At 43.3% G+C, this 116,355-nt stretch overlaps 4 protein-coding genes across 5 annotated transcripts; all 4 read left to right on the plus strand.

The window, feature by feature from the left end:
• Positions 1-6,816: 6,816 nt before the first annotated feature.
• prpf3 (PRP3 pre-mRNA processing factor 3 homolog (yeast)) lies at positions 6,817-20,048 on the plus strand. Its single transcript, XM_020041516.3, has 17 exons — positions 6,817-6,991; positions 7,428-7,578; positions 7,754-7,884; positions 8,921-9,088; positions 9,231-9,314; positions 9,459-9,742; positions 9,843-9,964; positions 10,165-10,352; positions 10,478-10,644; positions 11,187-11,269; positions 11,550-11,696; positions 11,819-11,918; positions 12,705-12,818; positions 13,194-13,312; positions 18,647-18,724; positions 18,828-18,883; positions 19,023-20,048. The coding sequence occupies exons 2-17, from the start codon at positions 7,434-7,436 to the stop codon at positions 19,170-19,172; spliced, it is 2,136 nt and encodes a 711-aa protein (XP_019897075.2). The 5' UTR covers positions 6,817-6,991; positions 7,428-7,433; the 3' UTR covers positions 19,173-20,048.
• A 236-nt stretch (positions 20,049-20,284) lies between these two features.
• On the plus strand, positions 20,285-42,600 carry rprd2b (regulation of nuclear pre-mRNA domain containing 2b). The gene is made up of 10 exons (XM_020041295.3): positions 20,285-20,509; positions 31,403-31,532; positions 34,646-34,815; positions 34,927-34,979; positions 35,077-35,203; positions 35,329-35,504; positions 35,622-35,919; positions 37,392-37,670; positions 37,772-37,948; positions 42,208-42,600. The coding sequence occupies exons 1-10, from the start codon at positions 20,323-20,325 to the stop codon at positions 42,456-42,458; spliced, it is 1,848 nt and encodes a 615-aa protein (XP_019896854.3). The 5' UTR covers positions 20,285-20,322; the 3' UTR covers positions 42,459-42,600.
• A 1,097-nt stretch (positions 42,601-43,697) lies between these two features.
• Positions 43,698-65,023, plus strand: tars2 (threonyl-tRNA synthetase 2, mitochondrial). Of its 2 annotated transcripts, XM_034288844.1 has the most exons (19): positions 43,698-44,338; positions 44,540-44,629; positions 49,524-49,705; positions 50,610-50,724; positions 50,836-50,957; positions 51,574-51,682; positions 53,232-53,296; positions 54,072-54,150; positions 54,795-54,941; positions 56,364-56,462; positions 57,675-57,841; positions 57,961-58,123; positions 58,534-58,671; positions 59,157-59,234; positions 59,340-59,440; positions 59,667-59,768; positions 59,855-59,927; positions 63,952-64,066; positions 64,796-65,023. In XM_034288844.1, exons 1-19 carry the CDS (start codon positions 43,808-43,810, stop codon positions 64,936-64,938), a joined length of 2,619 nt encoding a protein of 872 aa, XP_034144735.1. In that variant the 5' UTR covers positions 43,698-43,807; the 3' UTR covers positions 64,939-65,023. The 2 variants fall into 2 exon arrangements, with proteins under 2 accessions (XP_034144735.1, XP_010883111.1); XM_010884809.4 differs by lacking the exons at positions 43,698-44,338; positions 44,540-44,629 and adding an exon at positions 48,861-49,042.
• An 8,826-nt stretch (positions 65,024-73,849) lies between these two features.
• On the plus strand, positions 73,850-115,372 carry adamtsl4 (ADAMTS-like 4). The gene is made up of 17 exons (XM_010884810.5): positions 73,850-74,229; positions 75,597-75,660; positions 76,654-77,300; positions 77,867-78,614; positions 91,134-91,233; positions 98,665-98,804; positions 99,563-99,767; positions 100,302-100,486; positions 102,047-102,221; positions 103,267-103,485; positions 105,506-105,635; positions 106,177-106,381; positions 106,614-106,787; positions 110,215-110,382; positions 110,587-110,766; positions 111,142-111,289; positions 113,126-115,372. Exons 1-17 carry the CDS (start codon positions 74,207-74,209, stop codon positions 113,254-113,256), a joined length of 3,642 nt encoding a protein of 1,213 aa, XP_010883112.1. The 5' UTR covers positions 73,850-74,206; the 3' UTR covers positions 113,257-115,372.
• The last annotated feature ends 983 nt before the right edge of the window (positions 115,373-116,355 follow it).

A 116,355-nucleotide genomic window follows, 5' to 3' on the forward strand; every position in this document is an offset into this window, starting at 1 on the left:
TTCCACAATAATTTTGGAAGTAACTGTTCTTTCCTCATCTGTTAGTATCTAGATTTTCATTCAAACACAGATAACAAATGTTGAAAAATAGCAAGCCTGAATACTGCTATGCATACGACTGATTTTCAGTTCTGTGAATGTGCTGGATTCTTCTGCCCCTGCCCCTCCCCAACAGACAGCTTATGGAGTAGAACATTCAGTTGGTGAGCAGATATTTGGGAGGGTGTGGCACTCCAAACTCAGACAGACAGGCAGAGCACAGTCATGCAATCCTCCACCAACCCACATTTGCAAACACGCAAACAGAAAAACACACATCACAAAACACACTTGCCCCCCGCGGTGAGCGGCTTGTCTGGTGGCGGGCCCGTCTCTTCTGACACACTGACTGGCTCCACGCTACAAAAACAAAGACCGCCTCTCCCGCCCTCCTGCTCCTACCATCCCCCCGCAGCCCCCCCTTGTATCCATGCAGTTTTTAGCTAGAGAGCCCCTGCCTCCTCCATCCATCCCTCCCTCTCCTCTGGAGGATAGAGAGCAGGGGCAGGAGGACGGGAGGAAGAGGAGGGGAGAGTAAGGAGAGGATCTGTGTAGAGGGCACACAGAGGAAACAGGATGACTTCACTGCTGATTGGGGTTTAGGGAACCGAGAAGTAGAACTCCTTTTCTTTAATGAAAACAACAGTTTTCTGCCATCCTCCAGGCAGCAGAAAATGTACATGAATGAATTGCAATATTATGACAAACAATGTTTAAAAAAATTGTGTGTGTGTGTGTGTGTGGCTATTTGTTGGGTCCTTTTGATGCCACTTGATTATGTGCCATTAACTATTATGTTGAGCAAGAACTACAGTACAGTGTGTCTGGATATTATATTTTAATCATATAGAAAACAATCAGTTGTTGTTCCAAGGATGAGGGGAGAGAGAATGATGTGCTTACTCACTTATTCTACCCCCACCATTTCACTCTGCCTGCTGTGAACATTCACTGGGCTCAGTTTGAAGTCACGCAAGAGCTATACTCTACTACTGACCTCACTGACTCTCTCTCTCACACACACACACACATACATGCATACATGCTTACACTCTTACTCACCCAAGTAATTTTTAGCTGAATGCTGACTTGTCTCAAAACATCCTTGATCTGTACACGCACACCAGACCTGGCTGTGTACCGCAATGACAAGACAGGCTTTACCATCCCTACAATGATAAGACAGGGTTAACCATCCCTACAATGATAAGACAGGCTTTACCATCCCTACAATGATAAGACAGGGTTAACCATCCCTACAATGATAAGACAGGGTTAACCATCCCTACAATGATAAGACAGGGTTAACCATCCCTACAATGACAAGACAGGCTTTACCATCCCTACAATGATAAGACAGGGTTAACCATCCCTACAATGATAAGACAGGCTTTACCATCCCTACAATGATAAAACAGGGTTAACCATCCCTACAATGATAAGACAGGGTTAACCATCCCTACAATGATAAGACAGGGTTAACCATCCCTACAATGATAAGACAGGGTTAACCATCCCTACAATGATAAGACAGGGTTAACCATCCCTACAATGATAAGACAGGCTGTACCATCCCTACAATGATAAGACAGGCTGTACCATCCCTACAATGATAAGACAGGGTTAACCATCCCTACAATGATAAGACAGGGTTAACCATCCCTACAATAATGGGACAGGGTTAACCATCTCTACAATAATGGGACAGGGTTTACCATCTCTACAATAATGGGACAGGGTTTACCATCCCTACAATAATGGGACAGGGTTTACCATCCCTACGATAATGGGACAGGGTTTACCATCTCTACAATAATGGGACAGGGTTAACCATCTCTACAATAATGGGACAGGGTTTACCATCTCTACAATAATGGGACAGGGTTTACCATCTCTACAATAATGGGACAGGGTTAACCATCTCTACAATAATGGGACAGGGTTAACCATCTCTACAATAATGGGACAGGGTTAACCATCTCTACAATAATGGGACAGGGTTTACCATCTCTACAATAATGGGACAGGGTTTACCATCTCTACAATGATGGGACAGGGTTAAGCTCATCTGAATGCAAATAATGAAATACCAAACATTTCAGTGGAAACACAGCTATTTGTTGATATTATATGTGTGTGTGTGTGTTGGGTGGGTGGGTAGAGAGGCTGCCATCTTGTCCTGGCTTGGTGGTTATTATGACACCATCAGCAGAGGACAGAGGAAAAGGACGGGATGTGGACCATATTTTCAAGGACAGCCAAGTCTCATGACACTGCAGAATTTGGGGCAGAACCACGTTACGGATCGACTCTGACCTCTTCAGTTACCCTGGTCTGAATATGATCTTCTGTGTCTGCTCTTAGTGACATCGTCTTACATGGCTATTCAATTATTGACGGATACTGACTGAATAAGAGAGACAGAAAGAAAGAGAGAAAGAAAGAAAGAAAGCAAGAGATAGACTTTATAATTCTTTGTCTTACTTGGCTGAAACATCCAGATTACATGTTATGACCATCTACAGAGTTTCACCTGGACAAAAGCCTTCTCAGCCTTGGGCTATTTTCACAAACAGACCTGACCGAACCCCACGACAGGAATGAAATGTTACCATGGACTAAACAGAGAGGACACAGAGACAGATTACCTGACCACTGGGCATTACCCAAAATAAAGAGATACAGGCAAATGTTACTGTAGAATCCTGGTTGCTGTACACCAACAATATCTAAAGGACAATCAGAGAGACCCACAAACTGTCTCAATGCTACCTGGGCTGGAATGGTGGGAATCTGGCAGGACTGCTTCATCTCTGTTGACCCTTGGTAGGTCAGACAGAAGGCAGGATGTCCCCTTGCCCGCAAGATTAGCTGGAAATGGAGCTTCGCTTATTATCCTCCTGCAAAATGTATGACCACATCAGATTCATATTTCCCATAGATTGCACAGACCCACAAATAATTTTAAAACAAATAAAGCATTGATAAACTCTGGGGAAAAGGGTAGAGAAACAGAGATGGAAACAAAGAAATAGCGAGATGAGGATGGTGAAAGAGGTAGAAACAGGCACGGCAAGGCTCAGTATGTATAAGGGGTCTTTTGTATGTGCTCTGGCAACACACAAACACACAGATGCAGACACCTCCCCCCGAGGACTGGTACGCTCTGCACATCTATGTACTTATCAGGAGCTGTGGCTCAGTGCTGTGGCATATAGCCCAGGTTGGTGTGTGAACACAAACACACACACACACAGTTTAGTGTGAAGTGGATTCACAAACGTGGCCCCAAGTCCCCCGGTACTGAAGAACTGTAATGATTTAGAGCCCCTGTCAGACACAAAGGACCACAACTGGGTCAGAATGATGAAACGCCACCTGATGTGCTGTGGACGGGGCACAACAGAAGAGATGAAGATAGCACGTTCTTTCAGTCTCTCTTACCTAGCCACCTGGAAAAAGCCACTGAGATTCTGAGTGGGGAAGGGGAGCAGGACTGCCGAGTGGCATTCAGTGAAGTACCAGCACACGTGACTGAGAGGAATAACTGTATGTGTGTGACAGAGGGTGTGTGTGGGCATGGGGAATAACTGTATGTGTTTGACAAAGGTTGTGTGAGGTCATGGGGAATAACTGTTCGTGTGGGCCTGAGGTTGTGTGAGGGCATGGGGAATAACTGTTCGTGTGGGCCTGAGGTTGTGTGAGGGCATGGGGAATAACTGTTCGTGTGGGCCTGAGGTTGTGTGAGGGCATGGGGAATAACTGTTCGTGTGTGACTGAGGTTGTGTGAGGTCATGGGGAATAACTGTTTGTGCGTGCCTATGGTTGTGTGACGACATGGAACAATTATACGTGTATGCCTGAGGTCGTGTGAGGACATAGGGAATAACTGTTTGTGTGTGACTGAGGTTGTGTGAGGACATGAAATAATTGTACATATGTTATTGGGAATGTGTGAGGACATGGGGAATAATTCTGTGGACATGCTGTTATATAACAAGGGGTGGGCTAAACACCCAGCGCATGTGAGGTTTGTGTAACCAAGAAACTTAGAATGTCTGTGTGTGTGTGTGTGTTTGTGTGTGAGGTGAGAAACGTGGTAGTAGGCCTATGAAAATAAAAGAGAGAAGGGTGTGTGGATTAGATAATCAAAAAAAGGATTCTGCAAAAACGTTTGTACTGAACAGCGCAGTTATAGTAGGAGCTCATTATAAAACAGTCGTGCATGGGTTATAAAACACTACTGCAGTAGAAGTCAGGTGGGGGAGGGGATACAGCGGGGGGTGGGGACACCACATGTAATCCTGCAGACTGGGGGTAGCCGGGGGCACGCACGCCTGCTCTCGTGCTCAACTACTACTACTACTACTACTGCACTCAGATGACCCAAATCACTGGAGGAAACAGAGACAAAGAGGAACATGGGCTGGCGAAAGGAAATAATGAAATGAACAAAAAGTCGGCTAACACAATTTGTGTTCTCAATCAAATTGTGTGATTATCAACAGGATTTTTATGCATCGCGTGGGGATTGTGAAAAAACACATCAATGCTAGTTTGACTAGATTTAGTGTGTATGCGATGTGGATTGTCTCAGGCTACTGGTGTAGGCTTGGGCCAGGCTGTAACCTATCCTGTCACTCTGCTCCCGACTAGTGGGCGACCCGAAAAACTGCAATAAAGAAAATGTCCAAGGACTTCAAGCACTTTCCTGATGACTCTAATTGAATTAATATACTGCCCTGTTGTTCAAAACACACTTCAGTCTGAGGTTGGTTCCTCAGAATTTATTTAGGTGAAGCCAAAATAAGGGTTGTTAGAAAAAGATTCTCAATTGAAATTATATTTTAGTTTGGGACAAGGCAAAATCTGTGTCTGTAATATCAGCACTAAGGGTTCAACCAACCAAACCAGTTGTTAATCTCATAAATTAAACATACAATGTTTACAGACAATAAAAACTATGCAAATATTTGGTAGCTTTAAAATAAAAGAGTGGCACTAAGCAATTTCAGGAATTTCTCAACATGCCAATTGCAAAATTGACCTTGAAAGTTTTTAACATGCTCCACAGCACTCATGTTTCTAGAACTCAATCCTCAAACAGATGTAGATGTTAATAGCAAGGGCCATCACTGTTCTCTTGTTGATGAAACCTATGAACTCATTCCCTGTCTAGAACAGCAAATAAAATAATAATTCTAGTTGTTGTAAGTTGTGATAAAAGATATAAATTTGGTCTTACCGAAACATGTTCTGATTTGGGGAACAGTACTCATCCATTTCTTGTTCAATTTGGCAGGGTGCTTCAGATCATTGTTATGTTGAAAGGTAAAGCCCTTCTTCAACTTTCTCGCAGGCAGCAGCACAGTTCACACAAATATAAATTGATAGTTGGAGGTATTCATTGTCCCCTCAATCCTGACCAGAGCTGCTGTCTTGATGGAAGAAAAGCAGCCCCTACAGCCTGATGCTACCGCCACCATGCCTGACAGTAGTGTACTTGGGTGATGAGCCATGTTGGCTTTGCACCAAATATACATTTGGAATTAACGGCAAAAAGTTATACCTGTGTTTTCTTGCTAATATCTTTGCAATGTCCTGGGGGTGCAGGGGAAGTCCAATTATCTTCAAAAATAATTTGGAATGTGATTGGTTAAGTTTGAACACAGTTACAACCCCCATTATAAACACTTGTGAAATCAAGGCATTGACAATATTTTTATTTAGATTACATTCCTGAGAAATTATCCATTTGTTATTAAATTATTATTGTAAATGTTGTGATACATTTCTAAAATGATTTGTCCTGAGTTCAGCCTTTTGTCAACAAAAGCTGCATCTTTATAAAGGGTGTGTAGACTTTTGACATCCGTAGTATTTTTTTAAAGCATTTCCTAATTTATGAAGGGTAACCACTTTTTTTCTCATTTAATTTGTGTGATCATACCTTATCCATTTTGATATATGACCAAGCGAGTTACAGTATCCTGATATATTGTGTGTGCTCCGACAATTTTTCTTAATTAATATAGCTAAATTAACCTGCTCTAGCAAGACTCCATATGATTATGAAATAACACCATATATTTCAAATACCCTATCGAGTTACCTACTCCCAAATCTCCTTTTACATAGGCACAGCACATTTCTCTCTCTCACTAGACAACATGTATTTTATTTTATCCCCATGAAATAACACCATATACAGATTCTACAGACCTTTTCCAAGTACCCCCAAACCCTGCTTCACATCTGGACAATATATGTTTTGCTTAACAGTTAAAAAGGTATTCCATATACAGTGAATTGCATTGGTAGTGATCAGGGGTGTAGAATTAGGGGAGGACAGGGGTCATTCTGGGATCCATTGACCCTGACCCCGACCCCGCCAATATAAAATAAAAACCTACGGCGTTGGTGGCGATGGAGACACAGGTCAAATGCAGCACGTAAGTTAACTATATTCTGCTAGGAGTAACTTTAGCTTGGTTTATCTCTTTTTAGTGTGAAGAAAATATATTTTTAATGTGGCTCCCCCAACACTGTTATTGTCCAGCGACAGTAGGGACTTCCAATAAGGAAGACCACAGCTTGTCATTTAAATTCTGACTTGGTTTACATTCGTGGTATTCAGTGACAAATGAACTACTTTAAAACGTTTAATTGTAAATCTCGATACATTTTCAGTGATGGAATCAACTCCATTGTAACGTTAGGTGGAAACAATTAGCCAGTTTAATTCATGATGTTAACAGTAGAAGAAGTTGTCTTGTTTCCGCTTCCGGGTTCAGAATTCAGAACGTCGTGTGAACGCCGCGCTCTAGAAAGTTTGTCACTGACAAACATCGCGGCTCATATTTCTTATGTATTTTTTTAATTTTCATGTTTTATAATATAAGAGGTAGATACCAGGATATATTTAGCCGTTAAGGACAACATAGTCTCTTTGGTAAGTTGATCTCCCCTAATGTTGTGTTAATCTAGCTAGCTGGTTAGCCTATGTGTGCTTAGTTGGGGAAATCATTTGTAGCATGCTGCTTGCTAGAAAGCTATTATAGTTCAATGTGTTAATAATGTTAGTTGAGCGATACCTAGCCACCTCTTGAGATAATGTAGGTGAACCACCAGTAGCATGACTACAGGCAAGCGAAAACGATATATAAATTGTTGACTAACTTTGCTAGCTAGCTATCGATAACAACCTTAACTTTAGTAACGTTGGCTAACTTAAGGTAGCCAAGCAAGCAGGCACACGTGACGTTGGACTGTTGTTTGTCAACTTTGCTAGTCACTTATCACAGACACTTTAGCTAATGTTATGTAGTTAGCAAGTTCGTTTGTTTTTTGGATGATTGTTTAGTTACCGACTACCTTGTGCTGTACAGTAGAGGATGTCTCTTCCTAAACGGGAGGTGGAGGAGCTGCGGCCCTGGGTGGAGCGGACAGTGAAGAAGGTGCTGGGCTTCTCTGAGCCTACTGTCGTCACTGCGGCTCTGCACTGTGTGGGAAAGGGCCTGGATAAGAGGAAGACCACAGGTGTGTGTATTTTTGTGGAACAATGAAGGACGTTGATATTTTATCTTCTGCTCTGTTTTTCCCAAACATCTGCTTTTGTCTGGCCATGACAAAAGTTGCAAAGAAACAGAGTTATTAATCTGTGTTTTTTTAAACCTGTTTGTTGACCCATCACCTCTAACTTTTGACCCCCCAGACCAGCTTCGTCCGTTCCTGGATGACTCAGCTGGAGGGTTTGTGGAGAGACTGTTTGAGGCCCTGGAAGAGAGCCGCAGTTCCCGTGGCAACAAGGGCACAGGGGAGAGGAACCGCAAGAGGGACCTGAAGGTAGACCTAAACCCTTTACCTCTGTTTATTATCCAGGGATGTAATTATACACATTAGTGCTGAAACGTTTGGTATGCGTTTGGGAACATCCATTCAGATCGCATGGTGAACCTGAATTGATACTTGATTGACTAAATAAACACTAGAACAATATTCATATTTCCAAGCCTATGCATCATCCCATGCATGCATGTCAGATTATGCCCATGCATGCATGTCAGATTATGCCCATGCATGCATGTCAGATTATGCCCATGCATGCATGTCAGATTATGCCCATGCATAATCTGACATGTCTGAAAAAGAGGATGGGGTAAAAAAACAGAACCACCTAATTTCACAATTTCAGTGGTCAGATCCAGAACCACTGAGTGGTTGGGCTATACTGAATGGTCATTCTTGTGTGTTTGTTAGAACTTGTCTACTTTGAAATGCATGTCTGCAGTAACTTAAATTGCTCTGCATTCCTTCTGAACAAAATGTAGATATAGTGCAGGGTTTAGCCTAAGAAACATTATTGATGCTCAGTGAGAACAATGGCAGAATGTCTTTCTGGTTCCTTGTTGATCCATAGACTTTCACTGGCCAGCCACTGGCCTCTCCTCATGGGTAATTTGGTTGTTAGTCTGTGATGTTACATCTAGCAATAAGCAATGCATCTATTTCAAATGCTTGCTGGGCTTCCTGGAAAGCACTAACCAGCACTTAGGTTCCTACTCTTTCATAACTGAAAACATCTGCTGCCAATGAACTCTGGACACTTGGTGCCAGAAAATCATCTCAACTACCTCAGGAAGACAGTTAAAATATGACATCTTGATACCATTGGTCTTTGTTTACACTGAATGCGGATAAGAAAATGTAGCTTTAGAAGTTAAACTCAATGTTGCTAATTGTTACTTTGCTTGCTGCTTTTGTTTCTTGCCTATTTGCCCTGGGAGAAGGACATTATGAGTGGTGATTTTCAGGGGTTGTTTTTGAAATGCCCATTCCTCTGGTTAAACCTCTGGCCAATGACAGACTGACGTTTCCTCAGGATGTGTTTGGTGATGAGGCCGAGGTTGGTGCAGGTCGAGAGATCTCGGAGCAAGACGACGGTGCACCTGTCAAGAGGAAACGTGTCCCCCGCTTTGAGGAGGTGGAAGAACCAGAGGTCCTACCTGGACCCCCTGCTGAGAGTCCTGGCATGCTCACTAAGATACAGGTACCGGATCACATGAAGGTCCAGACGCACACACCCTCTCCGATAGACACGCAGCCCAGTGACCAAGGACCTGCTTACATGTGCCACCTGTCAAGATGCTTGATGAATGTTTGTTCATTCTCCACCCTCTCTCCACCCTCAGATTAAGCAGATGATGGAGGCTGCCACCAGACAGATAGAGGAGAGGAAGAAACAGCTGAGCTTCGTCCCGGTGACTTCCCAGCCGGTGAGACTAACCTTCCCGTTCTCCCTTACATGATGGATTGGGTGCCTTTTCTCATTTTTATCCATTACATAATGTAAACGGGCGACTGGCCTTTTGGTCTGTGTTTTTTACCCCGCCATACAATAATTAGTCTCATCTCTCCAGAGGCTGCCCCTACCGTCTCCCCAGCCTGACCCCCCCCTGGCCTCTCGTCTGCTCGCTGTTGCCTCTTCGCCCTCCCTGGGCTCGGCCCAGTCCATCGCTCCTTCTCAGGCTGCCACCTTCATGAACGACGCCATAGAGAAGGCTAGGAAAGCTGCAGAACTGCAGGCCCGTATCCAGTCCCAGTTGGCCATGAAGCCTGGTATACTGGGAGCCATTGGAAATGCTGGAGGACCACATAACTTGGTGGCTTTGGCAAACCTACATGCGATGGGGATAGCTCCACCGTGAGTCGCGTAGTTACACCACACTACCCATGATTACGCACTTCTGTGAATAATGTCATTTATGGAAGGCTTCGTAACGTACGTGTGTGTGTGTGTGTAGGAAGGTGGCAGAGGCCCGTGAGTCAAACAAGCCCGCCCCTTTGATTTTGGATGACATGGGTCGCACCGTGGACGCCAGTGGCAACGAAGTTGAGCTCACACACCGTATGCCCACCTTGAAAGGTACTACACACTCCTCTGCTCACACTGTAGGCCTCCTCTCCAACCCAGACCTGCTGTCACACACCTGTTCACACACCTGTTCACACACCTGTTCACACACCTGTTCACACACCTGTTCACACACCTGTTCACACACCTGTTCACACACCTGTTCACACACCTGTTCACACACCTGTTCACACACCTTCTCCATCCCTCAGCTAATATCCGCGCCGTAAAGAGGGAACAGTTCCGCCAGCAACTGAAGGAGAAGCCTGGTGACGATTTGGAGTCCACTTCCTATTTTGATGGGCGTGTTACCATAGCACCCGCCCAGCGTCCACGGAAGGGCTTTAAGTTTCATGAGCAGGGGCGTTTCGAGAAGATCGCCCAGAGGATCAGAACAAAGGTACCGACTTTCAGCATCACATTCTAACCACCAACATATCCTTTTGTCCTTTTGACCTTGCAAGATTTTCATCAACATGTAGTCAATACATCTGAGCTGAAAAATACATCCGTTTCCTTGTCCAGGCCCAGTTGGAGAAGTTGCAGACTGAGATTGCCCAGGCAGCCAAAAAGACAGGGATCCAGGCATCCACCAAGCTTGCTCTCTTCGCCCCCAAGAAGGAGCTCTTGGAGGGGGAGGTGCCCCACATTGAGTGGTGGGACTCCTACATCCTGCCCTCCAACATTGATCTGTAAGAAATAAAATCCCACTTGATTAGTTCAATACAGTCATCCAAACACCTTTACATCCCACTTGATTAGTTCAATACAGTCATCCAAACACCTTTACATCCCACTTGATTAGTTCAATACAGTCATCCAAACACCTTTACATCCCACTTGATTAGTTCAATACAGTCATCCAAACACCTTTACATCCCACTTGATTAGTTCAATACAGTCATCCAAACACCTTTACATCCCACTTGATTAGTTCAATACAGTCATCCAAACACCTTTACATCCCACTTGATTAGTTCAATACAGTCATCCAAACACCTTTACATCCCACTTGATTAGTTCAATACAGTCATCCAAACACCTTTACATCCCACTTGATTAGTTCAATACAGTCATCCAAACACCTTTACATCCCACTTTGTTAATTCAGTATGGTCACCCTCACACATTGTATTCTGTTGATTTAAAAACATTGTTATGAAAGCCCTTTCTGTTAGTTTTGCTGATCACATCTCTGCTCTGTATTTTTTTTATATTTGTATTTATCTCTCAGATCCACAGAGATTGGTTTTGAGCAGGTGGAGTTTTTTGGAGTTACAAACCTGGTGGAGCATCCAGCCCAGATCAGCCCCCCAGGTGACTACGCGCACACAGGCACTGACAGGCAGGCGCACAGAGAGAGGGGGGGAGAATGGCTGGCACAGAGAGAGGGGGGGAGAATGGCTGGCACAGAGAGAGGGAGACACACACACACACACACACACACAGGATTTCTGCATGTCAGTGGATCTTTGATAGTTTGATAGTTTTTTTGTGTTTCTAGGTAAATTGTTTTGCTTGTAATTGTTTGTTTGTATTCTGTCAATGTTACTGTAAAAGCCAAATGTACTAACTCTGTCTCCCTGCCATTCTCCAGTGGACACAGACAAGCCAGGAGGGACGCTGGGGGTGTACCTGACTAAGAAAGAACAGAAGAAGCTGAGGAGACAGACTCGCCGTGAGGGACAAAAAGAACTTCAGGAGAAAGTCCGACTGGGCCTCATGCCCCCACCAGAACCCAAGGGTAGGACGGAGACTGAGTTTTCTGATCATTAGGCCTGCATGTTTTTCATCTATACAAGTCGTTATCGCTGACCTACGCATGTTTGGTTGCTATTTAAATTGAGAGTGTGTTTGTCTCTTCAGTACGCATCTCTAACCTGATGAGAGTGCTGGGTACTGAGGCAGTTCAGGACCCTACTAAGGTAGAGGCCCACGTCAGAGCGCAAATGGCTAAAAGGCAGAAGTAAGTCATAGCACTTCACACTCCCTTTCTCCTCTCACTCACCAAGCCATGACTAGCCCCCTTTCTCCTCCTACCTCCTCCCAGCCGTCACTACCCCTCTCTCTCACCTCCTACCTCCTCCCGGCCGTCACTACCCCTCTCTCTCACCTCCTACCTCCTCCCGGCCGTCACTACCCCTCTCTCTCACCTCCTACCTCCTCCCGGCCGTCACTACCCCTCTCTCTCACCTCCTACCTCCTCCCGGCCGTCACTACCCCTCTCTCTCACCTCCTACCTCCTCCCGGCCGTCACTACCCCTCTCTCTCACCTCCTACCTCCTCCCGGCCGTCACTACCCCTCTCTCTCACCTCCTACCTCCTCCCGGCCGTCACTACCCCTCTCTCTCACCTCCTACCTCCTCCCGGCCGTCACTACCCCTCTCTCCCCACCTCCTCCCGGCCGTCACTACCCCTCTCTCCCCACCTCCTCCCGGCCGTCACTACCCCTCTCTCCCCACCTCCTCCCGGCCGTCACTACCCCTCTCTCCCCACCTCCTCCCGGCCGTCACTACCCCTCTCTCCCCACCTCCTCCCGGCCGTCACTACCCCTCTCTCCCCACCTCCTCCCGGCCGTCACTACCCCTCTCTCCCCACCTCCTACCTCCTCCCGGCCGTCACTACCCCTCTTTCGCCTTCCACTTACACCAAGTTGTCACTGCTTCTCTCTCACAGCCATGAATAGTTCCTCTTTCTCCCCCCATTCCATATATCGATATATATCACCAGCTCTGTCTGTGTGTTTCCTTAGGGCTCATGAGGAGGCTAATGCAGCTCGGAAACTTACAACAGAGCAAAGGAAAGAGAAGAAGGTCAAGAAACTCAAGGAGGACCTCAGTATTGGAGTTCACATCGCAGTGTATAGGTACATTTGGGTTTAACACTGGAAAGCAAACTTCTGTCTTGTACATTTCTGTGTGTGTTTCCCGGACGGTGCTGATCACATTCCCAGACACATTTTTCTGGAATCTGGTTAGTCAGTGCTATTGCATGAAACTAGAAATATATTATAATCGGTCTTAAAATGTTGAATTACATTTGTATAGGGAATGAATCATTGAAAAAATATTTACATTCAACAATTTACCTTTGTCAAAATCCTTATGAAACAGCTTAGATAAGTGTTTTCTGGTTGCATTGCTAATAAATATTCTCCCAGATGGGGAAGGATTATCCTGATTATAGGTATTCCCGCGATATTTCCAGCCGTGTGTCAGCTTGCTCACTTCCTCTCCCTCAGGATCCGTAACCTACACAACCCAGCTAAGAAGTTCAAAGTGGAGGCCAATGCCAACCAGTTGTATCTCACAGGCACCGTGGTTCTGCACAGAGACATCAACATCGTTGTGGTCGAGGGAGGTGAGTGGGAGGGGATGGGGGTGAGAGGAGAATCTGACTTTCCTTTCAAACTGCACACATCAGCTGGTGGGCTGTAGAAGAGTGAACCGACGGGCAGTCTCCGTAATGAGTGTGTTTGTTTTAGTGTTTCCCTCTTACTGTAAAAACAGCGGCAGCCTGCTTGCTGCTAAAATGTGATGCTGCGTCACAGAAAAACAGCTGAGCGCAGTTTACCTTCGCGCCCTTTAATATGGCACCAGCATCAGAGCAGAGCAACAACATCCTGCACACGACATTCGGAGTATCAAGCCTTGGAGTGAGGTCAAAGAAACAGCTGGCTGTGTCTGTGCATGCTTACGTTTGCGTTCAACTAATCCATGTCTGTGACCTTGATATAAAGAAGGTAGCCATCGTCTGAACGACAACCAAATGTAAGAAGTAAACTAGCTAACCTACTGTCACAACTTGATGGTTACAATAGATTAGCATCATGCTGGAGACAGGAATTTGGCATCAACAATATGACTTCCAATTGTTGTATTTTAATACGTCTGCGGTGTGTCTGTATCAGAACGTTTTATTGCCAAGTAAGTTTCACAACAAACTGTTCTGGTCTGTTTGTGCAGCAATTTTGTGCAAAAGAAATAAAAACAAATAAGAATATCTTCTAACTTCAGGAATACAAATCTCTCCAGTTAGGAAGCATAAGCGATTGTGAATCAGTGTCACCTGTTTTGGTGTAAATGAAAGTGACAACCGGTGCACTGGAGAGGCAACAGCAAGACAACCCCCAAAAAGGGAATGGTTTTGCAGGTGGTGGCCACAGACAGTGGATCTCTCCTTATCTTTCCTGACTGATTCTTCTATAGTTTTAAAATGTAATGGTGTCCTTGTCACAACTGTTAGCATGAGGTGGTACCTGCAGCCCATTCAGGTTGCACAGGTTTTCCAGCTCATCCTGGATGGCACATCCGTCGCAAGGTTTGCTGTGTCTCCCAGTACATTCTCAAGAGCATGGAGGAGATACCAGGAGATGGGCTGTTACACAAGAAGTGCTAGACAGGATCATAGAAGGGCATCAACCCAGCAGCAGGACTGGTATCTGCTCCTTTGGGCAAAGCAGAACAGGAGGAGCACTGCCAGAGCCCTACAAAATGACCTCCAGCAGGCTACTGGTGTGCACATTTCTGACTAAACTCAGAAACCGACTCCATGAGGGTGGCATCAAGGCTGACGTCCTCTAGTGGCACCTGTACTCACAATGCCCGGCCTCGTGGTCAGAGTGTGTAGGCAGTTCCTGGATGACGAAGGCATTGATGCTATTGACTGGCCCTCACGTTCCCCAGACCTGAATCCAATTGAGAACCTCTGGGAAGTTATGTACCTACACCAATTAGCACCACAGACTTTCCAGGAGCTCACTGATGCCCTGATCCAGGTCTGTGAGGGCATCCCTCAGGACACCATCCGCCGTCTCATCAGGAGCATTTCCAAATATTGTCTGGAATGCATACAAGCACCTGGGGGCACATTGAGTTGCCGTGATAAAAATCTCGCAATTTGGAACAGCCTTTGATTTCAGTTGTGTTTACTTGGATTTTCGGTGTGAGTTTGAATCCAGCCCTCAATTGGTTGGTGATTTTGGTTTCCATTGGCTGTTGTTAGGTCATTTTGTTCTCAATAAATTACACAATGTAAAGTAAAGATTTTAATATATCTTTAATATATTTTGTTCATCGAGACCCAATGTGTGATTTAAGTGTTCCCTTATTTTTTGCTAGAATTTTCCAGTTGAGGTTTGTGTGTGTATTTGGGAAAGGGTTATAGATTTCTCCAGTTGAGGGTTGTGTGTATGTATGTGGGGAGCGGCCTATAGTCCGTTTGGTTCCGGGGGCATGTTCCTGAAGCCTACTGCTGTAAGAAAGAAACCGTTCCTGTGGCGAGAGGTTTTGGTCCTGATAGATCTCAGCCTTCTGCCGGAGGGGAGAGTTCACGTCTAAGGTGAGAGGGACCAGCTCCAGTCTTTGCTGATCGCCTCCGCGTCCTGGAGGTGTGTTAGTCTTTTAGGGACTGCAGATTGCAGCCAACCACCCTCCATGCAGAGCGCATGATGCCCTTGTTTTTGGCGTGGCTGCAGCGTGCCAGACGGTGATGGAGGAGGTCAGGATGGACTCTGAGGGCAGTCCATCATAGTCTTTGGCAGGTTGAACTTGCCGCAGGAAGTCCATCCTCCGCTGAGCTTTCTTTGAAAGCGGGGTGAGGCTCAGCTCCCACTTGAGGTCCTGGGCGATGGAGGTGCAGCTGTTGGTGTACAGGGAAAAGAGGTGGGGAAAGGACACGACACAGCCTTGAGGGGAGCCGGTGCTGAATGGTCAGAGGGTCAGACAAGTGCTTCCCCAGCCTCATGTGCTGCCTCCTGTTGGACAGGAAGGCTGTGATCCACCTGCGTGTGGACTTGGGCACATCCAGTTGGGATAGCTTGTCTTGGAGCAATGCAGGAATTATGGTGTTGAATGTGGAACTGAAGTCCAAAAACAGGATTATTGTGTAGGTTCCGGGGATATAGTGTGTGTGTTGTGTACATTTTCAAAGGAAAACTGTGGGTAACAATATAAACAAAACTATTAGTTACAATTAAAATTATTCTTTTACATTAGTTAAAAAATAATATAAGGTGGAGCACATTGAGAAATGGTTATGGTAAGTTATTTAGAGAACATATCTAATATCAAAAATCCTATTTTGATGTTGATATTGTTGTTAATTTGCTTGTCCTCATTAGCTATGGAGAAGCATTGTTATAATTCCAACTACACTTTTCCATCCCCCCACTGTGGTGTAGAAGGGATACCTTTTGTGGAAAAACTATTTTGCGCTAGAGTGAATGTATTGTATGAAATTCTCAGGAGTTTGTAAAGTTACAAATCTAATGTGAAATCATGGGGCACTGTGTGCTACATCCAGCAAAACTATACAGGTGCTGGTCATATAATTAGAATATCATCAAAAAGTTGATTTATTTCAGTAATTCCATTCAAAAAGTGAAACTTGTATAATGTATACATTAATTCCACACAGACTGATATTTCAAGTGTTTATTTCTTTTAATTTTGATGATTATAACTGACAACTAATGAAAACCCCAAATTCAGTATCTCAGAAAATTTGAATATTGTGAAAAGGTTCATTATTGAAGACACCTGGTGCCACACTCTAAATCAGCTAATTAACTCAAAACACCTGCAAAGGCCTTTAAATGGTTTCCCAGTCTAGTTCTGTAGGCTACACAATCATGGGGAAGACTGCTGACTTGACAGCTGTCTTAAGGGTGACCATTGACCCCATGCACAAGGAGGTCAAGACACAAAAGGTCATTGCTAAAGAGGCTGGCTGTTCACAGAGCTCTGTGTCCAAGCACATTAATAGAGAGGCGAAGGGAAGGAAAAGATGTGGTACAAGCAATAGGAGCCTGGAGAGGATTGTGAAGAAAAAAAAAAAACATTCAATAATGTGGGGGAGATTCACAGAGTGGACTGCAGCTGGAGTCAGTGCTTCAAGAACCACCGTGCACAGACATATGCAAGACATGGGTTTCAGCTGTCGCATTCCTTGTGTCAAGCCACTCTTGAACAAGACACAGTGTCAGAAGTGTCTCGCCTGGGCTAAAGACAAAAAGGACTGGACTGCTGCTGAGTGGTCCAAAGTTATGTTCTCTGATGAAAGTATATTTTGCATTTCCTTTGGAAATCAAGGTCCTAGAGTCTGGAGGAAGAGAGGAGAGGCACAGAATCCACTTTGCTTTAAGTCCAGTGTAAAGTTTCCACAGTCAGTGATGGTTTAGGGTGCCATGTCATCTGCTGGTGTTGGTCCACTGTGTTTTCTGAGGTCCATGGTCATCGCAGCCGTCTACCAGGAAGTTTTAGAGCACTTCATGCTTCCTGCTGCTGACCAACTTAATGGAGATGCAGATTTCATTTTCCAACTGGACTTGGCACCTGCACACAGTGCCAAAGCTGCCAGTACCTGGTTTAAGGACCATGGTATCCCTGTTCATAATTGGCCAGCAAACTCGCCTGACCTTAACCCTATAGAAAATCGATGCAGAAGAGCTGAAGGCCACTATCAGAGCAACCTGGGCTCTCATAACACCTGAGCAGTGCCACAGACTGATCGACTCCATGCCACGCTGCAGTAATTCAGGCAAAAGGAGCCCCAACTAAGCATTGAGTGCTGTACATGCTCATACTTTTCATGTTCATACTTTTCAGTTGGTTAACATTTCTATAATCATTTTTCTGTTTTGGTCTTGAGTAATATTCTAGTTTTCGGATATACTAAATCTGGGATTTTCATTATTTGTCAGTTATATTCATCACAATTAAAATAAATAAACATTTGAAATATATCAGTCTGTGTGTAATGAATGAATATAATATACAAGTTTCACTTTTTGAATGGAATTACTGAAAGAAAAAAAACTTTTTGATGATATTCTAATTATATGACCAGCACCTGTATATTCTACCCCCTCTTTAACCCCCAATGCAACACACTATACTGTACATGGAATCCATATTGCCTCATTAGTTAGTGGCTTTTATTTTGAGTCTTGCAGTTTTAGAGAATGGTTAATTGAGGGCGAGTACTTCCGTTGTTATTATTAGATAGTATTGTCAAATAGTGTTAAGAAAATAAAGTTGACAAGAGAGACTGGTGTACAGGGAGGACGTTTTAGCATTTCATGCATCAAGCCATTGTGTCGTTGATGGCGGTGTCGGGCCACAACCCGCCCTCCTGCTGTTGGAACATGAAAGTAGGGGAAATGCTGTATTTTGGTTCTTTTTCCCTTCTTACCTGGCTCCCCAGGGATTCACGTACCATGGTCTACCGGCTGAGCTATACAGGACATTTGAGTGTTAGTATTGAGTTGAATAGTAGCTTACAACAGCATATGTTAGGTATTTCCTGGTGTCTTTATCGATATGTTTTCAGTTTGACACATATTTTGTGTAATGAATACACTCCTAGTGACATTGCAGTTAACGGTCTCCTGTATGTAAATATTTAGTGATACAGAAAGTGGATAACAAACCATTTAGTAGCTCAATTCCTCTTGCCTTTAAAAAATTGGGATGGGTCAGTGACATGATTTTGAGGTAATGTTGATTTAGTGTCCGGTCTGTCATGAGCCCCCTGACTGAGACTTAGCCAGAGAGACTTGTGACTTGACTACAACACTACGATTAAGTTACACGCCTACAATCACCATATGTTCTCATAGAAATATCCTTCTCCTTCTGACCTGTTAGTTTCTTCCCAAAAATTGACTGAATGACCAATGTCCTTTTCTCTCAGGTCCCAAGGCCCAGAAGAAGTTCAAGAGGCTAATGCTAAATAGAATTAAGTGGGAGGAACATAACTCTAAGAGAGATGGTGAGACAGGCCTTCATTATCATTATATGTTTACCCTATATAATGCTTGACTGGTAGAACTTCAATATAGTTGTTAGTGAATAACCTCTGTCTTCCCGGTCAGATCCAGATGCAGATGATGAAACCAAAAGGAACAACAAGTGCAGCCTGGTCTGGGAGGTGAGTCATTAGAAATTTGAATTGAGCAGGAAAGCCACTGTGCAGTTGATCTTTTCATGATCCTGGGTCAACACGTTCATCCTATAGTGGATTAATTGTGAACACATGCCATCCTGATCTTTTCCCCTATCCCTTCCAGGGCACGGCTAAGGATCGTAACTTTGGGGAGATGAAGTTTAAGCAGTGTCCTACAGAGAACATGGCCAGAGAACACTTTAAGAAGCACGGCACAGAACACTACTGGGACCTTGCTCTGAGCCAGAGTGTGCTGGAGAGCACTGATGACTGATGGGTTGGGGGAGGGGCATCTGAGAGCTGAGGAGGTAGAAGGAGCTTGCAACCACTGGTCCTTGGTCAGATAGTTGTTTATACTTTTAATTGTTAGGGAAGGGGTTCGGTAGATAGTTCTGATCATAGATCAGTGGTGAAAGGCATTGTTACCTCAAGCCCCAGAGACATGTAAATGTCAGGGGTTAATGGTCAGATCGCTGATCTGGATTGGTCCCCTTACACATTCACAACCCCAGCCCAGATTTGTTATGCTGGGCGCCTGCCTGTTATTGTGTGAGGCCTTGACAGGGACAAGATAATGGAGGTGTGTGAGAGATGATAGAATAGGAGGGATATGGTGTGTATTGATATTGAGTGGGTGTTACACCATTCTCCGATCATGTTTTGTGGGAGAGTTGATAACTGTGTGAATGTTTGAGACATCCATGTTCCTAGTAGTGAGGTTGTCATTCAGTCAGTCTGTTGCTGTGCGTCAGTGTTTTTGTTTTAATAACATGTCTGACAAATCTCTCCACTGACTGAGTGCTCTAAAGCTTGCTCTTGGCTTCAACCTGAACAGTTATTGAGCTTAAGACCAGACCATTCTATTCTGTATATAAAAATGTTGCTGCACTGTACTATTACGTAAGCAAAAGCCCTGTTTTGAATAAATAAGAACCAACCCATGACTTTTTGTTTCATGTTTTGTTCTCTTTTTAAGAAAATTGCCACCATGTTTTTATTTTAAGAATGAGTGCACAGATTATTAAAGTATTGACTGACCTAATGTTGTTATTGTTTATTTTTAGTTATTTTGGAGGGCTATATCTTTGTCCCATCTGATCTGTATACGTTTATATGAATGTTGCAAATAAACACATACAGGGCAATATAATCAACTATTTCAGCTGCCTCATTGGATTTGTTATGCATGTGATGAGATCCCATTTTTATAATACTTGCAAATTGCATTCAAACATACAGGCACAAAGTTGTCTGTGTGAGGTCCCTTCACAGAATTCTCATTTCACGTTTTTTCATCTAGCATCGTAAGATGTTTTTATACGAGGGGGTGTGTCTTCCAGTGTGTCATGCTCCTCCCTTCACTCATCGCGGTATCTGCAGAATATAGAAGTCTGCAGTAACAGACAGCAGAGAGAACTGGAATAATGGCGGCAGGTTCTGGAGCTGCTAGCGGCCACGGTGGCCGCGGCGCTTTGGAGGCTACTCTGGACCGCCGATTTCAAGGAGTATCCAACACTATGGAGTCTATACAAGGACTGTCGACATGGTGCATTGAAAATAAAAAGTACCACAGCCTTATCGTTCGTTACTGGATGAAGTGGCTCAAGAAATGTGAGTTAAGTTGACCCTCGATTGATAGCTAGCTAGCTAACGTTAACTGCTAGCAAGTTAGCAAAACCGCTACCGTTAGGTAGCTACAATTCCCTGCTCCACTGCATTTTCATAATTAGCTAGCTGCCCATGTAATGCAATATTCCCATACTCACGTTGTGGTTATGGTTACTCCAATAAGTTATTAATGTACAATCAATCTGTCTGAAAAGTAAACTACAGACAGTATGGCAGCCAGTACTGTAATAATACAGCGTGCGCTGTGTAGGTAGAACATAGCTAGGCAGTTAGCTACATGTTATCTAGTTAATGTTAGCTAATGTAGCTAACTATTTAAACTAGCTCCTCGTCGTGCATCTTTCATCTCTAGGCTTGACTAGCCATACGGCTACTGTAGTTTGTGCACAGCACGCGTTGTTGTCGTAGAAACGCAGACAGATTGAAATGCCACCTCGAGCCTGGTAACGTTCAATTGTTAGCTAACTTGTTCAATTCGCTAACTAGAAAACATTTCAGAACTCACTATATTAGGCCCTGGCAAAACAGTTACCAGTTGTTTAAGTGAGCATAGAGCTATGCCTTAGGAAATCTGGTGTAGGCCCATAGACCTGGCTGAGCTGGGTGTTGAATTAGTCATTGTATACATTGTTATGATGTGACGTGCCATGGCAGATCACACGATTGTTTTGTTGTTTATAGAAAAGTATGCTGTTGTCCATATTCTTGAACGTTTAGAGGACTTACGGTTGAGTTTATTCTTGTTATTGTATTATTATTATTATTATTTGTGCATACTTTTTCATACTGCCCCCTGCTGTCAACGAGTCAAAACCAGAACTCTGACGTTGCATTTTCTCTCGAAAGTGTACTTTTGCTGAGCCAAATTTTACTTGATAGGAAAAATAAAGTGGTCCCATCAAGATACATTTCATTAGTCAACATGAATCAAAGATGCTTGTTGTTTGGATTTGGGTAGTCTGTTCTCAGCCTCTGAGACTCCCAGGATAATTGGTAACCGATCTGATTCAAGCAAAATCACAAGTTTGAGAGCCTCACAAATGGATAGTGTTGTCATACAAAGACCATCTGGAAAGGTCCTATGTACACTGAACAAAATTATAAACGCAACACTTTTGTTTTTGCCCCCATTTATCATGAGCTGAACTCAAAGGTCTAAGACATTCTCTATGTACACACAAGGCCTATTTCTCTCAAATATTGTTCACAAATTTGTGTTAGTGAGCACTTCTCCTTTGCCAAGATAATCCATCCACCTCACAGGTGTGGACCTGGAACATGCTGTCGCATACACTGATCCAGAGCATCCCAAACATGCTCAATGGGTGACATGTCCGGTGAGTATCCTGGCCATACAAGAACTGGGATGTTTTCATGCTTCCAGGAATTGGGTTAAGATCCTTGCATGGGGCCGTGCATTATCATGCTGCAACATGAGGTGATGGTCGTGGATGAATGGCACAACAAATGACACAACAGTGCCATCAAAATGCCATCAATAAAATGCACCTGTGTTCACTGTCCATAACACACACCTGCCCATACCATAACCCCACCGCCACCATGGGCCAATTGATCCACAACGCTGACATCTGCAAACCGCTCATCCACATGACGCCATACACGCTGTCTGCAATCTGCCCTGTACAGTGAAAACTGGGATTTATCCATGAAGAGAATACCTCTCCAAAAGTGCCAGACGCCATCGAATGTGAGCATTTGCCCACTCAAGTCGGTTACGACGACGAACTGCAGTCAGGTCGAGACCCCGATGAGGATGACGAGCATGAAGATGAGCTTCCCTGAGACGGTTTCTGACCGTTTGTGCAGAAATTCTTTGGTTATGCAAATGGATTGTTGCAGCAGCTGTCCGGATGGCTGGTCTAGGAGATGAAGATGCTGGATGTGGAGTTCCTGGGCCAGTGTGGTCCCGGGCCACATGGTCTGCGGTTGTGAGGTTGGTTGGATGTACTGCCAAATTCTCTGAAACGCCTTTGGAGACTGCTTATGGTAGGGAAATGAACATTCAATTCACAGGCAACAGCTCTGGTGGACATTCCGGCAGTCAGCATGCCAATTGCACGCTCCCTCAAAACTTGCGACATCTGTGGCATTGTGCTATGTGATGGAACTGCACATTTTAGAGTGGCCTTTTATTATGGCCAGCCTAAGGCACACCTGTGCAATAATCATGCTGTCTAATCAGCATCTTGATATGCCACACCTGTGAGGTGGTTGGATCATCTCGGCAAAGGAGAAAGGCTCAGTAACACAGATTTAGACAGATTTGTGAACAATATTTGAGAGAAATAGGACTTTTGTGTACATAGAGAAAGTTCAGCTCATGCTAAATGGGGGCAAAAACAAGTGTTGCGTCTATAATTTTGTTCAGTGTAATTTACTTTTGGATTAGTGTAAACCGGGTTAAGATCTTGTGTTGAACAGCAATATCTGGAGCTGACTGTACCATTTTCAATGTCTCTCAGCTTTTGCCTTGTTTGTCTTCACCTTGCCCTGATGGTTTTTGTTTAGGGTGGTTGGACAGGTTGAAATGTGTCATGCAAGCAGGATATAAATTGAAATGCAAGAAGATATTTTCTGACTTAATCTCTAATCTGTATATCTGAAAGTTATTTCCCCCAGTAAGTCAAAGGCTCCTATGTATGAATCCCCTAGTTTCTCCATTGCTCAAAGATATTATCAATATTAGGACAGGCGAAGTAGAGTTTTCATACTATGAGGAGCATGAATATCATTGGTCTTACGTTTTGAATTACATTAGAAGTATGCCATGCATATTGGGTTGTGATATGATTTCTCCATCTGACAAGATCATAGAGTATTTGGAAAATCAGTGACAATCTCTACCAGTTCTAAGCCAGCGGGCCATAGCATTGTCAAGCCGAAACTGGTCAGCGTGAATGTTAGCAGCCCAATAATAAGTACAATATGTGCGGAGCTGGGGTCCAGTGTTTACTCTCCTAGCTCCATGCATGTGGCTCTCCGCCCATACACCAGGGTTCAATACCCGTCACTGCTTTTTACTGCTATATCCCCTCTTCACATGTCTCCTTTAATTTCAACTGTCAGTGAAAGCACTGATAAAATAATTAAAAAAAAGTGCCTGACCTGAGTAATTTTTTATTTTCTATGCTTCATTATCAACATTAAACCTGTTTTATAACTAAGGATTTAAACATTTAGTGTTGTGTTCTAATGTGTTTTATATGCATGACAAGGTGGAAAATATAAACAGTTTTGATATGTCTGAAGTTCAGGTTTGGAACTTGCATTGGGTCATTCCATGTACAATGGAATATTCCAGGGAAAGCACCTTAATACTGCCTAAATAATATTTCTATACATTAATAGGCCTCCCTTACCATATTTGAAATGAACTTTCCTATTGCATAGAAGAGAGACAGCATCCTGCTATGTTTTGAGTAACACCTATCACCTGCTTTGAGATGTAAATGTGGAATGCAGCATGTTTTGCAAAGGTGCTTGAATGTTTCATAGGGGCTGTTGATGTTACATAGTATTCTGTGTCCAATGAAAACATTAGATATGGAAAAGTAAATAAGTTCAAAATGCACATTTCCACACGTCATTGTGAAGCAATGTTAACTTAAAATAATTTGGCTCAGTGTGTCATAATAGTCAACCATCCTGTTCTTCTGAACGCATCTCTTGGAGATGTAAAATTGACCTGGCATGACTTGGATACTTTTTGTCATATGGTGTAGCCACTGAAATTGTTAAATTATTACAATATCTTTTTATACTGTACATTATTAAATAATATGGTGCATATACACATTCAGCAAAAAAAAAAAAAGACTTACCTCTTGACCGCTGTATAAACGTATAGCATAAATATCTGTGTTTGATAAATGAATCTAACATTTTGTTAGATATAAATGTTTTGTTCATGCGTTTATAATTGTGGTGTCATGTTTCCCCATTATTTATTGTGATTATTTGGCTTCATACAGAGAGAGAATATAAAAAAAATTACGCATGGAAGGTTTCAGAGATCGTTGAGATCACTGGTGAGTGATACATGCATCATGTAAAATGAAATAAATGTTTTATAATAATTAATATTTGCACAGACTGATGCTTACCCTTTACTGGTTGTTGCTAGCATAAATAAGGAAGATACGCGCCTACGTGACGGCTTGCCAGAGATTTTGCGAGTTGAGCGAGCGGGCTGTGTGCCCGTAGCTTTATTGCTGCTGAAGAATCTCTAATGCTGTCTGCATGACTGTATCGAGCTGTTTCGTTGACCTCACTCCAAGGCTTGAGAACATCGGGTCAGGATGTTGTTGCTCTGATACTAGTGCAATATTAAACTGCGTGCAATGGTAAACTGCCCTCAGCTTGGGGATTTTTTTTAATTTCATGATGGTTTTTCTGTGGTGGGGCATCACATTTTAGCAGCGGCGGGCTGCTTCTGTTATTACAATAAGAGAGGAAACTCTGAATACTAACTTCATTTAGAATATTTTAATAACTGTGCCCGTCCATCTGTGTGTTGAAGCAATGTGCTTTTTAACAAATAAATGCCCACCAATTTTCTGAGAAATGGCATCATAGTCTGGGAGAGACTTTTGCGCTTCTTGTTCTGCCCTGCTTGTCTTGACTTTCTAATTAGGAATATCATTATGAATAGCAGTAGACTATACAGTTCTGTCAAAAGTGTTTTTATCGGATCTAACAAAAACCTAATATCTGGTTACTGGGATCCTAAGTGAACCAGCACTTAAAAAAATATATAATTTAAGAAAGTTATGCAGCACCCAATACTTGCCTACATAGCTTTTTTTCTGTACACACAACCATACATTGGACTTTTGTAATATGTTGCACAATTGTTTCATAACAAAGTGAATATAGAATTTAATGTTTGATGACTTCACTTACACCTTTTCTTCACGTGAGAGAAAGGAGTTTCATAAAATGCAGCTCTGGGAAAAAAAATTGACCACTGCACCTATTTCTTTCCTTAAAGTTGAAAAGGAAGGTTTTGAGTGAGGAACAGAAGCCTTAAATTTGCAGTGGTCTCTTAATTTTAACCATTCTGTTCCTCACTCAAGAGACCACTGCAAATTGAATGCTTCTGTTCCTCTCTCAAAACCTTCCTTTTCAACTATTTTGGAAAGGCAAGAAAAAGGTGCAGTGGTCTCTTAATTTTTCCGGAGCTGTATGTGAAGTCTGGCCCGTTTTTCGTAACCTAGAGTAACCTTTAAACTCCTGGGTGTTCCAAATAAGCCGATTTCAGGATTTAGAGTTAAAGATGTATATTCTTTCATTTACAAGTATTAAAAATTATTTCAGGACATTTTGTTTGTTAATTACTATTCTAAATAACTGAATTATTTCAAACAATTATAAAATGCACTAATGCATTCAGACATGTTGGACACATTCTAATGTTGTGCTAAAAAAGGAGGAGGGCCAAATAGGTATGCTTACTCTACCTTTATTCAATTTACAAAATGAAAACCGTTATCTGAACACATTTGTCCCCCCTACAATTTGTGTCCATCATCACACATCTTTGTGGGAAGCTAAACTCTCTAAATTTGGTACCCAGACAAGTCAAGGACGAGGCTCCATTAGGGAGCGTTGGGTGGTCATATCATAGCTTTTAATATAAACCACAGAATTAATAAAATAATAAAAAATGTATATGTCATCAGGGACCATTGGCCCATGATTGATTTAGTGATGGTTGACGTGGCTTTGCAATCTGGAACGTGGCATCTCGGGTAACCGCCAGACTCTTATCAGAAAGAGCATTCATCCTGATTAAACTGGACACCTTACGTGTACGACTGTGGCCATGTAAGTTACAACCAAAATGCTTTGGTGCAACAACAAGCAAAAATATAACTTTGTTCTATTTGTTTGCCTTGCTCCTTAATTTTCAGGCAGACAGAGGGGAAACCTACAGTCAAAATGTTTGCTACAAAGCGCTAGCACTAGATATGTAGTGGATGCAGTTGCTTTGACCACACTGAACCCCCTTAGGCCACTTGTTTCTTATAAGTTTGAAATATGAAGCTGTGAGAATTTAAACAAAATGGCAACATTTATTATTGCACTACTGTTAAGATATTGGATACTCCTAATGATGACTGTTTTAGATCTATTTGGTATGTGTGTGGTCATTTCAGACTGAGTTGGGGACCTTTTTGGACTTAGTAAAAATGTGGGTTACTTTTAGGGTTTGTGTTAGGGATATGTTATATTTAGGCATGCAAGATTGATTATTGAGGTCAATGTTGGGTTTAGAAAAGGATAGGAAAACATGGATTTTAGATTTTTGTGTGATTTCTTCACATGTTCCATATGGTTGTTTAAGTTCAAACTTATCTTTCCCATATTCATCTCCTGTGGGGATGTTTCCTTCAAGCACTATTGTTTGATTTAATAATGAATTACTTCCTTTCCCTACTGAGATGAAATGTTTAATTAAAGGCTTAAGTACCATTTACTAGAACTTACCCTAATCAGAAGAATATATCAGCTGTTCTGCACAAGTTGCTGAGTAGAGCTTTGAATATATACATTCATGCTACATTGTCAGTTCTTTAGTATACAGTTGGCTACTTGTAAATGACATCAGAATGACTGCTGTTGCAGTTATCAATATGGTGTAAATAACCCTAAATTATATTTTGGTACCAACATTTTCTGGTGTCATTTATATTTTGGTACATATATTCTCTGGTCTTATTAGGATCAGAACCATGTATGGTAGCGCAGGCCCCAATATTGTTTGATATCTGACCTAATCCTCCGGCTGTTGTGCATGGCACATTCAGTATAGTCTAAGCCCAAGATATCAGTATTTCACGTTGGACCTAGAAACCATAGAATTGAATGGTAGTGATCTACTGTGTGAAGTGCTTGTAGTTTAAATTTAGCTTGTCACCTGAATGGATTGCCAAGGTTGGAAGGTTTTTGAGATGATTGGTTGTTAAATTAATCCAGTGTATGTAGTTTTCATTTTCAAAACATTTAATTTCATCAGCAAATTGACTACTGTAATGGTCATTAACCTGCCATTCATTTATATAGGTTTCTAATTATAGAAATACAAATACATCTTGTGACAGAGCTATAGTCAATTATGAGGCTTGCTTTAACAACATGGAACATGCAATGCCACAACCTTACTTTGTTTGATAACAGAGTTGAAATAGTCAACTAATTTTGGCCTATTCAGACATGACAGCTAGCCAAATGGGGTCAGCCTTTTCATGTGCTTATTAGTCATGGTTATGGAGTTATTGAACACTGTGACCCTATACTTGGCCCAGTAAGTGGGTAAGATTGTTTGTGCAACCGGACTATTGTAAGAATCTAGTCTAAATTTAAACTAGATTTTATTAGGAAACACTGACCAATCCCTGTGTACCTAGTTTTTTTTATTTGTCATGCCTCAGACCATAACATTTCAATTCTGTTAAATTACCTTTTTAACATTTTTGTTTGGTTTATTTATTATTTAGAACCATGCATAGAAGGCACACAAAATGTTAATGTAGAATTTTTTTGGAAATAAGTCTATATTTCGAGCTACCCATTTATGGTATTTCTCCCAAGCCTAAAACATACGGTCTTGCATTGTCTTCTGATAGCCAAAGCCTCGATCTGCACCAGATCCCTACACTGGATCTCTGACGCTTACTGCCTGTTAAGATTAGATTAGATTAAACTTTATTGTCATTCCGTACAACGAAATGCAGTTTGCACCTAATCAGAAGTGCAGATGGAGGAGGGCAGAAAAATGTATTAAGAATATATATGTAAAGGTAGAATTTATCGGTGTGCTATTAATGCAAATGCATTACATATGGCAATTCTACATGTGCAGTGGAAAATGTACCATTTAAAGGTATTAAGAATAATGATGTAAGAGGCTTTGAAGCAGCTGATTGGCCAAATTGGCGCTCCCAGTTAGAAGTTCACATAAAACTAATAGTCAAATGTTTGAAGCACAAAATTACGTGTGTTCTTGTAGTGGGGCAATAACATTAGTAATCTCAAAAGGATACTTTTTTTTGTATCCATGTTTTTGCTTTACATTTGTGTGTAATGTAATTTGGAAAAGTTAATTAAGGTGTCTCTGATTAAGATGTATGTGGACAAACATTAAAATATGGCCATGTGCAATTGTATTTGCATTTCTTTGTTAATAATTTTCTATTTGTAGGACTTACACGGCCATTATTGTTTTGTGGTGAATTTGTATTTCTATTTTATAAATCAAAAACATTTTGTGTCAGAAATTACTATTATTATTCATTATTTTGACATGACAAAAGTGGAAAAGAATGAAATAAAATAAGACTTGAAAGACGGATTATCTTTCAATTGATGTTTTTTTCAGTATAGTAAAAAAGTTTAAGGTTTAAGTTTCAGTTTTATTAAATGCACTGAACAACAGTGTCATCCTGCACATAGAAATTCTTGTCACATAGCGCCTGACATCTATGTAATAAGAATTAAGCAAAAAATAAAATGATAATGTACATAACACTGTAAACTATAGCCTAACCAAGACATATTTTTACAAAGTTAAATTAAATAGACTTTGTGCAATAAAAACACAACATAGTAAAACATCTTAAGACTTCAGTGTAGTTTTTACCTTAAACAAAACATAAAACACTTTCCCCAATCGAAGAAAACAGTGCAGCCTAGCCTGAATTCTAGCATAATAATCACAGAAAGAATACATATTGTCATTGGATAATAGTCATAATTTGATTGATTGATTGCCTCATTCTCAACTCCATTTTATTACGTTCAAAATATTCTCATACACAAGACATCCTGTTCGCTTCAATATACATCCAGTTAGAGCAGGATGCTGACGTCCAGGCCACTTTTCTGTCTGTCCGGACCATGCCCTCCATCCTCATCACCCATCCATCATCATCCATCCATCGTCGCTTGTCCGTCCTGCTAAACATCCACTCGAGGGCTCCCGCTAGCGAGGATGTCCATGTGACCATGTCTGAGGGATGTAGCCCCTACAAATATTATTTCTGGAGGTAACATTAATTCAGTAAATATATTCCATCTTCCCTTGAATTAGTTGCCTTTCATCCACATGCTATAACAGTAGGCTAAGAAGTATATATTACGTCATTCTGACTGACTGGTCCCGACCACCCCACTACCGCTTTGATTGAGGAACGTAAAGAACAAATGTGCGAAGGAGCGCATGTTTTAAAAAAAACAATTAAAACATTATGCTGTTTTTAAATGTCATGGTATATCGTCATATGTCAAAATGTTAGATTGGAAAGTATTTAGAAAAATAACATAAGTCTATTTATTTCAACCAAAAAATACATATGTTTAAAAAATTGGGTTAATTGAATACACAGGATTCGATTACTAAACAAATTTCAGGTATTTGACTATCCGTGCCAATTCGTACTTCATTTACAGTAACCCAAAATTTCCAAGTGAATGGAAACCCCACAAAGTTATGAAAGTGAAGCATCAAATTGCATCACTGCCAATTGGCTGCAATCTTGACGTCATTCCACAGATTGTCGATGGGATTTAGGTCTGGGCCCTGACATGGCCTCTCAAGGAAATTCACCTTGTCCTACACCTGGTATATGGTTGCTTTGGCGGTGTGCTTTGTGTCATTGTCATGTTGAAACGTTAACCTACTTCCCATTTTAAACATCCTGGCAGGAGGCTGCATATTCTCCTGAAGAATCTTTTGGTATTTTGCACTGTCTATTTTCCCATCTATTCTGATTTGTGTTCCAGTCCCTGCTTAAGAGAAATAACCCCACAACAGGATGCTCCCACTGCTGTGCTTTACTATAGGCATGGTGGGCGGAAAGATGTATTGGGTTGTAGCCAAGCATTGTTTTGTGTTCAGGACAAAAAGTTAAATTTTGGTCTCTTCTGACCACAGCACTTTTGTCGCTTGGTCTCGGTATCTGAAATGTGTTTTTTGAAAAAGCTCAAACAAGACTTGATGTTGTCTTTTGAGGAGTCTTTTTTATTTTTCTACTTGCTGCCCTCCCAATAGAGGCCAATATGTGCCATAAAGCTCCTTCAAAGTTGCCATTGGCTCCTTGGTAGCCTCTGATCAGTCTCCTTGCCTGTTGCCAAACATCTTCCACTTCTTAATAATGGTCTTACTGTGCTCCAAGGGATGGATAAAGCCTTTGAAATCTTTTTATATCCAGCCCCTGACTTGTGCCTTTCTATCCCCTGACTTGTGCCTTTCTATCCCCTGACTTGTGCCTTTATGTCCTTTCATTTCAGGCTGCATGGCAGTAAAAGGTGAACATTTTAAAAAGGGGTGGTGACTTTCTGTGCCCACTGTATATCCACTGTATAGTACCAAGATGATGTTTGGTATTGATGGTGAATGTTAGAGACATTATTTTGCTCTTTGAGTAGATTGGGTTAGGGTTAGACCTGTCAAGCTACTGTATGATGTTCAACAACCAGGCTTAATATTTAAGGTCATGTTGGACTTAACCTTATCTGCTTTGCCAGCCTATTTCATTTTTTATTTTTTTGTCAAAGCTCAGTTCACACAGTTGGACAAAAACATCTGTGAGGGGAAAGTGTTCTGCATTTATGATGATTGTATCTATGTATTATTTAGGCATTAGACCGGAAAGTGAATTTCAACTAGTCATGACACCGTATCACAGGTAGTCTGCTTCACAATTCTGTTAATTACTGTAAGCATTTCTTTTCTTTTAATTATTTCCTTTAAACATCTAAGGTCACATTTCTATATTGCCAGCTGTTAGGTTGTGGTTAAAAACAAACATCAGATGAGGGCCCACTAAACCTTCTCCTCTTCTCCATCAGCGGACACCAACCACCGTCTGAATCTATTCTACCTGGCTAATGATGTCATCCAAAACTGCAAGAGGAAGAACGCCATTGTCTTCCGCTCAGCCTTTGCTGAGGTTCTCCCCAATGCTGCCCTAATGGTCAAGTGAGTGAACTGAACTTTATATTTCGGTTGTGTCCAGGGGTTGTTGGTCATACTATATCAGTCTGTTTTCACCAATACAACTGAATAATAATGTTAAATGTACACAACAGAGGTAAACTAATTTATCACTAAAAGTTTGCATGCTTCAAGTTCAGTGTGTTCTAGATGGAGACTATGGTTGCAAAATAATCATTTCTTAATTAAATCTGTTGAGCCTACAGGGAAGTATTCAGATGCCTTCCCTTTCTCCAGATTTATTTTTTGTTAGATACCTGATAATCGATTAAATATAATAATTTGCATTGAATCTATACACAATCTATAATTAATACTTATGAACACATTTAGGAATGTGTGCCAATTTATTTGATACTAAAAACGATTGCTCTAATGTACGTGCGTATTTACACCTTTTATTCAGAACTTGGTAGAAGCACCTTTGGCAATGATCACAGATTATGCATGGGACCCTTACATCACCTCACAACTTGGCTGTCACTTAGAGAAAGATGTCGAAGAGGACAGCCAAGTCGTCAAAATACTAAAATTGTTGAACCTTAACCGCTGAATTCAGAGCTGAACAATACCCAGAGGAGTATTATAAGTCAGGCGGTAAGGTTTTTTGCAAATTCCGTCAGCTTATTATTTATTGGACCCGTAAAAATACGTGATGACTAGTTAGTCTAAAGCTCATGTGAAGACCAAGGGAAAGCAATGTGTTAGCCAGAGCACGCCTCTTCAAACGACCGTTACTAGAGCACGCCTCTTCAAACGACCGTTACTAGAGCACGCCTCTTCAAACGACCGTTACTAGAGCAAGCGCATGAGCAGAAACGAGACAAGGATTTACTGAATACCTTGTGGCTGTGTGCGTGGAGTCTGACATCCCTTAGAAAGGCAAAGAAAGCGATGGCTATTTCTAGTAAGGCATTACATACACATACAGGAAGTAGTGTTGCCCGAAAATGAGAGCAGCCTGGGTCAAACTAACCAACCCTGTGTGTTCGACCAACATATGAACAGCCTATTAATAAACAGTTGCAAAAGCCTACATTTGCATTATGCAGTGTGAATTATCAGCATGCAAGTTGTGATATTCCAAACGATGAGCTTTTGTGGTGAAATACAGCAACTCATAATTTCCAGCTGTCTACCTATCCATCTAGCTAACTATCGCTGTAACTATTGTTTACACTTGAAATCTAAAAAACTTGTCTTGATAAAAAAAGAAATGTGTTGTGTTGCATCATTACAAATTTAGTTCTCATAAAGTTGTTGAAGTTTTATACATTCACATTATTAGACACTGTCTGATGATATATTAGCATAAATCGTAAAATGCAGAATTCTGATAAACTAAAACAGAAAAAATGGAATGTAGGAAAAAATGAAGCAGATTTCATAGGGCCACATGATGCATCTAAAGGCAAAGGGCCTGAATACTTGCGTACATGAGATTTCAGTTGTAAGATGATTAATTAGTAGAATTTCTTTTTGACTTAGACAATGTTGTATGTATATTGATCAATAATAACAATTTAAGTTTAAAACACAAAAATGTGGAGAAAGTGGCACTGTATATAATCTACTGGCACCAACCAGGAAAACATTTGATTTTATAAAAGTGAAAAACTAAGAAGACAGGAGTAAATATTTGTTATACTATCACAAAGGACTAGGGTAGTGATTATAGTTGTTAGTTTCTATCAAATTGAACAGGGCACTAAATGCAGCAGACAGCTCAAGCAATGAATAATGGTGATGTGCAGGTTGCAAATTATCTTTGATTGCATTTGCGGCAGTTGAATGAGTGGAGAATGCCTGGTTCTATGGCATGCACAATTTATAGTGTGCACTAAACACTAATTTAGTAATAGATGCAAATACATTTTTTCAGTTTAACTGTACTTTTGTAGCTGGCATTTACTTTGTTAAACCTGCTAGGTCGCATTAAATTGGCCAATTTGTTGCTTTGTTTCTTTCCAACGCCATTCAGATTAGTAGCAAAATAGCCAGCCTCCCTGTTTAATTGTGATTTTAATTCCATCTTCCATTGACTAGGTTGCTATCTCATGTAACTCTGTGACTTGACAAACAGAGACTTTTGCATGAGCTTGGTCTCAGTGTGTTGGCTTGTTATTGGACTAGAACATTTGACACACGCAGTATTATGAAAGGCAAGATCGCTAGCAGCAACACAATGTAGATAAGTTGGTCTTTGTGATTTTCTTAATATTTTTGAAAACATGAATGAAAGTTTTCCATTTATCACATTCCTAATGCCGCCGTGACACTGAACACTACCTATGTTAATCAGACGCCCCCCCCAATTGAGCCAGGTGTCCATTTTAGATTATGTACAGTTGCTCAATTAAATGTTTCCTCCTAAAGTCAATGTTGCGATAATTGCTTTCTCCTTGCATGTTCATTGACCATAAAAGGTGGCGGACTGGAGAAGTGGATTGAGCTGTGTGACTATACTCGCAGCAGACAAGTTTGGCGTCACTGTCTGAATTTACTAACTCCTAACTTCTCACCACGTCCATTATAATACTGCCTGGTGAACAGGTGGCAAGAGCAAACCAAACTTGTCATACAAACCATGCAAGAGAGAAGTTAGTGATTGCTTGAAATATGAACCCAGTGAATGCTTTATATCTCGAGCACTATACTGTTGTTAACTAAATTTAATCTTGCTACTAGACCAACAAAATTGTACACACAGGGTGCGCTTATGTTTTCTCCAATAACTGTTTTGTTGTTTTTGTATATATATTCCTTGGCATGAAATTAATAAAAATTTAGCTTCTGTTAATGCTTTTAATTTCCACTAATCCAAATTTGATCATAGAAAAGTTATCTTTGTGTATTTTCAATAATACAGAGACAGAATAAACAAAAACAATACGACACATGACTCAAGCCAAAAAGACATGCACAATCGGTCTGAGATAATTATCAATATATAATGATACCATGTATTAACTGTTGTTGCCTAGGTCATGTAATTATGTATTAACTGTTGTTGCCTAGGTCATGTAATTATGTATTAACTGTTGTTGCCTAGGTCATGTAATTAGACTGACCTTTAGTTGTCGGACCTGTTTTGCCAGAGACCCGAAGGTGCGCAAGTCAGTGGAGCGTATCTTTACAATCTGGGAAGAGAGGAATGTCTACCCTGAGGAAGTCATCACTCAGCTCAAAGCCAACCTGACCAGGAAGGAGCGAGAGAGGGAGAAAGAAAAGGAGAAGGAGAAAGCAAAAGAAACACCTCCTCCGCCAGGTCAGTCTTTGCTATGCTCTTGTAACCATCTTTTTTTTTTGTTAGCGGTTGTGTCTCTCCCCACTGAAACTGGGTGTTCCATTAATGTGTTATTTTTTTTTTGTTCTGCAGCCCCAGTCAACCCTAAAGCTGCCCTCAAGTCTAAGATTGTGGCTGATTTCATAGTAAGTGTTTTCTTGTCTTGATCTAAATGTATTTTAAGTGATTTTGGCCTGCCTTGTTCATGTAAAGAGGTGCACAATAACCCTCTTCACACCCCAGCCGCAGTCATTCATCGAGCAGCTCGCTGGTTACAAGCGCTCAGGGGAGGAAGAGGAGCTGAGGGAGACCCAACTTACAGCCCTCAGAGTGGATGTCTGTAGCACCGAGGCCCTGAAGAGGCTCAAAGGTCAGAGATCACAAACAGGGTTATGGTTGGGTTTATACAAAATGTTATCACATCTAGTGTGAGCTTGTTTGAATTGAGAATGACTACTTCTATAACTCCTGTCCTAAATCCCACACTTATTTCAGACAAGGCTGGAGGTAACAAATTTGCTAAGGACTTTGAAGAGGGAAGTCTGAAGCTACAGGAGTTTGTAACTTTCCTAGAGAACCAGATGACTGTTGGACCCCCTCTGCTGGAGGCTCTGGGAAATGCAGACGTCTTCTATGAGATGCAGTACAAGGAGGTCAAGATTGTTGCCAACGTGAGTATCAATCAAATAAGACCATAAAAAATGTAATTATTCATTTAGATTTTTCATATCAAAGTAAAGCTGACTGCCTCTTATCATACCCCAGTATGTATCGGTCTCCCTCTCCAGGCATACAAAACCTTTGCCAACCGTGTAATCAACCTCAAGCGTAAGCTGGACACCCTCAAATCCTCACTCCCCGGTCCTGAGGACTCTCCCATTCCCTCCCCATCTGAAGACGCTCCCTCCCCCACCGGCTCTGACTCCCCCTTTCTGGGGACAGGGGGAGGCCGAGGCGAGAGGCTGGGATTTGACCCGGACCTGGATGGAAGCGCCATGGAGGAGGGGGATGTGGGGGTGGTCAGAGCAGGAGACAACAGAGATGTGGAGGACATGGAGCTGTCTGAGGAGGACACTGACAAAACTGGTGAGGACCGCTGATGTTACAGCTTTGTTGTTGACACAGTAAGATAACACCTGGGGGTCCTGCAGGCTTCTGTCACAAGGGAGAGAAACTACAGCATTGTTACGGAATGGAGAACTTTATACACATTACGGATGTGAGAAATGGACAACATCCTAAACCACAAGTGGCAGGCAGACAATTTGGCTAATAATATGAATTGAGTTGAAAATGCACAGAGGTTTAGTATTCTCAGTAGAGATGTGCATTGGACCATATTTTACTATCCAAACAGTATGTGTTGTTATTCGAATAGTATTCGGTTAACCAAAATACATGTTTTTAAAACCTACCGATACCACATGAGCGCTGCTACATAACGCGCGAAGGACAGGGTGGTGTTCTCGTGTAACATCTGCTCAATGACCGTTTGTCTGACACAAAAGCGACTTCGTGTATGGAGGTAGTCGTGTGGTTGACATGTAAAACTACAGAAGTAGAAGACTATTAATCAACACACAACATTGCGATAATTTGATGGAAGAGTCTATAGAAGCTGGTTAGCGAAGCTAGCCAGCGATATGCCATTTGCTTAACTCACTGTTTTCTGCTCTCTCAACAGACTTTCGATTACACAGCTGAACTTTACGTAGCGTTTTGTGGCCAAAATATTTTTCCGGAGGTAGCATTAATTCAGTAAATATATTAAATTTTCCCTCGAATTAGTTGCCTTTCATCCACTTGCTAACAGTAGGCTAAGAAGTATATATTGCATCATTCTGACTGACTGGTCCCGACCACCCTACTACCGCTTTGATTGAAGAACGTATACAACAAACACCTGTGAAGGAGTGCATGTTATAAAAGCGACTTAAAACGGTATTCTTTTTTTAAAATATATATATATATATATCTATATCTATATCGTGATATGTAAACATTTTAGATTGGAATTTTAAGTCTTTAGATAACATTCAAGTCTATTTCAACCAAAAAAAGACATATACATAAAACAAATGGGGGTTAATTGAATACACACACAAGTATTTAAATACTAAATAAAGTTCAGGTATTGGAATATTCTTCTGTCCGTGCCCATCCCTTTTTACTTTGAGGACTGCCTAGACAGTTTTACTTTGAGTACTGCAACCTGTTGTAGTGTTGTAAGAAACTGTAAAAATGATTTAAATTTGTGACGAAACAACCGTGTTTTTGAAGTGACCTCTGTTTACATTCACCTTATTTCGGAGAAGGAAATGAGCACAAGACTGGAGCGGCGTTTGTCGCTTCAGGAAAGAGCCGAAGTTAAATGACTCTTATGGGTTCAGAACAATAGTGTGAAATATTTACCAGATGAGACAAATTAAATTTAATTCCTGTGTCAACCTCTAGTGAGGACTTTGTTGTGGAGGCAGTCCTGGGAGAAATCGGTTAGAATACATCTGGACAAAAACGTCTAATGAATGAATCCTTTTAACCCCTTGTGTTTCCGTCAGATGAGAAACCGTTCTCAGAATCCACTGTTTTGAAGGCCACCACCTCCAAGCCCCCAGCGAAACCTGCCCCCGTCACACCCATTCCAACCTCCAACGACTCCCCTCTGAAAAAGACGACCCCTTCCACCCCCAGCATGGTGACCCCCAGCACCCCTACGAGCACGGGTGTGACTGCTCCCAGTGGCCCCAGCGCTCCTCTGGGGGTCAACCTGGCCAATGTGGACCTGGGCAAAATCAGCTCCATCCTGAGCAGCATCACGTCGGCCATGAAGAACACAGGTGTGTGGTTGTGCTTGGCCAGATCAGATGGATGTATGGATACTGTGACGTGGACGTATTTGAATGTGATTTTGTTTCTCCTTGTCCCTCTCGTCGAGCAGCCAGTCCAGTGTCCCGGCCGTCTCCTGGAACTCCCACCACCCCCTCTGGCCAATCATCTTCCTCCAAAAACCCAGTTGGCCCCACCCCTCCCAGCCCAGCCCTTGCTAGCATCCTGTCCAGAGTGAACGTCACCCCAGAAGGGATATTTAACGTCCTGTCTAAGACTCACACACAGGGTGAGAGACACTTTGTATTCCACATTTCACCAGATGTAATTTTCCGAAGAGCCACACGCCCAGTCAGTTTCCAGTTTCACCTGAAGTAACATACAGAACAGAGACAAACGTTGCAACGTTTTATTGTAGCTCTAGGCAAGCCACCTTATTTAACTGGTTAACTCATTATCAGTAGTGCTGTCGACTAGTTTTGATAGTGGATTAATCTTTCACTTACTACTTTGGTTAACCTGATATAAAAAGACATTGATTCCAGCATTAGAAGCAGGTGTTTTATAAAAAGTTTATTTTTGTCTCATCTTGCATAGTGCTCCACAGTGTGTTCAATTATGAAATAAAATATATAGAGAAATGAGGAATGGTAGAACACCACTGAGAATCTTCTTGTGGGCAGCTTTAATTAAAGTACACAGGCACCATCACAATTAAAATAAATTGGCTGAGGATGCATTTTCCTCACGTTCTATTGTGGATGAGTATAGAATTGGTGACCTGACACTCATCGTGTGATCCATTAGGGAGAACAATGTGTTATATATTGTATGTGGCGCAGCTTGAACATGGACACATTGCACTTGTAGAAGTAGACCACTGGCTCAATGGTGCTTACATGATGTTAATGTACCGCTCAACCAAGCATTCAAGACCATGTCTCACTTCAAAACACAACTCAAGACATGAAGCCTTAAACCAATCTCAGAGAATCCGACAATGGCACACTTGTTTGTGTCGAGCTGTCTTCAAATTACCAATTTTTTTAAAAACTTAAGTATAGCAATAAATGGTTTGCCTGGTAACAAATCCTTTTTGAGACAGTGATCCATTTCAGAATATGTCCGTCACCTAATACTCGAGCATTATTTTATTCCAGTATTTATTTCAGAGCTCAACGTTCCCTTTGGGGCCAGTGGGTTTGAAACTTACTGGCCGGAATTTCAACTTCCAAAAGTTGAAATTTATCAGCGTTACAACATAGAACCAAATACTTTTGTTACTTAACATGATTAATCATTTACTAAATTAATTCTGGATATGAAAACAAAATATTTGTATATTTTCATAACATTTCCAAATATAAAAAATTTATAAAAAAATAAGTCAAAAAAGCATTTGACTTTCAGACAAAACACTAACTCATTCACCCCAGGGAACAAGGCGACTGGTTGGTCCATTTGTATAACTGGTTGTTATACAGTATGTCGTGCAATCACCCATTGGGCATCTGCATTTAAATTCCTGATACATCCAAAGGCCCTGAAGACAGATTATCAGCCACCTGCTTAGCTGTCATGCTGACCAGGTGCTGTTTGCTATTGGCATGGCTGGTCAGGGATTGTTTTTGAAAGTTGTCAGTGCCTTTGAAAAAAGACCCACATTTGTCCGACAGACGACAGGACAGATGCCAGTGCATCGAAGTTCCATTGACGTTGAAACAGTTAAATCATTTTTTGCACTGCGGTAAAAATGTTTGAGCTCGTAGTTATCCTTCTCTGCCTTCAGTTGAGCGACTTGTGCAAGTTTAAATATTTTATTGAAAAACAATACCAGACAACTCTTGACTGGTCAACGGCGTGCGAAAGGAGCTGCAAGGTATTTTTGTGCGTGTGCCAGATTACGAAATAACTGGAGGAAGTCAAGTTTATAATGCGATTACTTTACAATCTCTGTTTTTTTTTTTGATGGCCCGGTCGGGACAGTGACTAGTTTGATTAGTCCCGACTTGACTTTTTACTGGCCCCGGGGTCAAGCTTTTTATTAGTTTTTTTGGCTATATGCCTTTTGTGCAATTCCCTACAACGTCCCAGTTCTATCCCTGTAAAGGCTACTTAATTCGGGCCAATTCAAAGCAAATGGTCATCTCTGCACCAACACCATATACTACAGCCTACTGTGGTTTGGGATGTGTGTCATGAACTCAACATTGTGACTCCTGTGACACGCCACGCTGTAAATGGAACAACAGTCCTGGTATTTAAGACTTTTCCAGCAGTTGTCGTTTTAACACTGGTCGTATGATGGTGTTATTGGGATGAATCTGTCTCCTCTGTGCACACTGAGGAGTGGGACTGAGAGGGGTGCACTCACACAGCTCCTGACAGCCTAAAAAGTACCGGAACTCCTATGTGGGTCATTTTGGGTCAGATGTACATTAGACGATATGACACTTAAATAAATAAAGCTGTTTGTGACTACGTGACAGGGGAAACATACAGTCTGTGGTAACCAGCGACCAAGTAAAAATAGCAATTGCACTGCAGAGTCAAATGTTTAATTGCAGTCATTTTAGCGTGCCTTTGAAAGGTTCCTGTTCAGAAGTTTGTGTGGGTCCTGGGACTGTCTAAGTGTTTGGACCAGTACGTGCTTTGATTAAATCTTGGTGGTGGGGACAGATCTGTATTTTCTAAACTTTAGAAAAGCATCACTTGCTACAGGTCCTGGAGACTCTGCACTGTTTTGCATATGTACTTTTCCTGTTTGCATACAGTTGTTGAGTTGCAGCTCTTCACTTGCATTTGTTAAATGAAATTGTAAGAATACAGTCTAAGTTTGAACCAAATGGTCAACTTGGTGCTGTGAAAGATCTTAAACCCTCTAACTTGCATCTGCTGCAGAATGTCTCCCATCTAGCATATTTTATACAATCTGCTGATTTGGTCGACCAGAGAATGTAGCCCACCTCTTCTTATTTAGTTATATAGCATATTGTTTTGTCTAATCAGTAATGTAGGTAATGTTAGGACATGGTAGGCATTTGCTAAAGTTTCTGTTCTGGGAGGCCACAATGCCCTGAAAGGACATTCACATTTAAAGGGAATTACCTCCCCAAGGCACTGTTCATTTTGAATCTGACTGCACAATAAGTTATTCTGTGTCCTTTATGGGATTTGATGTCTTACTTCAATCCAATGTATTGAAGTTAGTAATAAAACAACTGCCTAGACTGCCAACCTTCATTTGGTTGAGTTAAAGAACAGCATGTTGAACAGTCTGTCTCCTTAGGCCCCAGGCTGTTTTCCCCCCATTTTTCCCCCTATTAGCTGCAGGGTTTTTATTTTTGGCTGTTTAATTCAGCAGCAGATTGGCCTTGAAGTAAGGAGGGGAAGAGCTGCAACTAACCTACTGTGCATAAAGAGTACTGAATAAATGCAGGGACAGAAGATTCTGTAATCCCCCAAAATCCTCAGCACATAAAAACCACTATCTCCTATGGTATTGGTAAATGAATGTACATAAAAACCACTGTCTCCTATGGTATTGGTAAATGAATGTACATAAAAACCACTGTCTCCTATGGTATTGCTAAATTAATGCGCATAAAAACCACTATCTCCTATGGTATTGGTAAATTAATACGCATAAAAACCACTATCTCCTATGGTATTGGTAAATGAATGCACATAGTGGTTTTCATCTACTATGGTATTGGTAAAGGAATGTACATACATGGGAATTGTATGAAGCACTTGGCTGTGCAATGGAATTGTAGTAGCTCTAAAAGCATTTAGCCCCTTTGACTTTTTCACAGTTTGTGGAAATGAAATTCAAATGGGTTCAATCATGGGTTTTTGCCACTGATCAACACAAAAGTTGGCAGCATCATGCTATGTGGATGCTTTTGTGTCAGGGCATTGAAAGCTTGTGAAGATGAAGGGCAAAATGAATGCTGCAATGTACATGGAGATCCTGGAAAACTTGCTGCAAAAGACCGGGGATTCATCTTCCAGCAGGACAATGACCCCAAAAAGATACCGCCAAAGCCACACTGGACTGGCTTAAAATCTAAAAGTTTTACATCAATCCATTAAAAAATCTGTGGGAAGAGTTGGAAATGGATCTTGAGAAACATTGCAAAGGAGAATGGCAGACAATTGTATAAATGTCCTTGTATACAAAGATGGTACAGAAGTATCCAAACCTCTTCAACATTAGGCTATAATTTAACCAATAACAACTTTATATGGATTATTGTCATTTGATTTATTGATTGACTGGCCTGGTCAGTCAAGTTACATGAAATACCAAATTAAGAAACCTTGCATGAAAGGCATTTACATAGGCAACATAACTCTGTAAAATAGGGGGAAAGCAGTTCCGAAGCATTTTCCATATTTCTTTATTTGGCACTTACTGAAGCTTTATAGTTTGCAAGTCATTTAAGGAATGATGAGAATAATAATACTACCTGATCATCAGCAAAGACCAGTCCCCAGTTGGACTGGATCACATTGTCTGACTCCTCTGTGTTCCTGTCTCCTCAGGTTTGTCCTCTCTGCTGCGATCTGGGAGCTCCTCTTCCGCCTCTACCAGCCACTCCCCCCCAGACTCTTCTGCAGCCAAGGGCCCCCCCACACCCACCACCCCCAGCCAGACCAAACCTGCCCAGAGCGTCAGCCTCAAACGAGAGACACCCGAGAGGAGCAGAGGAGCAAGGGACTGGGAGAAAAACCGAGAGACCTCCCCTCCCCCCCCTCCTCCTCCCCAGCCGCTCGGTCTCTCCTCCCAGTCTTGAGTCTAAGATCAACAGGTTCCTCCAGGGGAACCCAGGGTTCAGCCTCAGCCTGGGGGACGGGAGCCCCTTGTTGGGGGGAGACGGGGTGGATGGGACTCCCGTCAGGGATGAGAGCGGCGGCACCCCCACCCAGGACGAAATCATGGACACACCGGGGGGTGTCTCCTCCGATCCCTTGGGCATCAACAATGACCATAAGAGCTTAGGGTCATCCGTAGGTCACAACCTTTCACCCACAGCATACCGCGGCGATCCTTGGGACGCCGTCATCACGCCGTCGGGGAGCAGCGGCGACGGGGACTTCCTCTCTTCGTCGTCGTCGTCGGTTTCTCGCTTCCAAGGTTACGGAGTGGGGAAGAAAGCAGCAAATGTGAAGGAGGAAGAGTTAAAGCGGAAGCCATCCTCTTCCTCAGTAGGAAGCAGTAAGACTAAGAAGGATGTCCAAAACAGTCAGGGGAAGAATCACGGAAGCGACAGATCAGTTGGAGGAGAGAGGAGAGCGTCTGTAGGTTCCCGAAAGGCCAGCAGTGGGTCAGAGGAGGGAGGAGTGAGTGGAGCAAGGGATGATAAGGGAAAGAAAGGAGTAGAGGATGGTGGGGGCTCATCTGACGGGGAGGGCGGGCAGTACCACCGTATTGAGACGCTAGTATCGCCCTGCACCGAGGGAGCACCTATCCAGTCACTTGGGGCCTTTTCCAACCGCCAGCCAACCGGAGAGCGCATCCAGACGGTTGAGAGCATTCGTGTTATTGGCCGAGGGCTGCGTCGCGGCGGAGGGGGAGGCGGAGGGGGGAGGCCGGGCGGAGGGATGTGGTATGAGGAGGAGGGGTACCTGGATGCCCAGACCCCCCCACCCGCCCCTCAGGCCGGTTCTGACGACATGCCTCCCCCGCCCCCACACCACCTTCTCCCTCCTCACCCCAATCCCCCTCCTCACCCCCATCCTCACCCGCACGGACCCCCGCCTCCGTTCCAAATGCCCCCCTACCATGGGGAAAGCCCCCAGGGTGCTCTCCCCTCCCATCTTCATCACCCCCCTCCTCCCTTCTTCAACTCCCCTCCTCCCCCCATCCCACGACCCCCACCCCCTCCTATGCCCCAGCCACCTCCGCCCCCTCGCAACTTCCTCCCTCCATCGGCAGTCATGGTAGGTGGGGTGCTAGTCCCCATCGATCGCCAGCTGCCGATCCCTCCCCAGGCCCATTCAGAGGGGGGAGCGGACCGCGGGGGGCTGGGAGGGGGACCAAGAGGCGGTAAAGGTGGACCCCCTCCCCTCATGTCTTCCCTGTTAGGCGAACCCCCTAAGATGCCTCGTCCCGGCACGGTCAAAGAGCATTTCCCCCCTCGCCATGCACCCCCCCTCCACCGCCCTGGAACCCCTGGTGCCCCCCCTCCCTTACTGGGCCGAGTTAAGGATGGCCTTAACCTTCCCCCGCAGCCCCCCTCTCCGTCCTCTACCCCTCCGTCTCCCTCCGGCGACCCCCTCCCTCCCTGCCCACAAGCACCTCAGCTCCAGCGCCCTCCAGCTAGCCCTCCCGGTCAGCCTCGACACACCAACCACCCTAGTCGCCCCTCCGCCCCCCTCTCCCTCCTGCGTCTGCCCTCCCCCATCCCCCGTCCCCCCATCCTCTCCCTCCCCGTTCCCCAGAGACCTCTTCTCCACCCTCGTGGCCCCCCTTCCCACCCGCATCTCAACCGAGACCAACCCATTTTTCGTGGGGGCAAGCGTCCTGGCCCTCCCTTTGGCGGGGGCAGAGGTGGTCCATTCTACCCCCCAAAAAGACCTTTCTTACCTCCACGCTATTGAAGTATTAGTCCGCAACCAGCTGATTTTCCAGAAACTCCCCCAGCTAGCCGGGGTGGCGTGTAGAAGCATTTTGGTATGACCTTAGTCCATCCTCTGTGTGTTAACTCTAGTGTAGTCATTCACTGTACTACATTCAGCTGAGCACACCTGCATACAAACTAGCTCTTCACCTCACCATACAGTACCAGCTTAGCCATTATACACAGAGCACTATGGATGAAATGAGTAACCAAATCAAAATTTGCCTCCCCAACTCCTCTCCTCCAATCCTCAGGAGCAACAGTGTTCTCTACTCCTCACAAAAGAAAGATGGGGCGGTGAACTAGAAGGAAGACGACAAGCAAATAGGGAGGAAAAAAAACAGGTGGTTATTCTCTTTCACTTCAGCTCTCCTCCACCTCCTAGGTGGTTAACCTGATTTCAACACTTTCAGAGAATGAAGGAGAGTGAATGAGAGTGAGAAAGAGAGAGGGGGATGGGGGGGGGTTGAGGAAGGTGTTGGTGTGTGTCTGAAATAGCCCTTCTCGGTAGTAATGGGTCAGCCAATGAGTGTTCAATAGTGTGTGAATGATCAGTGTGATGTGCAGTTCCTCCACGATAACACGCAGCCAGTCTATTATGTAAATAACCATGTTTTTCACTTTCTGTTCTTCTGGTCTCTCTCTCTGTATATTTCTTAGCTTTTAAATGTATAGACTGAGGTGGCTGTGTTACAACTATTAAATCTGTTTATGTAAAGAGGAGATGGATCTCTTATCTAACTTGTGATTGATACGACTGTAAAGAAGCTTTACTGACACATCAAGGCAAACGTGTGTTCATGCTTCTTGTTGCTCAATCCAACTGCCACTTTGTCTTCATCTCTTCAAACTGAGAGGGAGAGAGCAAAAGGAGGAGAGAGGGGATGAGAGTGAAGAATCATCCAGTGTAAGGGCTGTTGAGGTACAGACTAATAAAGCAAGGTTTGAACCCAACCAGGGGAGGGTACTGCTTTTTTTGACACCGTCACTGTCATGGATACTGGCAAGATCACAATCGCCGCGGTTGTAATTATTGCAGTACTTTTCTTTATGTCCAAATATTCAAGACTTAATTGCACTGTTGAAATGTTATTTCTGACAATACAAATTCTTTTTTTTTTTTTTTTTTTAAACTGGTCATTTGTTCTGAGTTATTTGGGATTTCATGCTGTGGTTTTTGTTATGCGTGGCTGAAACATGATGTCAGATGTAAATATCTATACTTACCTATGCATGTGCAGCCAACGAGGGATAGAGGCATTTTCAATGTTTGTTTTTCTTTCAATGTGTTATTATTTCTGTTTTGTTCAGCCCTTTTTCTGTCCAGTTCCTTTTCCCCAACTGTTTCCTTTCCTAGTTGTTGTTTATCCTTCTTCTGACAACTTCCTTGATCAACGTTTGGAACTGTAGAATACCACATTTCACCAATGAAAAGTAATTTGTTAATTACCAATCAAGACAATGGCAAATGCTCATCTACATTTGCTTCAGTGTTAAGGCTCATCAGTTTATTTTGGGGTTCTGCCATAAACTTAGAATCAAAGCTATGGTGTCTTCAATCAGTGCTACACATCTGCTACTATTCTTTCTGTATGAGAATGTATTCGTATGTACCTGGTCATTATTCCCTGATTGGTTTGTCTAGTTGCCCTGCTGTACAGTTTACTGACTTGGCTTATAACTCAAGCCACTGCTGACCATCAGGACAGATTAACATATGTAACTTTTCTTTGAACAGTTTGTGTAAATAATAATAGAAGTTTAATGTGTTCCTGAGTTTAAAATAGGTGTGTTTAAGTACCTTAGGAGTTGAGAAACCTGACTGTGTGTGTGTGTGTGGTCTGCATTCACCATATTTGGGGAGGGTTGTATTCTGTTTTTCTCTTGATGAGATGCATTGCCATTCTTATTATGATCATCAATGATGCTTTATCATTAATCTTTGTGTCCAATCCTTTCCGTTGCAACTTCTCTACCATTTATTGTTCCTGTAGGTCAATAATTTTGAATATTTATCTTCCACAGTTACAATTTAGACGGGCAGTCAACAAGACGTACCGTTAAAACCTCTCAATGGAGTGTTGAATGGAGCTTTAAAGACAGCCTCTACACAGTGCTATGGTCAATTCCGAAATCCACCTCTTGGCCTCACCGTTTAGGTGCTTTTAGATCTGGAAGGATTGTTAAGGTGTAATCTCCCTCCAGCCTCTCGGTGGCAAGACACGACTATTACCCATTTACACCTATCCAGAACTTTCATTCTGTAAAGTACATAGGAGTAGGGACTATGAGTTGATTGGTTACAGGGACAAGCAGAGTAACAACTTATTGACCGCAGAGCACTGACATAAAGACAGTACTGTACCGTATGGGACTAGACTGCGGTAGTCTGGTGCTATTAATCCCATTGTGCGTTTAGTTCTGTTGAGTGAAGAAAATATCCTAATCCAGGAGTGTGTGACCATGTGTTTTCTGCTTGTGTGCGCACACACCACACTCACACTTAAGTTTGATGTTGCATCCTTAGGTTTTTGTATCTGCATTCAGCAGCCTTGGCTGATGAGGACTTCCTTGCTGTGCAGCACATCCTTGCACAGAGCTCCTTCCACATTGGCTGCATTTTCAAAGGCAGCCTGATATTTTTTCCCAACAATCAGACAATCAGAGTTGGTTAGTGATTGGACTGAACCAATTACTGGAGGGAAAAGTCTGAGTTGCTACCTGTGTAAATGCAGCTGTATATATGTATATTCTATCACACCCATACCTGCTCCCAAATCAGTCAATTACATGTATTATGTTCTGGTGGTAGGAAGTGGTTAAATGCTGGTCGTGTTTGTTTTGACTCCCCTTGTACCCCAGGTGGGTGGAGATTTCCCTGTAGGACCAATGGAATGGTGTAAAAGGTGTTAACTCCACTGATCTGGGCTAAAGGCAGTACAAAACAAAGTTATTGTAGCCTGCTTACCACCAATTCTTAATGTCTAATGAAATTCTCCAAGTATAACATTACAGCAGCATCTGTGTGGTTTTAAGTAGATTTCTTTTATTTCCTTCACATTTCAGAAAAGGGAATGGGTGAAAGCAGTCAAGGACATGCACCAAAACAATTTGCTTTCACAATTTTTCCCCAAACCGTATAGATGTAGATGAAAAGCCCTGGCAGACATGAGATAAAGTATACAAACATACCTGTTTCACTTTAACAATGCACACCTTTCTGTGGTGGGCTTCTGCATATGCAATTCTGATGTTGAACAATTGTGTGTGATAGTGAGTGCTATTTCTATGACTAGCCAAGAAGTTGCCATAGTGTTTAGGGGGAGGTTTAGAAAATATAGGGTTAAGGATGAAATCCATAAACATAATTAATTTAATAGTTATTTCTTCAATTTCTGTTTATGTTCATGCATTTAATATTTTCCCATTGGCCAAATCAAAAAATAATTAGGAATACTGACCCCCTGAGGGTTTTAAGGGTAACCATATTCGGAAAATGTTATTCTATTGCAGGTATTACTCCCATTCTATCACCTAGCTCTCCTTTGCCTTTTTTTGAGGATTATGCCGAAGTCTACTTTTCTGGAACACTATATCGTCTCTATATAGTACCCAGTTAAATATTTCTAGCACCCCCAAGCGTCGGATTAATGTTCTGACCACTAAACGATCCTTTTTGCGGCACTTGCAAAACAAACCCCTTCTTTCGGAAAACATTTTTTTTGCCTATTTTAATACAGAAACACTGCAACCCTTTGAGGGAAGGTTATGTACATTTATGTTTAATAAATTCAGTCACGTGTATACCAGTAAAATAGAATTAACGTTCCCTAGAAATGTAATTTATACAGAGGCTAAGGTTTGAATCGTATCTTGTGTAGAAAGAAATGACTACGTACCATTGATCATATCACCGTGCTTTCTTTAGTGATGTGAATTTGAGAAATGAGTAGAGGAGCCGAGACTTCTCAAAGTTGACTTTAATAAGGATGCTCAGCTGTCAGCTATTATCCTGCCGACTCTAATTCTACTGCTGCTACGTCTTTATCTAAAACATGTTTACGAAATAGGCAAGTCATAGTGTTCATTTCACAAGTTTAATTGTTAAAAGTAGCATATTACCAATTCTTGGTCAGTGCTTTTAGCTCTTAATGTAACGGTGGTCTAACCAATGTATGCTGCTCTTTTCATGTGGCCTGTCAGTGAACGGATAGTGTGTTGCCGGCTCGGTGGACCCAGCAGGTTGCCCACTGTGGGTCAATACTGTTATAATAATCATTCACAGATGCAGTGACCTACCCACATTGGAATGGTTTCATTGAAAGCGTAATTTGATATTTGGCATCATTTTACCTTTATTTAACATGCGCCTTTTCAATAAATTCGGGTACTTTTGCATTTCAAGTACATTTTAGATAAATGTGAAGTTACAACCTCTGTATGCCTGAAATAGATCCATCCGAATATTTTACAGATTAGTGTGCGCGCCTTCGGTCACAGTTTACGCTCATCGACGTGCGAGCACGTTACAAGTTTCCACCCTTTTTTATACTGGCCAATCACAATTGTTGTCAATTTTACTTCATTCTTCCGGTGTTATGGCGGCTCGCAGTGCAGGGGACAACGCGTGAGAAATGTGATTATAGAAACTTGGTCAAACCGGTGGATTGAGGATGCTCGTGACCGGGCTGTCTCGTTTGCCAGTCTGCTGCTCGTCACTGCGGGCAATACTTCGCTCTCAGAGGCCCTATAGCGAGGTGTAATGTTAATAAAACGTAGCTATACAGTGTCATTGTGTAGCTAGCCTGTTCCTAGTTAGTGGTGTATTACTTTCTTACGATAGCTCAGGGACTGGGGAGGGCGTGTCCTCTGTCAATATTGTGCATATTTCTGTATAGCCCTAGGTAAAGGGTGGTAATAATATGTAGTGTGGATCTTGATGTTTTGGGTTCTTTGGTGGGGAGGGGTTGGTCGAGGTGGACGGTTTTGTCCCAAGGAAACACTGGGTTTCTTCTCTGTTTAAATATGCAACTAGAAATGTAGGTATGTTAGATGATATGAACTTTATTTAAATTAATTCCACACTGGTTGGTCTGTGAAATCTTATGACTTGGTAATAGGGCAATGCTGTCCTGATAGTGTAATTCTGTCATTGTTTTTGTGGTTTATTGTTAATGTTATTGACCCATTTCCCCTTTTCTCTTCCCTTTTCCCTATCTGCTCCCCTTCCACTTTCAGAAACGGGCATCTGATGCTATAACTGAGCGTGTGCGGTTGTTTGAGTCTCTTAGAGAGAGGCGGTGCCAGCATAGGACCAGGGATGCTACCGAACAGGCCCTTATTATCCAGTTGGCTAATGGCAGGACCGTAAAGGGCACTGCTGGAGTTACCACGCCCCTACTCATCGCCCAGAATGCACGGTTAGACACTTGTCTGTTTTTTAATCTAGAACCCTAAAAGCAGTGAGATTTTTGTAATTATTTGTTGCAGGAGAGGTACATCAAAATTAAAACCTAATCATTATTGGAAAATATCAGGGTTTCCCCTATATTTAACCTGTGGCCGCACTTTTTTGTAATCGGGTAGTTTTTTTAAATGTATTTTTTAAGCAGTGTTTGTGTAGCCCACAGGTGACGGTGAAGTTTGGATCTCTGGATTTCTTCATCCCAGATATTATAGATGCCAAAAAAGGAAAAACACTTGTTTTTGGTCTAATTAAAGGTTTGGCCTAGGCATAAATTAGATGTTAAAATGGTAGAATACCTTTAAAATAACCACAAGAAACTACATACACATCAGAAGTCCAAATTCAGTTGTGCTTTGAAATATTACTCCCACCATCACTAACTATACTTCAGAATTCCCTGCAGAGTCCTATACACCCCATATTGAGTGTGTGTATATATGTATGTATATACAGCTCTGGAAAAAAATTAAGAGACCACCACACCTTTTTCTTTCCTTTCCAAAAAAGTCAAGAAGGAAGCTTTTGAGTGAGGAAAAGAAGGGTTTAAATTAAGAGACCACTCAAAATGTTATTTTTCAACTTTTTTGGAAAGGAAAGAAAACGGTGCGGTGGTCTCTTAATTTTAGCTGGAGCTGTATATGAATGTATATGTGTATATATAACACACACTAGTTTGAAGAATGGGTTTTTCATTTTGGTTTTACATTCTGGACCATCCATTTGAATATTAATTGTCATACTAAATGAATAGTTTGAAAGTTATTCCCAACTCTTCTGAAAAGGGTGTTCCATGTTCTGTGTAATTTGTCACCGGCAATAGAACGATACTTGAACTAGGCTTCACTCTGTCTGCACAGTGTAAAAGGTGCCTTAGTAAGCAGAGTGAATGGAGAACTCTGGGAGCTGTTGCGCCCTCTGGAGGCTGACTGTGAATTACACCTGCTGGACTACAACACCGCAGAGGGCAAACAGGTATTAACGAAGTCCCATCAGTCCTGTTGTCCCTCATCCGAACCAATTGAAGATGGCAGATGTGGGTCAGTTGGAGATGTAACAGTTGACCTCTGCTCTGCCTTTCCCCAGGCCGCATGGAGAACAGGAGTGTGTGTAGTGGCAGGGGTGTTAGAGAAGGTGATTGGGGCTGAGGTGTGCAGAGAGGGCCTGTCCAAGTCTGGGCTCTACTGTGACTATGTGCTTGAGAAGAGGTAGGACAAATGTTCATTTGGTTTCTCTATCTTTTCCATCTAATATGTGACTCATTTGTGTCTGTTTCTCAAAGGTTCATTGCGTGGCCTCCTTTTAAGACCGGTTTCCTGAACTCTCATTTTTCTAATTTCTCCTCTGACCTGTTCCCTTAGTGGGTTTCCCTGAGCAACTGTAGATATGGAGTCAAAAGGATTCCACATGTATAAGCATGTCTATCTCTTACGCTCCCATGATACCCTTTTTCTATCTGTAAGGAAGACACCAGATCTGGAGTGTAATTCATTTTGCCATACAAAACCTTGTATTTGTTTTAACATTTCATCAGCAAAAAGCACACAAGAATGGGATGTTTCCCCAACATCTTGGATATGTCAAATGTTTGTATGGCCCGTACTGTTTGATTCTGTTGATAAATATTTTGCAAGGGAAAAGTTTTTTTTGTTTTAGCTTTTGGTTGTTTTAAATTAGAATGTATTCCTAATCAACATACATGATGAAATATGGGTCGTAAAACATCTGCAGAGATTCATTAAATACCAATAAATCAGTTGTCCATTTGTAAACATACACGCACTGTGTTGGTCAACAGCAGTAACCCCCCAGTGTCTCCCCCAGTGCCCTGTCCCTACCAGAGCTGGAGGCGAGGTGTGAGGAGGCCGCCAGCCAGAAGCTTCCTCTCTCCAGACTGGAGCTGACGTCGCAGGAAGTCAGGGAGCTCTTCCAGGTCTGACATCAGTCATTGGCTTTGTCGATAATGGTGTCCTGGTACACAACCGGTCAAAAGTTTGGGGTCACTTAGAAATGTCCTTGTTTTCCATGAAAGCATACATGAAATGAGATTGAATAGGAAATAGTCATTAACAAGGTTAGAAATAATTTATAGCCTTACATACCTTTGTCATTATATTTGTCAATTTGTTCAGGTGATTTCACCCCATGCTTCCTAAAGCACCTCCCTCAAGTTGGATTGACACGATTGGCAGTTCTTGCGTACCAAATGGTCAAGCTGCTTCCACAACAACTCCATAGAGTGGAGATCCAGTGACTGCGCTGGACACTCCATTATAGACAGAATGCCAGCTGACTGATCTTCCCTAAATAGTTTTTGCATAGTTTGTAGCTGTGCTTTGGGTCATTTTCCTTGTAGGAGGAAATTGGCTCCAATCAAGTGTCATACAAGTGGCATGGCGTCGCAAACTGGATTCTACTAGATCACTTTTACCCAGTACAAATCTCCCACTTTACCACCATCAAAACACCCCCAGACCATCACAATGCCTCCACCTTGTTTCGCAGATGGCGTCAAGCACTCCTCCAGCATCTTCTCATTTGGTCTGCATCTGAAAAAAAATCTTTATGATCCATACACCTCAAACTTAGATTTTCTGTTCTAAACACTTCCAATCTTCCTCTGGCCAATGTCTGTGTTCTATTGCACCTCTTAATCTTTTTATTGGCCAGTCTGAGATAAGGCTTTTTCTTTGCAGCTCTGTCTAGGAGGCCGGCATCCTGGAGACACCTCTTCACTGTTGAGATTGGTGTTTTGCGGGTACTATTTAATAAAGATGCCAGTTGAGAACCTGTGAGGGGTTTGTTTCTCAAAAATTAAGGACATTTCTAAGTGACCCTAAACTTGAACACTAGTTTATATAGTTATATACTACATAGGGAAGAATATGCTAGTATGTAGTTAAAACTGGTACATAGGGAAGAGGATGCTAGTATGTAGTTCAAACTGGAAGTGGTTGCTATTCATAACAGTCATTCAGAACAGCACTGTTGTGGTAGGAAATGTGCCAGGACTCTGTTCTGCACTAAATGGATTTTCCTTGGAGCCTTCGATTAGTCTGGACACTGATGCAGAAATAATATTAATATTGTTGAGTAAATATGAGACATGCTGGTATTCCAGTTATGGTCTTCAATATTACCTCAACATAGCTAAACAGGATAAGCACATCCAGATACTATCGGCAGGTGCTGAAGTTATAGGTGAGCTTAAAATAAGAAAGCAACTTTATCAGTAACTCGGCTTGGAGCATGAATGGCAGTTTGCTGTGTTTTCATCTGTATTCTTCGCAGTATGGTAGGGCATGTTATTTTTGTAGGTCTGCTGCCCACCTCATACCTGTTACAGCTTGTGTAATGGACTGTTTGCATGTGTTGTCTTTAATCGGTGCCTATAATAGTCATCATCCAGGAATGTGTGTAATTCAAGGGGTGGGTCTGTGATCTGCCTGTGTGAAATAAACCGAGTGTGTTTTCTCATCTAGGACAGTCATCTAAGACTCCAGTTGATTGAAGAACAGATGAGTGGTCCTACTTTGACAGTGTACAGGTCTGTTTCTCCACATCTAACCTTGTCTCCAGGCTGTGTCCCACTGTGGACAACTGCCTGGGAGATCAGTCACTCCAGACTGGCCGTAGACTGGCCAAACAATTAAACTGTTGTGACCATAATGGCTGAAGTGTTTGTCTTAGATTTTTACAAGTTGTGTAACTGTTAGGCATGGCTGACTTGGCTATAAGGTTATTCTGTGTGTGAATAAGGTTTTGACTTCAAATTGGAAGGTTAAACTGCTTTGAGAAATAACTCCTCACCAAATGACCCTTGGCTTTTCCAGTTGCAGTAAATGTTACTGCAACAAGTCAATTTCTTAGAGGCTATTCGTAATATTGTTATGATTTTGAGTTGAATGTGCTTACGATTCTGCTTCAAATCAAATGTATTTTTTAAAGCCCACTTTACAACAGTTGTCACAGTGCTTTTACTCAAGTTGTGCTCAAACAACTAAATTCACAATAGGTAAATTATACCGAAATAGACTCGGTTTATAATCAAGGCGACAAAAATTGTATCATACAAATGATAATCATGTATTCTTTATAATCAATTAATAAATAACTTGATGTAAAAAATAAAATACAAATTATGTCATGAACTAATATAATGGACCCTCTTTTTAATTATTCATAAAGCTTGACATTTTTTTAGCATTTTCTGCAACTGAACACTCCAGTCTGATGGCTCATTTTATCATTCTTCCTGAAGGTGTGTATACCGGCCAGCCCCAGATTTACCCCTGTCTCTTTCTGCTCTGTGTTGGTGTCAGGTGGGGCGACAGCATAGGTGTCTGCAATGGCCCGCTCCTTCCCCACACTGGTCTCCTCAAGGTCTTCAAAATGCTGCAGGTGTGTGTGTGTGTGTGTCTTTGTTTAAAGATGTAACTCTGCACTTTAACATCTTAGTAATTGTTTTTTCAACTAAATGTGGCGTTGAGAACTAAAACAACACACATCCCTATACATATGGACAGCGTTGTATTTTAAGGTGCTTGTGATGAAGTCCAGTTTTATAATACCATCCTTGATCCGAGCCATGTTTCACTTCTACACAAGTGGGTAAACCTCTTGCAGGCAATTAGTCTTTCACCCAGGCAACCCTGTTTCACCTCCTGGTCAAGACGGAACCACATGATGCACATAAGATGAACGTTTTTCCAAGCATATATGCTTTCTTAGTGTCGTGTTGTACAAAGGAAATTGTCATAGTTTGCGCACAGATGGCAGTGGCCGTGTAAACAACCTCGGAAGCAGGATGTTGGGATTTAAGTGGCTGGTTTCCTTTTCCCTTGAATCTATATTGTCCCCTGGGGAAACATAGCCCATGTCCAGTAGTTCCTAAGTGGTGGCACTTAAAGATTGCTGCTACCTATCTTTTTCTGTCTTGTGGTTTTCCTTCCTCTCGGTCTCACATTCCCCCTCAACCTTTAACTGTAGAGACCTAGGACTAGCAGGGATAACTAAGGACCTCCGTCCCTCTTCTCTGTGTTAAGGCGTCTCCTGTAACGTTGTCCAGTACGGTTGGCTCGTCCCATGTGATGCGTGTGATGGGCGTGGCCTTCCCAGGAGAGAGGGAGAAGGAGGAATGGGAGAGAGAACAGGAGGAAGCACGGAAGAGAGACCACCGGCGTATTGGCAAGGTGAAGTGACCTGGAGAGACTGGCACCTTGAAAGTTTGGCCTCCAAACTCCAATGGAATTGAATTAGGGTTCCATTATAGAGATTGATGGTGTCGTTGACAGGCCTGCATATTGCTTTGGACCTTTGTGACCTTCCTAAATGGAGATTGTGTGCCTCACTGATACAGAGGATTGAATAATTATTCACTTCTCTTCAGCTTTTAAACCTTTAGTTGGATGGATTTCATTGTGATTTTAATGTTTTGATATTATTTTTTTTGTCTGATGGAGTTACACAAAATATGTCAGAGTTAACATTATTTTTTACTCTGTTCTTCAATTAAAAAATTTTTAATTATTACATAGTCCCTGCATAATTATTCAACCTCATTTGCCTACATTAATTCAGAAGTATTATTTGGCGTAACAGATAATTAAATTAATAAATTTGATCAAGATACAATTTTTTTTTATATGTAGGCCTACCACTTCCTCTGTCCCATCAGAAGCAGAGATAGATCTTGCAAGGTTTATTGAGATTGCAAAACAATCTTTAAAAACATGTAGTGCCACAGTTTAAAAAAAAAAGCATATCTTCGAGGCTTCTGTTAGGCTGTAGTTTTTACAAATTCTCAAAAAAATTGTTATCCTGCAACGCAGTGTGTGATAGGATCTTTTTCTTGTTCAATAGAGCCAAATCCAATGGAAGAATCCATCCATCTTCCCACCTTTGTTTTGCCACCAAGCAGATGGCCACAATAATTGTTACCAAAAAATATATACATTTTTAGATCGGACAGTTAGTCAATTACAGTCAGTCAGTTAGTCAATTACATCTTTTAAGCTTTCCTTGCACACTTTTAAACACTATTAAAATTAGTGCTGTTTACAATATTGTCTGAAACATCTGTCATAACTATGTAGGGAGTTTTAAAAAAGAGATACCAAGTAGTGTTTTACAGTGGATGTTCCCTTTAACACTGGTACAGACACAACATTACTGATTAACTGCCCCCTTTATTGTCAAGCACGTGGTGTCGGCATCATGGTGTGGTTCTACTTGACAAAGGATTTCCACAAAGACACATTTCTGTTTGAGAATCTACAGTAAGACTTAAATTGCTGTCTTGCCATGATCCCCAAGACATTGACAGAGTCTGACTTTTGGAAAGAATAATGGGTAAATATTGCACAGTCTGGCTTGTATAGACTTACCCAAGAATGCTCATCAATTTAATAGTTGCAGAAGTACTTTCTTGCATGCATAGTAAGAAATGCTTATCTGCAGAAATCAAGGTAAATAAGTGTTTACTTTTCTGTTTAAATGTTTTGAGATTGTTGACAACAGATCAGAATGAAATCTTACAGCAAATAGTGGAGAGTTATGTTAGTAAATACTTCAATCCACAGTAAATGACAAGATTTCCTCATGTGTTCCCCAAGGACCAGGAGCTGTTCTTCTTCAATGATGTCAGTCCTGGAAGCTGCTTCTTCCTGCCTAAAGGAGCTCACATCTACAACACACTCACTGACTTTATCAAGGTAACATGTACAAAAAACACAAACGTCTTAACTCAAAAGACACAACCGTTTTTGTGTTGCATATAAAACATAAATTATATGGAAAATAATGAACCTATGGACCTTTTAATTTTACTACTATTTTTGGTTAATACGTAACACAAATCTAGGGACCTCAGTTCTTTAGTAAACTCCAACACCCCCTGAATGGCTACTAGTTTTTCCATCTCTTCACCTGAAAAGGGTTAACTGCTCTCCTGAGCTCACAAGAAGCTTGTAAAACTTCATCCTCACTCCTGCAAAACTCCCTCCACTTTCCTGTTGAGCTTGTCTTCCCGGTGATTGTAAATCAGATGGATTTTCTCGAGGTCCAACACGGATAAAAGAAGTGGCCATATTTAAGGGGCTGGGACTGCTACTAAGTTCACATTCAGGAGGCACACCAGTGGTCTTTTACATGGGGCTGTGGAAAAATAATCATCTCCTGATGTATATGTAACATCTAAGTGCCAGTATCCTAAGTGACCATGTCTTAGTAAACTCATGTTTGGCGCTGTCACGTGGCGAAAAGAACAACAAACTCAAGGCCAGTTTCTCGAGCGTCAGAAAAACTAGCCTCATGGGGAGTGTCGTTTTTGGTACACTTTGAAACCAGAAACTGGCAGTGAAACTGTTTGTTTACGCAGTTGGATACATTTGGCCACCACATTGACACAACACAGGAAATAGAATGTCTGTGTTGCCCAGTAATAATGTTAATATTTAAAACCACCAGGCTTATGAGGATTGACCGGTATCTTCCAATACACTTGGTGATTGTCCGCTGTGCCATGAAAGCAATGTGATGTCCTTTCTTCATTGTCATTGCTGTAACACTCCCGTATAGCAAATAATTGTCATGTAAACCAAGGCCAGTTGAAGATGACTGAAAAGCTTATTTTTGAAATGTGAACATAAACGACACTTCTGAAAGTATTTATATGATCCATTAATTATGTAATTAATTACATACACACACACACACACACACACACACACACACACACACACACACACACACACACACACACAAACAGTTTCTCATTCAGAACTCTTTACCATGACCGTTGCGTCATCACACAGGAAATTGCCCCTCAGTTTCTACACTAACCTGGATGACACACACAGAACAAATCTGTCTCTACTAATGTAGTTTTTACACACCTCCCCCATGTCCCCTCTTCTCCCTCCCAGAGTGAGTACAGGAGGCGTGGCTTCAATGAGGTCGTGACCCCAACCTTGTACAAAACTGCATTGTGGGAACGGTCCGGTCACTGGGAACACTACAGTGAAAACATGTTCACTGTGTCAGGTGACACAGACACCTATGCTCTCAAACCCATGAACTGCCCCGCCCACTGGTGAGAGAACACACACACACACACACACACACACACACACAGCCTCAAATCCATGAACTTCCCTGTACACGGGTCACCAGTCAGCCCTCATAGACTGACACACCCGTTCTATTTCCCAGCCTAATGTTTGAACAGCGTCTGAGGTCTTGGAGGGAGCTCCCATTGCGCTGGGCAGATTTTGGGGCGCTGCATCGGAACGAACTGTCTGGGGCTCTGGGTGGTCTCACCCGTGTCCGCAGGTTCTGCCAAGACGACGCACACATCTTCTGCACTCCAGAACAGGTATACACACACTCACAGACATACATTTATATATATATATATTCCTTCCTTCCTGTCATGTAGATGTTTTTACTTCACTCTGATCTTCATGCCGGAAAGTCCCAAGACAGCACGCAGAGGAAGAAAGTGGGATTGTATTCATGTTTTTCCCTGATCCACTTATCCTATTAAAGTGTGCGCGTGCACACACACAAACACACACCCACTCACTCACATGATATTTCAGGGGTTTGTTTTCCACTCTGACTAATCCAATCAGTAGAACTCTTTCCTGTATTAGACAGTAAATGAAGTGGATCTGAGTGATACCTGAGCTTACATTCCATGTCACACTGTCTTTTACTGTGGTACGTTCTAGGTTCTCTGAACCCCCGCTCCCCTTGTTTTACCTCTCTGTCTGTCTCTCTCAGTTGGAGGATGAGATATTGGCGTGTTTGGACTTTGTGAGGAGTGTATATCGAGTGTTTGGGTTCTCCTTCCACTGTCTCCTTTCTACCCGGCCGACCCCCAGCCTGGGGGAACCGAAGCTCTGGGACCACGCTGAGAAGGTACCACACTGGGGCCAAATCTCTTCACATGTACTCTAATGGAACCGAATGTAACAGTGTAAATACATCTGGGTTTTAATACATAACCATCGGAGAACTAAAATGGTATTTGAATGCCCCTCCCACCACCACACCTGCTTTGACACAAGCAAAAGAAGGCACTCCAGCAAAGTCAGCTGTATAATGTGTTTACTGTGCCTCCCGGTCTCCCGGAAAGGACACGGTCTCCTCTACTGGAAGCATGATGACATCATGTAATGATAGGTACTTCTCCAGTCAGAGTGGAAGTACAGCCCTGTGTATGTGGCAGTCCAGTTTGTTCTGGGGCTGCTTCTCCCTGTGAGGAAGGAAACTGTGTTTAATGATTCACTTCTCTCTTCCCTTGTTTCTGGCCCACTGTTCACACTTTCCCTACCTTCCTCTGTCCTAACTTTTCTCCCTCTCTTTAACTTGTTCCCTTTCTCCCTCTCTCGGTCTCTGAGCAGCAGTTGGAGAGGAGTCTGGAGCAGTTTGGAGAGCGCTGGGAGCTTAACCCTGGAGACGGGGCATTCTATGGGCCAAAGGTTAATATTGGACCAGATCTTTCTGTCTATTTTGTAACGTTGGACCCACCTGAACGGAGCCCAGTTAATAAGACTTAAACACTCCCACATCTTCCCGTGTTGCAGATTGACATCCAGATCAGGGACGCCATTGGTCGACAGCACCAGTGCGCCACCATACAGTTGGACTTTCAGCTGCCAATCAGATTTGATCTGCAGTATGTGGGGTGAGTCGAATGTGGTGTCGTTAATGTTTCTTGATGCCGCTTCTGTTAATTGATGAGCTTGATTATTTTATTGGATTGCAATGTGGTTCGTTAAGTTTCTGTTTCTAAAATATCATCTTCCTTTTAACTACTTCCTTTCTGTCCCCTTCTCTCTCCCCCTGCCTCCCTCTCTCCCCCGCCTCCTCCTCCCTCTCCCCCCACCTCTCACTTTCTCCCCGTCTGTCAGGGAGGATGAAAAGACTCACAGGCCAGTGATGGTCCATAGAGCTGTTCTTGGATCACTGGAACGCATGATAGCTATACTGGCTGAGAGTTTTGGCGGGAAATGGTAAGAATGTCTGTCTGTATTGTGTTTGGTTTGATATTTACCTAAAATAGTTGGTCCAACATTCTCTTTCATCTCACTCTCTCCAGGCCTCTGTGGTTGTCTCCAGCGCAGGTCATGGTTATTCCTGTAGGGGTCAGCTGTGAGTCGTACGCCGTACAGGTCAGTACTACAGGTCCGCTTGGGTCTCTTGGTCCTGCGTCCCCCCACACCAGCGGCTTTTCATACCCCACTCGCTCACTCCAACAAATGGTCCCACAATGGGCCACGCTCCTGCGCTGTAATTTTACCTTTCGCAGTGTTCATTTAGGGCTTGTTTGCATTATGGGAGAAAGCGTGAATAATGCTAGACTTGCCTGAGTTTGCGTAATCATTTCCATATTGTTTGAATATACACCCCCATGTTCCAGACGTACCATGCAGGATAGTGGCTGTCAATCACGGCGATATATGTGTGCCCTGCCTCCTGGGCTCTATCGAAAATGTTTCGCACGCTACATCAGAAGGTGGCGTCTCGAGCCATCGATGTTGCGTAAAGTTGCCAATAAAATTATCTAGCGTCTCGAGTCTCTGAAAATGTAGCGTAAATGTAAACAAGCCTGTAGTGTGCAAAATCAAGTGTGTCTGGAAGGATTCTTTGGTTATTGATTAAATACCAGTATGTGCTTGTCCAGACCGTAATGGGTATTAGGGCTGGGGAACAGGGCAACATCATTGTCTGTCCACTGTTTTTGGACAGCCACAATTGATGGAGATGACAGCACTATCTCCTATTTGAAGTTCACCAGGTCCACCTTCATGATCCAAAACAGTATGTGGAAGTTAAACTATTATCCTTATTAAAACTATGAAGATTGTAAAAAGGTCTAGAGAGGAGAGCTGCAGTCCTTAATTGTCCTATTGGTCAAGCGGTTTTCGGTCATGGTCAACCAGAAAATCCATCCATCTCTGGTCCAAAGGAAGGTTTATTTTAGAAGGTTTTCTTTGCTAAGGGTGATAATGAGAGGGAATTTAAAGCTGTTTCCACATTGGGAGGTTAAACTGCTGTAAGAAATCACTCTGCTGAAGGTCACCTGAAACTGACCACTTGTAGTAAATGTTACAATGAGAGGTTGAACTTGAATCGGCTGTTTGTGAACAGACTTTGTAGTATTGCTGAAACTTTATTATTGTCCTTAGCATCAAGCGTAAACGACGCCATGATGCTTAAATATGAAAATAAAAGTTTTCACAACTTCTTTTGCCTTTCAAAATAACACAAGACAAAACAACTACACTCTTATTATTTGTACGCACACAAAGCACATCTTCTGCAACTGATTTCGATCAGGTCTACTGGCTCACCTTTAACATTTTGACCTGAAACAGAAGAATGGCCAAGGGATGTTTTTCTTTCCCACACTATTGTTTGAAAACACAGTTTTTTTCCTCTGTCTTCTCCCTGATTGGTGTAAAGCAGTATATGACAGTGAGCGTAACAGTCAAGTAGCCTAAAAAGAAAGAAATGTTTCAGTTTCACATGAATTACCTAAATCCCTTTAAAAGGCTGCTACAGCTTACATTATAAAAGTTTTATAATGTTAACTTACAACATTTCTATATATGTGTGTGTATGTATGTGTATAATATATAATATACACATACACATACACATACACATACACACACACACACACACATACACATACACACACATACTAGGGAATTTATGCATACAATGTCCTTACTACGTTTTATCATGCTATTGTGGAAGACTTTGTCTTTTTTTAAATAAATGTATATAATTTTATTTATACTTATTTAACTTATGTTATTACATTGCATTATTCCAGGTGAAACAAATCGCACTAAATGAAACTATATCGTAGCCTATACAGAATATTTTGTCATTTAACAGACAGCCTTTGTCAACTCGGTATGTTTCAAAGTTGTATTTTATATAAACCAATGTTTTCCAAAGATTTATAAAGTTCTGCATAGTGTATGGTTATTTCAAAGGAATTACAAAATCAGTAATCACTTATTTAGGTGCCTGTTTTTACAGCCTTAATTTATCTTGTTTGATACTGTTTTAACAACATCAAGGAATTTCCAAATATAGTCCCCCAGTTGTTTATTTCTCTAGGTTGGATACATTACATAGACTGTATTCTTTTGCCTGCTCTACTGAGTTATTCCATTTTAATTTGAATTGTATGAATAACATTTTTTAACATGGTGAAAAAAGAGAGTTTTACCAATTCTTTGAAAGGAAAAAGCAGGACCCTGGGGGTGTGTAATGTAACAATGGAGATTCCATGGCCTGAATTATCCCATCAGTGGGACATGAACATGTCTATCAGCATCCATGCCACTAATACGACCCTGTAATCACTACTTATCAGACCAGGGGTCAAATATGACCAGAGTATTAGACCGGGAGTGCTGTTCCAGGGTCAGTGTTGCCTTTTACGTCACAATACTTGGACTGTGTGGACCTGAGACGCCTGGTCCCAGGCCTGCGATTCACAGAGCCGCTTTGCGGCCTTCGTTAATCGGGCCGTACAACGTCGGCACACAACCATGGACCCTCAAGCACCCACACACTTCATCAGTTTGAATTTAATGCAGGGATCCAAAACTGGCCCCGCTCCCCATTTTCACAAGGCATTATTTGGTGTTTCTGTAGGAACTTCGCCAGGCCTCCGCTTTAGATTTGGAATGGGGGAATATAGGTTGTTGAATAGATCTGTGGGGATGGAATGAATATGAGGATGTAGACCATGAGGCCCCTTCATGGTGACGCTAGAGATCCACGTGGGCATGACGCGGCTCTCATCAGTATTCTAAATGTTACACCTGACAAGGAATTTCTGTCACAGCAACAGATGAGTACACCCATTAAAGATAATTGAGGCATTCAGTATTTCATATTGAAAGCCTCGGAGGCCTTGATCAGGACGTGGCTCCTTACACACAAGACTAGTCTTGTAAAAAGCCTGGCAGTCACCGCATTGACAGTAAATCCTCCTGTAGTTCGGCTTGTTCTGTGCTGTACTACTGTATGTAATGTGTGTGTATGGCTCAGGGGAATGGAGTCTTGTATACGCTGCTAATCTGTTTTCTCATGTTGCATAGCCAGGTAGCAAAGACACCGTTCTGTCAGACCTCATAGTGGAATGTACACAATGCCGTTACTCAGATCTTAGCCCGGAGCTAAGCGAGTGTTCAAATCCACACACACACCAGGTCAGGACAACTCAGAGATTCTGTATATCTGATTCCAGTCAAAACGGCTTCACTTCCACTCAATTGGCATTTGCCTGTGCAAATCGAGTAGACAGCCTCCCTTCCCAAAACTCACTGAAAAAGTGGCACAGTTGTGCGAAGGGCCAGGTGGCTGATTGAGCTGCTGGCAGATTGACTTTCTGAGTTAAATCAGCTTACATAACTCTGCTCTAGATCACTGAGATCTTCTCTCAACCAGTGGCTTATGGGCTGTTTAGGTGAGTGTTAATGGCTCCACAATAAACAGCCCAGTTTGCTTGGGGACCGACATATTGGTCTTCTTCCTTGGGTCTTTCCTGGCTCCAGTAATAACCTATGTAGTTCTGCGCCTCAGTAATAGGACATTTAACATCAGTAATTTAGTCTACTTTAGGCTGAATAGTCCTACAGCCAAAAATGATATAAATTAGGCTATTACGACTGTTGTCCTGGAGTTGGATTTTGTGGCGTAAATAGTCACACATCAGTGACTTTTGTTGCTCCGTGATTAATTAGCTTGTCATCAGAAAATACTTGAGCAAGTCCTGCTCTGTAAAGTGATTCATTCTCTTTGTAAACGAGAACAGAATTTGTTGAATCAGGTGTGCTATGAGTGGGACCAGAGTTGGGAGCCTTTCATGTATACTCTGTGAATTCACTAGGTGTGGGTTGCAAGATGAGATATTTCGAGATTACAGTTCATCCATAGTGTTGCCCAGGGTTTTGACTGGGTGCCTGCCACTCCTCTCTGGCTAGCCATCTCTTTCTGTTTCACTATGATGTGTTGTTCATTCATGGTCTGCTGCGTGTAGCCTCCTCCTTAATGGCAGATCCTACCATGTCCCTACTCTATCTACCTGGGGTAAGAGAGCCCCGGGCTGACAACAGTGCTGTATGATAGGCCTGTAATTCAAGCGATGTGCGTTCTTCTGTTGTTAAGGTGGTCCATCAGTTCCGGGAGGCTGGTTTCATGACAGAATTGGATGAGGGTGTGGGTGCCACCTTAAATAAGAAGATCCGCTCTGCACAGCTGGCCCAGTACAACTACATATTTGGTAAGAGTGGTTAATCACGTATTAGATTATTGTACATTCAACAAGAACTGAAAAACGTTTTGATTCTATATCTGTTTTTCTGTGTGCGCGTGTCTGTCTGTCTGTGTGCGCGTGTCTGTCTGTCTGTGTGCGCGTGTCTGTCTGTCTGTGTGCGCGTGTCTGTCTGTCTGTGTGCGCGTGTCTGTCTGTCTGTGTGCGCGTGTCTGTCTGTCTGTGTGCGCGTGTCTGTCTGTCTGTGTGCGCGTGTCTGTCTGTCTGTGTGCGCGTGTCTGTCTGTCTGTGTGCGCGTGTCTGTCTGTCTGTGTGCGCGTGTCTGTCTGTCTGTGTGCGCGTGTCTGTCTGTCTGTGTGCGCGTGTCTGTCTGTCTGTGTGCGCGTGTCTGTCTGTCTGTGTGCGCGTGTCTGTCTGTCTGTGTGCGCGTGTCTGTCTGTCTGTGTGCGCGTCTCTGTCTGTCTGTGTGCGCGTCTCTGTCTGTCTGTGTGCGCGTCTCTGTCTGTCTGTGTGCGCGTCTCTGTCTGTCTGTGTGCGCGTCTCTGTCTGTCTGTGTGCGCGTCTCTGTCTGTCTGTGTGCGCGTCTCTGTCTGTCTGTGTGCGCGTCTCTGTCTGTCTGTGTGCGCGTCTCTGTCTGTCTGTGTGCGCGTCTCTGTCTGTCTGTGTGCGCGTCTCTGTCTGTCTGTGTGCGCGTCTCTGTCTGTCTGTGTGCGCGTCTCTGTCTGTGTGACTCTCCAGTGGTAGGAGTGAAGGAGTGTGTGAGTGGCACAGTGAGTATAAGGACCAGAGGAGGGAACCAGCTGGGACAGAGAGACACAGAGGAGGTCCTGGCATCACTTAAACACCTACGAGACACACGCAGCAACATGGAGGACTTCTAACATACATACATACATACATACATACATACTTCTGGGTGAATACTGAGCACTTTTGTAATAAAATAAAATAACCTAAATCCATAAACCTCTGGATGTATTTTTAACACCCTTCTGTGTGTGTTCATGGGTGTGTCAGTAACTGGTTATGGACATGGTCTTGGTAATGGGCCAGTCTGTTTCAGTGTGCAGCTCTAGAATGCTATATCCATTTAAAAATTCTTATCAGCGGTTACTGGCGGCAGTTGTGATTTCTTGTTCATGCTCCTTAAATCAGCCCTGTTACATAAGACTGTCATGACTATCAAAATAGAAAGCCCTCCATACCTTTAAAAGCCTGGAAGACGAAAGGGAGGAGACTAAAGGGAAAGTGGGGGGACTTGACTAAAATAGGACGGGGAGGTTGTGTGTGTTTAGTGGAAACAGGAAAGCAGAACGAAGGTCCGGAAGGTTTGAACTTTTTTTAATTGAGAGAGGGCAACGGAATGGAAAGGACATGAGTCACAACAGCGACAGAACCGCTAGGTGAGCTGGAGGGGGGAGTTGGGTCATTATGACACAGAGGGGAGGGGCGGGGGTGGTAACAGATCAAACACAGACTAGCCTGGAAAAAAGGCTCTCTTAAGCAAAGCACCTATAGGCCAAAGGTGACCGTTATGTGTGCTAAGTTGTATGAGTGCCCTTCACTGCTGAGACACAACAACAAGGAGGCTGAGAGGAGTTGAACTGGGTCCATGATTGGGAGGCTTTGGAGGCGTATAGGTCCCCAGACCCCCCCCAGACCTTGTTCCCAGTATTTCACCAGAGGAGGAGAAGCTGGACTGGGCCCTGTGCTCCAAACACAGATTAACGGTCAGGCGATTTTAAAATGGGCCAGATAATGAAGCTTATTTCCAATACTCGGGTGAAATGCCTCAAATTCCTTGTCCCTTTATTTACTTCTTTTTTTTTCATGAAATGTACCAAGCCGCAAAGTCTGCGGAAAGTTCCACAGTAGTTCCAAAGTGGTGACATAGACCATTAGTATCAGTGAGCACTCCTGGAACCATTAGCTAGTTACTGATAACGATGAGCGTGTCAGTCCCCCCCCCCCCCCCAGCTTTCCTTCCCTCCCCCTCTATCATTTTGTCTCTTGTCACTCGCTTTCCTTGCTCTCTACTTTGACTGTACTCTCCCTAGTAGCTAGCTCTGAGAACACACACAAAGCAATCGTTCATTCTCCAGTTTGAGTCGCATAGAGTTCACTCTGAAATTATTTTTAGCCAGGACACGGACTGAGAGAGGTGGGGTGAGGGAGAACGTTCGACAATAAAGACAAACACAAAGGAAGACGCGTAGTGAAGTACAGAGGCCTATCTTTGGCCCAAGGATGAGTAAGTCCAACTAAATGCGGAATTAATTTGGGGGCCCATTGAGTAGTAGGTTGCTACAGCACAGAAAAGCCTGCGATATAAATGACCTGTGAATGACCCCAAATGGCACCTTGTTCTCCATATAGCCTCAGTACTTTAGAGCAGAGCCCTGAGGGTCCTGGTCCAGAATAGCACACCACATAGAGAATATGGCACCAGCTGGGACACAGCGGAGTGCCAGGTCAGTGACATGAGGGGCAGGCAGGGTGGCCGTGACCATGGTCGGAGGAAGACAAGACTCACTGTGTCCTTGTGGTGTTACTGTGCCGTTCCATCTGTATCACTGAGAACCTGTCTGCCAGAGTGATTGACAGGACGCTGACCTCCCTGAATAGGCCCATGAACTGCCGTTCCCCTCCACCTTGTTAAAAATAGACCCTCCCCCGTGTGGGTGTGTCTTCAGAGGGTTTGCAGCCTGAGACCAGCCACTGAAAACAAAAACAGGAGGTCTGTGGGACTCTACTGGAGTCACTGACCTGGCAGTCGAAAGCCTTTCTCTACACACACATAAACACACACATACACAAAGGCTCTGTTAACCGTACAGGCTGCAGAGAACTTGTAAAACTGCGTGGGTCAGGGTGCTTTGCTGGTAATGTTTGGAAAGGGGCCAGCCAATTAGTGAAAATAATATTGTCGGGGCATTTCAAGTGACATTCTGACAGGTGTGTGTGTGCGGTAGGTTAGACACACACACACACACACACACACACACAGTTGGACGGGCGTAGCTCACGGTTTTGTGCCCCAGTTGCCCGGCTTCAGTCACATTCCTTTTTTGAAAAACAGAGACTCGGGGAACAAATCCGCTATTAGGATTGTACTGGATTTACACCAAACCATGGGCCCACCAGCCTCGATCGCTACACACAAACAGAACCCCTCTCTCACTCCCCCTCTCTGTCCGTTCTGATCTGATTGGTGTGAGGAGGTTTTCTCATACGTCTTTATTTGATCTGGCCGCCTCTCCCCGTCAGCCGGTCGCCTGACTAATCCTCCGGCGTGTACTTTGACACTGCTGGATCCGTGTGCTGTACATCTGGACGCCGCCAGCAGCATATAGCCAGTAATGGGTACGCTTTTACACACACGGCCAGCAGGGTTGCCAGGCCCGTGGAGCCAAACACGCATGCATTTGCTAGCGCACGGACACATTCACTCACCCAACCAGGGGTCTGGTTCAGGAGAGGCGGACTCTCATGCACACGAAGCCCTTCACAGTGAAGTCCCAGGTCTGAATCTCCGCTCTCGAGAGTGTCTGCTTTGCTCAACAGCGTGCAGCCGATTTCCTCCGCTGCAGACACAAAGAGGTGGAAAGAAAGAGTGAAACTGACGAGACACAGGCCGGGGTTTACAGCAGGTATTACATAGAGTGTGTGCCTGCGTGTCCTTTGGCCCGTCCGTCCGTTCTCTTCGATCATCCAGTGAGAGAGGCATTCGGTTTATTTTCTCTCCCCAAAACGGTGAGATGATGCCAGGAGAGAGAGAGAACTCTCTTCAAAGTTCAGGGAGAGGTGAGAGGTTGAGGAGGCTCGGACCAGTTTAGGAGACTTCTAAAAAATATTTTCTTCACTAAGCAAATAGCTGGAGATAAATTCTGGCTTTATTAGAGAGACTGAAAGAGGAATGTGGAGGGATATAGTGAGAGAGAGAATGACAAATACAAGTGGAGAGAGCATGAGAGAAAAGAGCATCAGTTTTGAATTTGGCTGTGTGAGCTGGTGCCAACCTGTGTGGAAAGCCCTCGTGTCCTGACATCTGATATTTCTCCTGCCGATCTCCAAATCACTCTCATGGCTGCAGAGACTGCAAATGAATGTGGTGGTTAGAGGGAAATTATAGCAAGACACCCCCCAACACACAGACAGTTACATCTTTAACCTTTAACATCACATAACACAGGAGTTGTATTAAAACTGCAGACAGTGATTGGTGAGTGTTTGCGTCTCACAAAAATGTTCAATGGAAATGTGTCACGTGGCTCAAAAGAGTGATGGAAACTTTGTGGGAGGGAGGGGGAGAGAGCAGAAAGAGAGTTTGTGGTGAAGGTTTCTGGAGACGCTCTCCCTGATCTGCCTAGTGATCTGTCAAGACTTCCCAGAACTCTTCCCACAATGTTCTCCTTCTAACCAAACCACAACCCTGAGCACTTTCCACAAATGTCTAGTTCTAACCAAACCACAACCCTGAGCACTTTCCACAACGTTCTCCTTCAAACCAAACCTCAACCCAGAGCACTTCCCACAAAGTTCTCCTTCAAACCAAACCACAATGCAGAGGAGAACCTTGTACTTCTGGGTGGAATGATGTTACTTATTTCAGTCTGAGACGGTATAGAAAGGAACCATCTGATTAAGACCCGCTCCCTCTGATCTGGCCAGTTCTACTTATCACCTTCATGCCATGGAGGCGGTGGCCCCGGGGTGCTTACACAACCACGCCCGAAACAATGGGCCAAAGAGATGTCTTCCTCTGGTGGACCTTCTCACAGGGCAGTAATTGGACTGAAAAACAAAGACGACAAAAAAATGGTTGGGGGCGTGCCTCCGAGATGGATTTCTCCTTCCTCTGCTGTCTCTGATTTCCACTGTATGAAGGCAGAGGGCAGAGTCTCCTCCAACTCATTGAGGAAGTCCAGGTGAAAGTCTAGGTCCGGGTGAAAGTCCTCCTGACACTAATGCAGGCACAAGCTTGAAACACTAACTGCAATCCTGGTGCATTGTTTCCATTTTATCAACTCACCATTAGGCCAAGACGATACAGCAGTATATTCCAAGCTGTGTTCTGAATCTTCCCATCTAAACTCCACTTGGTGTTAGAGGGTAAGTGTGGTTGAGCAACACAGCTTGCCAACAGACCGAGAGTGGTAGCAGCTGGAGTGTGTCAGAAGGAGAGCAGGTGGACGACACCGCTCTGGCTTGGGGCAAGTTTAACCCATTTATTGACAGGTACACTGCCCAAGACCATAACACACTCAAAGTCATAGATTAAAAGAAGCTAGCCAACACAGACCGGAGCCCATTTTAAATCGAGAGTTAAGTTAAAGCTAAGAGTGTCCCAGCCATTCCAGTCTCTATCGGCCACGTCAAAGCAATACCATACGTCCCGCATGCCTGTTCATCCAGTTCCAGGGACCTGTTGTTATGTACACACACTGTATATGGCTGAATAGTTACAGTGAATGGACAGACGTGAAGGACTCTTTTGTGAGGAATAATTGGAACAAGGTCTTTGGTCTGCTTTGTTAGCGTATTAGGATCCAGCTGGAGTGTCCCTGTGTCTTTGTCCCTCCCTGTCCTTGGGGTCCACCCCATGACCCTCCTGACCACCTCACCCAACAACCTAACCCCAGGCCCCAATGCTTATAACCCCTGCACCCTATTCTCCCCCATGTTGACACACCCCCCCCCCTAGCCTTAAAAGACCCAGTTTATTACCCAGCTCCCCTACTGTATATATACGATTCCCTCTTTACTCATTCTCCCTCGCAGTCCCTCCCTCCTGTCCAACTCTCCCTCCTGCACCTTTCTCCCTCCCTTGCTGCCTCCCTCCCCCTACTGTTCAGTCTCACCCATCCTCTCCTCTTTTCCCTCTCCGTAAAGAACACACTGTCCTCTTTCATCTGTCCTTCTATAAGATGACTCTGGAATGGTGCAAATATTGACTCCTTCTGGCCCAGACAAATCCCTTCCTTCCTCATTCCCTTTCTTTCTCCCGCCAGTCATTCTCTCTTGCCCTCTTTAACCCCTTTCTGTCAACAAAATGAGTCGTGCTCTCTAATTTATTACCCCCTATGTGTTTAATATAGTACTAGGTCAGCCCTGGATACACGTGGGAGTTTCACTTATTCAAAAGTGTCTTGGAGGCAGATCTGCCCTAAAGGCAGAAATGAATGTGATTGGTTAACTTAATGGAGAAGGCGGAACTTGCATTTCAAAAGGGCTGAGTACTACACATGGGACTTTGACCAGGGTTAGTGGTACATAGCCTAAACTCTAACCTTAACCCCTTACCCAAACTTTAAGATTATCATAAACATTTTAAAAGTAAACTTTAACTGCAATTAATTTAGAGTTGGGATGTAAGCTCCACTGAGTCAGCCAATCACATTCATTTCTCCCTTCAGGGCAGATCTGCCGCCAAAGACATTTTTGAATAAATAAAGCTCCCATGTGTCCGTCCCATTAGTGGAGGTTTATAAGACCCAGGTGCATGCCTGTTGATTTGGTTGGCTCCGCAGCCTGCAACTGCATAGAGTCTTTGACTAGTCAGACCCTGTGTGTCTCTCTCCCTCTCTCTCCCCCTCCCTCCCTCTCTCTCTCCCTCGCTCTCTCTCTATCTTTCTTTTTCTCTATCTCTCTAGCTCCTGGTTTCAGTAAACGTTACATTTTGGCAGTGAAAGGGTCTGCCTGGTGGTTGTGTGTGTGTGTGTGTGTGTGTGTGCGAGAGTGTGTGAGGTAGCAGTGGGCTGCAGAGATAGTTAGAGGGTGGTTAGGGGAGACTTAACGTTCCCCAGGGGTGGAACCGCCCCAGGACACAGTGTTATTACTCAACGCAGCCACCCGAGAAACAGAACAGATCTGCAGCTACACACACACACTCCTGTGTGATAGGGTGATTGCTTGCTAATCAAGGCTGTATGGTTGGCTGTGCATGTCCACAGGTCCCACGCACTGGCTACTGCCTTCAAGGAGGAGGGATGGAGAGGAAGAGTGTGCAAAGGGGAGAGACTGAGAGAGAGAATTAGAGAAAGAGTGAATAATGAACACAAAGAGATGTACAGTGGCTGTCAAAAGAGTTTTCCACAATTTATTGTGCTACAATATGAAATCAAAATAAATAAAATCAGGTGTTTTCCCTAACGATCAACTCAAAAAAGCCCATAATGTCAAAGTAAAAAATATCTGCAAATGTATCTAAATTAATTTAAGAAATATAAAACTGAAAAGAATTGATTGCTGAAGTACCTCCTTTAGTCAATATTTGGTAGAGGCCTGTTTGGCAGCAATTACTCCTATGAGTCTATTTGGACTCATATTAAGTCCCTAACAGCTTTGCACATCTGGACGCAGCAATTTTTGCCCATTGTATTTTGTTAAATTGTTCAAGCTGCATCAGGTTGGATTGGGACCTTTGGTGAACAGCAATTTTTAACTCTTTCCCCACAATCTATTCCAAGGACATTTCATTGTTTTCAAGCCACTCCAGCATGGCTTTGGCTGTAATCTGGGGGTCTGTGGACCTTAGAGCTGTTTTGGTGCCATCGTGAGATGTTTTTATTTGCTTTCCAATGTTGATTTATTTTTCCGATTCTGGTAATGGAGAATCAGCCTTCACACTGCACCGCTCATTCCAGTCCAATACTCATTGAGTGAGACATCGACATATCAAAGTAATCAGATTACGTTACTGAGTTTGAGTAATTAAAAATGTACATTACTGATTACAAATGTGGACAGGTAACTTGTAACTGTAACAGAAAAGTATTTCTGGCGGACGTTTGGCCACGTCTCATTCATTTACATTTTCACCAACATAGTGTAAAAAACCATCTTATATTCCATTAAAAAAAAATATTACACACCACATCCTAATCCAGATCTGGCTTAAGATACTCCAGTTATTGAGCGTTATGAACAATGATAGTTTTATTTACATGAAGGAGACTTATTGCCAGATATGCATTTGAGTTACATTGTTTCTAGTGTAACAAGTGAACATGTCAACTGTCACACACCAACTTCTGAGGTGGCTCGTTATATAAATTCAATTATTATAGTCTGTAGGGTTATAGAAGCCTTTGGCCCCTATGGCTATGAGGTCTAATGTTCAGAATAATTACCAAAGTGCACACACAACTGAGGCTGCAGAATGAAGAATGCTGCTAAATAGTCATCAGAGCACAAGGCAAACCCCAATAATGCATTCAGAGTATGTTTTTTATTTCTCACTTTTGTAATTTATTATTTTTCTTATATCTGTCTAATTATCCTCCTCCTTTGGCAATGTAAAGAACTGTTTCCCATTTCAATGTATTGCTTAAGATTGAAGTGAATTTTATAGAAAAATAAAAGGGGGGGGGGGTTAAAATAGTGGTCATGGACCAATGGTGGTGATAGCAAATGCCTTCTAGTTAATTACACACACTGATAGACACAGTACAGAAGCGAGTATCATGGTGATCACCCACACCCACCCACAAAGTACAATAACACTGATAATAGTTGCGACAGGGGGCTTTCACACACTCTAGGTCCAGTAGGCTACTTATGTGTCTGTGCGCATGCATGTAACAACACAATGTTATTTTGACAGATGTCATCATGAGCTACTTAAAATGCAGTGGTTCAGATTTGCTTCGGATTGCCTTAGACCCGCTTTGATGTTGCTAATCTCAGTCGCCATCCATTTTGTGTTGTGTGACCTCTTGCCAAAAACAGCACTCTCTCCTCTGAGACCATACATATCAAAGTTAGATCATACATACCAATACACACACCCTCCTCACTCTCTCCCTTCTTCTAACCCCTCTTGGTTGATAACTCTTCCCCTTCCTCATCTTCCTCCCTGTCCCCTAGTACCCTTTGATGTTAAGCCATTCAGCCTAACCGTGACAAAAGGAATTAGAGCAGTGATTTTCACTCAGGCCAATCTTATACGTGTTTTTAAGAAAATAAATATTGTCTCACAACTTAAAAGCACTCCAGTTACCTCATTATTACCTTGTTGGAGCAAAACATTCTTACCACACTCCTCCACCCCTTATCCGCCTCGCCCACTCTTCAAGTCCTGTCCTCGTGCCCTCTCCTCCACACCCACTCCTCCGCCATCCTGATGTAGTACAGCGCACTGCGTTTTGGGTCCGCATTCATGTCCGCCATCTAGATTTGTAATGCACCGCCACTCAAAGGCTTCCATCGGGGACGCTCGCCAGCTGTACCCTAACATATATATCCGATTAAATTGGTCGTAAAACTAGTTATAAAAACTTTTGGGAGCAGATGCAGTGCCATAGCAAATACATCAGAACTAAAACATCCACAAAGACGGGCATAATTAACTATAGTGGGTGTGTCCATTTGGTGTGTCAGCTATATTCTCATAATATTTTCATGGAAATGTTGACAAAGACTTGTATTGGATACAGCTCTACGGAATGATTCAATTCCCCTAGTTGTAATGATCCTGCATCCCCCGTGGGGTTTTTGTATTTCATAGTTGTAGTTAGCCATAAAACAACAGTCTTAAGGGGTTTGTGAAGGCGTGCAAATGGTGCAACTGCATCTGCTCTGCCAACGGAGCTCCCAAGTTGTCAACAATGAGCTGATGATTATAACTGATCAGAACAAGTCTGTATGGGCTAAAGCATTCTTAGAGGATTGTTGTGCAATTCAGAAATCGGGTCTTACTCAATTAGTCAGTTGTGTCTGCAGTTTTATACTGCGGTGTGTGCGTGTTATGTGTGTGTGTGCCTGTGCGTGTGCGTGCGTGTAGCAGAGAGAGACAGTTGTGTAATATGTCCATTCTGTGTACCTCTCACATTCAGGCCCCTGGTGTCAGACGTCACACCAGTTTAAAACAAAAAAAAGGTTTAGGACAAAAAAAGTTGTCGGTTGAACGAGAGAGAAAAAATCCGTAACCTTCCTGGATCCAAATCCAGGGGGGAGTGAAAACTGTGACAGAACGAGGGGGACCAAGAGAGAAAGAGAGCACGCGAAGGAAACCTCGCTCACAGCCGCAGAATCACGGAGAGGAGCGGATAACTAACTTCGAGAAGAAGCAAACCAAATGACACCTTCGGTTGTCAAAAACAAATATTACCAGGGAAATAATTAGTTCAACGCAAGGCCACCGAGAGAATGCGGATCAGGTTTCTGTGCAGGTAAATTGGGGGGACAGTGGACTACTGACCGCTAACCTGCTCCACACCTTCAGGTTTACGAAATCTTAACTTTTAATTCAGTGGCAATTATGCTACAGTATGTTCTCTAAACAAAGTCTGTTTTGTGTCGTTACGCATATAAAACGATTGAAAAGCAAGTGTGCGAATTAAGGTCCTGAATGTTTTTCCTGTAGGTGTACCCTATACGCGGCATGTGTTGTGTTGCATGGGCGCGATGTGTAGAAAGAATTCTCCCTCGGGCTAGGGTTCAGGTTTAGGCTAACTCACTCTTTCTGTACTCTCCCTTTGGAGATTTTCTATCGGTTCCCACTGTCCCTCTGCCCACTCTCTCTTAGTTTATTTTACAACGTGCCACTGTAGCAGAGGGAGAAACGTGGTCGCGAGTAGGGGGTCGTTAGTTCTGGCTGAGCGGGTCTGTTGTGTCGGGCTGTGCGGGACCTTTGTCTGTGGTTTTGGGATAATTGTTTAGTCTAGTGTGGGCCTGGGGACTGTGGGGAGGGTTTCAGTCGGAGAGAACGCGGTACACCACACTGGGGGAGCGGCATCAGTCACAGTGGTCACATGTAGCGTACGGATTTGTGATTATGGTGATAATACGGGATTGTGGTAAATTCACACTGGTTATTCATCTTAAACGGTCTGCAGTGCGCATTCATCCAGTGTCCATTTGAAGCCTGCACTAAGACCTCAAAACGAACCTACTGTATAATCTTGTGGCCAACTTAAACCATTCAGATCTCTCAGCTCCAAGTAACAAACTATTAAACAAATTTACATTATGATTTTGGGATCGTGAGTGATTCCATTTGGAAGTGAGCTTGTGTTTTACATACCACATCCACAGGGTGTGGACAGGCCTCGGAGAGTGGAAGAAAACACTCCTAATATTTGTGTAGGCTACATTAGTTCAAGTTTTGAGATGCGAATTGCTTAACTGCTGAACCTTGTCAAAGAAACTGTTGTGTCAGAACTCACTCGGCGGTGGGGAAAAACGATGCATGTGTTCCTGTAACGTAGTTTATTTCTCTAGAACATTCAAAATAATTTGTACTCAACTCCTGAGTTATCATTGAATGAATGAACATACTTTACCGGTTATAATACGGTACAAGGCTCTGGACTGTTTAATTAAAGCATGTGATAAAGCCTGATATTGTACTGTGTTTTTTTTTTGTTATGTGGCATTTTGATAGCCTGGGGATATGACGAAATACATTTGATTACTACATCATGGTACATATGTATGTATGGAAGCACAATGATGAATACAATTACTAAACCCCTTCTCCTTCTCCCACTTTTCCATCTCCTCTTCACTTATATCTATCTTCGCCCCCCTCCCTCAGGCTCTATATGCTGTGGGGTTTTGTGGCAGTCACATCCTCTTTGACCAAGGCTGAGAAGAAAAAGGTGAGTAATTGTTTTAGGTTATGATGAAAATTACAAAGGTGACATTGTCTGTAATCCTGGTTGGGCGTCCTAACGGATTGGCCCATGAAAGCCTGTAGAGTTTCACTATCTCACTGTCTGTGCCCCAGAGGTCCATATTGACGACCAGACAGCAGCCATGAGTCAATATAGTTGACTCATGGCATTGTGGTAGCTGTTTTTGTGATGTCACTCATTACTCTGGTCCCCTGGCAGTGACATGGTCAACAGAATCAGGGATGGGCGTTGTTTGAGCTAATACAGCACTGAACTCACTCAGAAATAGAATACACTCGGCCAGGGGAGTTCCATACATTCACTGGGGCATTTGACATTTTAGTCATTTATCCACACCAATTTACAGGTTGTTCATTCACCTTATCATAGCTAAGTGGGACCACCACATAACCCAGTCATAGTAAGTACATCTTACTCAGTGATGTAGCTGTCAGAAATCACACACACAGGGTAAATGAACTTGCCCTCTCTCTCTTGCTCTCTGTGAATTTCTGAATAGAAACTTTTGTTCGGGTCTCTGGTTGTTCCACCAACCAGCCCAATGGTCGACTGGCACACAAGCAGACACACGGTTTTGCTCTGAAATGAGAAACATTTAGAGAGAACCACAGAGGAAAACATCAATATCTGGCACATCAAACACACACACACACTCAGCACTGGACTCAGCTTGCCAGACCAAAGCTGGCCATGCCACAGCACTTCCACAGGGCTCTCCATATTCCACTCAGTTCATAAAACTGCTTTAAACACGCTGCCAGCATAACTCCACTTAGACGTTATTCCTTTCCTGGACCCTGAACAACATCCAGGGACTCTGGAACTAACACTGACACCAGTCACAGACACATTTCAGGCAAGGGCCAACAGGAATAGGAAGGGAGGACTTTCTAGGAAGCTTTTGCATATTATTGTTGTCATGTTTACATGTTTATCGTGTGTGGGTGTGTGTTCCAGGCAGCGGGTAGGAGGTCTCGCCAAGTGGATGATAGTCCTGAGGGTGTGTGGTCTGCCTGGGGGGAGTGGTCAGAATGTTCTCAGACCTGTGGAGTAGGTGTGTCACAGAGAACCAGAAAGTGTGAAGCCCCTCCCATCCCACAAACCCCTCCCCTCTCCCACTTTCCTTCACACTGGGGGGGTTCATCGTTTCTCCCAGCGGGGGTCGGCGGTCCAAACCATGGTTCTGTCATCTCCGCCATCCGCCCCTTCTACCCCCCCCATTACTCTAGCAACCAGCCAACCCATTATGGGGGAGGAGCTGGGGGAGGGACAGAGAGACAACCTGCCCAATTCCAACCCCCTCCGCTCCCATCGTCCAATCAGAACCCAGGACTGTCTCTATATCGGGACACTCCTATAGGAGGAGCAGGGGCTGTGCCAGTGCAGTCCTCCAATCCCTCCAATCCCCTTTACCGACCAGAACTTTCCTCAACCAATCTGGAGGCAGGTTCTGTTTACCACTCCCCCTCATTCCCTGGACACCCATACAGCTACAGCCAACCAGCGCGGGCCACCCGACGACCTGCCAATCATGGAACAGGCAGGGCAGGAGGAAGTGGGAGTAGACGGTCAGTGTCATCCAATAGGGGGCCACTGCCTGCGAGGTTAGTATGATTGGATGACTTTGTTGGCAAGGGAACTTTTATTTATGTTGTGTAAATGTTGCTCTCAGCGTTATGTAAATGTTCTTACGACATTTTTGTTAAGGCGTAGTTGAGTCATTCTTTTGTTGTGAGTCACGGGAGAGGACATTTAAGTTTAATTCCCCTCTCATGCTGTGTCATTAGATCACTAGTTCTGCTCAAAATCACTCCTAGTGCTTAGGCTTCCTGTCACCCGTTCTGCTTCTAACTGTCACTGTAGGCTGGCACTGTAGGCTGTTACTGTAGGCTGTTACTGTAGGTTGTAACTGTAGGCTGTAACTGTAGGCTGTTACTGTAGGTTGTAACTGTAGGCTGTAACTGTAGGTTGTTACTGTAGGCTGTAACTGTAGGTTGTTACTGTAGGTTGTTACTGTAGGCTGTAACTGTAGGCTGTAACTGTAGGCTGTTACTGTAGGTTGTTACTGTAGGTTGTTACTGTAGGTTGTTACTGTAGGCTGTAACTGTAGGCTGTTACTGTAGGTGTATTCCTCTGACCGATCCCCCCATTAATTTCTTTCCCTCCTCAGATCGTCTTCAATTCGGCCAGGTCAGTTTGGATATGGCAGGGTTCCCTTTTCTCTGCCACTACACCGGCAAAACCGGCAGGCCCGCCAGACCGAGCACGGCAATACTTCCATGGCAACCCCAGTGCTGGACACAAAGTGGCAGGAGACAGTTGTTGTGAACACCAACCAAACGGACAGACTAGAAGAAGGAGAGGAGAACGTTATGGAGAAGGAGAGGAGAGAACACGAGAAGAGAGAGGAGGTGAAGAACGAGGCGGAGAGAACAAAGGAGAGAACCGAGTCACCTGTCACGAAGGTGTTACTATTGAAAGCCAGAGCCAAACAAGAGAGGAGTGCCCAGTGGGATAGAGACACTCCCAGACAAACGGACAGACTCAGACAAGCAGCCCAGGATCAAGGGAGAGAACGAGAGAGAGTTCCCCCCTCTCACCCCCACTCCCACAGTCATGACAGACTCATTGATAGGCGTTCCCCTCCTCCACTCCCCCCCCAGCCTCACCCCTACGCCCCGGCTCTCTCTCACCCTTACCCTCTCCCTCTCCACCGCTCCTCCCCCCAGCACAGAGAGAGGGAGTCACCCTATGGGTTCAACCCCCAGCATCAACTTCCAATCCCTGGACCCCCTCAAACCAGCCTGTACCCCCTAGAACATCAGCAGTCTCCCCGTGCCGAAGGGGAGACAGGGAGAGAGAGACCACAACCCCATTGTTCGGGTACAGCGAATGAGTATCGTCGCTGTTTCTCACAGGTAAGAGTTTTGAAATGGTTCAGCCTCTGGAGTGCAGAGCAGGTGACAGCAGTCACTAACTGTCCGCCCTCTGATCCCCGCAGGGGCCCTATGGACGGAAAGAAGTCAATGTGTTATAATCCACATAAAACACAGCGCCAAAATATGCATTTCATCAGTCCTTTTAGAATTGCTTCTGTGTTGTGTGTAGGCTTTCCCTGGGGACGTTGGTCAACATAGTTGCGTCAAATATCTCTCAGTATTGATGAAATTCAACTTGCCCTGTAGATACTGACCCAGTTATCAACACAGCGATGCGCTGTAAGCCTACACGAAGCACAGACCTTTGAAGTGGGTCTAAAAACATCCCATACGCGAAGATAGGAATGGTGTAAAAACACAGAGAGACACGGTACCTGTTTGGCCGCCTACGTCTTATGGGAATAATGACTGATACTATTTCGGTCAATAGTGAGTCAATATGTGTGATGTGGAGAATGGAACGCTGTCTGTACAGTAGTCAGTTGTGTATGGGCAGTCATATGGAAAATGTCTGGCTGCCTGCCTGTTTTGCTCCGGCTTTGACTGTTACCACCAGAATATCTTTCAAGCTTATGCAAGCAGAGCTGTGTGTGCGTTGTATTTGTGTAATGCCAGAGTTTTCATTGAAGCTTGAATGTCTAGATAGTTTTGTGTTCTGCTGGAGTGTGTGGGAGTGGATGGGGGAATATTATATATTATATATACGGTTGATATCAGGGATATAGTAATGTTACAGTTAACAGGCAGGACCAAGTTGCATGAACAACAGAGGAACCTTTTAATAAAAAGAACTACGGCCTAACAAAACAAGGTACACTAGGGAAGGAGGACCTTAAATAGGGACAGTGATCAGGAACACAGGTGAGGGTGATAACAACAAACAGGTGTCAGGGCTCCAAATGAGGGAGGGAGGGAGTTGGATCTCACTGGCACGGCAGGCCGAGTGCATCCTTCCCACAGACGCATACCCGCAGACGGGTTCAATATGTTAGGCTGTCATTTTGAAGATATACTCACCGAGGTAACATTGCCACCACAGATATTGAGGTGAGCGAGATTCAAGACTTCTTTCAAACAGTATGCATGGGTGGAAATCAGAGGCATGGTTGTGGATCGCACGTCCACGCTCTTAGTTGATATGGATTTTGACCCACTATGGTCTTTACTTTCTGTAACTGCCTACGTCGTTTTGCAAAATCGACCTTCAACCCTAGAATGTCATGATAGAGACCAGGAAGTGTTTCCTGGAGCCAACCTGTTCTTTCACTGAGTTCTAGTCAAATTCAGTAAGTTTTATTATCTAGAAAGAGGTCTATATATTTCCTGAAGAACCTTTGGGATTTATCACTGTCTTATCCTGCCACATTTTATTCTACTGACCACGTGTCGTAAAGCTGATATATTGGTCTGTGTGATGTGAGGTTGTAGGACTGTGTATGTGATCACCAGGGTTGGGGAGTAACACGTTAAATGCTTTCCAAAAAAAACACGACGTTATCGGACAGAAATCCCAAACAATAAGTCTGATACTTTTGAGAAACTTGATGAAACTATGGATTCATTTTAAACTCAAAGGATGAGCATGTAAAAATAACCTGTTTTTGATTTGGTTTCCAACTAAAGCCTGTGGTGTTGCAAAACCTGAGGGTTAGTCATGATTTCCATAGAATACTGCCACTTCCTCTGCCCATATGATTCCTCAGAGTAATAATGTCCCTAGCTGATATGCTGACTTGACGTCAGTGAAGTGTGAATTGCTATTTACCTCTGTATGTTGTGCTTTGTAAATCCATTGCAGACACACATGCCCAGGGATTGTGTTCCCCTTTTCAAGTTTGAGCATCTGTGCATGGTGGTTCACCACATTTCAACCACTCCATTTTTGGGGTTGGGGTTGAACCTTTTGAGAACCACTGTCATAATCTAGTGTAAAAGTGGTGATGTAGTATATGTAACCCAATAATGGTTGACTTGAAGGGCGACTGCCAATCAGTGATTGTTTTTTTGGACTGAATAGGCCAATGGAAAATGCAGCATATGGTAATAATTTCTATATCCCAGCATCCCTGGGGAGTGCTCATGGTATGTTGTAATGAGAAGTAAACCACACAATATACCAGTTTGTGGGTTATTATCTGGTGAAAACATTTTTTCAAATCGCTATTTACTAACAAAATTCATGAACATCTAGGGGTATTAAATCAATTGGATTAACTTGAATCTTCAATTGGTGATATCATTTTTTTGTCTTTTAATATTTCTTTATAGGAAAATAATCAGATTACATCACTGATTATTTTCAGAGTTTTGGGTAATCTGAAAGTAACTTTACTGACTACAATTTAGGACATCTAGTAAATGTAATTGATTACATTTAGAACATAGAAAGTAACCTAGTCAACTCTGGTATTCACATGTTTTATGATGATAAACCCCTGGTTAGACTTCAGTTGGCCAGATGGAGATGCTAAACATAGAAATGTGTGTTTTATCTGAGGGGTAGAGAGTGATAACACTGAACTGGTCTGGATCAAACACACAGTCATTCACTCCCAGATACTGGCCCAGTTGAAGTAGCACTTACTTAAGGGCCAGGTTGACTGACTTCTCTGATTGAACACATTATGATCTCTGTGTGTGTGTGGGTGTGTGTATGTCTTAGAGATATTTATTTGTTGTCAGCGGAGAGCATTGTCCCTATGCACCAGTGGCATTAAGAAACATTCTGAGTCACTAGGTACACAAATGTGTGTCATAACATTCTATGGTTTGGCCCAGTCACACGTGTGTCTGTGTGTACCTTGTGTATGTGGGTTTACTCTGTTGCTCAGGAGCATTCAGGGAACCGAGAAAGTGACAGGGGAAGCGAAAGTGAGGGGGGAGAAAAGGATAGGGGTGTGAGAAGAAAGAGGGGAAGAGGGAGGGGGATGAGAGGAAAGAGGGAAGTGATGTAGTTAAGTAGTAGTGAAAGAAGGCACTGTTTCCAAATGTGTATGCAGGGAGAGGGGGGGAGAGGGAGGGAGAGGGGGAGGCGTGGAGGCGGGAAAGCCGGACTCTGTAGTAAACAGGGGGGGAGAGGAGGGAGACCACGGAGGACTAGCACTTCCTTTACACCAGAACAGATGATGAAGATATATTACAGAGAAACCTGGGGATAGACATGTACCTATTACTGTAAACGTGGGGACATCTCCCCAGTCTGAAAGGGTCCCAAACAGAGTCTGACATATGATAGTCCGAATGAAGGAGGGCAGAGCAGTGAAGAAAGTGAATGGGCTAAAGAGATAGGGAGGTCAACAAGAGGTAAAGCGAGGGGGGGGTGTTGAATGCGTGTAGAGAAGGGCAGTACATGGTGGGTCTGAGATGGACGGGTCATAACATTAGTTGGGTTGATGGGCAAGTATATACAGCAAGAGAAAGGAATTTACTGAGATTGTGTTTGGCCATGTAAACAAATGTTTCCCAGCCAAGCTCTTTTGAATGGAATGGGATTGAAAGGGAGAGAGGCTGCAGGAAGGAAAGGGACGGATTCGTGGAAGAAAACATAAGCTGGAACAAAGTGTGTGTTAGTAGTCGGGGTGTACTCTAATGGCGGGGTGTACTCTATGTGTTCGTCATTTGTGTATATAATCACTATCGTACCTCAGTAGCCATGAAATTCAGAGTTTGAAAGTGAGTGGTTTTAGTGACTTGGGGCATGACAGCACATACTGTACATCACAGTTCTACATTTTTGGGGACAACTTTTACAACCCTGGAATCCCTCCATAACAAAGACTAAACCTTTCATTTTGTCTCTCTTTCTATTGAGAAACACTATACCTTTTGTCTGTTTCTCTCACTCTGTTAAGAAAGACTCAATTTTCTTAAGACTCTTTCTTCTAAGAAAGTCTACACCTTTCTCTTTGCCTCTCAATCTGTCTGTCTTTTCTGTGTTTTCTGTCTTTTGTTTACTCCGTGACTGAGGGAGCCCCCAGTCAAAAAGCCCCGAGGCCTCATTCAGGACTGCATCTATAACAGACAGCTCAATCCACTGGGATGGTTTAAACTGAGAGATGCATGACAGCTTCATCATGCGCACAGTAATAACAGCAGTTGAATGCACTGTGCGGTTTAAGATAAGTACCGCTTGATTCACACTACTGGTGGAAGTTGATCCGGGATCAGCTTATGGTGTCACATTAGTCCTAAATGTGGCACATGCACAGAATTGCATGAGAGGACTTGACTCGTGAGCAGAGATCCATTGGCACGTGGTCTACACGGCACCGCCCAGCTGGGGAGTAGGATTTAGATTTGAGAGATTGGAAGTTGTTTGTCTTATAAGTCATGGAAGAAAAATCTGAAGGTTTCTTTTCTCATACACATACTTCTTTTCCAGTTCGAGATCAATATAATTAACGGGCCATTGTTATGTTACAGACTTCATTTGTAATAGATTAAATATATATATTTTTGCCATCAATCTACATGCAATAATGATAAATCGAAAACATGTTTTTAGAAATGTGTGCCAATTTATTGAAAATCAACAACTGAAATATCTACATACATAATCATACCCTTTGTCATGACACTTAAAATGTACACATCCTGTGTCCTTTGAACATCCCTTAAGTGCCTATAAAACTTGTGGTTTGAAGGAAGCAACTGCTGAGTAAAAGGCATGTGACATTGCGTCTGACGGACCCTGAGAGCATGAGGAAAAAAGATTCTCTGGTCTGATTAAGACGATTGAAAATCTAACTATTAGGCCTGAATCCCAACTGCTATGTCTGGTAAACCAAGGTACTTCTCATCAACTAGCTAATACCATCCCTATGGTGAAGCATGGTGGTGGGAGTGTCATGCTATGGGGACACTTCTCATTGGCAGGGATTGGGAGGAATGCAGCCAAATACAGAGAGGTCCCTGAAGAAAACCTGATCCCCAGCACGTAGGACCTCAGACTGGGGCAAAGATCATCTTTCAGCAAGACAATGACTCGCTGGAGTGGCTTTGGGACAAAGTCAGTAAATGTCCTTGAGTGGCCCAGCCAATGCTCAGACTTGAACCTGATTAAACATCTGTGGGGAGACCTGATTCTCACAGTTCACTGATGCTCTCCATCCAGTCTGACAGAGCTTGAGAGGATCTGCTAGGAAGAAAAGAATAAGCTTCCAGTTCATGTGTGCAAAGCTTATTGAGACTTTCCCAAGAAGACTCAGTGCTGCAATAGGTGCCAAAGGCGGATCTATGTTATGGCTGATCAGTGTATTTTCTATAATATATAATGTTATGGCTGATCGGTGTATTTTCTATAATATATAATGTTATGGCTGATTGGTGTATTTTCTATAATATATAATGTTATGGCTGATCAGTGTATTTTCTATAATATATAATGTTATGGCTGATCAGTGTATTTTCTATAATATGTAATGTTATGGCTGATCAGAGTATTTTCTATAATATATAATGTTATGGCTGATCAGTGTATTATATAATGCTCAATGCTTGATTGTTTTCTACTTGACTTCCCAGTCTGTGTCAGTGAAACGCCCTGTATGAGGCTGTTGCCTTGGCAGGCTTTAGGCTGTTAGGCTGCTAGAGTCATATTTAAAACAATCAGCAAGAAGCCTAGTAAATAACCTATTGTGAATATCAAACTATGGATTTAGGCTTACATTATGGCACGATTCATGTTTCCAATAAGTGAGCCGCCCTGTTTGCTTGCCTGGACAGAAATCAATAGCTACATATAGGAGAATTGAACCCACAACCTCTGGTGTTGGAAGCACCGCGCTCTACCAACTGAGCTCCACCAATAACTGTCCGTTGTATCGTATGATGAAGCTCATTCTCTGGCAGTGATACCGGGGGGGTAACTCAGTCAAAGAAGCCCATACAAGCCGGTGCTCATGGTGGTGATCTGGAAGAGACCTACGTAATGGCCTTTCTCCCAGCGCGTCTTGGCTGACACTATTGTCCTCTGGAAGAGATCAGTGGTGACCAACTTATTTTTGTTTGGAATAGTTTTGAAATCCTGAAACGGTCCAGATGTACGCAGTAGGACACATGCGCGCGCAACGCACGCACACACTTCAAGATTGTTTTGTGCTGGGTAGAAACAGTAGGGACATAGCTGGGTTGCTCCGGAAGAGTAAGTTGTGTTACTCGGGTGTCTGTGGGCGCGTGTGCGTGCTTACGGACGTTAAGAATCAGCCTTGCTATGTGTGCTGATTAAGTTAGCTTTCCTTTGGGTCCACTGTCATCCTGGTGAGCCCATGCTGCTTCCACACAGCTGTGTGTCTGGGAAGCATTTAGAGAAACATAATATGAGGGGAGAGTGGGGCACTGTTGAGGTAAAACACCAAATAATCTTTACCTTCATCACTACCATGGGAAGTGTATGATTCTTTTTTTTTTTTTTTTACAAAGAAATCTTCATAAGTTTCATGTTTATGTTTGAATTTTCTACATTATCAACAATTTTTTTGGGAAAAACAAATTCAACCCTAACTCTAACCCTCTCTCTAGAGTGGTTTGCTGGCCAGGCTCGTTTTTAACTCAGTGGTCACATTGCTAGAAAACATTTCTACAAAAACTAATACCAGTCTAAATCAGAATGTGTAATAAACAGATTTTTGTTTAAACATAACATGTATTCTGTTGGGCCCGTGTTTCATGTGCTGAATGTGAAAAGGTATGTTTTTTATCCCAGTTTGTGAGCATTTCTCCTTTACCAAGATAATTCATCCACCTGACAGGTGTGAAATGTCCGGAAGCTGATTAAACATGGTGCACCATGGGCTGGGAACAGTAAAAGACCTCTCAAAATGGTCTGTTTGGTCACATAACACACTGCAACAGATGTGCCTTTGGCATGCTGACTGCGGGAATGAAAGATCTTTCAAATTGGTGCATGTTGCATTTTGGTTCAGTATCGTTAATACTATAGTTCTAAAATAGCTTAAAACCAACTTCCCTATCTATTTAGGAGTTTGATTTGGTGAAGATTGTGTTTCTAGCTCAATGATGGAGTATAAAGTTATTTTACCCGAAGATAGAACATAGGCTTTTTTATTTGGCTGCATGATACATTTTGTTCATGGTTTCCTATTGTCAAGGTGTGGCTCAACTAACCCTTTGGCTCTACTTAATCAGCCTTCCCCTATTCTAGATATCCCTTTCTAGCAAACAATTTGAGTTGTGTGAGGGTAGGACTCTTTCTCTGTGATGACCTGACAAAGTTGCTTGCCATCTAGGCTTCTTAGCTTGTTTCCTGTGCCGTTATGTATGAGGAGTCTATTGTAGTGTTTATCAGGCTTCAGTTGAGTTTCCTCCTGGGCCGAGGCTATCTGAGACGTGGCTTGATACGGCTGTCATACATGTCTCCATAATGTCCCTACTTCAGGGTTAGAGGTCAAGGCTAGAAGCTGGGCCAGGGCCAGGAAGAACACATGCATTCTCTTTATGAATGCCCGATGTCTGAACTATTGCTCTGGCTGGGTGGATGTTTTCATGAGTTGATGTGGCCAGCTGTGTAGTGTTGTGTGGACTGGGACAGCCTGAGGGGACCAAGGACAGTCCCAGGTTAGCAATCACTGTTCCATCACCTGGAAGATCCCTGTGGAAACACAGCTGCTGAGGAAGGTTCCAGAGACTTCTCCTCTTAGGAGTTAACAGTATGGTATGTGTGTGCGTGTTCAACAACAGCTTTCACACCCGAGTGCAGTGTGTGATCAAGGCTTGACATTTGTGTGTGTGCTAGTGTGTTTGCAGGATTTGTGTGTTTTGATGTTTGTGGGAATTCCAGTAATGTTTTCCTGTGTGTTTGTGTGTAGAAGGGCGGCCTGACCGTGTGGATCACCGCTCTTTCCTTGTGTGCGTGCGTGCGTGCGTGAGTGTGTGTGTCAGGGTGGGGTGGGGGGTGAGAGGGCAGTAAGAGGAGACCCCAGTAGCACAAAGCCCCTGGGCCTCAGAGAGGGGGGCCCTGGCTGCCGTCCAAACATGAAGCAGACAGCCCACGGACCTCAAGCCTCAACCCTTAAATGACGTTTGCATTGTCACAACTGAGTATGCTTTCCCAAGCAAGGATTGTACGTTTTATACGTTTTGTTTCTTAAACTTGGCAACAGTTACTCATATTTTATATTTATTCTAATACATTTTTTATTTAAAAAAATGGGTTTATTTGGCTAGTGAGCTAGCTATGTTTTATAAGCTCCTCATGAGGAGTCACTGAGAGTGGTAGAACCTTTTTCCGGTGCTACAACTATTGTCATCTGTACTTATTTCTTTGTTGGCATCATGGCTAGTTCTCTGACATTCCAAGAAATGCAGTTGGGAGTATTACATTTGATTCCTCACGGCCACCGGCAACACATACTTGAATTAGCGATTTGCATTTAATTGTGGGTTATACCCTGCAAGTAAACAACGTTTTTCACTTGTCCCCTCAAGCTCAAACGAAGGCCTAGGGAGCAGCTTTTGTGAATCGGACCCCCACTTCAGAATCTGGTTCCGGTTTTAACTCAGATTCCCCCCCAAGGGAAAGTTAGGGCGAGGGCTTGCGAGGTCAAATTAACGTGACTGGACCACAGCCCCTGTTTGTTTTCCCTCTAACTAATGGGCCTATTCATTACGGACCTACTCCCCTCCTCCTCCCCTGCTCCTCCCTGCTCTTTTTGCTCACCCTCCTCCCCATTCAGTAAAAACATACCTGTAACTCCCGCCGAACTTGTAACAGCCCTACTTACTCCCTCAAACTTTGATCCCCTCACACCACTCCTGCCATGCACCGACTGTCTTTCTTCAACATATTCATTACAGACAGAGAGGAGGGGTGCCTCCTCCCCTCCCCTGTCCTTGTCTCCCCCTCTCCTCCTCTTCTTCTCCAGTTCTCCCCTCCTTCACACTGCGCTAAAGCACAACACCTTCTAACTTTCACCGGCCTATGACAACATTGTCTTGCTCTCTCACCAGTATATTCAGTAGCTATCACTTTCTCCCTATCTCCCCTTTACCCTTTACCCTATGTCCCTCCCTCCCTCTTCTCCCCACCTCCCCCCAGTAGCAGGAGAGCCCATAGACTTTAAGTTGTCCGCTACATCAGTATTCACTTACTCTGTCTTTCACCAGCCTTCCAAACTGCATTCACTTGTCTCTAACGCCTGTTTAAACAACTGTCAATCTCTCCAAATACAGAAAACTATTTCTTAACCTATCCATAATGCCTAACCAAAACCTAACTGGTAATTCATAACCATTGTTCTAAACTTAACCCCAATTGTAACGTGTCCTAAACCTAACACTTAAGCCAAAGAAGTTGATATAGCCAGAAATTAGGGAAATGTTTGCCCCCCCCCCCCCCCCCCCCCCGTTTTATAGTTAGTTCAGAAACACAGACAGGCTTACTCTGTTTCACTTGGAACTAGGTTTATTTAAAGAATGATTTGTGTAGTTCACTGAAGTTCGTAGTAATTCTTTAAATATTTCTGTTCCGTGTTTGGAAAAACTATTAACAGTTATCCTTCTTCTGCGTTGTTCCTTCTCTTTCTGTAATATCTCTTCTTTGTACTGGTCCAACAGTAAATTCTATACATTCTCTTCTTTGTTTCTGTTTCCATCCTCTCACAAAACCTTCAGTCTGTCTTTCTCTTTGTCTCCACCCTGTCAGTATCCTCTCCTTCTGTCCATTCACCCCCATAGTCAGACACAAGCCACATGCAGGTAGAAACTGTAATTCTGTCCACACCGCGCGCGCACACACACACACACACACACACACACACACACACACACACACACAGATCATAATGTGTTAAATCAGAGAAGTCACAGGCCTTCTCGAATGTTAATAAACGCCACACAAACACACTAACATGTACACACACTGACATTCACTGACATTCATTCACATTCGTTGTACAAACACTGTTGGTCTTGTTGTGCTCAAACATCCTCCTCTTTGCCGCTTTCTCTTCCTTGGTTACATGGTCTAACTCTCCCGCATGGTCTTTCAGGGAGGGTTTGCACTGTGTTTGTCTTCAAATACACACTGTTGGTCAGCCAGAAATATTTAGAGCCATTACTGTACACTGTACTGCAAACACACAAACACACAGGAAAGAACCCACCACCACTTAATGTGTTCTCCACATATACTGCTGTCAATTCAAGCAGCCGTGGTTTGGATGTGGAAGCTGGTTTGAGGACTTTGTACCCCAGTTTGTCGAGGTCACAGGTACAGTACATTCCATGGGATGCTGAGTGACACTGATGTCCATTCATGTGATCTGTACTGGAATATGATGCTAGCGCACAGCTCTCTTACAGGCCAGATGGCTACTGGTCTGGTACTGAGGTCCGGGTCACCGATCTAACCACACTGACATCGAGGCAAATGCCATTGAGATATTATAAAACCCAATGATTTAATTGAAATGATCAGAATCTTGTGGATAACTGATGAGTGTGGGAATGTGACGAAGCTACATGTCAAAACTGAGTAGAAGGTGTGGTTTCAAAGGCTAGAACAGTGAAATTGTCCTTAATGTCTACGTTTTACATTTAAAGGTGCTGATTCATTCAAAGCATTGTGACGCTGCATGTTGTTGCACATGAACCCAAGTCCTGGAAAAAGCAGAATTTAAATAAAAACTGTGTAGCCTGTAGAATGTATCTAATTTCTGATTATAGGGCCTTGTTAGATTTTCTGAATGGACAGGCTGTGGAACGTCTTACTGATGCCTGTGTTTCATTCCTCCATCTCTTCCGTTCCTTTCTGGACTAGAGAAAGATTGTTATTGATTGTTATAATATGACGTATGTGCAAATGGGTTTAATTTACTGTGACCGTTACCGCCTGACAGAATGTATGCCCCACAGCCGGGACTGCTCACAGACGAGGACCACTCTAAACTATCCAGCTGTTAGTGACAACTGTGTGACCGAAAGAAGAAGAGAGGCCAGGGAGAGAGAGCGGAACGGGGTGACAGATGGAGGGAGAGAGGGAGAGAAAGGCATGGGAACTAGTCCCTGAAGAGGAAGAGGTAGGACACCAATGGGGAGGAGGGGAGAGGAGTGAATAGCGGGCGATAGGAGAGAAAGGGAGATGGGAGGAGCAAGGGCCAAGAAGGTCTGTAGTTGAGTACGGTGTGTGTGCTTGGGGGAGGTATTCAGGAGTTCATGTTTGCTGTGTGCTATGATGATCTGGTCATATATCAGAGGCATTTACTCTCTAGGTAAGGGAGTGGAATGTCTGTAGTTTCCATGTTACGAGGCCTGATTACGCCGCGCGTGTGTGACCTCTGACAGTCATTTGGAGCAGTGCAGTGCAGTGCAGTGCAGTGCAGTGCAGTACCAGTGCACAGCAGTCAGAGTAGGTCAGGTCATTTAGTAACTGTGTGTGTTCCTCTTAGGTTACAGTCAGTCAGTGCTATGATCTTCACTTGGCCCGGATTGGGGTTACAGTTAGTCAGTACTATTATCTTCAGTAGGCCCAGATTGGGATTAGAGTTAGTCAGTACTATTATCTTCAGTAGGCCCAGATTGGGATTAGAGTTAGTCAGTACTATGATCTTTAGTAATCCCAGACCTCCCTCTCCTTACTCCCTTTAGTAGTATAAGGCTAGGTCTCTGAGGGCCTCTACATTCATGCACTATATTACACACACTATTAAAAACCTGCCTTGATTTATGTGTGTGAGGCCGGTTCCACAGTCTATTATTTCCTTATGCTGCTTAACGCACCGTCCAACTGTCAAGGAACTCACGAGAAAGATGTGTGTGTGTGGTTCTAAGTCATTCCTCTCCCATTTATGTTCCCTCAATGTTTCCCTCACCTCTTTTCTCTCTGTCGTTTCCCTCTCTTTCCCTTACCTCTTTACTCCCTTTCCCTCACCTCTTTTCTCTCTTTCCGTCTCTTTCCCTCACCTCTTTTCTCTCTTTCCGTCTCTTTCCCTCACCTCTTTTCTCTCTTTCCGTCTCTTTCCCTCACCTCTTTTCTCTCTCTTTCCCTCACCTCTTTTCTCTCTTTCCCTCTCTTTCCCTCACCTCTTTTCTCTCTTTCCCTCTCTTTCCGTCACCTCTTTTCTCCCTGTCGTTTTCCTCTCTTTCCCTCTCCTCTTTACTCTCTTTCCCTCACCTCTTTTCTCTCTTTCCCTCTCTTTCCCTCACTTCTTTTCTCTCTGTCGTTTTCCTCTCTTTCGCTCACCTCTTTTCTCTCTTTCCCTCACCTCTTTTCTCTCTTTCCCTCTCTTTCCCTCACCTCTTTTCTCTCTTTCCGTCTCTTTCCCTCTCCTCTTTCCGTCTCTTTCCCTCACCTCTTTTCTCTCTTTCCCTCTCTTTCCCTCACCTATTTTCTCTCTTTCCCTCTCTTTCCCTCACCTCTTCTCCTTTTCTCTATCTACCTACCTGCTGACAGTGGCCCCTTAGCTTGGTATTTTAGCCCATTTAACTAATGTTGAGTAACTCATGTTGAGTATGACCTGTCCCCCCATCTCTGTATGTCAGGTGTGTGGGGGAGGTGTTGACTCCAGAGCTGAGCAGTGTGCGTCCTACAACAACCAGGAATTTATGGGCAGACTGTACGACTGGGAACCTTTCACTGAGGGTAAGTTACACACACACTTGGGCAAGCAGTAGTGAGTGTGTTTTCTTGTATAGTTATTTATGGTGTTTAGGATTGTTTAAGAAGGCTATTGTTTAGTTGTTTCACCAGCCTCCCCTCTCCTGACCAATCCACAGCAACTTACTTTCTAGTTGGTTGAACTACATAGAGAAAGGATGAGAGAGAGGAAAGACATGTTCTCTATAATGTCTCTCTTCTCGTTCCCTTCTCTTCTGTCACCCAGAAACTGATAAGTGATTGAGTGTATGTCAGTAGATGTAGATGACATGTTGGTTCAGTAGTAGCATATTGGAATTGTTTCCTTCTTTCCCCTATAAGTGACATTAAGTTTATGCTTGGGTTTTATTTCAGAGTCATGAAATCTGCCCAACCGATTTAGCTTTTGTTTTGTAAACATGTTAATCTTGCACATGTTTGAAATATCGTTGTTTGGGAATAAATCACTCAGCAAAAATGTTATTTATAATTTTACACATTTGTTTTAAGATCCATCCCTGTAAGGTCTGTTTGTTTGATGAGAATGTGTGAGAAAGACTCAATTGATACAAGCTCGTTTTTCTGGATGTTTACTCCTCTCCTTAATTACCTTTGAACTTTTTCAAAAGGAGGCCAGAGAGGAGCAAGGAGGTGAGGAAACATGTTTAAGAAACCCTGTTGAGGGAGAGACAAAAAGAAGGTTAAACTCAGTGTGTCCTTGTTTGTACAAAACATTCCCTCATCTCTCTTTCCTATCATTTATCCAACAACGTTTACTCTTTCTCCTGCCAAGCTTCTCTTATTACTGACTGACCAGAGATTCGTACTGAGCAGAGATATTTCTACAGGATAGAGAGTTTTACTGATCCTAGAGATTTTCACTAAGCAGAGAGATTCTTACTGAGCTGAGAGATTCTTAGCAAGCAGCGAGATCCATTCCGTTCACAGAGATCCATTCCGTTCAGAGAGATCCATTCCGTTCAGAGAGATCCATTCCGTTCAGAGAGATCCATACCGTGCAGAGAGATCCATACCGTGCAGAGAGATCCATACCGTGCAGAGAGATCCATACCGTGCAGAGAGATCCATACCGTGCAGAGAGATCCATACCGTGCAGAGAGATCCATACCGTGCAGAGAGATCCATACCGTGCAGAGAGATCCATACTGAGGAGAGAAATTTAAACAGATTAGAGAGATTCATAAGTGAAATAAACAATAGGTCTACGTGCACATTTGAACTTTATGCTTGTCTGTTAAACAGACGTCAGATGCACGGTTCACCTGGCCCCAAACTCCTGCTCTGCAACATGTGACCGCCCTACTTGACAACCTTTCAAGCATTCAAGCTTTAATGAAAGGCATCAGTTATAAAGCCCAATCGGGGACATTTTACTCAAGCTGTGGAGTGAGCGTACGGGGCGTTATTAACTCCATTACGTATGCACTCGTGTTTTCTGGAGAGAATGTAAGAGAGCGTTAGAATGTATGAGGTGCCTAGTTGTCTTTTTGTTTTGGAAGCAAACCAGGGCGAGGGAGAGTCAGAACAAGGAGATTTGGAAAAGACAGAGAAAGAAAGAATAAGAGATGGGGGAAGACCGAGCCCGGATTTAAACAGAGAGATTAATAGAGTGAAGGATGAAGAGGGGGGAGGAGAGGGACAGCTGGAGAATGATATCATCAAGAATGCGTCACTATTCTCACAGATTCTTGCATGTATGTGTGTGGCTGTGGGACACGTTACGTGTTTCCGTACGCGCCTGCTTGTGTGTGTGCACGTGCCTGTGCCCCATACACTGTCCTGAGTGCTAGTTGGATTGGATTTGTGCACGTGACCGCTGTATCAGTCAGCTACTCTCCCTCTGCTGATGGAACTAGAACAACATAGAGTTAGAGGAACCAGAAATGCAACACTGTGCATTACACTGACCAGTAAGACCTTAGATCCAGACTACACAGAAGGACAACACAGCGCTTTCCAACGTTTCAGAACCTGGAAGCAGCACAATGCCAGTCTAGAAACTCTGGAGTGTTCTTCTTTTTGACACAACCAGGAGTGTTCTTCTTTTTGATACAACCAGGAGACGTCTTCTTTTGAATACAACCAGGAGAGGTCTTCTTTTTGATACAACCAGGAGACCTCTTCTTTTTGATACAACCATGAGATGTCTTCTTTTTGATACAACCAGGAGAGGTCTTCTTTTTGACACAACCAGGAGACCTCTTCTTTTTGACACCACCAGGTTGAACACAGACAGAACTGCATGTTTTTCACCTGCTAGACAATCTGCAGCTTGCTAGTCAGGTTAAACATGATTAACTGTGTGTGAATGCGTACGTACTGTGTATTTACTGATGTATGTCTGTTTGTCTAGAGGCAACTCCAGTCACTTCTGTATACATACGTATATGTGTTTACTAACTGTATTTATTAGTCCATACTGTATATAAAATATTTACAGTGGAAATATACTGGTCCTTATGCTCTTTTGCTTTTCCAATTACACACATGTAAATAGTTATTGTTAACTAGAGCATCACTAGATGCTAGCTACACTGTCGTTTATTTCCTTAATTTTATTCATTTCAGCGTTCATGGAACTTAGATGTGTATAAAATGTAAGAGGCCATCCACACAAACATACACAATGGATCATATGGGTCCTATTCTCATCATGTATCTTAGAAAAATAGGTTAAGTGATCGTAACTAATACATTTACAGAAATGGTTCCCTTATATTACCTTTTTCTTAATGTTAGTTTTGAAGTATTTACATGGATTGGCAGGTGTTGTTTTCTAGCTGTTATCCTCTTTTTGAGCACTCGTCCTCTCCTCTTCCTGTCTCGTTCCCTCTCTCTCTCTCTCTCTCCGGAGTTTGTTTAGAGACAGAGATAGTGGGGAAGTATATTTAGACTACATATATTCACACTGTCTGAACACTGAGCTCTGCAGAGAGAGAGAGAGAGAGAGAGAGAGAGAGAGAGAGAGAGAGTTAGATGAAGAGAGAGGAGAGTGGTAGAAAGAGAGAAACAGAAAGATAGAGACGAATAGCTGAAGAGAGATGGGGGAGAAGAATGCTATGATAGAGATATTGAAAAGAAGAGGAATCAAGGACAGTGACAGGGAGAGAGTTGAAATAAAAAGAGTTGGAGGTTGATTTCATGGACAGTGAAGTACAGAGGAAGGACAGAAAATGGTGAGAGAGATGAGAGGGGGCATCTCTGTCTCTTTCCCTGGCTCGTTCTGTCACTGTCTCCAGTCTAATCTCCTAAAGATAACTATGACGCATCAAGAGAACGAGAGAGGGATGGGTGGGAATTCTTCCTTCTCTCCTCTAATTCTGTCTCTCTCTCCCTCTCTTTTCCTCTCTCTGTCTCTGTTTCTGTCTGTCTCTTTCTTTCAGTTTCTGTTGGTCTCTTGCTTTCTTCCAACTCTGATGAAAGAGTGACAGCTGGTGAAGCTGTTTGAGAGAATGCAGAGAGTATGCAAAAAATGCAATCAAGGCAAAGGGTGGCTACTTTGAAGAATCTACAATATGAAATGTATTTAGATTTGGATAACACTTTTTTGATTGCTACATTATTCCACCTGTGTTATTTCAGAGTTTTGGTGTCTTCACTTTTATTCTAAAATGTGGAAAATAGTAAAACTTAAGAAATACCTTGAAGGAGTTGGTGTGTCCAAAACCTTGACTGTACCCTGTCTGGTACCGCAGATTTTCAGAATAGGAAGTATGTATTAATCTACTGAGAGGTTCTTGTCCCGTGATCTGCACGTCTCCCCCCAGGCCCCTAGGCCAGATGAATGGACGCTGAGCCCATTCCTGATATGGGGGGAGACTTCTTAGCAAACCCCCACTGTCATATAGACTGACAAAGTGGCGAACTAACTCCCACAGGCTCATCCCAACACCCGCTGCATGACCACACATGCACACACATATAACATTCATAAGTGTGTATATACACACACATTATTGTGTGCATGCACACACTCCCCATTAACTTTTGGGGCCCTCAATCTCCCGACCACTTTGATCCACATCAAACAGATGAACCACAATAGAATCAGTCAGTTCACTCCCTCTCGTCCAGCGTGTCATCCAGCGGTCCATCTGTCCGCCTGTCTCTATTACACTCATCCACTGTCTCTTAGAGCCCCTCCCTCGTTCACTCCCTCCTCTGTGGCTCTGTCCGGTTTTTCACTCGGATTCTCTGAATCCTCTTCTCTAGTCATCTTCAGAATTCTCATATTTCCTCATTTCTCTCAGCTAGATTTTCTCTCTCTCTTCGCCTTTATGACCCTTTCTTTTTATCTTCCCCTCTTTGACTCCATTCTTTTTGCTTGTACTTGTACACTCCACTCTCCCCCATTTTCTTCATCTTTGCCTAGTCTTGCTCTATTTCTCTCCCTCACTTCCTTTTTCAGTGTTCAGAATGCCAGTGGGGTTATGTGTTCTGGATGGGGTTTCCTGGACACATGGAAAGAAGCTCAGCTGTATCTCCTTGTCCTTGCCAGGGTAGGGGAGGTTACTTGAAAAATGTCAACCATAGGAGATTACAATTAAACGAAGAGCAATATAATGAGTAACATGATTCTTTCTTTCTCAGAATGAAAAATATAATAAATAAATTTTTTACTTAAAGAAAAACCCTGCAACAAACTGGTTAAATCATATGAATACAAACTTAAATAATGCAATTGAGCTATTACATAATATACATAATATAGTGACTGTCAGTCTTGAGAATTGTTGCTAAAGAATTCCTGATTTGTTTCATTTAATCTACCTGGATCAAGTCAAGATAGACAGATGTGTTATTGTCCCCCTTCCCATTACCACTACTGAATGTGAATTTCCAAATATCTGGGGATACACACACACCTGAACACTTGAATGTACACTGCTCAAAAACATTAAGAAACACCTAAACACTTAAATCACTTATCAGGTCTCGATGAAGGAAATACATTAAATATCAAAATTTAAATACTGCTCATTGTGTGATTAGTTGAGAACAAAATGACGTAACAACGGTCAGTGGAATCCAAAATCACCAACTGATTGAGGGCTGGATTCAAACTTGAAAATCAAAGTAAACAATTGAAATCACAGGCTGAATTTCATCATGGCAACTCTTAATGTGACTCAGTAGTGTGTGGCCCCCACATGCCTGTATGCACTCCCGACAACGTCTGGGCATGCTCCTGATGAGACGGCGGATGGTGTCCTGGGGGATCTCCTCTCAGACCTGGATCAGGGGATCAGTGAGCTCCTGAACAGTCTGTGGTGCTACTTGGCAGTGTCGAATGCACCGATACATAACATCCCAAAGGTCCAGTTGTGCTGGATAATGTTCCAGGCAGCGCAACATTAACCACAGCCTCTTCAGACTCACGATTCACCAAAAAGATTTGTTGAAAAAGAACTAATTGTTTGGAAACGACCCATCACTTACAGCAGGGAGACCGGTCAGAGGGAAGAGTCGGCAGGACTTGGAAAACCTGTCCACAACGACCACGATAGGGGTATTACCCTGGGAGGGGGAAGGTCAGTAACAAAGTCAGTGGACAGGTGAGAGCGTGGTCGTGGTGGGGTGGGTAAGGGCTGTAACTTCCTCATCTGTGGGTGTCGGGGTGCCTTGCTGAGGGCGCACACCGAGCAGGAAGACCGGGTAAAGAATGTGGCCCAATTTGCCTGGTGAGGAGTCTGCCTCTTAGCTGCCCTCATGTTCTCCCGATTAAGGTGGTCAGTCCAGACAAGGAAAGGGTGTTTAGCCCCCTCAAGCCAGTGTCTCCATTCCGACAGGACTCTAACCACAGCCAGGCACTCACAATCACCCACGTCGTAATTGCGCTCCGCCGCGCTGAGCTTCAGTGAGAAGAACGCACAGGGACTGAGCGTGTTGCGGCTCCCCGTTCGCTGAGGGAGGATGGACCCGAGCCCACAGTCAGACACGTCCACCTCCACGACGAACTGGAGCGACGGGTCTGTGTGGGCCAGTACCGGAGTGTTGGCGAACCGATCTTTAAGGTCCACAAAGGCCCGTTCCACCCCTGAATCTACCAGTGTCTCACACTGGGCAGCCTGCAGAGACAGTGTACTAAGGGGGGTGGGAAGCTATAGGTGAGCAAGCATGGGCTACCTGGGGTGATACGGTGGGGTCTTGGCTGCCGCCTTTCGACCCAGCGGAGTGCGAACGAGGTGCCACGGTGATGCTGCCACCTCCAGGTCCATGGGGACGGCGGTGTCCCTTTCCCGGACGTCCTCGGGCAGCCAGCAGGTTGTCGAGACGTCTCGACATCTGCACTAGTTGGCTGAAGGAGAGGGTGGCATCCCGACACGCCAGCTCCCTCCGGACATCCTCCCGAAGACGGTCGTGGTCTAATTGGGACCGCTGGTTCCACCCAGACCCCACTGCCAGGGTTTGGACCACCCATGCGTAATCCTGCGCCGACCTCGTCCCCTGCCGTAGATGGTAAAGTCATTCACCCGCCTCTCTTCCGTCTGGTGGATGATCAAGGACCACCCGGAAACGGTGGATGAACTCGGGGTAATCACCCAGGCTGGGTCCCTCGAGGTTCCACACGGCGGTGGCCCATTCCGGGACTTTTCTGGAGAGGCAGGAGACGAGTGACATGATCTTCTGGCCGTCTGTCGGCGCAGGATGGATGGACTGGAAGAGGTCCACTAGCAGTAGGAAACCCTGCCACCGTATCCGCTGTTCCCGTGCGCCTGGACTGGCCAGCATGGCAGAATGGTCCTTCACCCGTCCCGCAACACCGGGCGCTCCTTCAGCTCCTTTCGGCTCCGTGGTTTGGTGTGGGGTTCTGTCAGGCGTAACGAGGGAGGAGCCAGAACAAAGAAATATCTTGAAGGAGTGTTTAGTGGAAACCTCACCGGAAGAGGTAAATAACTCCACCCAACAATAAAGGTTGCATACAAAATGAGAAGGAGCGAACAACCTGATGTAGGTCCAGAGGGGACAGTCACACACAAAGACAAGGGTGTATATACATGACGGGACTAATGACTGGATGAGAATCAGGTGTGTGCAATAAAGGAGACAGGAGTGCAGGATGGTGTGATGAGCAGGGCGGTGGGGTCAGAAGGCCAATGGACACTGAAGTCTGCCCGAAACGGGAGGGGGGGGCAGCAGATGGCGCAGTCGTCACAGTAATAAAACAATTCGGAAGAGCATGTATAGTTGTCAAAATGCACTGCCACAAAGTTTTATATCACCTTTGTTTACAAAGTAAAAAGAAAAATCCCCAATGTAATCAGCTGTTTTTAAAACGGCAATTGTATTCAGAATTATATATATATTTAGGATAGAACATACTCCCTGTTACACGCAAACACACACGCACACACACACACAGTATGGACTACAGAGTAATTCCATGGCTATTTATTGTGTGTGTGCGTGTTTCAGTTGGCCTGGATAAGCAGTGTGAACTGACGTGTAGACCGGTCGGATATCGTTTCTACGTTCGCCAGGCGGACACGGTCCGAGACGGAACGCCCTGCGTCAACAGGACCACCAATGACGTGTGTGTAGCCGGACGCTGTCTGGTGAGTGTGTGTTGGTGGATACTGTCTGGTGAGTGTGTGTTGGTTGACACCCTCTGGTGAGTGTGTGTTGGTGGACACTGTCTGGTGAGTGTGTGATGGTGGACACTGTCTGGTGAGTGTGTGATGGTGGACACAGGAACGCTGTCCAGGAGGTAGGCCACTACCATCACCAGTAGACAGCAGAAGACGTCCCCAGCCGTACTACAGAGAATACAGGCCTGACAGAGCATCACCTGGGAAGATAGCAACCGTCTGGTGATGTTTCAAATCCAATGTGCTGGAGTACAGTGATAAAACATAAACCTGGTGTCACTGTCCAAATACTTATGTAGGGGACCTGGATAAGTTGATGGAGTCCTCTCTATGGAAATGCTAAAAGGCTACATAGAACTGTCAGAACAGTTCTGAAAGTTATAAAGAGTTTTAAAAATATTTTAGATTGTACATGTTCCTTCTCCACAGTCCAGGCTTTGAGCCTCGTTTCAACCCCCATCCCTCTCTCATTATATCCCCCTGTATCTCTGATTTGGCATGATTACGGTTTGGAACAGTTACCAAAGCATTCTTACTCAAAGAAAAATAAACTCTGTCCGAGGATGTGAAATGTCAACAGCAGAAACGGTACAATAACCATTCTCTCTCCGCTTTTCTTGTTGCTTTCTCTCATCCGCTCTCTCCCTCTTTCCTACCCCACACTGTCCCCGCCCCCCACCCTCCTTTCAATTTCCTGTCTCTCTGTCCTCCCCTTTCTCTCCCAGAGTGAAGGCTGTGATGGGGTGTTGGGCTCCGGCTTGGTTAAAGACAAATGTGGTCAATGTGGGGGGCGAGACCACTCCTGTCGGAAGGTGAGCGGAAGCTTCCAGAACACCAGCGTACCCCTTGGTTACCACACAATCCTGGACATTCCCCCTGGAGCAACTGCCATCAACATCACTGAGAGAAGTGCCAGCTCCAACTACCTGGGTAATGGTGGACATTGTCTCGAAGACCACCACTAGTCCAGTCGCAAGGGACAAGGGATGTCATTTGACCAGGGAATGTGTTTTCTGCTGACATTGTTATGTTGATCTGGGAGTCTGGTGTAAATTCTTTGGCCAGCCAGACTAACTTCAGATAAAGCAGCTTTTGTTAGAGTACTTAGGGGCCAAGAGCAGAGACACAATGTGTCTGTATAATGTCTGTTTGTTAATGAGACTAAAGTGTGTGTGTGTGTGTGTGCCTTGGTGCATCTGTGTGTGTGTGTGTGTGTGCATGGCAGTGTTTGCCTTTCAACTGTTTGTTAACGAGAGTAAACAGTGTTTCTGTTCTGGTCAGTCTGCATACGTTTGTTGTTGTCTGTGTATGTGTCTGAGTCTGTGTTCGTCTTTTGGGGGAAACATACTAGTTTGCAGAATGAATTGAGTTGAAAAAAAGAACACACCCCTACCCTCACACTCTCTTTGCCTTCACCCATCGTCCTACCTGTCTCACATCTCTCTCTCCCCCACCCCGTCTTAGCCCTGCGTACAGGTACAGGCGTGTCAGTAGTAAATGGGCGCTGGGCCGTGGATCCTCCAGGCGAGTACCCTGCAGGGGGCACTACATTCACATACACCCGCCCCAGAGCTCTCTCTGACGGGCAGGAGGATAGAGGAGAGACCCTGACAGCTCCAGGACCAACCACTACACTACTTACGCTATATGTGAGTAGGACACACTTTAGGCTCCTGCCAGCTGTGTCTTTGAAAGAGTGATGGTGCGTCTCTCAACCATATCAAATGCCTCGCATGAAACTGGCCTGATTTGGAGGGTGGCAAGAAAGAAGCCATTACTCAAAAATGTCCTTCTGAAAGCATGAGAGTGACCCAGCTGTTACATGGGAAAAGGTCCTGTAGTCAGTTGAGACCAAGGCAGACCAAACTCAGTGCTGTGTGTCTCCAACCTGACTCTGCCATGCTTCAACACATGTATCCTCGCAGTTAACTACAGTGGCAGCATCATCGTGGGGTGATTTTCATCAGCCAGGACAGGGGCGTTTTGTTCAAATGGAGTTGAGGAAACTAAAACTTAACTTTTCACTTACCAAAAGATGTAAAACCGATATTGCAGGGAATGGTGGCTCTAGTAAATATCAATGTGTTGGGGTTGAATACTTTCACAAGCAACATATTTCTGTTTTATATCAGTTTTACACCATAAAATAAAATATCAAACAGAATGATGGTTGGAATACTTTTGCAAGGGACTATGTCTCTCTGCTGGTAATATTTTTTTTTTTAGATGTAACGTTCATTGCTCTAGGCCATGCTACCCCCAGACATGATCACCATGAAGACCGTGTGTGATACTCACAGTATCCTGGATGAAACACTGCTGAACTGAGCCTGGGAAGTTAGCCTGGGAAGGTTGCCTGGCTCAATAAGACCAACTACAGCCCCAGGCTAAAATGTGATTAAAGAGATCAAGCAGGGCACTGTGATCTCTGTAGCAGTGGTAGTTGGTAAAGATAGCAAAGTGTATCCCTGGAAAAAGCTCCTGCCTAATTTGTATGGGATCACCTGCATTAATAAAAGGATGAATGTGATATGAAAAGATAGCAGTTAGGAAGAAATGAAAATAGCAGACGAAACATAGTTCTAGTTCACTCATGTAAAGCAGAATGGAATGTTTCTGTGAAGGGGATTATATTAAGAAATCCTCTGAAAGGTTTCTGTGAAGGGGATTACATTAAGAAATCCTCTGAAAGGTTTCTGTGAAGGGGATTACATTAAGAAATCCTCTGAAAGGTTTCTGTGAAGGGGATTACATTTAGACATCCTCTTAAAGGTTTCTGTGAAGGGGATTACATTTAGACATCCTCTGGAAGGTTTCTGTGAAGGGGATTACATTTAGACATCCTTGGGAAGGTTTCTGTGAAGGGGATTACAATTAGACATCCTCTGGAAGGTTTCTGTGAAGGGGATTACATTTAGGCATCTTTGGGAAGGTTTCTGTGAAGGGGATTACAATTAGACATCCTCTGGAAGGTTTCTGTGAAGGGGATTACATTAAGAAATCCTCCTGAAGGTTTATGTTAAAGGGAATTACATTTAGGCATCCTCTGGAAGGTTTCTGTGAAGGGGATTACATTTAGGCATCCTCTGGAAGGTTTCTGTGAAGGGGATAACATTTAGACATTCTGTGGAAGGTTTCTGTGAAGCCCTCCCTCACAGTTCACCACCTTTAAACTCTAAATCTCCCGTTTTCTCCCTCTCTGTCTCCAGATAATTTTCCATAAGCAGAACCCCGGCATAGATTATGAATTCTACATCCCAACAGAAAAGAAAGAGGAAAAGCCAAGAGAGGAAGAGAGACAGAGAGATGTTCAGAGGCCCAGAGAGAGAGCAGTCGTGAAGGAACAACTGAGAGATGGAGGGAGGGCGTCCCTAAGAGACACCGGTGAGACTGACATTCCTCTTTTCTCCTCTGCTCTTGGCTCATAGGACAGCTCTTAGGACAGTTAATAGGGCAGCTCTTAGGACTGCTTATAGGACAGTTAATAGGACTGCTTATAGGACAGTTAATAGGACTGCTTATAGGACAGTTAATAGGACAGCTCTTAGGACTGCTTATGGGACAGTTAATAGGACTGCTTATAGGACAGTTAATAGGACTGCTTATAGGACAGTTAATAGGACAGCTCTTAGGAATGCTTATGGGACAGTTAATAGGACTGCTTATAGGACAGTTAATAGGGCAGCTCTTAGGACTGCTTATAGGACAGTTAATAGGACTGCTTATAGGACTGCTTATAGGACAATGAATAGGACAGCTCTTAGGACTGCTTATAGGACAGCTCTAAGGGCTGCTTATCGAACAGTTAATAGTACAGCTCTTAGGACTACTTATATGACAGTTAATAGGACATCTCTTAGGACTGGTTATAGGACAGTTAATAGGACAGCTCTTAGGACTGCTTATAGGACAGTTAATAGGACAGCTCTTAGGACAGTCCATATGACAACTCTTAGGACTGTTCATAGGATAGCTAAAGGGCCATTCATAGGACAGATCCCAGGACAGCCCATTTAACATTTCATAGGACTGTGCAGTCAGTGTCCCTGAGTGGGTGTAATGTTTAGGAATGGTAACTCATTTGAATATATGTAATGGACTGTGACCACAGAACTCATCCAAGACAGACAGTAAATAGTTTGTCTGAGTGGTGTTGGTGTGGTTGGAGGTGAGTAAAAAGGAGTTGGGATCTGGAGGCTTGGGATGTGGGTGAGAGTGGTTCAGCAAGGTGTGTGTGTGTGCGCGTGTGTGTGTGTGTGTGGGGGGGGGGGGGTGAAAGGTGTGAGGGAATCACGTGAGCGGGTGTGTCTGAAGCTAAAACCTTATTGTGACCTTTACCGATTTTTTTCATAAATGTTTTATTCACTTTCACTTTCCTTCTCATGCACTCCCTTTCTTTCCCTTGTCCCTTTCTCCCTTTCTCTTTCAGGTTCACACACTATAACAGTGGAAGACCCTCCCCCTCCTCCCCCCATCTACTCCCCTTCCTCCGCAGAAAGATGGACAGCTGAGAGGTCCCACCCCAGAGGCTCAGTGCCTAATAGAAATGTTCGAATCCCACCTCGTACCGACCTGCCCCTTGACACCCAGTCTCCCTTTGCATGGAGGAGGGGCAGGCTCACTGAGTGTACTGCATCCTGTGGCAAAGGTCAGACTTCACAAAAACTGTCACAAAAGGGTCTGTGTGTGAGCACATCGTGTGTGTTTTTGTGTGCGCGTGTGCATGTGCATGTTTAAAATTATAGTAATGGCACAAGAGGGTGTGGTATATGTCCAATATTCCACACGAAGTGCAATGCTGAGTGCCTGGATGCAGCCCTAAGCTCTGGTAAACGGGCAGTATACAACATTGCATAGAGTTGCCACCTGGTTTTATAATCGGTTATATAGTTTTCTGTGACCGGAAGTCACCTGCTGATACAGTTTTAGGTTCAGCTAAATGTTCTTAGACCGAGACTTGAAAAATGCCCAAAGGTCAGTGTCCATTCCAGTGCTGAAGTGTCATCATAGTACTGCACAGGGGCTTGCTATGTTACAGCTCCCCCTGGTGGTTTGTAATGGGAGGTGCAACATATAATAAACGACAGATTATTTGGTGTGGAGATGGAAGTCTGTAACACCATGTCAGTGTCTTTATTACACTTTCTCCACTATTACATTTATATGTATACTGTATATGCAGCCACTTTTTCATTATTGTATGTTATTATGTGCTGCCACTACAGTTTTTAGTTTTAAGCCTTTCCTAAACCTTACCTCTTAACCATTCAGAATTGATAGCTAACCATAACCCTAATATCTAAACCTAATGGTAATAAATAACCCTAACCTTAGTATATCAATCAATCACTTTTATTTTATTTTATAAAGATATTTTTACTTCAGTAATTATTCACTAACTGCATACAGATTCTTAGCCTAAAACTCCAAAGAGCAGTCAACAAATATAAATTGACATGCACTGGCTAGCTAAAAACTCTGTAGTTGGGTCAGAACCTAGGAAGAAACCTAAAGTGGAACCAGGTTTTTGAGGAGTGACCAGTCCTTTTCTTGTTTTGCCTGGTGAAGGTTATAAGCGTACATTATCGTTTTGGGCCACATCAGTATTTTTGATATTGATATTGATATATACTTACGCTGCAGGAGGCAAAGGGAGTGTGGTGACTATTGAGAAATAATCAGCGGGTCATTAGTCAACTCTAGTGACTGATCAACCTGTTATCAGCATGTAGCCGAAAGATTTGGCAGATATCTTACGCCAATCTGTCTATAGAGACAAAAACCTGGGACAATCCATGGTCCTGTTGGCAGGTTTTTTATCAATGTTTACATTTATTCTTTTAATGTTAAATGTTCTATCTCCAAAACAGATTGGTGTAAGATATCTGCTCCATTGTTTTGGCAACATGTTGACAAGATGTTGTGCAGTCACTAGTCAATCACTAGTCAATCACTAGTCACCACAGGACACTGTTATTTAGACCCTGCTGTAACTGGTTAACCCTACTTAACTGAACTGAGAGGGAGTTCATTTGTAATAATGGCAGCCCAATTTTCTAGCAACAACCATTAGTTAAAACTTTAAAACATCTCTTCACTCTGTTTGTTCTCTGCAGCCTTCGGGTGGTTGTTGAAATTCATACTTTAATAAAAGCATAACAAATTTAAATATAACCACAAACATATGACCTTGGTAGACTAACAAACTGTAACCATTCATAACAACATAACTCCCTATATTCAATGTAATAGAGAATAATGTTGAGATGCTATGCTACCCAAACCTTTTTTCGTTTTTACTTCTTTTAATTGACATTTGTTTTTACATATCCAATAGTCTTGCACTGATCCCTAGGCAAATGTTAAATACCTGTGGGAGACTGTTAAGATGCACACATCTGCCACCATGGTCACAGTACTGATGGTGATGATGTGCTTTAGGGTCCCACTACTGAACATGATGGTGTTGAAGATGTGTTTCAGGGTCCCACTGCTGAACATGATGATGATGTGTTTCAGGGTCCCAGTACTGAACATGATGGTGATGATGATGTATTTCAGGGTCCCACTACTGAACATGATGATAATGTGTTTCAGGTCCCAGTACTGAACATGATTATGATATGCTTCCGGGTCCCAGTACTGAACATGATGGTGATGTGTTTCAGGGTCCCAGTACAGGGAGATCCTGTGTATTAACCGCCACAATGACGAGGAAGTTCCAGACAGGAAGTGTGACTCAGCAACAAAACCCGCCCCAGAGGAAGAGGCTTGCAACACCCACCCCTGCCCAGCATTGTGAGTGTATATCCATTAACAACAGTCTTTTGTTTATGTCTGAGTATACTGTATACATGACTAAAAGCACAAGGTTTTCAGTGACAGGCATTAACTATTCCTTTGTGTTGCAGTTGGAAGGATACAAACGGAATCACATCCACTTATAAACAGTTCAATATGTAAAAGTCATTATTGCGTTGCCCATTTAAAAGGTTCTCCTAATTTTGTGCCATCAAGTTAGTAGTTATGACCTTGTCTCATTGGAGCAACTGGATCAAGAGAGGTGAAGATCAGGACATGCTGCCTCCAAAACTGCCAAGCCATCCTGCTTATTATGATACTGCTCGCATAACCAGGAAGTCGGCGAGACCTATGTGTTGAAGGAAACACTGTTCTTCTGTTGATCTCAGTCTCCTTGCAGCTGTGAAGCTGTCTAGCTCTCCTCTTACCTGGATGGTGCTGGGCGAGTTGTGTACCACCCACTGGAACTCCCGTTCACAGCTGGCTATAACACTGTGTATGTATTAACCCTCTCCTCATGGCTCTCTGTGTGTTGTAGTTGGGAGGCCAGTTCGTGGTCAGAGTGCAGTGTGTCATGTGGTAAGGGAGTACAACAGAGGCAGCTCCAGTGCAGACAGAGCTTTGGAAACCGTTCCACCATGGTTCACCCACAACGCTGCGCCAACCTAACCCCGCCCGACCTCACACAGCCCTGCCAGCTACGACTCTGCTCACACTGGGAGATACGCACTAACTGGAGCTCTGTAAGTAGAGAAAGTGTGTGTGTGTGTGTGTATTGCATGGTTTGGTAGATGGATTGTTTATGTTTACACAGGGCAAGGGTGAGTGTTCAGTCCATTTTATGAGATTGTGTGAATTCATTGATCTGTTCTATTTTCAGTAGTTATATTGTTGTTTTGTATATCTCCTCCCTTTTCTTTCTCCCTCCACGACCCCCCCCCCCCCCCCCCCCCCCCCCCCCACCCCCCGACTCAGTGCTCTGTGGACTGTGGCATGGGGAAGAGAACACGAAATGTCCGCTGTGTCAGTGACCATGGCAGCGTGGTGAATGACAAGGAGTGCAATGCCAGGCTCCGCCCACAAGGAAGTGAGGACTGTCACATGGGGCCCTGTGTTACTAACTGGTACTTCACTGGTTGGTCCAATACTGTGAGTACTACCCAACCCCGCCCCCACCAAAACACACACACACACACACAGAGGTAAACTGCAGGTAATAAAATACATTTTAAAAAATCCCAAGAGGTCCTTCTGGCAAAAGGTGTTAATTGGTTTGGCCCAGTCTTCAAAATATATTATTTTTAAAAGTAAAGTTCAGCTCAGCTTGTAGAACAAAGAAACATTTAGAATTGCCTAAAATAAACCTTTAGTAATGGAATTGTAGAGTCAAATGTAATATGGTTCATTCCTAAAAATGAATAAGAAATGTATTGAAAATTATTTTTATTCAACATTTGTATTAATGTGACAAAATCTGCAAAATGCATGCTTTCTTAAAAACTGAAAAATAGTGACCGCAGTTATAGATTGGGGTATATTGGGGAACTAGAAAGACATAATTGGCAGTATTCTTGAAGGCTACAGAATAAGATAAGGCATGTGTCTTCATAGGCAATACTATATATGGCAAGACTGACCTATTTATGGTGGAAATCACTGATCATGTTTATACAACCTATTAAGCTCAGTAAACCAGTATAATATGTTTTGTACTGATCTAGCTGATGATTAGCACAAACACATATGGACAAACCCATGTTTTTTATTAACCTTTATTTCAACAGTAATTTAACACCTAGGTCACCTTTACAAATCCAGTAGGAGTTCCTTTTGAAGTGAACACTTCACAATCAGATGAAAACATAATTCATGTTTGTGTTAATGCCACAGTACAAGGTAATACAAAATTAATTGGATCTTCTCTCAGCCCTTTCTACAGGCAATAATGCTAAGTTACACAACAACCAAATAATTTGGAGCAAAATGTTTTAAGGTTCATTTCTGGAGTGGTTTAAAATGGAAGGCTAAAGCCGCACACTCTAGAGGATCAGATGCAGTCATTTGTTTTTACCACTGACAAGCTGTCTTCATCAGGGTTTTATGTAAAACAGTCATGTCATTTTTCTAAAGGATTTCATAGAACACATACAAAAAAACTACAGAAATAGACTAAGTCACTCGGGACACGAGAGTGTACCGAATGTCTAAAATGTAAGTCTGTGTCATTTCATTTTCGTTCATTGTGGATTAGAAAAGTTCAAACTGATATTCTGGCAGATCTACCGTTTAAAAGTGAGGTGGAGAATCTTTTAGAAGTTCCTCAAATTGAAACTGTGGGGATACCTCTATGAGTTATCTGTAACGTTGAAAATGTGGCAGGACACAAGCGCAGGGACAACGGAGGACATTTAACTGGGACAGGAGCAAAATAAAAGACGGAACAACGTTACATTTGGCTACAAACCAAAACAAAGGCAGATAAGATACATTGGGGACGCTTGAACATATATGGGGTCCGTGACGAGGGAGAGCAGGTGCGGGCAATAATGAACGGATGAAGTGAAGGGGAGAGGCCGTTGGATTCACGTGACATGTCTTAACTCCTTATCTAATGCCTAATACTCGCTTTTAAATAAATTGGTACCAGTTAGTTTGATATCAAGTGTGAAGGAAGAGCCAGTTTCCAGTGTGTAAAGATCTCAGTGAAAAGTGTTGAAGGGAACAGAGGTTACAAAGCAGATGGCAGAGTGTTAAATGACATTGAACTTACGGAGAGGGTTTTTAGCAGCCAACCTAAAGATTATGTCGCTCTTGTCACGGATTGTCAGGATGGTCTTTGTGACACGTCTAAGAGACTAGGTGGGGACTGTAGTTTCAATCACCACAGAAATGGTTGGTGTTGTTGCTTGGATATATTAGTGAAATTACCAGGAACTTCTTGAATGAATTTTCCTTTAAAAATGTTGTACAAACAACCATTTCACAACCATTTGTTTTATTCTGTCATGCCACCCATCATTGACTGTAAAAGAATTAGGCAAATATGAAAAATATAATTTCCATAAGCCTGTTGTTTTTTTCAAATAGCTGTTCTGTGCGAGTATGCAAATATAGGCGTACTATTGAAAAATATAAATGAGGATTTCAACCCAGACATAAATTCACAAGTCTGTTGATTATTTATTTGTGTAGTTGTTTTTTAATTCAAGTGTGCAAGTCTCTGGCTCTGTTGTAGCTCTGTTTCTGTAGTGCACATGAGATGGCAAAACAAATGGCTGATACAAATTGCCATTGTATTAATGCAAATAATCATTGCATCATTCAGAGTAGGGGAAGCTGCTTTCCATCCTAGGTGGTTAACATTTCATTGAGAAGGTTTCTGGTAAGGCCTTTCCATCTAACACAAGTATGTCATTAGGATCAATAGGATTTCTTGATTGTCCTTAATGCATAAATGGTTTGAATACTGAACGTTAACTACTGCACATATTGTGATGCAAGCCTTTTTCCATTAATTGTTTGAAAGTAGCTTAGCCAAAACAAATATTCACACTCCTTTTCATGGTCTAGCTAGCAGCAAAAATCCAAACATTATTCTTGTATCATTATTGTAGGAGCAACTCATGATAGTTGATGCATCTTTAAATCTCCTCTTTTTCTAAAGAGATTACCAGCATTTAAGCTGAACTGCTGTCAGAATACTTACAAGGCCCGTTAAAATGAATTTGGCGTTGCAGTAGAAATTAGAGCCCTTTTTTACTCTACAATAGATAGCTATGAGATCTAATTACCACCATATCTGATATTAAAGGCCACAGACAGTGGAATGGACAGTTCCTTTTGTGAAAGAACATTAAATATGCAACAAAGTGATGTTTGACTTTTTCTTTTAAATAGCAACCAACAATTTGAAGATTATTTGCCATTTTATTTGCTACTTAACTATGTCAAGCCAAGAAATGTAATAATAAAATAAATACCAGTACTAAAGTTCTAAAATGCTAACAGGTTGGATTCCAATTAGTATTTATTATACAGCTTTTGACTAAAAACAAAGTGCTGTTTGTGACTCTTTTTTTTATTAATGACTCAAGCCATTATCTTCACTGCTGCCTGTAGCTTCATCTACTCTACTTCAATGTGATGTCAAACTGATATTCTGTCCAAATTTGCTGCCTCAATGTGCTATACATGCCAGGTTTTCCTGTCCAATTAGAGTTGTTTGCCTCTCCTGTTTCACTACTAAATTGTAGAAATATGCCTTTTGGAATGATTTTAGTAGTCTATTTTAAATAGGCTGCATTCATAACAGTGTTTTAAGTTACATTTTTATTAACAGAAATGTTTTATATGGTCTAAGAATATAAATAAAAGAAAACTATAAACAGCCAGGGAGCCACAGGGTGGTGTTTAAAGACCTCTGAGTTGACCACACTCGTCGACCTTTGCTGACCCTCGCCGACATTTGCTGACCCTTGCCGACCTTTGCTGACCCTTGCCGACCTTTGCTGACCCTTGCTCGACACGCATCAATGCACTAAGTAGCTTCCCCTACTGCTCTCTCCGTGTCTGTCAGTGTTCAGCTCAGTGTGGTCCTGGGGTTCAGAGGAGAGAGGTCTTGTGTCTGACCCGTGGAGGGAGAGAAGGAGGGGAGTGCATCGGGGACAAACCGGCTGACATGAAGGCGTGTAACGGGGGTCCGTGTGTTCCCACTTACCTCTGGTACAGCAGCCCATGGGGCCAGGTGAGACCGATGGAGGAGGCAGGAATATATCAACACTGCCTCAATTCTATTCATACTCATTTAATAGCGAAGGAAAAAATATAAAATGTACATGTTCTCCGAATTCTTGTGTGGTTTCCTACCCCCTCATCATTCTTTCACTTCTCTTCTTCCCTCCCTCCTTTTTCCTCTCCTTTCTCCTCCTCCCGGTTTTTCCTCCTCCAGTGTAGTGCCCCATGTGGTAATGGAACACAGAGGAGGGAGGTGATCTGTGTGGAGAAGATGGGGACGGATTTCAGAGTGGCGGAGATCAGCCAGTGTGCCCAGCTGGAGAAACCTCCCTTGGTTCAAGCCTGTGAGATGGAAGCATGTCAGCCTCAGTGGTTCACTACAGACTGGAGCGCGGTGAGAGGGGAGGACAGACCGAGGAGAAAGGGCGTGAAGGAGATGCTGAGGGAGGATGGAAGAAACAATGAGGGGAGATCGAGGAGGAGACAGTGAGGGGTGATGGAGGCAACAGTGAGGGGTGATGGAGGCGACAGTGAGTGAAGTGGGAGGAGGAGAAAGTTACGGGAGATGAAGGAGGAGAAAGTGAGGGGAGAAGGGGGAGTAGACAGTGAGGGGGATGGGGGAGGGGACAGTAAGGTGAGATCTGGAGAAGATGGTGAGGAGAGGTAGAGGAGAAAGTGAGGGGAGATGGAGGAATTTGCATAACTAAGAAATGGGACAGCCAGTCTGTTGTTGATCATAAGAAATAATTTCCTTCTGTCTTTCTCTCAGTGCTCTCGCTCCTGTGGTGAGGGGCTACAGGTCAGAGAGGTCCGCTGTCTTACACCAGACAAACAGCACAGCACAGAATGCTCCCTTACCACCAAACCAGACCAGGAGCAGCCCTGCAATACCATACCCTGCAGTCCACAGGTTGCAGGTCTGTGTGTATTATTCTGGTCTATGTGGGGGAGCCATGAAGATAGTAAAACCTGAAATATTGATCACTTCAAGATTTTTCGGCAGATCCTGACAAGGGAAAAATGTCATTTAGTTATCCTTAGGGCAAACTGTACAGTTGTGCATAGTATTAGAATCCGGTTAACTTTTAGGTTTAGGCATTAATGGGAGGTTTAGGGCTATGTTAAGTTAAGGCTTAAAGATTAAGTTAGGCTATTGAGGATCAGGTAAGTTTAAGGATTAGGTTTAGTTCAGGGGAATACGGAACATTGACTTCTGGATTAAGGTTATCGTTCAGGTCTGCACTAGGCTTAGGGGTCTGGCTTAGAGTAACACAATTAGGCATAGTGTTAGAATTGGGGTAACTTTTCAGTTTGATTATTACCATTTAGGTTTGAGGTTAGGTGTTAGGTCTACACTCACCTAAAGGATTATTAGGAACACCTGTTCAATTTCTCATTATTGCAATTATCTAATCAACCAGTCACATGGCAGTTGCTTCAATGCATTTAGGGGTGTGGTCCTGATGAAGACAATCTCCTGAACTCCAAACTGAATGTCAGAATGGGAAAGAAAGGTGATTTAAGCAATTTTGAGCGTGGCATGGTTGTTGGTGCCAGACGGGCCGGTCTGAGTATTTCACAATTTGCTCAGTTACTGGGATTTTCACGCACAACCATTTTTAGGGTTTACAAAGAATGGTGTGAAAAGGGAAAAACATCCAGTATGCGGCAGTCCTGTGGGTGAAAATGCCTTGTTGATGCTAGAGGTCAGAGGAGAATGGGCCGACTGATTCAAGCTGATAGAAGAGCAACTTTGACTGAAATAACCACTCGTTACAACCGAGGTACGCAGCAAAGCATTTGTGAAGCCACAACACGCACAACCTTGAGGCGGATGGGCTACAATGACCCCACCAGGTACTACTCATCTCCACTACAAATAGGAAAAAGAGGCTACACTTTGCACAAGCTCACAAAAATTGGACAGTTGAAGACTGGAAGAATGTTGCCTGGTCTGATGAGTCTCGATTTCTGTTGAGACATTCAGATGGTAGAGTCAGAATTTGGCGTAAACAGAATGAGAACATGGATCCATCATGCCTTGTTACCACTGTGCAGGCTGGTGGTGGTGGTGTAATGGTGTGGGGGATGTTTTCTTGGCACACTTTAGGCCCCTTAGTGCCAATTGGGCATCGTTTAAATGCCACGGCCTACCTGAGCATTGTTTCTGACCATGTCCATCCCTTTATGACCACCATGTACCCATCCTCTGATGGCTACTTCCAGCAGGATAATGCACCATGTCACAAAGCTCGAATCATTTCAAATTGGTTTCTTGACCATGACAATGAGTTCACTGTACTGAAATGGCCCCCACAGTCACCAGATCTCAACCCAATAGAGCATCTTTGGGATGTGGTGGAACGGGAGCTTCGTGCCCTGGATGTGCATCCCACAAATCTCCATCAACTGCAAGATGCTATCCTGTCAATATGGGCCAACATTTCTAAAGAATGCTTTCAGCACCTTGTTGAATCAATGCCATGTAGAATTAAGGCAGTTCTGAAGGCGAAAGGGGGTCAAACACAGTATGTGTTAGTATGGTGTTCCTAATAATCCTTTAGGTGAGTGTGTGTTAGGCTTAGTCATAAAAGTTAGTTCAATAGGATTAGGGTAAGGGTTATTTCGCTGGACCCTGCAAAGATAGGAAAACAAACACAGGTCTGTGTGGAATGTATTTATGTTTGTGTCCTTTTATGCCCTTTTAATTCTAAACATGTCCTTCTCCTTTTCTATCCCTTCCCCCTCTGTAGATGACAACTGCAGGGACAAGCGTCATAACTGTGTGATGGTGGTTCAGGCTAGGCTGTGTGTTTACACCTACTACAAGAGCGCCTGCTGTGCCTCATGCACCCAGAGTGCTCAGCGGGCCAAAAGGCACTGACTTGTCAATCACCAGGCTCCAATCGAGGTCAAACAAGGGTCAGGGGTTAAGGGTTAGATGTGCGGGTCACCATAGAGATGATCAAACCACAGAAATTCTGTGGCTGCAGTGGAAAGGATCACGTAAACAGGAAGTGAATTGCAGAATGGGGATTGAATGTTTCCCAGCATTCTATGGGTTATCTGTATGGAGATATGCCAATAGCATTGAACCCATATTTCCATTTTTAACATATTTGACCTTTATGTCCACCCTAGGCTTTGTATTTCTATGGTTGATGGTTCTATAAATGATTTATGTCCATTCAGGACCTGTGTACAGGACGATGTCCCAGCAGCCAAATTTACAGTCTACTGCTTGGTATGAGGTGGTATTATCCAGTCATACTATGTAGTATGCTAGTATGGCTTAATTTAGACCCAGAAGGTATCATCCATTAGCAGTGTTAAGTCTGCTAGAAGTTTCTATGACTTTTTCTCTGTTTGTTTTCTATATGCCAAATACTTTTGTTTTTTAAATACATTGTAGTGTTCCTACTGCATCGTCAGTATTCGGACAAACCTATCAAAATGTACCAGAAATAGAAATGACCAAATATAAAACCCATTATGAATAACAGCAGTGAGGTGAGAACAACCTGAGGAGTCCCTCGGCCTTGTGAACAGGCAGAGTAGGACTGAATGAATGTGTGGTCCGAAAGGGCACTGTGCCAGTATCTCACCTGTGGTACCAGACACGGAACCAGAGGCATGTGTTAACATCTCTAAATACCTGTGGTACCAGACACAGAACCAGAGGCATGTGTTAACATCTCTAAATACCTGTGGTACCAGACACAGAACCAGAGGCATGTGTTAACATCTCTAAATACCTGTGGTACCAGACACAGAACCAGAGGCATGTGTTAACATCTATTATATAACTGTAGCCCAGATGGTCACCTTGGCAGCTCATACCCGGGTTCATGTCTTAGACAGCGTCACACGCAACCTCCACCCCATGTAGAAAATATGCCACTACCTGAGACACCAGTCTCATCTGACCTGTCAGTATGTTCAATAAAGGTAGGTATCGAAATACCATTGTATTTAATTGAAGGCGGTCAAGCGTTCATTTTCCTCAATGGATTTTCCAACTCCCAAAAGAGCACATTGTGACTGTAGCAAGGGGCAACCCCTGAGGTAGAAAGACACCTTTCAGATACAGTGTTCAGAGATGAAGATGTTTAGTCACATAGTGAGTGAGCTATGTTCTGTGCCACCATGCTTTATATAGATATTTACGCATTTTTTGTTTCATACACACACACACACACACACAGTACCACACTTTTAACACAACTAATTTGTGTTTTTTTTTCTGAAAATGTTTAAATGGTGCTGTCTTTGCCTTAAGCTCTTTTTAAACAGATATGCCTCATAACATAGTTGAAACATGCTACGGACATGTTATGGCTATAGAGTGCAGAAAGTGGCCAAGATGCACACACAGGAGTTTGATGTGTATATTTGTCAGTCAATATTATATTTTATGTCTATATTTTTGTGTAAACATATACTTTTATTGAAGAACTTGTCCTATATTGTGTTATGATTTAATTGTAAATTCTTTTAGCATATATTCATATAAAACTATTAAAAATGTCAGTCATCATATTCTGAAGAAATTATATTTTGCTGCCCTTGTGTGTCTCTCTGCCTGTGATGTGTGTATGTGTGCGTGTGTGTGTGTCTGTCTGCCTGCCTGCCTGCCTGTCTTTGTGTAGTTGCTTATCTGGGTTTGAGTGTAAGTATGCAATCATATGTTTGTTTTTGTATCTGTTTAGCTGTGAATGTCATTTTCTTGTGTCAGATTGCTTTTTGTAGAAACAAAAGATTTTATATTAAAAATTCAGATAAAAGATAATAATGTATCTATTATAAAATTAATGTAATTTATTTCCTTTCTTTCTTAAAGAGGAGCTGTAGCACATTTCCTTTTTTGCTTTCTTACCAGAGTTTATGATCAGATGTTATTGTGGAAAAAAGTGTATGGATTTTGTATTCTTTTGATAAAGGCAGTGTGCGATAAATGCTTTTAAAAGCTACATTTTAAATAAAAGCTGAACACTTTTTAATATTTTGCCTTTTTCATTCTGTTAATTCTACTTTGTGGGTTTTTTCTATGCGCTTTACTTTCCCCCAAATTAGTCCTAAATTGCTGGCAACTCCATGCCTTGGGACTGGAGTGCTGTCAGTTTTCCCCAATCTCGAGCAAACATAACGGATTAAACTAATGGCATTCTAAACGAAAGCTCATGATTAGGTGATTATTGCAGTCAGATGCGTTCATCTGTGGTTGAGCCCTGAGGCCTGGTGTTGCCTATCCCTAGTCTAGCGCAGAATATCCCTGAGTCCTACGATCCAAACAAGCCCTATCCTCAAAAGTTCGCATGATGGCGATATTGTGTGCTCGTAGGGCTGTGGCCGACTTGTCTTCGACGGTAAAAATAGGCTGTTTGTGTTGAGGTAACTCAACTGACTGACTACATTGATCTTACGTTTCTTCACACTACTGGAACTCAAGATCCATATCTGGGGGAAGTACAGTCCCTAAATGAGAGACGACGTTGAAACTAACGAGCTCCGTGTTGACACCACCACGAGACCGGAGGTCGGAGCTTGAGTTTCTAACGGATGCTCGTTCAGTTGTCCACCTTCAGTGATAGTCTATGATGTAGAGCCCTGGGCCTGCATGCTCTGAGTCTGACCCATGTACGAACTGATGATAGTATAATGGTAGGGGAAGCAGGCGGGTGGACTGGGGCACGAGGCGGGGAGACAGATGGTGACCTTTCAGAGTAAATTACTCTCTCCTGTCCTTGCACCGACACATACCAGGAAGTTACCAAAGTGAACCCCACCAGCAATCAAGACGAGTTAAAAAGCTCCTTGATTTGATGAAGTTTGTTTATGTCTTGGTTCAGGACCACGGACAGAGCCCCGCTGTGCCTCTCTACAATAGGCTGATATTGTGTAGCCGGTTATTGTAGGCGACCCTACACACTCTTAGAAAGAAAGGTAAAAAATGGCTCTTCCGTTGTTCCGATCGAATAACAAT

The sequence above is a fragment of the Esox lucius genome, chromosome 20 (genome assembly GCF_011004845.1).
Source record: "Esox lucius isolate fEsoLuc1 chromosome 20, fEsoLuc1.pri, whole genome shotgun sequence".
Classification (NCBI taxonomy): domain Eukaryota; kingdom Metazoa; phylum Chordata; class Actinopteri; order Esociformes; family Esocidae; genus Esox; species Esox lucius.

What these genes read in the sequence shown, in the direction of transcription:
- prpf3 (XM_020041516.3), top strand. Translation starts at nt 7,434, where the DNA reads ATGTCTCTTCCTAAACGGGAGGTGGAGGAGCTGCGGCCCTGGGTGGAG. An exon ending in CCGTATGCCCACCTTGAAAG is followed by an intron (nt 9,965 to 10,164) that starts GTACTACACACT and finishes TCCATCCCTCAG; the next exon opens with CTAATATCCGCGCCGTAAAG. An exon ending in GCCCCCACCAGAACCCAAGG is followed by an intron (nt 11,697 to 11,818) that starts GTAGGACGGAGA and finishes TTGTCTCTTCAG; the next exon opens with TACGCATCTCTAACCTGATG.
- adamtsl4 (XM_010884810.5), top strand. Translation starts at nt 74,207, where the DNA reads ATGCGGATCAGGTTTCTGTGCAG. An exon ending in CTACACTACTTACGCTATAT is followed by an intron (nt 100,487 to 102,046) that starts GTGAGTAGGACA and finishes CTCTGTCTCCAG; the next exon opens with ATAATTTTCCATAAGCAGAA. An exon ending in CTGCAGTCCACAGGTTGCAG is followed by an intron (nt 111,290 to 113,125) that starts GTCTGTGTGTAT and finishes CCCCCTCTGTAG; the next exon opens with ATGACAACTGCAGGGACAAG.
- tars2 (XM_034288844.1), top strand. Translation starts at nt 43,808, where the DNA reads ATGCACCCCCCCTCCACCGCCCTGGAACCCCTGGTGCCCCCCCTCCCT. An exon ending in AGGTCTTCAAAATGCTGCAG is followed by an intron (nt 54,151 to 54,794) that starts GTGTGTGTGTGT and finishes CTCTGTGTTAAG; the next exon opens with GCGTCTCCTGTAACGTTGTC. An exon ending in GTGAGTCGTACGCCGTACAG is followed by an intron (nt 59,928 to 63,951) that starts GTCAGTACTACA and finishes TCTGTTGTTAAG; the next exon opens with GTGGTCCATCAGTTCCGGGA.
- rprd2b (XM_020041295.3), top strand. Translation starts at nt 20,323, where the DNA reads ATGGCGGCAGGTTCTGGAGCTGCTAGCGGCCACGGTGGCCGCGGCGCT. An exon ending in AATGCTGCCCTAATGGTCAA is followed by an intron (nt 31,533 to 34,645) that starts GTGAGTGAACTG and finishes CTGTTTTGCCAG; the next exon opens with AGACCCGAAGGTGCGCAAGT. An exon ending in AGATTGTGGCTGATTTCATA is followed by an intron (nt 34,980 to 35,076) that starts GTAAGTGTTTTC and finishes TTCACACCCCAG; the next exon opens with CCGCAGTCATTCATCGAGCA.